Consider the following 121,896-nt stretch of genomic DNA (forward strand, 5'->3'; position numbering starts at 1 on the left):
ATGAAGTCTCCATTCCCCGGGCCTCAGCCCCTGCCTCGACAGGATGTCTGCTCCCTGATTCTGAACCCCCGGAATATACATTGCTCTGATAGACAGTATTTTTCCTTGGAACCAAAGAATAACCTGATGCGCCAGTCTGCACAGAGGGCGCGATCTGAGTCCCCCTTGTCGGTTCAGATAAGCTACCACTGATGTATTGTCCGATCGTACTAGGACATGGTAACCCTTGATGTCTGGAAGGAAGCTCCTCAGAGCCCTGAACACAGCCAACATCTCTAGACAATTTATGTGCCAAGAATGATGCCACAGACCCCTGGCAAAGCGGCCGTCCGTGACCGTGCCCCAGCCAGTGAGGGAGGCGTCTGTCTAAACGTTTTTCCAGCGACATGACGCTCCTAACACTGGCCCTTGGGACAGGAACCAAGGTTTCTTCCATACTATTAGAGAACGAAAGCATCTGCGCGTTACTCTGATCATACGAAATGGATTCCCCTTGGGGGAAAACCCCTCGGCTTTCAGCCACCACTGAAGGGGCCTCATGTGTAGAAGGCCCAAAGGTATAATGTTGGATGCCACTGCCATGAGGCCCAGCAGTCTTTGAAATTGCTTTACAGTGATGGCCTGGCCTAGCTTTAACTTGGACACCATCGCCAGAATGGACTCGATACGCGCAGGAGACATGCGTGCCTGCATCGTAGTCGAGTTCCACACCACGCCCAGAAAGGTTGTGCACTGGGACGGTTCTAACACACTCTTCTTTGTGTTGAGTCTCAACACCAATTTTTGAATGTGGCCAAGGACGACATCTCGATGCCGAACTGCCATTTCTCGAGACTGGGCCAGAATGAGCCAGTCGTCGATATAATTCAGTATGCGGATGCCCTGAAGTCTTAGTGGAGCAAGTGCTGCATCCATACATTTGGTGAATGTGCGGGGAGAGAGAGCTAGGCCGGACGGAAGAACCCGATATTGGTAAGCTTCGCCCCCGAAAGTGAACCTCAGGAACCTCCTGTGACATGGAAGGATGGATACATGTAAATAGGCGTCTTTTAGATCTATCGTGACAAACCAGTCCTCGGATCTGATTTGACTCACGATGACAGGAATAGTAAGCATTTTGAACCTGAACTTCTTCAGAGACCGGTTCATAACCCTGACATCTAGAATTGGCCTCAACCCCCCATCCTTCTTTGGAACTATAAAGTACCGGCTGTAAAATCCGGACTCCCTTTCTGAATGAGGAACACGTTCTATGGCCTCCTTTAGCAGCAGAGATTGCACTTCTTGTTCCATCACCTGAGCCTGCTCTGGAACCACTGTAGTCTGCATCACCCCAGAAAATTGGGGGGGGGGGGGGGGGGGGGGGGTGAGGGGGGCGGTGCCCGAACTGCAGTCTGTACCCTGACTTCATTATATGCAGGACCCATGCAGATATGTTGGGAAGATGATACCATGCCTCTACAAAATCTACTAAGGGAACCAGCCTCTCGAGACAGGCCTTTGGTGTTTTTAGAGCACCCTTCTCGACCCCCTGAAGCGGAAGACCGGCAGGCTGTAGTCGATACGGTTTTCGTGACCATAACTGATGCTTGTTTTTTATTCTTTGAGAAAAACGACACGGAGTGCGTTCGCTGGAAGATGATACGGCCCGAAGTGTCACCGACGGCGGGCAACTCACATCGTTTCCTTGAGGGCTCCGCTGCGAGAACAACCTCGGTTGCTCTGCAACGGAGGGGGCAGCCCTCAGAGGTCCCACCACCCTGGCTACGACCTCTTTCCTGAAGCCCTCCTAGCCTGAAGGACGTCCCTCAGATCGCCCTTCTGGCTGGAGGGCTTCTGCTGGGAGCGTTTCCTCTGTTGCCAAGCTCCCGGAGGAGCTTGCTCCGCGCGGTGTGAGGAGCTGGCTGATGGCTGGTGCTGATCTCCTTGCCCCACCCTACTCGATTTGGACTCGAGATTGCTTCTTCGCCTCCTGAAACCTGTCGACGACCGATGTAACGGCGTTGCCGAACAGGCCAGAGGGCGAGAGCGGCGCATCCAGCAAAACGGATTTGTCCTTCTCTTTTAACCCAGACATATTCAGCCACAGATGCCTCTCCGTGGCCACCATAGCTGCCATAGAGCGGCCAATGGCGCGGGCCGTCTCTTTAGTGGCCCGGAGAGACAAATCTGTCGCCTTACACAACTCCGCGATATCCTCTGGAGTTGGCCCCTCCCCCTCGTCCAAATCTTTCAGGAGGTCGGCCTGGTATGCCTGCAAAATAGCCATAGAGTGCAGACATGAACCAGCCCGACCTGCCGCCCTGCCTATTAAAGCAGATGTATCTCTGCAGGGCTTACTAGGCAGCGCCTGGGTTTTAAGGGAAGATGCCGCCTCAGGAGAGAGGTAACACCTCTCCAGCTAGAGACCTAATCCAGCTAACGCCTCTTCTACTTTAGGCATCCTCCCATATCCCATATCCCATGCCCCCGAAACATTGCTATAATCCACCACAGATGGATTGGAGACACGGGACGAATGCGGTTTATCCCACGATCTCGAGATCTCTTTGTGGAGATCGTGGAAAAACGGCAAACCCCGGCGCTGAGGCTGTGACCTGTGCCGCAGGAAACGCTCATCTAATTTGCTTTTGACTTGCGTTCCCTGCTCATCTTGTGGCCAGCTGATGTTAAGTCTGGCCACGGCACGAGTCACAACCTCCACCAGCTCCTCATATGCTTAGCCGTGAACTGGCGCGCCTAACTCACGGTCATCCCCCTCAATGCTGAGCACATCTACCTCCTCGGAAGCAGAAAGCTCAAGCATCGGGACCTGGTCGTGGGCAGAAGAAGCCGCGACGCAGGCTTCTGCACCACTCACAGGGGCTTCGGGATCCTCAGATGAAGAATGAAAAAGTGCCGTAGCAGTCTCATTCTCATCTGCAAGATCCCGCTGCGAACCCCACGATCTGAATCGCCGCGCCGCCTCAACAGACGCGGGACCAGAACCGCGGGGAACGCGAGCCTGACCATGCTCATCAAAGCACGCCAGCCGGGAGCGCAGCACTCTCATGGGTAGTGCTTCACAGTCTGCACAGGCAGCTCCCTCGAGAGCTGCCTGGGCGTGCTGCGCTCCCAAACAGTTCACACACAAAACATGCGTGTCCCCATCCGTAATGAAACGAGGACAGGGGTGCACACACTTCTTGAACTGTTCGCTGGCCATAATATATATGTATATAGAATCAGAAAAACAACACCAAATAAGACAGACAGTCGTAACATAGAGCGCTTGCTGAAGAGCGAAAGCTAGTGTGTGTGTGTGTCGGCGTCTCTTTTATACATCCGGTAATGCCGTCACATCTTATGTCACGACGCAACACCAATCAGGATTGGATTAGTTTCATTCATACTTCAAATGCGCACGCTAATGGAGCGTCCCCAAAGAGTCGTTTTCAACGACGCAGTGCGAGTTCCCTCGAAAGGGAACTTGTGTGGAGTGATTGTGCGCAGCCGCAGTTTATTGCATCACTTAATCGCGCAACTTTTTGATTAGCCTAGCTGTCAGAATCTGAATAAAAATGAAAAGAAACAGACCTATTCAATCTTCCCTGGATGTTTTTTTTAACGAAGAAATTAAATAATAGCAATCAGGAGAATACAGACTGTAGTGCTGTCAGCAAAAATGTGAGGTGTATATCGTTCGGTAATGTCGTTCTACATGCACAGAGGGGATAAAGAATGCCATACTTTAGGTCTTTGACTCTTTGTGAAACGCCGCCACTGAGAACAGGGCAGCTGTCTTGGTGGAGACCAGTGTTAGCTTATAGATATAGATATATATATATATACACGTTCGCTAACGATATACACTGTCCTCACAATATTGTACAGATTATTACTGATAATACTAAAGATAGCACCGTCCTTTTTCTTGTTAGGAAACCTGTGGACTCAATGTCCCGGCAGGCCGGAGTTTTTGCAACCTCCACAAACACAATACTTTACCATGACGAGGATAAATTAAACAAAAACTACAGAAAACACTGACTCACGACCGCTCTTACTGAAAACCAACCTACTCTGCGCTACTGAGGCTCCCTGTCGTGACGCAAAATGGCGCGATGTTGAAAGAAAAAACAGTCAAAGAAACTCTCACTTTATCTACTAAATTGGTGGCCTTATGTTGTTTTAAAACATTTTAAATCCTGCATTAACTTTTCATATGGTATTTTCATACAAGGTTATATATTAATTTAGATTTTTTTTACCTGCAATATGCTCTTTAAGCGCTCAAATGGTTTGGGTTTGAATTTGAGTAATAATGGATGGGTGTCTTTCCAGTAAGAGGAACGAGAGATACTGATGTCCCAGTTCAAAGATTTATTGAGGTTATTCCACATGTTGATATTTGAGGTCTACAACTAAACAAGGAACAATTAAGTAGGTTCATAAACAGTATTTCAAACAGTACAAAGTAAATCACAGTTTACATTTGTGGGGCCTAACAAGTAGAAAACTGGTTGAATATGTTACAAATAGCAATTAGTACCAGAAGAATTGCATAGCATTAGTATAGGAGCTATTTCCCTGTAAGTCTAGGCTTGTCTCAGCTTGTCTTGCACAGGCATTTAGTGTAATTTGCAATATAACAAGCCTTTATCAGTTATCAAGGATAGTTTGGGCATTCGGACACTTATATGTTCACAATCTGTGTGATATCAATGCAAAAATGTTCAGTATGTTCTCAGTGCAACAACTCTAAAAACAGTGAGACTGAAAACAAGATGTTTGCGTTATGGATAATGACTTTTTGTTGGCATGGATTCAAAAATTCCAACTTTTGCTTAATCTGAATATCAAAATATTTCCCAGAAAGCAACATGGTGTCGGCCCAGATCCGACCCGCATCTGGTACATGTGGATTCAATGCGTACGGGATCTGGCCCGACACTATGTTGCTCTTCAAGTCATGGATCTGAATGTGAAACTTTGCTTACTTAGATAACTCGTGGCAATGCTTGTTCTTATGTCTTATTAGATTACTTAATTTGGCGAAACTTTTCCCACACGCAGAGCACTTGTACGGTCTCTCTCCGGTATGAACTCTCTCGTGATCTTTCAGGTTTCCTGAGTTATAGTAACTCTTGTCACAGTGTGAGCACTTGTACGGTCTCTCTCCAGTGTGAACTCTCTCGTGTACTCTTAAGCTGCCCGGTGTAATGAAGGTTTTCCCGCAGTCAAAGCACATATAAGCTCTCTCACCAGTATGAATACGCAGGTGAAGTTGTAAATTTTGCAGATGTGTAAAAGTCTTTCCACATGAAGAACAAAAGTGAGGCTTGACGGCTGCATGGATGTTAAGGTGCCTTCTTAAGCTTGATGATTGAACAAATGTCTTCTGGCACTGATCACAGCTGAAGGACTTCACTTCCGAGTGAGTGCGCATATGATTGGCCAAGATCGTTTTACTCCTGAAACTCTTTCCACACTGAGTGCATGAGAACGGTCTTTCTCCAGTGTGAATTCTCATGTGATCATTTAGGCTTCTTTTGTCAGTGAAACTGTTTCCACACTGAGTGCATGAGAACGTTTTTTCTCCAGTGTGAATTACCATGTGTCTTTTGAGTTTTGATTTATGTACGAAACTCTCTCCACACTGAGTGCATTTGAAGGGTTTTTCTCCCAAGTGATTTTTCATGTGCACTTTAAGGTTTCCTTCGCGTGTGAAACTATTTCCACACTCAGAGCAGGAGAAAGATCTGTTTTTTACAGCTTGTTTCTGTGTGAAATTATTTTCCGTCTGTGAAACATCTTCACTTGTGAACATATGAGGTTTTTGAAACCGATGCTGTTTGTCTTCATTCAGTTCCGTCAGGTCTAAAATCAACATAATAAATTGCCATAATTAAATTAAAGAAAGATAAATGAGGAACATAAAAAATTAAGTTCATTCTTAATTTAGCACAAATCTGGTCTCATATTGAGTCTACTATCTAGTTTTGGATGTATTGTTATAAGTCAGTTTTCATTATAGGGATGCATCGATATGATATGAACATTTTGGCCGATAACCGATAGCTCTTTCAATTTGAAAGCCGAAAACCGATATATTGACTGATAAATATAAATCTTTAAATTTTTATATAATTTTTAAGAGCCTGATTACAAAAACAAAAGTATCATCATTAAAATCCATGTCCCAAACACACAATTATAATGTTCTCATTATATTTTTATGTAGCCTATATAACAGACTTGTGCTGCACATGTTACATATTTTAAAAAAAAATCATTTTTTGAAGTGATTCCAATCATATTTCAAGCAATTATAAACCATCATGTTGAACTGCACATCTGAAGTGTCTCAGCTAATAATACTTTATTTATCAGCTTAAATATATTGGCCAAATTTTCCTATCGGGACGATAACGAGAACATAAACATCGTCTGATACCCCTGACATTCCTAGTTCCTCATCAGTTATTAAAGAGAACGAAGGAAAACACACAGACCTGTTTGTTCCTCTGTTTCTTCATCTCTCGTTCTGCAGGGTTCCTCCTCAAACTCCATCTTTACAATAGTAGTCGTTTCTTCTTCTTCTCCTGTCTCCTGTGTTTCGCCTGCTTGCTGCTTCTTCTCCTGTGGGAAGATGGGAATATTCCCAGCATTTAAACTCTCATGAACGGCTGTGGGAGCGGCTTCACTGGCTGAACGAGTGAATTGTGGTCGTTGTTACTCATTTAGCAGATGATCATCACTCTTACAATCACTCTCAATTATTCAGGTGCAAATGTTTGCTCAAATAGTCATTCAGAAACTATTGCATAATTAATTTATAATAACTCCTCTATCTGATATTTGTGTTGCCTTTATATGATGGTCTACCATAGATTTATGGGGGTAGAATTGTTCCATTATTCCAAATAAATAGATTATGATCAACAAATAAATGTAAAGAGTTTCACAAAAAAATTAAACTCACAAATAAATAAAATTAGCTTTGCGGATAAAAATCTATATTTACAAATGTGTTTTATGCCACAAATACAACTTGGCCTGGCATATATTTGTGAACCGTTTTTTGTGCATTTGTAAACCCTCACACGCATTTGTGAATCGGTTCCAGTGCATTTGTAAATCCCCTCACGCATTTGTGGATTTTGAAACACTTCTAGCGTCGACGTGCAGACAAATCCACAAATAAGTGGACTCCACCCACCCTTTTCCTAAGCCAATCAGATCACGGCCACATTGTGCTGACCAATCGTAGCACGTTCTCGCTACAACCAATCACGTTAGGCTTTACACTCGGGGCGAGAACTGGATCTGATTAATTTTGCAGATATTTGCACCCCTGAAAGCAGCTGTAATGGGAGCTTCATTCAAATTAGCTGTTTGTGTGGTTAAAACACCCCGTTTCCAAAAGATTGTTGGAGTTTAAGGCTTCTTTATATTTATTATTCTTTATTATTAACTCAGGACTACACACAAATGATCATCACAGATCCCGAGCATCATAACACCCTCTCTACCGGAGTCAAGCGGCACGTCAAAAGCAAAGCCGATTATCTTCCCTGCCGTAGCAGTTTTAAATCATGTAAAACTAACATGTTTGCAATGTTAACACATTTTTCCCATGACGTCTGTTTTCTTACCTGAAGATATATGACATATAATCTTCTTTATTGACTATGCTGGCTACATGAAAATTCATAATACGTGATAGTGTCTACACTGGACGCGGCGCAGCGCGATACGATGATTCACTGATAGTAAACGGATGCCCGTTCTTCTTCTTCTGTAGCGGCTACTACACGCAACTACACGGAGGACACATCATTTGCACATTTGCTCCTTAGTCCACTGTAGAAAGCCTCGCACGGGGTAGACACGATGTAATAAAACGGACGACTTTGTCTTTTAAAGGACAATCGGTGTGACAAATAGCTAGCTATAGGACATAAATATTATGTAGAATACAAAATATCAGCCCAAATGACCATCATTGAAGATGTAACAGCGTGTCTACTTGGGTTTTGAGTGGATAATGCTGATAAAACACATATTTGCATTTATATTGTATGCCGTAAGTAACTTTTACAATACAATTATTAAGTCTGATTCATATGAAATATTATTTGTGTGATCAAGCGTTTTAACGGATAAATTCAAATCGCTGCTGTCTGCTGGGCATTTCACTTTTAAATGCGTGTTATAGCCTATATTTAATCATTAGATCCACTGACCTGCTATTTAAAACTTGACTGAAGAAGTGGGAAAAGCTGTTGTGACAGTAATTTCCCCAATATTACACAAACTCGCGTATGTATCACGCGGTTGGATCCAGTTATTCATTAGTCAGCAACGCATTGATGGTTTTCTGTTTTAGGCCTATCATGAATAACGGGATGCTTCCATAACGCGTTGTTCCCATAACGTAAGCGCGGTTTCTCTGGCATTTTCAAAGGCTCATAAAAATGTGTCTTGGCTTGATACGTAGTCTCATGGTCTAACTCTACCGAAATCCAAATTTTAAATATTTTACTGAAGCAATATTATGGGTCTTTCTTAGCCTACACTTCCTATTTGAGCCAATGCAGATGAACGAGCAAAGTTATTTTTAGGGCAAGAACACCCCAAGTGTAAAGCCTGACGGGATTGGTTGTAGTGAGAACGTGCTACGATTGGTCAGCTCAATGTGGCCGTTATCTGATTGGCTTAGGTAAAGGGTGGGTGGAGTCCACTTATTTGTGGATTTATCTGCACGTCGACGCTAGAAGTGTTTCAAAATCCACAAATGCTTGAGGGGATTTACAAATGCACAGGAACCGATTCACAAATAAATGCCAGGCAGAGTTGTGTTTGTGGTATAAACAACATTTGTAAATATATTTTTTATTTGCAAATCTCATTCCATTTATTTGTGAGTTTTATAATTCTTTGTGAAAGTCTTTACATTTATTTGTGGATCTTAATCTATTTATTTGTGAATTTGATATATTTTTTTGAATCTCTTTACATTTATTTGTGGAACATAATCTATTTATTTGGAATAATGGAACAATTCTACCCCCATATTGATTCATTAAATCAAATGTTGTGAGATTTATGTTCGAACACTTTCTTGCAACAGAATGTCACAAGGTGACGAACTAGAGACGGAACTAAACAGTCCGCGGAGTGATGTTTCCACCCGGAGTGGTTTCAACCGAACACCAAGCCAGCCTCGGATGCGTCGCTACCATAGTAACAGCAGCCGCTGATGGCAAAGTGACAGCAGGTGCGGCGCATTAAGCGACTGTGTGATGATTGGGACACGCCGCCTTTAGGAACAGATAAAAGCAAAGCTTTGAGAGACTGTGGGGGGGGGGGGCGTCGTGGGATTGCTGTGGCGTCCTAATTCTTCTTCTTGCTGAGGTGGGCTGAGAGATTTCTGTGGGACAAATCGGCGGTTGAGATTGATCCGTGGAAAGGGATCCGCTACGAAGAACTGGGTGGCGGAGAACAGAGAGGCAGAGGACGAAGTCATCTATAAAATATTATATTACATATGAGGAGAAGTGACATAGAAAAAGGAGTCCAGAAGCCTGAAGGAGAAGACAGCTGTTGTGACTAGGGATTGTAGTCGCTAAATTCTTCCGTCTTTCTGCCACCGCTGTCTACAGCGAGGAGGTGGGCCGTGGCCTTAAATTGCACTGAGTGGATGAGTGTGACGTGTGTTAATGCTGTGTTCCACCGGGTGTGGTTGAAGTGAAGTTACTGCATACTTACTGTACAGAATTCTGTCACGTGCCCATCGGTCTCGCCTTGTGTTACAGTTCGGTGCTTTCTTAGGGAGAGGTTAAGTGACAATGGATTTTAAGCTTGAGTTAGGAGCTGGTCGACTGTTTGGATTTTTCTATCTGCCAACTGGTCAACGTTCTCGCCATCCCTCTAAGTCTTCTGAACCTGACGTATTGGGAAGAACCAACTGTACTTGGGAGTACTCACTTGCTGTCCAGTCGACGTCTCCCTTCACAGCTGTAAGCTTTCTGCACCTGCTATAATGGGAAGAACCAACTGTACCTGGAGTACCCACCTGTTGTCCAGTCGACGCCTCCCTTACCGCCGTAAGTCTTCTGCACCTGACATATTGGGAAGGACCAACTGTACTTGGAGTACTCACTTGCTGTCCAGTCGACGCCCCTTCACAGCCGTAAGCCTTCTGCACCTGACGTATTGGGAGAGACCAACTGTACTGTGAGTACTCACTTGCTGTCCAGTCGACGCCCCTTCACAGCCGTAAGCCTTCTGCACCTGGCGTATTGGGAAGGACCAACTGTACTTGGAGTAGTCACTTGCTGTCCAGTCGACGCCCTCTTCACAGCCGTAAGCCTTCTGCACCTGATGTATTTGGAAGAACCAACTGAACTTGGAGTACTCACTTGCTGTCCAGTCGACGTCTCCCTTCACAGCTGTAAGCTTTCTGCACCTGCTATAATGGGAAGAACCAACTGAACTTGGAGTACTCACTTGCTGTCCAGTCGACGTCTCCCTTCACAGCTGTAAGCTTTCTGCACCTGCTATAATGGGAAGAACCAACTGTACCTGGAGTACCCACCTGTTGTCCAGTCGACGCCTCCCTTACCGCCGTAAGTCTTCTGCAACTGACATATTGGGAAGGACCAACTGTACTTGGAGTACTCACTTGCTGTCCAGTCGACGCCCCTTCACAGCCGTAAGCCTTCTGCACCTGACGTATTGGGAGAGACCAACTGTACTTGGAGTACTCACTTGCTGTCCAGTCGACGCCCCTTCACAGCCGTAAGCCTTCTGCACCTGACGTATTGGGAAGGACCAACTGTACTTGGAGTACTCACTTGCTGTCCAGTCGACGCCCCTTCACAGCCGTAAGCCTTCTGCACCTGACGTATTGGGAAGGACCAACTGTACTTGGAGTACTCACTTGCTGTCCAGTCGACGCCCCTTCAGAGCCGTAAGCCTTCTGCACCTGACGTATTGGGAAGGACCAACTGTACTTGGAGTACTCACTTGCTGTCCAGTCGACGCCCCTTCACAGCCGTAAGCCTTCTGCACCTGACGTATTGGGAAGGACCAACTGTACTTGGAGTACTCACTTGCTGTCCAGTCGACGCCCCTTCACAGCCGTAAGCCTTCTGCACCTGACGTATTGGGAAGGACCAACCGTACTTGGAGTACTCACTTGCTGTCCAGTCGACGCCCTCTTCACAGCCGTAAGCCTTCTGCACCTGATGTATTTGGAAGAACCAACTGAACTTGGAGTACTCACTTGCTGTCCAGTCGACGCCCTCTTCGCACCCGTAATTCCTTCTGCACCTGATATATGGGGTAGAGAGTCAGCCGTACTTAGAGTATGTCCAGTCGGCGCCTCCTGCTGTCCAGTCGGCGCCTCCCCCACAGCCGCAAGCCTTCTGCTCCTGAGAGACTGAGAAGAGTCAACCGTACTGAGAGTACTCACCTGTTGTCCAGTTAATGCCCTTCCGCATTCAAGGTATGCGCCGCTGTTGAGGAGTGGCATTCCTCTGCAGCTAGTTGGATTCTGAGAAAGTTTTAAATCAATAAAGCCGCTTAACTTCTTATTCCCTTTGTCTGCTTGGTTTCTGGTCTGCTCCTCAGTGGTACTGATGTTCTAAGGGAAGGGTGTAGACCGAGTTGACCCTCCCGACCTGTGACAAGAACATCATCCAGACGGTAAATAATGACAAATATCAAATGAGTGTTGAGTTTGCCTACTATATTATATTACCTGCAGCATACTTATTTCTTCATGGTATTTTAGTCTAAATCAGCGGTTATCGTGATCCAAGGTGATGACTTAAAATAACACAAAACAAACATGAAAATAAGCTAAAAACCACTAAAATAAAGATAACATACATATTTCTAGTTAGGTTAAGCGCTAACGTGTTTTATCAAGTAGAAATTGAGTAAAGTCTAAATCTTCTCAGAAGTGGTGTTATCAGGAATATGCTCTATATTTACAGCACTGTTAAACTGTAAGCTTCAGTTCAGAGAGAAGCTGATAGACTATTGACGAGGGTTGATTGCTGTAATCAGACATCGATTAAACGTGTGAATGTGTGCAAAGTAAAGACAAAAGAATAGTTTGCAATTTCAAAGATACAGTTTTTGTATCTTTACCATTTAACTTAAAAAAAACTCCAGTTAGGTGTCATATCGTAGCATCATTTACTTGCTGACATTTTTTATTTTCAATCTAATTCTTTGTGTCACTAGGCTATAGGGTTCTTTGCGTTTCACTGCACTGAAAATGTTCTGATGTCTGTCTTTCTTTTTTCTGTCGTGATTGGCTGGCTAAACACACACGATATTTACAGTAGGAGAATGACTTTGTTCGATCAACTATTACCTTCTATAATGGGTTTCAAAGTTGTTAGTCAGTGAGGATAACCATTCAATAGCACCTGTAATATCAACACATAGCACTGCTACAACAATTAGCTTCTCATCGACCAGGATTCTAAAGAGCTGCTAACAACGGTACGGATCCACCTTTGTATGGAACGTATACAAACCACTAAAATCAGTTGATAAATGTAATTTTTTATTTAAATTTGATAAACGTATACGTGGTGTACAAAAAGTTCCATCGCTATTTATTTAAAATCTCGATAGTTAGACAGATTTATAAAACATTTTTTTTAAATAAGGAATTGTCAAAGCTCCAGCTGTCATGTAGGCTATCTGGCTTTTTATTCTTGGATAAGAATTGTGAAGATATAATTAATTAGACTAGAGACATCAGAGCCAGCGGCAAACGTCAGAAGCACTAGCCGAGGTAAGGGTGTTCCAGGCGGGGTACATGAGAGCGCTGAGCGCGCGCTGATCCCTGGATCTCAACTCCGAGGCCGTCAGATCAAAATTTTAAATAGGCGCTATCTTTATAAATAAATCACATATTTGAGCTTTAAACAACTACAGTGTCGACTGAAATACTATTAAAACTACATTTAGTGACACAATAACAGTAGTATTTTTAAATTTCGCGGCTTTTCTCCTCTGGACGTTACTATTACTAATTATATCATGACCAAATACAACCAGAAACAAATGTTCAGTCTTGCTTGTGAAAGATAATTCCTCGAGACCTGTTTTCAGTTGTGTGGCGATTTGTCCAGCCCCAAGCAGCTCACGAAACAGGCATTTTTCTCAATTCTCGCTATGAGAAGTATGAGAAAGTTGCCCTCCGCAATATGGCGGCGCCGTTGACGTACGCTCCAGCAGCCAATATGGCGTCTATGTATTTATTATGTCTATGACTTTACCAATGGCTCTTTTACTTATAAGGCGGGAACGTTTCTCCCATTCATCAGTAATAGGAGTGAACTGTCTTAGAGACTGTCTTTCTAGTCATCTCAGGTCAGGTTGGTCTGGCATACTATGACTAAACAAGCTGGTATTTTAAGTGAATGTTCATAATTCATAATTTGTTTGCCTGTTGCTTTTAAAGGCATCATGTAGTCTCTCTGTAGTCATGTTGCAGCATTGAATTACAGTTACACTTAAACCATGCTGTTATACAGTTATATGACGTTTTTGCATCAATCAACCAGTGTTAGCAGCTCTTTGAATCCTGGTCAATGAGAGAAGCTAGTTGTTGTATCAGTGCTATGTGTTATTAAGCTAAGGTGCTAATGGATGGTCATCCTTACTGACTACTAGCAACATTGAAGCTGCATTATAGAAGGTAATAGATGATCAAACAAAGTCCTTCTCCTACTGTAAATAACCTGAACACTGTGTGTGTGTGTGTGTGTGTGTGTGTGTGTGTGTGTGTGTGTGTGTGTGTGTGTGTGTGTGTGTGTGTGTGTGTGTGTGTGTGTGTGTGTGTGTGCGCAAGGAAAAGGAAGAACCCTATAGCCTAGTGACACGAAGAATTAGATTGAAAATAAAAAAAATGTCCACAAGAAATTATGATGAAACGATCTGACACGCCTAACTAGAGTTTTTTTTAAGTTAAATGGCTGTATCTTTGAAATTGCAAACTATTCTTTTGTCTTTACTTTGCACACATTCACACGTTTAATCGATGTCTGATTACAGCAATCAACCCTCGTCAATATTATCAGCTTCTCTATGAACTGAAGCTTACAGTTTAACAATAAAGAGCTTATTCCTGATAATAACACCACTTCTGAGAAGATTTAGACCAGTAGATCTCAACCTTTTTGACTTTACTCACAATTTCTACTTGATAAAACACATTAGAGCTTAGCGTAACTAGAAATGTTATCTTGTTTTGTGTTATTTTAAATAATTTTAAGCACTCTCCTTGGACGAGAACCGCTGATTTAGACTAAAATACCACGAAGAAATAAGTATGCTGCCAGTAATATAATATAGTAGGCAAACTCAACACTCATTTGATATTTGTCATTATTTACCGTCTGGATGATGTTCTGTTGCAAGAAAGTGTTCGAACATAAATCTCACAACATTTAATTTAATGAATCAATGGTAGACCATCATGTATAGGCAACACAAAAATCAGATAGAGCAGTTAGAAATTAATTATGGCGTGTGGCCATGCAGATATATAAGTATAAATGTGTTTTTATGGGTATATGGGGTATATATAAATGTATGTAATGCACATTGATGTATAATTATGTATATAGATTTCTTTAAATATAGGTGTATATACGTATGATATCTATACGTATGTATATATTATTAGTATGCATTATCAAAGTAATTTATTCATTCATTTTTGTTTATTTTAGTTTTCCTCATATGTATTCATATATTTATGCAGTCTGTCACAGTTTATTAGAGTACAATATGTATGTTTTGTGCTTATAACATTTACGAATGAGGACGGGGGGAGGTTTTGTTTCTGACACTTATTGTAGAACATATTGTGATTGTTATTAATGTTTCCCTGTTTACGAAAAGCTAAATAAAAGTAAATTAGGAGATACACTTTGGTTAAAAAAAAACCCCATTAATTATGCAATAGTTTCTGAATGACTATTTGAGCAAACATTTGCACCTGAATAATTGAGAGTGATTGTAACCCTTACAGGGAAATAGCTCCTATGCTAATGCTATGCAATTCTTGTGGTACTAATTGCTATTTGTAACATTTTCAACCAGTTTTCTACTTGTTAGGCCCCACAAATGTAAATTGTGGTTTACTTTGACCTGTTTGAATTGTTTATGAACCTACTTAATTGTTCCTTGTTTAGTTGTAGACCTCAAATATCAACATGTGGAATAACCTCAATAAATCTTTGAACTGGGACATCAGTATCTCTCGTTCCTCTAACTGGAAAGACACCCATCCATTATTACTCGAACTCAAACCCAAACCATTTGAACCCTAGCGCTTAGCAATAAGAAATACAAAAAAGAACAAAATGTGTGATTATTTAGGCCTAATGAATACATTTACTTTATTTTACATTAAATCAAGGGGGTGGCCATTGTATTTAACAACAAATCTCATTCTGTATGATTTATAAGCATGTTTCCTCAGTTTAGGTCCTCAGTGACACGAGTCCGCATGAGTCTGTGTGCATTGAAGTTAAAGTCCCAGCTTGAAAAAACACGTCGCAATTCAGTGTCAATTTATCTACAAATTTGTTTGATTGTTAAACTACAAAAATACAAATGACATATTTCACAGATTTTTTACATTTTTACTTTTTCATTTATTTCTGTATGTGTTCATGTCTACACACACACACACACACACACACACACACACACAGTAACACAAACTTTGACGTACATTTCCTGCAACTTATTTGTGAATTAGATTAAGAAGATCCGGCGGTTTGATTAAAAGTAATTGAGAGATCACGTAACTTGAACTGATTTGAAATCAACATTGAGGTGTTTCAGCTTTGGTTTCTTTTTTGACAGGCTGATGTTGTTCATATTCATTTAAATGAATTAATTTTAAATCCTAATTATGCTGTAACCATCCCCTAACACTATGTGTGAACTTAGATGCATAATAATCATCCAACATCAGAATCAGAAAGAGCTTTCAACATGTGGCTGAACGTGTTTTAAAACTGGGAAACTCTAATCAAAAATCAATTATCTGATGTGCATGTGTATGTATAATTCATATATCATAATGAAAGACACACTCAGTGACTGTCTGCATACAGAGGTGCTTTATTGTTGAATTGACAGTGGAAATCAATACGCGGTCTTCATGCACAGACTGTACATCAGAGCTGCTCTACTAACGCTCATATTAGTGTTATTATTATTGTTCTGCACACATAAAACTGATATGATGACTTCGGCTGCTGCTACAGTCGTGTTTGATATTAGGCAACGCTCACACAAAGAAAGACACAATAAAACAATAAAAACAAATTGGATTTAGGGAACGGTGGACCCTGCTCATCTAAACATCATGTGCAATATAAAACAACTTCACTGAAGTCATAACACAAAAACATAAAGGGGACCCGAAGCGGCTGCAGAGCAAACACACGTTTCATGACTATATCTGTTCTGGAATTAGCATTGGGTCTCAAACGGGGTCAAAACACACACACACACACACACACACACACACACACACACACACACACACACACACACACACACACACACACACACACACTCTGTGTGTTTGTGTATTCAGCACAAACACACACACAATCTGTGCTGAACACACACACACAAACACACATGATATGTGCTGAACACACACACAAACACACATGATATGTGCTGAACACACACACACGATTTGTACTGAACACACACATGATCTGTGCTGAACACACACTAGAGCTGCACTATTCTGTATAAATTGAGAATTACGTGTAATTTAGTAGAGGTTTTGAAAAACTGTTAAATGGTGCAGTCTATTATTGAATTAATTTGAATTATTAAAAAACCCTGGTTGAGTGAATGATTCACTCATTAAGACTTCACTTGTTTCATTACCAGATTAATCAGCTTTTCAACAAATCTCTTGAGTGAATTATTCAATGACAAATAAAAATGAAGTCACTTGTCGCCACCTACTGGTGTAACAATGCAATTAATAAAAAAATTATTTGAAGCGTCAAGTTACTTCCAAAAGTTTCAGTTTCAAGTTTAATTTATTGATAAACCACATTTAAAACACAAAAGTGCTGTACAAAATTGCCGAGGTCAAACACCAAATTAAACATTCATAACACATTAAAAGCACAAGGGTGCGAATGGGTTTTAAAAGAGTTTTAAACTCTGACACTGTTAGAAAGTGTCAATCTATTTTATATTGTTTATATCTGAACTATAACCTTTTATCCAAGCTCTTAAGTGATGATATGAATGTTTGTAACAGAAATAACGATTCAGTGTGTTTGAAAAGACTGAAGCTGTTTCTTATCTAATGAATGTTCACTGTGATTGTACTTGTCAAAGGTTTAATAGACACAAGTGAATCGTTGTCATAAGACTGCAATAAGATTTCATGGATCGCGATCTTTTACAGATTAATTGTGCACCTCAAACACACACACACACACACACACACACACACACACACACACACACACACACACACACACACACACACACACACACACACCAATGTTGACAAACCACTGCAATGGAAGCAAATGAAGCATCTGTATTTTGTGCTTGGCCTATATGAGACAGACAGCAGCTTTATAATCAAATATCTACATACCTTCATTTGTTTTTCTTTAAGAATGATCCGACAGACATGAAAAAATGTAGTTCTGCCGAAGAACTAAACCGTTTACAGCTGCAGTCAAAACATCCGCTTTCATAGACACCGAAAAAACAGAGGAGAACAACAAGCAGAAAAGACCAAATAAATGCACATCTAGTAAAGCACACTCTCTCTTCCCGTGATTAATAAGACACCATGTGTAGACGGTCAGCACGTGTTCTTCTGCGGTCGCTCAGAAGATGTAATCGCTGGTCATCTTGAGCGAAGGCATGGCCTCGTTGACGTTCTGGTCGAGCCGATGATACTCGACTCCTCGAGAGCAGAAACCGTCCCGCCAGCGTCGACTCTGAGCCAGAAGCATCAGCTACACACACACACACACACACACACACACACACGGGAAAAGAGTTAGGAATGAGGACAGATCGTTCAATGCTCAGTCTATTCATTAACTTCATTTTATACACCGCTTGATCTGACGTATACACACACTTCATTTTGTACACCGCTTGATCTGACGTATACACACACTTCATTTTGTACACCGCTTGATCTGACGTATACACACACTTCATTTTGTACACCGCTTGATCTGACGTATACACACACTTCATTTTATACACCGCTTGATCTGACGTATACACACACTTCATTTTATACACCGCTTGATCTGACGTATACACACACTTCATTTTGTACACCGCTTGATCTGACGTATACACACACTTCATTTTATACACCGCTTGATCTGACGTATACACACACTGCCGTTCAAAAGTTTGGGTTCGTCACGATTTTTTATGCTTTTAAAAGAAGTCTCTTATGCTCAGGCTGCATTTATTTGATTACAAAAAAATAAATAAATAGCTGAAATATTATTGCAATTTAAAATAACCGTTTTCTATGTGAATATATAGTAAAGTGTAATTTATCCCTGTGATCAAAGCTGAATTTTCAGCGTCATTACTCCAGTCTTCAGTGTCACATGATCCTTCAGAAATCACTATAATATGATGATTACGGCAATTGAAACTATTAAGAAATATCGAGAATCGATGCGTTTTGAAAAAACTATTCATGACAACTGTAGTATGAACCAATATGTTGTTAGAAAATAATAATTATGCAATGTTTCTTTTCTATTACTTCCTGTTTTAAACTGTACTTTGGCCGAAAACTTTTTTTTCTTGATAAAAAAATAAAAAAATCACAATCGAATAAAAACATTAAGAGACCGGACTTTATTATACAGGTGAATTTCCACCTCAAACGCAAATAATAAAATCAATGAACCATAAAATCATGCTACAGTTACTGTGGAGCCCTGCTAGTTTTAGGACTCACTTACATTATTTTAGCGCACATTCTTATGAGCATAATGCAAAAAAATGATGATATAATGATTAAACATTATGCTACTATTGTAAAGCTTGTTTTGTTTACCCCAAAATTACTATTTATCTAAACTTCTATTGATGTATCATTTAAGCCCGATTAACATGTTTCTCGAAGACCGTCCTCTCACTGATATTTGCCCTTCGACACACATTATCCTGCAGAAACAACATGCTAAACTGGTCATGTGTTTCTAGGTCTGTCACGATCAGGATTTTTGTGCTGTCGATTAGGGTAATTGTCGAACAAATAATTTTAATAAACATTTCAAATTTCTGTTTTGCTCATATCACTTACAGTGTAAAGGTCCTTGCACACTGAGTCAGAAATTCTCGTCCGAAATGTTCGCACGTTAAAAAATAAATACGACCTCATGTTGTGTCAAACACGTTTACACACTGCCTCCGAAACTTTCGTCCGTCATAAAAAAATTCGGATGGGGTTCGATTTTCTGCTTTTTTCGCATCCATAACAAGCATTTTGAGAGCTTTTTTTTTTTTACAATTCAGAGCCACCGAATGACGAATATGAAAAAAAAAAAACATACGAAAATTAAGAAACATTAATTTATTATATTTTAGATGGAAACATTATTAAAAAGGCCCATATGATTTATTTACATATTTTAAAAGGTAAAATATTTTTCTTTTTGTTTAAATTTAATCTTGTTCCATGTTAAATTCACAAGAGCCCTGAAAACCTGAAAAATAAAATATAACATAATTACGCAGTCTGATTAAACCTACAAGCCCTCATTTCATTTCCTCTATGTGACCAAGAATGTTTGGCATGAAGTGAATGTTAAATAACAGGAAAATCAAAGTGTTTTTGTCCATTGCGCAAGCTAATCCTTAAAGGAGCTGTATGTCATTTTTGACTGTGCTAACGCATCATTTTTTTTTTTTTTTGCAGATATTTAAGAAAATTAGGCTAAATTAACAGCTTCTCTGAAAAACAATTATTCAACCAGTTATTCTATATAAATAAAATAAAACTGAAATGTGATTCTTTGTTGGATTGTTTTGATTTGTGTGACTCCGCCCACTGACAATTCATCCAATAGCATTTCAACACCCGGGTTGCCAGTTGGCGGGAAACTCCACGTATTGCAGCCGAGGAAGCAGCGAACGAACTGGGTCAGAGATCACAGACTCTACCATACCTAAAAATCCTCGAAACCCATCTAAAAAACTCTATGACCAGAGGAATGTTAAAACGCAGATATATCAGCTGATGAAATTACAGTGTGACTGTACGTTCACACCGCCGCCGACTTGAGCGGCAAAGAACCTCTGGCTGCCCTGTCAAGGACGCTTGTCATAAAGTACGGGGAAGCTTGTTGACGCTTTGGTTGCTCTGACTTAGCAGGGAGAATAGAAGTGTTACAACATTAAATGTCACATGAGATTGGTGTTTTTGCATTCCACTTCACTGCTTTTCTATTTAACTATGTAAACACGCGCTAGATTGTGTGCTCGAGGTTTGTGTCTTTTGCTGCGTCTCACGCATGTCACAGCGTTTTAAAAAACGCTTCATTCAAGTTAAAATAAGTTCGACTTTAAGAACAAAAATGTAAACTATCCCAGCTATTTTATCCCATGCCTCGTTCTTTTGTAACTGGTCCCTATAAGCAAACAACGTCATATCATAAATGATAGGAAACCCAGCAACAGCGATGATTAGCTCCTCTTCCATTTTCTCCGAACTAATGTTTTGGTAAGAACGTAAGTTTACATCGTACATTTCTCCGGAATCAGCCAGCGCGGAGGACGTCTATATTCCGATTGGTTGCTGCCGTTTTGCCGCTGCTTGCCGCTGAACCGCGTCATAGCTCATTACCATAAAGTTGAGCTACTTTCAACTTTCTGATTGACGCTCAAAATGCCCAAAACGCGACGCCGATGGATTTGTGCTTCCATTGAAAATGCATGACTTCCGGTAGCTTTTGAAGCTCAAGTCGGCGGCGGTGTGAACGTACACTTAAGCTTGTTACGCTCGTTCCGTGGTGCGTGATCTCAATCTGGCAACCCGCGTGAACGTCGAGTCGAGGAGGAAGGGTGAGAGAAACAACTCTCTCCAATATTTTGACTTTTTCAAACCGTCAATATTACACACGGCACCTTTAAATATAAACTTTAAATAAAATAAAAATATATACAGGTCCTTCTCAAAAAATTAGCATATTGTGATAAAGTTCATTATTTTCCATAATGTAATGATAAAAATTAAACTTTCATATATTTTAAATTCATTGCACACCAACTGAAATATTTCAGGTCTTTTATTGTTTTAATACTGATGATTTTGGCATACAGCTCATGAAAACCCAAAATTCCTATCTCAAAAAATTAGCATATCATGAAAAGGGTCTCTAAACGAGCTATTAACCTAATCATCTGAACCAACTAATTAACCTAAACACCTGCAAAAGATTCCTGAGGCTTTTAAAAACTCCCAGCCTGTTTCATTACGCAAAACCGCAATCATGGGTAAGACTGCCGACCTGACTGCTGTCCAGAAGGCCATCATTGACACCCTCAAGCAAGAGGGTAAGACACAGAAAGAAATTTCTGAACAAATAGGCTGTTCCCAGAGTGCTGTATCAAGGCACCTCAGTGGGAAGTCTGTGGGAAGGAAAAAGTGTGGCAAAAAACGCTGCACAACGAGAAGAGGTGACCGGACCCTGAGGAAGATTGTGGAGAAGGACCGATTCCAGACCTTGGGGGACCTGCGGAAGCAGTGGACTGAGTCTGGAGTAGAAACATCCAGAGCCACCGTGCACAGGCGTGTGCAGGAAATGGGCTACAGGTGCCGCATTCCCCAGGTCAAGCCACTTTTGAACCAGAAACAGTGGCAGAAGCGCCTGACCTGGGCTACAGAGAAGCAGCACTGGACAGTTGCTCAGTTTTGCATGTCATTCGGAAATCAAGGTGCCAGAGTCTGGAGGAAGACTGGGGAGAAGGAAATGCCAAAATGCCTGAAGTCCAGTGTCAAGTACCCACAGTCAGTGATGGTCTGGGGTGCCATGTCAGCTGCTGGTGTTGGTCCACTGTGTTTTATCAAGGGCAGGGTCAATGCAGCTAGCTATCAGGAGATTTTGGAGCACTTCATGCTTCCATCTGCTGAAAAGCTTTATGGAGATGAAGATTTCATTTTTCAGCACGACCTGGCACCTGCTCACAGTGCCAAAACCACTGGTAAATGGTTTACTGACCATGGTATTACTGTGCTCAAATGGCCTGCCAACTCTCCTGACCTGAACCCCATAGAGAATCTGTGGGATATTGTGAAGAGAAAGTTGAGAGACGCAAGACCCAACACTCTGGATGAGCTTAAGGCCGCTATCGAAGCATCCTGGGCCTCCATAACACCTCAGCAGTGCCACAGGCTGATTGCCTCCATGCCACGCCGCATTGAAGCAGTCATTTCTGCAAAAGGATTCCCGATCAAGTATTAAGTGCATAACTGAACATAATTATTTGAAGGTTGACTTTTTTTGTATTAAAAACACTTATTTTATTGGTCGGATGAAATATGCTAATTTTTTGAGATAGGAATTTTGGGTTTTCATGAGCTGTATGCCAAAATCATCAGTATTAAAACAATAAAAGACCTGAAATATTTCAGTTGGTGTGCAATGAATCTAGAATATATGAAAATTTAATTTTTATCATTACATTATGGAAAATAATGAACTTTATCGCAATATGCTAATTTTTGGAGAAGGACCTGTATATGGCGTGATTTTGGCGCAAACCAAACCAGAGCAGTACTCCAGAACAAAAGCGTTTTTTATTTTTCACACCCCTATCAGCTGATCTGAGTGCGGTTCAATTCCTGTAACTCTAAACGAATATAGTACCATATTTGAATATAGTACCATATTTGATATGCAAAACTTACTTTCTTTAATGCGTCTGACACATTGATCCAGAAAACTAAAAAAATTGCAAATATCTGCCAATATATCACTCTATATATATATATATATATATATATATATATATATATATATATATATATCGGTCAACCACTATGAATATTGCAATTAGATCAAACAACTCATCGATTAATCGTGAAATCATTCTGAAGAGAAGCGCATTTTCTTTTTGCGATGTCACATGCTATCAATCAAGTTGCGACAGTACATATACCTTTCTCTTGTTGTGGTAGGTGATGTACACGATGGCCACTAGAAAGGCGATGACAACCAGATGAAAGAAGAAGTGGGAATCTTCATCCTTGGTTGTATAGATGACTGTGTCCTTGATGTTCACATCTATTTTTTCAGAGGGGAGATTTTCGTAAAGGTCTTTCCCCAAATCCTGGCTGTCATCATCGGTTTCTCTAAAGCCCAGGTCTGGTTCTGGAGACGTACTGTCAGCCATGTAATCTAAGGTGCTCACTGGTTTATCTCCTGCCGGGGTGGAGACTGGCTTGTTTGCCGGTGTAACGGTGGGCTCTGGTGTGGTTTTCTGCTGGGCTGGTGTGGTTTTCTGCTTGGCTGGTGTGGTTTTCTGCTTGGCTGGTGTGGGTTTCTGCTGATCTGTTGTGGGTTTCTGCGGGTCTGTTGTGGGTTTCTGCGGGTCTGTTGTGGGTTTCTGCGGGCCTGTTGTGGGTTTCTGCGGGTCTGTTGTGGGTTTCTGCGGGTCTGTTGTGGGTTTCTGCTGATCTGTTGTGGTTTTGTGTTGGTCTGGTGTGGATTTCTGCTGATCTGGTGTGGTTTTGTGTTGGTCTGATATAGATTTGGTGGTGGGAACCTCTTCTGCTTTGGTGCTCCCGTTGGAGTCGATACCAGGAGCTGCCTTCGGATCCGAAACCGGGCCCAAAACCGGGCCACCGATGCTCTGGTCGCTCAGGTTCTTATAAGGCGTTCCTGGGATGTTTTGTATACTGCCATCAGTGGCCGGTGCAATATCAGCTGTGGAGGCAAACAAGCAACATTAAGAGCGTTTACATCTGTCTAGGGTTGGGAATCAAAAAGCGATTCCAATTCTGTAATCGAGTACTTCAGGAATCAGATACTTATTATAAAATTAAAATTTTAATTATTTTGTGAGCATTTCAATTAGGGGAACGACGATCCGATACTCAGTATCGGTATTGCTCCGATACTACCAATATTTGCCGGATCGGGTATCGCCAGACGAGACCATCCAAATCCGATCCGATATTGTAGCCTACGTATGTTATTGTTATACAACACAAAAGGCACAGAAACATTATAAAGCACTATAATGTTTTCGTGTACTGTATTCCAAGATTTCTGAAGCCATTAGATATAGTTTAATGTGAGGTACAGATTTAAATCGTTAAATTAATCTTCACCTAACTGTACGTTCACACCGCTGCCGGCGAGAGCGGCAAAATTCGCTCTCGCTGCCCTGCCAGCGACGCCGTGGAAAGATTCGTGGACGCTCTGATGCTTTGACGTAGATCGAACGCGTGGTCTTTTTTACAACTGTATTTAAAGGGGCCACAAAGCAAACAAGCATGTCGATCGTTATTTTTGCAGAAATTTGATCGATGGAAAAAACTTAACAATTATAGTGACATGTTTGCTGATGAAATAAACAAATTAAAAGCCATTTTTGTGGTGTGGCTTTTGTGTTCATGGTTAAGTGCTATTATAATTTGCATTCCCGCTGAAAAAAAGCGTTCTTGCGCGAAAATATTGCCTATAAATACTAGTGTTGCGCGCCATATCAAATTCAAATGATCAACCTCCTCAATTTTGCTTGGGAACTAATGTGGTCAGAACCAAAGTTTACAGGACTGCGTTCTCTGGACTCCTCTCAAACGGAGCACCTCTATATTCCGATTGGTTGCCGCCGGTTGCCGCCGAACCGCGTCATTGCTTATTACCATAAAGTTGACCTGACTTCAACTCTCCTCGCCGCTCTCACCGTCCAAGACGCGCCGCGCCGCTCTCGCCGGAGCTCACCGCCGGCTCTCATTGACAATGAATGACTTCCGGCCACTTTGACGCCCTCGCCGGCGGCGGCGTGAACGCACAGTAAGTGCTTCCCTCCGCTGCGGCTGTCAGTCATTCTCAGCACTCAAACAGCGCATCGCGCTCGGGTAAAACAGTCAACACGATGAAACTCTCTCCAAGATGAGTCAATGTTCCTATTATTATACTGTAGATATGTAGATAAAGGTCTATGGTTTGCATAAAAGGACTTTAACGTGCTGGAGTTTCACATGTTACTTTCAACCGGGTGTCTGTTAGATCACAACACAACTCCTCAGTGATCACAACACTGGAGTAGAGAGTGATATAATTGCTCTACACACGCACATTAACTGAAATTTAAAACTGTTAAAAGGCTCAAACTAATGAATAAATAAAGAAATATATGTATATCTTACTTTTGTGCTTTTAACTTTTCAATGCGACGCGCTGCGCGCCGTGACTCCATGTTGCTTTGAGCGCATCATTCTGCGCACGGGATGCGCATAAGGTTTCCTGCCGCTCTGAATTGGAGCCTTTCATATTACAATACTTTTGCGCAATGGCAGTTTATTGATAGCCTTAGTTGTTGTGTCCAATCTATGTATCATATGTTGCTGCTTCATTAAAAAGTTGCGCTTAAAATTTTAAAATAATTGTATTTTAATTATATAGTATATATTTTGTCTGTATTGTTTTACAAAGTAAGGAAAATAATGTTTAAGTCAAGCTTTGATGCCTTTAACAAAAGAATAATCCCAGTCTCTTCCCCAAAGTGAGGCATACAGATACAGTTTATTAGGTAATTTGGCACTGTTTTTTTAATTATTTTTTTAGTATTGGATCGGATCGGTATCGGCCAATACTGAGTCCCAGGTATCGGAATCGGTATCGGAGGCAAAAAAAGCGGATCGTGCCACCCCTAATTTCAATATGACTTTAAACCATTCAAGCGTGAGACGACTCTGTGCTGTTTTCTGTGTTCATGTGTTCTCTTTCATAGGTTCACTCAACGCTGCGTAGCTTAGACGCAGTGGGAACGCCCTCCGGGTGTGCCGATTGTCTGAAGCCCTTATAGGATCACGCCAATTCATTGGCTGATGGCGCGGGCGCCGCCATGACGCTCCTGCGTCATCATATTATACTAGCGCGCGCGACATCTGCTCGTCAGATTTCTCTGCCTTCACGAAGTGGCCATCTTAGCCCTTCGATTTCGGTTTTTCTGAGCACATATATTCGGATTATCACCAGCTTCTTCATCTGCACTTCAGCGACTGCGATTAGTGGAACTCTGTTCTCCTTGCGGTGAAGTGCCATGGAGTTTCGTCGTTGCCCGCCGCCATGCGTCCGCTTTATTGCGACCGACGACCCACACAGTAAGTGTATCAAGTGTTTGGGTTTTTCGCATGCGCGCGAGGCTGTTTTAGGCTCGTCTAAATGTAAATTCTGTGACAACCTCCTTCTCAAAACCCTCCGCTCTCGGCGCGCGGTTTTTGAGAAGGAGTCATTCGTTCCCCCCCGTCGCACTCCCGAGGCTGCCGAGGCCTCGTTGGATTCCGCGACCTGGGGCTCGGATGTAGAGCTCGAGGATATACAGTACGAGCAGATGGGCCAGGCCCTTTCTCTCCCTCCCTCTCCCGAGCACGCACGTGGTGTTAGGCCAGTCGAGTTTTCTCATGATTATTTATGCCCCAGCCCGAGAGCACGCGAGTCGGTTTCTTTCGGGCTGGAAGATATTATTTACACTACAGCGTCCGACTCCGAGGATTTCGGGCCTGTTTTAGCTTCTGACGCTCTCCCGCCTAGCAGCCAGGAGGCGCGGCCTACTGCGGCCTACACGGAGCTTATCGACGTGCTTTCGCGCGCTACTGAAAAGCTTTCCATCGACTGGCCCGATGAGCCCCTCGAGTCACAATCATCTAAACTCGACGAAAGATTTTTAAGTGGCCCTAATTCTAGGCCTGAGCGGAGAAAGCTGCCCTTTTTCACCAATCTGCATCACGAGATCACCAGATCCTGGAAGCAGCCTTTCTCCGCGCGCCTAACGAACGCGGGAGCCGCTGACTTCACAAACCTCGTTGGTTTTGTGGAGCAGGGCTATTCCTCTATTCCAGCGGTCGAGGACACGCTAGCCACACACCTTTCCCCGTCGTCTGCTCCGTCGTGGAAATCTCGGCCCCTCCTTCCCTCTAAACCGTGTAGGACTACTTCCGCCCTTATCGGAAAGTCCTACATGGCAGCTGGTCAGGCAGGCATGACCCTACACACTATGGCCATCCTCCAAGCGTACCAGGCGGATGTTTTAAAAGAAATGGATGAGGGAACGGGGATCACACCGGAAGCTGTCAAGGAGCTTCGCAAGGCCACGGATCTGGCCTTAAGGGCCACCAAGCACACTGCGCGCGCTATAGGGCGTTCTATGGCGGGGGCGATCGCTGCAGAGCGCCACCTATTGCTCAATTTCACGGAAATCCGTGATAAAGAGAAGGTTTTCCTCTTAGATGCCCCAGTGTCTCAATCTGGTCTGTTTGGGGAGGCGGTCAACACTGTGGTTGAAAAATTTCGGGCCACAAAATCCCAGTCAGCTGCTCTCAGGCAATTTATGCCCAGGAGAGGTAGGGAATCCTCCAACTCCTCCCAATCCCAGCCCAGAGTACGTCCTTCTCATAGGCCGGATTTTGCCACAAGGAGAAGTGACTCGGCTCATCCCCTGCCCGCTACGGTCTGGGGAGCCCGCGGTCGCCCGTTCCCCCGCCAGCGGCCCCATAAGCGTCTGGAGCTGAAGCGGTCTAACAAACCCTTCACCCCAGCCTCCTCGAATCGTTCCTGACCCGCAGGTCAGAAAAAGGAGAGCCTCCCTCGATCTACGAGGTTGGGACAGACCGCGCAAGCGTTTCTGCCCACTTCTCACTTGCTCTCCTTCTCTAAACCTGTCACCTTCGCCACCCAGCGTGTTTCGAAGTGCAGTTACCCCTCAACTTTGTTCAGGCCGTCTGGCGCAGGAGGAAGGAGACGCATTCAGCTTTCTCCCCTTGCACCCGACCCGTTTGATACCAGCCGCTCGAATCGGAGACCCTCTCGTTTTTTTCTCAGGAGCAGGCAGACCCTTTGGCCTTGGTCAAACAGGCAGTGGTGCCTCCCACTACGTGTCAGGACGTTAAGTGCTTTCCTTCACGCTGGACCGCGCCACACCACGGCAGACAGCAAACCCAGGTATGTCCGCCGCATTGCATCACTCCACCTCCTCTATCTCACTTCTTTCCAGAATGGAGGCGTCTGCCAGGGGTATCGCCCTGGATCCTCCGCACGGTTCGGCTACACACTTCAGTTCTGTCGCCCGCCCCCTTGCTTCAACGGGGTCTGTCCTACTGTAGTCAACAGCGCCTCAGAGGCTTCTGTTCTACAGCGGGAGATTTCGTCCCTTCTCCTCAAGGGAGCTATAGAAGAGGTTCCTCCGAAGGAAGTCGAGCAAGGCTTCTTCAGCCGCTACTTCTTGGTCCCGAAAAATCATCCTCGACCCGAAATTTGGAAGTTATGCGTGTGGCCCATCAGGGGCCATAAGCTTTAAACTTTGGTCTTCCCGCTGACGTCCAGGAGACCATTGCGAATACGAGAGCCCCCTCCACAAGAAAGTTGTATTCTTCTAAGTGGGGGGTTTTTGAATCGTGGTGTTCGGCACACGCTATAGACCCAGTCAACTGCCCAGTCGGTTCAGTGCTGGAATTCCTGCAGGAGAAGTTTGCTTCTGGAGCGGCCGCTAATACTTTGAGAGTGTATGTTGCCGCTATTGCTGCTCATAGAGAATCGGATGAGATCCCCCTGGGCAAGTTGAGGTTAGTCTCAGCTTTTATGCGTGGGGTTAGGCGCCTGAGGCCAGTACGCTCCCCTGGAATCCCCTCCTGGGACCTGTCGGTCGTCCTGGAGGGCTTAACGGAGGCCCCCTTTGAGCCCTTAGAGTCAGCTCCAGAGCGGATTTTGACTCAAGATTACTCTTTTGTTAGCCTTGGCCTCTCTGAAGCGGGTGGGGGATTTGCAAGCTCTTTCTGTTAGCGAGTCATGTATTGATTTCGCTCCTGGCTTGGTCAGAGTGACTTTGAGACCGAAACCAGGTTATGTGCCCAAAGTTTTGTCCACGGCTTTCCGGTCTCAGGTTGTTAGCCTTCGCTCTTTCCATCCTCCTCCTTTTGTCTCTGAGGAGGACAGAAAGCTTAACTTGCTCTGCCCGGTCCGGGCATTGAAGTTATATGTGGATCGCTCTAGTGGTTGGAGAAAATCCAACCAGCACTTGGTATGTTTTGGTGCTGGTCGCCGTGGGCTTGCCGCATCAAAGCAGAGAATTTCCCACTGGGTTACAGAAGCTATTTCACTGGCTTATGAGGTGCGCGGTCTACCTTCACCTCTTAGCATCAGAGCACATTCCACCAGGGGCGTGGCTTCCTCTCAAGCCCTTTTTAGAGGTGCCCTCCTGGAGGACATTTGTGTGGCGGCAGGATGGTCCTCTTCGCACACTTTTGTCAGATTCTACAGTTTGGATCTTGACACGACTCCAGGTTCCCAGGTTTTGTCTGCCTGAACCAGTCGTGTGAGTTATCTGGTCTTGTACTAGTTGCGGCAGCGCTTAGCTTGGTGAGTTTGGTATTTCGTTCCCACTGCGTCTAAGCTACGCAGCGTTGAGTGAACCTATGAAAGAGAACGTCTCTGGTTACTGATGTAACCTATGTTCTCTGAATAGGGAACGAGACGCTGCGTTCGCTGCCAAGCTCCTTGCGCTGCCGACAAGCTTCCTTTTTCGGTAGAGAAATCTGAGGAGCAGATGGCGCGCGCGCTAGTATAGTATGATGACGCAGGAGCGTCATGGCTGCGCCCGCTCCATCAGCCAATGAATTGCCGTGATTCTATAAGGGCTTCAGACAATCGGCACACCTGGAGGGCGTTCCCAGTGCGTCTAAGCTACGCAGCGTCTCGTTCCCTATTCAGAGAACATAGGTTACATCAGTAAACAGAGACGTTTCAGTATATTGGATCCGTGCAGCTTGTCCAACAGCTTGTTTACAACAAGCTCTTAAAGTGAAAGAAGCCTAATCTTCCTCCTGTCTCTATAATAACACTAATCAAACAACAAAAGACAGAGAAAATTCACTGGTTCTTGACTGAATAACTTTTGTAACTATATTTGTAATGTACTATATTTTATTTATTATATAAACTGCAGTGTTAATTTACATGTGATTAGTTTCTGTAACTGAATACCTGAAAATCTTAAAACACTGTTTATTTCAATCGTATCTTTGTTCAGTTGTATCTATGTATTGCGATTGCTAATTTTTTTATTTGTTCTTTTTTAATTACTGAGTGTTTGTTTTTAAAAGGTCATGAAGCCCTAAACTAAATTTTCTTAGATTTGAACAGTGGTAAGTGTGTTGAACATCATTGAACATAATCGAAAATCAATTCCAATTCATCCATCGCAGGGAGATTGACTGACCAAGGTCTGACTATTTACTTGTTTTTAATAATCCTTGAAATCTATATTACTTTGGCAAGTTGTTTTTCTATGGTGTTTTTAAACCACAGGCAAACGTGTTCTTAAGCCTGTTGATTTTGATCATTATATTCAGCTACAATTAAATTTTTTTTGCAATAGGACTAAATGTGAATGATATCTAAGTGTTTTTTTTTTTACCTTATTGGAATCTTAATCGTTAAAATTTAAACAATACCCAACCCAATATCTGTGTCGAGGACAGCGTTTTCTGTCTTCAAGAGAGATAATCTGGCAGTTTGACCAAGTCGGCTTCCTCGTGTGGCTTTTGTTTTTCACTTTTGGCCAGATACTATAGGAGAAAATAACAGCATTCTCATGATACATTAGACATTCCTGTGAGATATACATTTTCCAATTATTGAATTTTTGTTTATGCGATAACAATGTTTATGCGTCAATTCATACTTTGCACGTGACGTCACAAGTGCAGGCTGGCAGGCAAGAACCTCGTTCTCTAGCAACGAAACCCAGTAAACTAATCAAGGATCTTGCCAGGACGTCGCCAGTTTTAATCATAGATATAATAAATACATAGACGCCCTATTGGCTGCTGGAGCGTACGTCAACGGCGCCGCCATATTGCGGAGGGCAACTTTCTCATACTTCTCGTAGCGAGAATTGGGAAAAATGCCTGTTTCGTGAGCTGCTTGGGGCTGGACAAATCGCCACACAATTGAAAACAGGTCTCAAGGAATTATCTTTCACAAGCAAGACTGAACATTTGTTTCTGGTTGAATTTGGTCATGATATAATTAGTAATAGTAACGTCCAGAGGAGAAAAGCCGCGAAATTTAAAAGTACTACTGTTATTGTGTCACGAAATGTAGTTTTAATAGTATTTCAGTCGACAATGTAGTTGTTTAAAGCTCAAATATGTGGTTTATTTATAAAGATAGCGCCTATTTAAAATTTTGATCTGACGGTCTCGGAGTTGAGATCCAGGGATCAGCGCGCGCTCAGCGCTCTCATGTACCCCGCCTAGAACAGCCTTACCTCGGCTAGTGCTTCTGACGTTTGCCGCTGGCTCTGATGTCTTAATTATATCTTCACAATTCTTATCCAAGAATAAAAAGCCAGATAGCCTACATGACAAGCCGGAGATTTGACAGTTCCTTATTTAAAAAAAAAGTTTTATAAATCTGTCTAACTATCGAGATTTTAAATAAATAGAGATGGAACTTTTTATACACCACGTATACGTTTATCAAATTAAAATCAAAAATTACATTTATCAACTGATTTCAGTGGTTTGATAAATGTAATTTTCTTTTTTGTTTTTATCCAGGAAAACCGCAGCTCACCGTTTACTTGCATTTGATTACAGTGGAGTCTTGCCCTGCGCAAAATGGCGGACGCGTTGACGTATCGCAGCAACGTTCCAAAGCGGCCAATAGGGCGTCTATGTATTTATTATGTCTATAAAAGTTGGTGTTTTGAGGTGTAAACGACATGCCAGATAGTTGTGCGATTGGATGCACTATTATTCAGCATAATCGGGTTAAGAACGTGCATGTAAACAGCGCTCATTCCCCGAAAGTGAAAGAGAAACGGACTGAGGTTTCAGCATCTGTCGCTGCATTAACGCCGCATTCTCTCAGAGACGACCATGGATATAACGGTATAGCGACTGTCTTAATTTACTGACTTAATATTTCTCTTGTGGACCTACATTAATGACAGTAAAAAATTAGAAGAATATTTATTTTTAAACAAGTTTTTGAAGCTGCTTTTTATTTTCACAGATGGCAGAGTTGTGCTGTTCGTGAACTAAGACTGCTATTTTGTTTCCATAGCACGTTAACAAAACGTTTAATGACACTAATAACACTAAAAACAATACAATTACTAAATATTAATAATATCACTAAAATGATATAGAGCTCGGGATCGTTTCGTCATTTTAGTGATATTATTAATATTTAGTAATTGTATTGTTTTTAGTGTTATTAGTGTTTTTAGTGTCATTAAACGTTTTGTTAATGTGCTATGGAAACAAAATAGCCTCACTATAGGCTAGTATTGCCGTTTTTTCAGCGTTTGTTGCCCGCCAGGTATCCATGGTAGTCACGTGACTGTAAAGTATGAATAGCAGACCATGAGTCCAAACGATAAGTGTGTATATATATATATACAAAAACACACAGTATAAAAGAGGAATATCTGAAGATCAACTTGTTTGAGTACAAAAAAATATAATTTTTTTCAAAGTCTACGTTGTTTACAAAGGCTTGACAGTTGCGAAACTGACCACGTCACAAAAGCACGAGACTTCCGGTATCAGTATCAGAAAGAGTCGTGTCTGAGTTTTCTAAATTGAATTAAATACGTATATAACGGTATGTAAACGTGCCATTTATTGGTACCGAGACAACCATTTGATGAGCAAGACATTTAAGGAGCACATGGGAATTCAGTCACAGGTTAACCTTCACACGAAACTTCTATGAGCTATATGATAAATAATTAAATGACATCACTGGCCAGTAACACCCCGCTGAGGTTTGAAGGGAAATCCTTCGACTAACCTTTTGCTTTTAATGAACCGCAGCTCACAGAAAGGGTCTGCAGTGACACTAAAACTGCGATTATTCCCATCATTGAGTCCCTGCACCGAGTCTTCCGTAACGTCGCCATCTTCAGTGATGTCGTCATCATCGCGCATGCGCAGTGTCAGTCGCGGCGTTGTGACGGGGTTGCAAGATCCTTGATTTTCACGCGTAATTTGTTGCAAAAAGTGTGTGTTAAAGATTAAAAAATACGTTCGGTTACATACATCTGACAAGCTTTGGATTTGTAGGCTAACTATTTTTATGAGTGTCTTGTTTTTTGTTCTCATATTTGAAAGTATAGGCTATTGTAAGATCAGTAACAATAGAGTTTTTCTGGTCTTGTGAATGTAAAACGTTGCCAAGTTAATTGAAGGACGCAGGTAATTTCTCCTTCAGGAAAAATATGGGGTTTGTAAAAAGTAAAATGTCAAAAGGTAAAAAAAATTGGGGCAATAAAAATAACTATTCAATATAACTGAATATGTTGCACATATGTTTAAGTACATTCATCACAAACAGTATTGATATATTTACTAACGTGTGGATTTACAGGATAACATTATTTAGTAAATTCTTTAATTTTGTTAGAAATAATATATTTATATGCTAATGCACAGACAAGGTTTAAGCAATTTTGATTTATATGGAGGACTGAATCCAACATTAAAAGTTTCTTATAATGTTATTTTTAAAATGTTTATCAGAAAAGACCATTGACAAAGTTATGGATTTTGTAAGTTTGTATCATTGATGTTTACATCTGAGGATTTGGTTAAACTTCTCATGCCACAGGGGCCTATACCATGAAGCCGGTTTAGGTGGCTAGCCAGCTATATTTCAGTTTAGTTTGCGTCAACCCTGGGTTTTAGGGACCATGAAAGTGGTTTGGCTTTTAGAAGTGTTCATCGCCATAGTAACTTACGCTCCACGGCTAACCTGGTCCGGGGCAGGTGATGCTCCAGGTCAGAGGTTGCAAACCGAACTTGGACCAATCAGCTGTGAGCAAAGTGACACATGTCTGATGAGATAAAGTCACTCCACCTGTTTCTACTCCAAATTAAAGGTCACTACATAGCAAATTATTTTTAAAGACAAAATCATCTGTTTTTTAGTGATGCTTATTTAAAATAATAAATTTGTATGATTTAGATATTATTTATGTAATTATTATACCCTTAATCAATCACACATGTGCAATTTTAGTTCATCAATTATTATTACGCAGTTTAAATGAATAAATATGTAAAGGTAATATGAATACACTTTAGCATCAATAGATGAAGCTATAAAATGACTACATGTGAGTTTAAATGTTCAATTCTCTCTATACCTTTATCAGCTGTATAAAATAACTTCACAACTTTTACTTGCACTGATATACAGTAGCGAGACTTTTTCTTTTAGTTGTCCTCTTTCATAGACAGCTGTTTTCTTCTTGCTGTGTAAATTTGTTTAAATTCTTACTATTTTAATACTATTATTTAATAAGTGAATTGCACTGCTTCTCGAGAAATTAATCTCAGTTTCACTCTTTCTCAGCGTGTGATTGGCTGTTCGATACTGATGTCACACTTAAACTCCTAAACTCAGGATCGAAGCCTGAGTTGACAGAGAAAGTTGATGATCATCATCATGGTACCAACAAAGCCTGGTTGGATTGGTTTGGTTTTGTCAACTCAAAACTAATCCTGTGACCCTGAGTTTGTTCAACTACCATCATGGTACAGGCCACACTGGTCTAATTATTCTCAGCCCTAATTATTGTATAATATTCATTTTCTGGTCACACTTTAGTTTAGGGTCCAATTCTCACTATTAACTATTAACAGCAATCGAGAATGTGAATTACAGTACATATATTTTTTTGCGTTCCTCATCACAATTTTCTGAGAGACACCTTAAAGAAAAGGGAAACTTTTTTTCGGAACAATACAATGCATATTTTTTTCTCATCTTAAATAAATGTTTACATCTTACATTGAAAGAAATCAGACGATGTCTGGCTCATATACAGGTCCTTCTCAAAAAATTAGCATATTGTGATAAAGTTCATTATTTTCCATAATGTAATGATAAAAATTAAACATTCATATATTTTAGATTCATTGCACACCAACTGAAATATTTCAGGTCTTTTATTGTTTTAATACTGATGATTTTGGCATACAGCTCATGAAAACCTAAAATTCCTATCTCAAAAAATTAGCATATCATGAAAAGGGTCTCTAAACGAGCTATTAACCTAATCATCTGAATCAACTAATTAACTCTAAACACCTGCAAAAGATTCCTGAGGCTTTTAAAAACTCCCAGCCTGCTTCATTACTCAAAACCGCAATCATGGGTAAGACTGCCGACCTGACTGCTGTCCAGAAGGCCATCATTGACACCCTCAAGCAAGAGGGTAAGACAGAAAGAAATTTCTGAACAAATAGGCTGTTCCCAGAGTGCTGTATCAAGGCACCTCAGTGGGAAGTCTGTGGGAAGGAAAAAGTGTGGCAAAAAACGCTGCACAACGAGAAGAGGTGACCGGACCCTGAGGAAGATTGTGGAGAAGGACCGATTCCAGACCTTGGGGGACCTGCGGAAGCAGTGGACTGAGTCTGGAGTAGAAACATCCAGAGCCACCGTGCACAGGCGTGTGCAGGAAATGGGCTACAGGTGCCGCATTCCCCAGGTCAAGCCACTTTTGAACCAGAAACAGCGGCAGAAGCGCCTGACCTGGGCTACAGAGAAGCAGCACTGGAGTACCCACAGTCAGTGATGGTCTGGGGTGCCATGTCAGCTGCTGGTGTTGGTCCACTGTGTTTTATCAAGGGCAGGGTCAATGCAGCTAGCTATCAGGAGATTTTGGAGCACTTCATGCTTCCATCTGCTGAAAAGCTTTATGGAGATGAAGATTTCATTTTTCAGCACGACCTGGCACCTGCTCACAGTGCCAAAACCACTGGTAAATGGTTTACTGACCATGGTATTACTGTGCTCAATTGGCCTGCCAACTCTCCTGACCTGAACCACATAGAGAATCTGTGGGATATTGTGAAGAGAAAGTTGAGAGACGCAAGACCCAACACTCTGGATGAGCTTAAGGCCGCTATCGAAGCATCCTGGGCCTCCATATCACCTCAGCAGTGCCACAGGCTGATGATTGCCTCCATGCCACGCCGCAATTTCTTTCTGTGTCTTACCCTCTTGCTTGAGGGTGTCAATGATGGCCTTCTGGACAGCAGTCAGGTCGGCAGTCTTACCCATGATTGCGGTTTTGAGTAATGAAACAGGCTGGGAGTTTTTAAAAGCCTCAGGAATCTTTTGCAGGTGTTTAGAGTTAATTAGTTGGTTCAGATGATTAGGTTAATAGCTCGTTTAGAGACCCTTTTCATGATATGCTAATTTTTTGAGATAGGAATTTTGGGTTTTCATGAGCTGTATGCCAAAATCATCAGTATTAAAACAATAAAAGACCTGAAATATTTCAGTTGGTGTGCAATGAATCTAAAATATATGAAAGTTTAATTTTTATCATTACATTATGGAAAATAATGAGCTTTATCACAATATGCTAATTTTTTGAGAAGGACCTGTACTCCAATGCAATTTAATAGAGGCAATGATTTACCCTAAATGATGCATGAGTGAACTGCAATAATAGGCTATATATCAAACATATATACCAATAGCTTTTATAACATCCCTCATAATGCTAGTAGTATTTAAAAATGTACTTCTACTTTTGTAGTTATATAACTATATATGTACAATATATGTTTTGTTGTATAGTTATTTGTATAAAAAGTTAAAACACACTTGTGTTGCGTTTTTTCTTCATGCCTTAAATATCTTGAATGTAACTCGACACCCTTGCCTCATTTAGTATACGCGGTTCTATGAATATGCAAATGATCCCCGCCTCCACTCACTCACTCACTCACTCAGAGATCCACTCGTTGACGATCACACGTTGATCTGATTGGTTACAAGGTAGTTGGTGACGTCAGAAACACCAGCGATTTCAAACCATGTTTTTGAGATTGTCTTTGGCCCACTGCAGTTTTAAGGAGAAAATACTCAGCAATGCTGTCGACTTATACATTTACACATGGTTTGTCTTAAAGCATATTAAAAACACCACATGGACATATAAACAACATTAAAAGCTGGATTTTCACTTGATTTTAAGTAATAATAAAGCTTACTCAAAAAAAAAGGCCCCACTTTATATTAAGTGGCTTTAACTACTATGGACTTACATTGAAATTAATAATTTGATACAATGGACTTATTGTGTACATACACGTTTTACATTGTACTTATAATTTGAATTTACCTGCATGTAAGTGCAGCTGTAATTAATGTATGTAATGACATTTGCAATTACACTGTTGACCCTTCCCTTAAACCTTAACCCAACCTTAAACCGACCCATACCACACACACCTGACCCTAACCTTACCCGTATCACACACACCTGACCCTAACCTTACCCGTATCACACACACCTGACCCTAACCTTACCCGTATCACACACACCTGACCCTAACCTTACCCGTATCACACACACCTGACCCTAACTTTACCCGTATCGCACACACCTGTCCATAACCTTACCCGTATCACACACACCTGACCCTAACCTTACCCGTATCACACACACCTGACCCTAACCTTACCCGTATCACACACACCTGACCCTAACCTGACCCGTATCACACACACCTGACCCTAACCTTACCTGTATCACACACACCTGACCCTAACCTGACCCGTATCACACACACCTGACCCTAACCTTACCCGTATCACACACACCTGACCCTAACCTTACCCGTATCACACACACCTGACCCTAACCTTACCCGTATCACACACACCTGACCCTAACCTTACCCGTATCACACACACCTGACCCTAACCTGACCCGTATCACACACACCTGACCCTAACCTTACCTGTATCACACACACCTGACCCTAACCTTACCTGTATCACACACACCTGACCCTAACCTTACCCGTATCACACACACCTGACCCTAACCTGACCCGTATCACACACACCTGACCCTAACCTTACCTGTATCACACACACCTGACCCTAACCTGACCCGTATCACACACACCTGACCCTAACCTTACCCGTATCACACACACCTGACCCTAACTTTACCCGTATCGCAAACACCTGTCCATAACATTACCTGTATCACACACACCTGACCCTAACCTTACCTGTATCACACACACCTGATCCTAACCTGACCCGTATGACACACACCTGACCCTAACCTTACCCGTATCACACACACCTGACCCTAACCTTACCCGTATCACACACACCTGACCCTAACCTTACCTGTATCACACACACCTGACCCTAACCTGACCCGTATCACAGACACCTGACCCTGACCTTACCCGTATCACACACACCTGACCCTAACCTTACTTGTATCACACACACCTGACCCTAACCTGACCCGTATCACAGACACCTGACCCTAACCTTACCAGTATCACACACACCTGACCCTAACCTTGCCTGTATCACACCTCAATAGTGGCACAAGTGTTTTACAATGAAAAATGTACTTATTGTGTTCATGTTGTAATGTAAGTACATAATACTTAAAGCCACTTAATATAAAGTGGGACCAAAAAAAAAATCAGTCTTTTGCATATAACTACCAATGTTTTGTTTGTTTTTTAGTAAGAAACCAAACTGCACAATCAGTAGTGTGGTCCAGGTCCAAATGTTTTATTCAACTTAAAGTAACCAAACTGCTAAATCCACAGTATGCTAATCCAACATTTAAAAACGGAAGACTACATCCACATATTCAAATCTTCCACGCTCTTCCCTGGCACATCTAAAGGTTGTTTCCAATCTCCTTTAGTTCAGAGACAGCTGAAAGAGTTTTGCCATAAAAGGTACAGGCAAGTATGCAGTAATAAAACAAAAACGGACAAGATACACATGTGGGTTCACTCGCACAGACGAGACAAACACGAAACGCACCCAAAAGTCTGGTGTCTACTACTAAAGACATGAAGGGCTCCTACAGCGGCCCTCGAGTGTACTCTTATATACGGGTCCCTTCTTTCAAGGTTAGTTGGGGTGAAAACCGTGGATCAGGAATGTTGTCAGCTAGCATTAGTGTTTTCTGATTTTGAACGTCTGTTTTCTAGCCAACAATTAAACATTGGTAAAATATTCTGTCACAATCAACACTGAAATAAATAATGTCAATGATGTATTGAAAATACATGTTTAAAGCCATTTATGCTCTTCTTTCGTTCTGTGTGACCTATAGTAGTGTCTTTCCTTTAGTAAGCCAGTGAGAAGTGAGCCTCGACTAATGCATCATTAGACTGAGTGTGTGTCCTCGGCCAGGGAATCTAAGGTTTGTGAGGGAAGGTATTCAAAAGGGAAAAAAGAAAAAAACTGAAGTCAGGGTTATTGCAATCCTCGGCTTCCTATGCCTCGAACTCCAGACCCAAACCCAATTTGTGTCCGCCAGCATTAATGTTCTTCCCATCCAGAAGAGCAGAAAGGGTCAGCTTAATACCTGAGTCAAGAGATGGGAAAAAGTTAGACAAGGAACATTCACATCCATGAGAACGTAGTGAAAGTAAAGGAACTGAAAGTCAAGGATCAGCTTAGTACAGCAGTATTAAATTCAGGGTTTGTACAGATACTGTAAAATGCAATTTTAGGACTTTCAAGCTCTACTTTATTGGTTTTCAACGACTTCAATTAGAGATCTCACTTATCAAACAATATCTTAATAATCTTTCGAATTCTAAAAAAGAATAAACAATATATAAACCAATAAAACAATTGTACAAATAATGTGCAGCAGATGCAATGACAGCGGTAACTTTAACCATTGAACCGGATACTATGAGCAAGACATCGCTTTACTTATTCAAACTAAAATATGATTGACCTGAAAAATGAAAGCTGTATCATATACTTGGATATTTATATGAGGATTATCACACTCATAGCCATGCGAAACTGCTCTATATCAGATGGGCTGCAGCATTCACTGTATCAATAAACCATCTTTTCACATAAAATGAAACACTAATTTCACATGTATTGCCTTTCAATAATTCATGCGCTTTTCAAGTACCTTTTCATAAATATTCCTGTTTTCAATGGTTTTCCAGGACTTAAATTTCAAAAGGTCAAGTTTAAGTACTTCAAGCAGTTTAAGCACCTTGTATGAACCCTTACTAATGCTGCATTGGTACATGAACGCCACAAGCCAAATCCTTTTAAATAGTTTAAACCAGGGGTGTCCGATGCCCAGCTGAGTTCAGAGCTCATGCACATTAACCCAACCGCTATCAGCCTGCAGCATAAGACTGGTTTCCCACTGAAGCGAAGGATGGAAGAGTCCTGGGAAAACTAGGTTTCTGCTGGAGAGGTGTTAGTGAGGCCTGTGTGGGTCCTAACATACATAGACCGTATAAAACAATGGACGTGTCGTCACCCGTGTGTTTCTGAAGAGCATTTTTGAAGCCCAAAGTGGGCGGAGCCGGCCATCGTTATCTTGGAGCATCACTCCCGGATAATGGGTAAAGAGACGGGACGTGAGTGGAGCTGAGGTTTTAGGTTTACAGGCCTATTTCCTACACATATTTTGAGGACATGTCGACAATTAAAGGGGTCCTATAATGCTCTTTTCACAAGATGTAAAATAAGTGTGAAGTTTTATCTCAAAATACCCCACAGCTATTTTTTATAGCATGTTAAAATTGTCACTTTTTGAGGGTGAGCAAAAACGCACCCTTTTTGTCTGTCCCTTTAAATGCAAATGAGCTGCTGTTCCCGGCACAGAGGGCGGAGCTTCAAGAGCGTGTGTGTGTGTGTGTGTGTGTGTGTGTGTGTGTGTGTGTGTGTGTGTGTGTGTGTGTGTGTGTGTGTGTGTGTTAGCAGCTCCGATTACCTCACACACACTGAACATTTCAAAAACTTTTAGCCTTTTATGTTCAAACCGGAGTCAGACAATGATGGAAAGACTCAAGAAAAAGTGACAACACATAGAAGCCACAGGACATCTCTTGAATGGTTAGTTGATGAATTTATGTATCTGATGTGGAGTTTACTATCTTCTCATCATTGATTAGCATATTCTGTCATGATAATCTATAAATCGCATTCCCAGGGGCGCGGTTTATGTAAATGTCAGGGTTTGTGATGTCACTAACCCATGAAGACGCTTGTTGAAGTCCTTAAAAAGTGATTTCTGTAAAAGAAAATATCTCCCTTTGCTTTGAACTTTGAGCGTTGTAACTTTGCAGATGTTGTTTGTGCTCAAACAGCAACATTATACACTAGCTAAAGTTAAAAAAGTGAAATCATAATCAAGGACCCCATTAAAACAAATACTTCCAATATAGTCTGTGTTAGTAAATGTTAAGCTATTTATGAAATGCAGGCGTAACATTATATGACAATGTGTTATACAGTCTATGGTTTCAGCCTACAGCTAATCGCAGTCTGTCGGATTCTGGAGTGTGGTAAAGTTTTAAATAAAATTATAAATAATAAATCAATTATTTTAAATAAATAAAAAATAAAATTATATTAGAATTTCAATCACCGGAAAAAAATGGAGCCCAGAATTCATGGATGGTCTGTTAGTACAATTAACCACACAGCAAGTCATAATATTTGATAATTGTATGAAATAATCCCGAAATAACCCGACGTGGCGCTAACAGACAGCAGACAAACGGCTAGTAGTGACATCAGCGGCAATCCACCTGTCACTCAAGTGACCACGCCCTTAATTATGCAGAACTTTAAGGCTTAATATAATTTAAACGAATGAGTTATAAAATAATGCACCCCCTCACAGTCGTCATGAAGGGCAAAATTAGCGATATAGACCAAAACCACTTTATGCACCAGACTGTAAACTATTTGTTTTATTTCTCCATGTCTTTTCTCCATGTTTGACGTGTTCTTGTTTAATGCTGTTTTGTAAAGCATGTCGGTCAGCTTCGGCTATATAAATTGTGCTATATAAATAAACTTTGATAAAAATCTTTATTCAGGGGCAGCTCTACAGTAAAGTGATGGGGACACTATACCGTAACAAGCACCGTCCTTCAGATGACACGTTAAAGCGAGGTCCTGACTCTATGAGGTCATTGAAAATCCCAGGATGTCCTTTTGAAAAGGAGTAGGGGTGTAACCCTGCGAGCATGGCCAAATTTCCCAATTTGTCTCATCATCATGAATCAATTAACCAATATTACCTTATCAGCTCTTTGAATCAATTAAATATGTTCAGCTAAATTATTAACATGTGCTTAATAACTGTACACACTTTACAATGGTAAAACTGGAAATTAAATAAAATGCAATAAATTCAGAATATTGAGGTTATTAATGGATTAAAAAAAAAAAAAAATATATATATATATATATATATATATATATATATATTACTTAGCAGCTCCTTTGAACTATTAAGCAATGTTTCAAATGTTTCTAGCAATCCTCCAGACATTGATCAGCTGGGTTAGTTTAGGATTGGAGGTCCTCTAGGATCAGGATTGGACACGCCTGGTTTAAACGGTTGAAAATGCATTTTGAACAGGTTTATTAAACTTGTTGCACATAATTTACATTTATATATACTTACCAGGCTTCAGGGTTTGAGTATATCCCAGGCCGACGAGGCTAGAATTATTCACTTTGGCCTGTAAGACAGACAAAAAGTGTGTGAGTGGAAAAACAGTCATTATGTGCTTGGTAAGAAACAGCAAAGTGAAATATCTCTGATGTAATTAAGTAATTCCCCCTGTTTCTACTCCTTTCTTCTAACTCAGTCTTTACTCTTTCTTCTAGCTCAGTAAATGCGTTTATTATTCCTAATAATAAGTTATTATTAAACTCAGTTATTCCTAAACTCAGGATCCAGGTTGACAGAGAAAGTTGATGATCAGCATCATGGTACCAATAAAACCTGACTGAATTGGTTTCACATCACAGATACACATCACATTTTTATATCACGATAAATAATGACACCCCTAGAAGATACGCAATTATCATTTCTGTGGGGTGTAACAGAGAAGTGATATAACGAGTGATGTAACAAATTACTGTAATAATATTACTTTTGAAAGTAGTAACTGGTAATAAATTAAATTGAGTAACGCGCCTAACTAATTAAACTAAATGTGTAATAACTGCTGCTGACGTGGGGTTGAGTAAATTATCAGGAAATATTAATTCTGAAGTGAACAACCTCTTTAACGCATCATTATGCCTATAGGTGACAGCAAACGACTGCACTGATCATTAAAAAGAAAACCTAGTTCGAAGAAAACTAAAAGTGGCAATGCTAACGTCACTTAGTTACTAAACACACACCGAGAAGGAAGCGTCGGCGTCGATCTGATACTTGGCCGCGATGCCGAAGCGGGTGTTGCTGTTTCCGGCGGTCCAGGCCAGGTTCACCGCCGTCTCCAGGTTATCGTTCACTTTCTGGTAAATGGAGCCGCCGAATTCTGTTCCATCATTCCTGTGGTTAGAAAACACGTCATTCAGACTTTTCAATTCAAAACTATGCTTTTTAAAACAGTAAATGCCACTAAATTGACAGGTTAAATAGACTGCTCTAGAAAAAAAACAGCACAACACAACACAACCTTGTGTTGTTTGACAAAGTGCCCTTTAAAGTCCATTCCCTGTGGTGGAAATCCAGCTTTTAATGTTGTTTATAAATCAATGCGTTTTTAATATGCTTTAAGACAAACCATGTGTAAATAAATAAGTCAACACCATTGCTGATTATTTTCTCCTTAAAAATATGTTCTAAACCAATCAGATAAACGTGTGATTGTCAACGAGTGGATCTCTGAGCTGAGTCAGTGAGTGGAGGCGGGGCTCATTTGCATATTCGTAGAACCGCGTATACTAAATGAGGCAAGAGTGTCGAGTTAGTCGACATATTTTAAGGCATGAAAACATTTTTTAAGGAAAAAAACATTGAAATATGTCATTTTATGATCAAATGAGTTTAAAAGATAAAAAAGATTGACTACAGGAGGACTTTAAAAGACATCATGTATGTTACCTAGGGTGTCTTTCACTGCAAAGTCCTAAACAACTACACAGAATTAACTCACTCTTTTATTTGAGCCTCAATATTATAAAGAAGTAGACAGTGACATTAGTGCGTTCCTTCCTGCAGCAAAGCCATTGACAAATCCAATCGCCAGGGAATAAACGTATATATAAATAACCCACCTTTCTAACCTTGAGCCTGGAAAAACAACACGAATGGAGAACCCTCTACATCTCAATAATGCAGAAACAGCGTTCAGTACTACATCTCACTAATGCAGAAACAGCGTTCAGTACTACATCTCACTAATGCGGAAACAGCGTTCAGTACTACATCTCACTAATGCAGACACAGCGTTCAGTACTACATCTCAATAATGCAGAAACAGCGTTCAGTACTACATCTCACTAATGCGGATACAGCGTTCAGTACTACATCTCAATAATGCAGAAACAGCGTTCAGTACTACATCTCACTAATGCAGATACAGCGTTCAGTACTACATCTCAATAATGCGGATACAGCGTTCAGTACTACATCTCACTAATGCAGACACAGCGTTCAGTACTACATCTCAATAATGCAGAAACAGCGTTCAGTACTACATCTCACTAATGCAGATACAGTGTTCAGTACTACATCTCACTAATGCAGACACAGCGTTCAGTACTACATCTCACTAATGCAGATACAGTGTTCAGTACTACATCTCACTAATGCAGACACAGCGTTCAGTACTACATCTCACTAATGCGGAAACAGCGTTCAGTACTACATCTCACTAATGTGGATACAGTGTTCAGTACTACATCTCAATAATGCAGAAACAGCGTTCAGTACTACATCTCACTAATGCAGACACAGCGTTCAGTACTACATCTCACTAATGCAGATACAGCGTTCAGTACTACATCTCACTAATGCAGATACAGCGTTCAGTACTACATCTCAATAATGCGGATACAGCGTTCAGTACTACATCTCACTAATGCAGATACAGCGTTCAGTACTACATCTCACTAATGCAGATACAGCGTTCAGTACTACATCTCAATAATGCGGATACAGCGTTCAGTACTACATCTCAATAATGCGGATACAGCGTTCAGTACTACATCTCAATAATGCAGATACAGCGTTCAGTACTACATCTCACTAATGCAGATACAGCGTTCACTACTACATCTCACTAATGCAGACACAGCGTTCAGTACTACATCTCACTAATGCAGACACAGCGTTCAGTACTACATCTCACTAATGCAGATACAGCGTTCAGTACTACATCTCACTAATGCGGAAACAGCGTTCAGTACTACATCTCACTAATGTGGATACAGCGTTCAGTACTACATCTCACTAATGCAGATACAGCGTTCAGTACTACATCTCACTAGTGCAGACACAGCGTTCAGTACTACATCTCACTAGTGCAGATACAGCGTTCAGTACTACATCTCACTAATGCAGACACAGCGTTCTGTACTACATCACACTAATGCAGATACAGCATTCAGTACTACATCTCACTAGTGCAGATACAGCGTTCAGTATTACATCTCACTAATGCAGATACAGCGTTCAGTACTACATCTCACTAATGCAGACACAGCGTTCAGTACTACATCTCACTAATGCGGAAACAGCGTTCAGTACTACATCTCACTAATGCGGATACAGCGTTCAGTACTACATCTCACTAATGCAGACACAGCGTTCAGTACTACATCTCACTAATGTAGATACAGCGTTCAGTACTACATCTCACTAATGCAGACACAGCGTTCAGTACTACATCTCACTAATGCAGACACAGCGTTCAGTACTACATCTCACTAATGCAGATACAGCGTTCAGTACTACATCTCACTAATGCAGACACAGCGTTCAGTACTACATCTCACTAATGCAGATACAGCGTTCAGTACTACATCTCACTAGTGCAGATGCAGCGTTCAGTACTACATCTCACTAATGTGGATACAGCGTTCAGTACTACATCTCACTAATGCAGATACAGCGTTCAGTACTACATCTCAATAATGCAGACACAGCGTTCAGTACTACATCTCACTAATGCAGAAACAGCGTTCAGTACTACATCTCACTAATGCGGATACAGCGTTCAGTACTACATCTCACTAATGCAGACACAGCGTTCTGTACTACATCTCACTAATGCAGACACAGCGTTCAGTACTACATCTCACTAATGCAGACACAGCGTTCAGTACTACATCTCACTAATGCAGATACAGCGTTCAGTACTACATCTCACTAGTGCAGATACAGCGTTCAGTACTACATCTCACTAATGTGGATACAGCGTTCAGTACTACATCTCACTAATGCAGATACAGCGTTCAGTACTACATCTCAATGCAGACACAGCGTTCAGTACTACATCTCACTAATGCAGAAACAGCGTTCAGTACTACATCTCACTAGTGCAGATACAGCGTTCAGTACTACATCTCACTAATGCAGACACAGCGTTCAGTACTTCATCACACTAATGCAGATACAGCGTTCAGTACTACATCTCACTAATGCGGATACAGCGTTCAGTACTACATCTCACTAATGCGGAAACAGCGTTCAGTACTACATCTCACTAATGCAGACACAGCGTTCAGTACTACATCTCACTAATGCAGATAGAGCGTTCAGTACTACATCTCACTAATGCGGAGACAGCGTTCAGTACTACATCTCACTAATGCGGATACAGCGTTCAGTACTACATCTCACTAATGCGGATACAGCGTTCAGTACTACATCTCACTAATGCGGAAACAGCGTTCAGTACTACATCTCACTAATGCGGAAACAGCGTTCAGTACTACATCTCACTAATGCGGATACAGCGTTCAGTACTACATCTCACTAATGCAGACACAGCGTTCAGTACTACATCTCACTAATGCGGATACAGCGTTCAGTACTACATCTCACTAATGCAGACACAGCGTTCAGTACTACATCTCACTAATGCAGACACAGCGTTCAGTACTACATCTCACTAATGCAGATAGAGCGTTCAGTACTACATCTCACTAATGCGGAGACAGCGTTCAGTACTACATCTCACTAATGCGGATACAGCGGTCAGTACTACATCTCACTAATGCGGATACAGCGTTCAGTACTACATCTCACTAATGCGGAAACAGCGTTCAGTACTACATCTCACTAATGCGGAAACAGCGTTCAGTACTACATCTCACTAATGCGGATACAGCGTTCAGTACTACATCTCACTATGCAGACACAGCGTTCAGTACTACATCTCACTAATGCGGATACAGCGTTCAGTACTACATCTCACTAATGCGGAAACAGCATACAGTACTACATCTCACTAATGCGGATACAGCGTTCAGTACTACATCTCACTAATGCAGATACAGCGTTCAGTACTACATCTCACTAATGCGGAAACAGCATACAGTACTACATCTCACTAATGCGGATACAGCGTTCAGTACTACATCTCACTAATGCAGATACAGCGTTCAGTACTACATCTCACTAATGCAGATACAGCGTTCAGTACTACATCTCACTAATGCGGAAACAGCATACAGTACTACATCTCACTAATGCGGATACAGCGTTCAGTACTACATCTCACTAATGCAGATACAGCGTTCAGTACTACATCTCACTAATGCGGATACAGCGTTCAGTACTACATCTCACTAGTGCAGACACAGCGTTCAGTACTACATCTCACTAATGCAGATACAGCGTTCAGTACTACATCTCACTAATGCAGATACAGCGTTCAGTACTACATCTCACTAATGCAGACACAGCGTTCAGTACTACATCTCACTAATGCAGACACAGCGTTCAGTACTACATCTCACTAATGCAGATACAGCGTTCAGTACTACATCTCACTAATGCAGACACAGCGTTCAGTACTACATCTCACTAATGCAGATACAGCGTTCAGTACTACATCTCACTAATGCGGATACAGCGTTCAGTACTACATCTCACTAATGCAGACACAGCGTTCAGTACTACATCTCACTAATGCAGATACAGCGTTCAGTACTACATCTCACTAATGCAGACACAGCGTTCAGTACTACATCTCACTAATGCAGACACAGCGTTCTGTACTACATCTCACTAATGCAGATACAGCGTTCAGTACTACATCTCACTAATGCAGATACAGCGTTCAGTACTACATCTCACTAATGGAGATACAGCGTTCAGTACTACATCTCACTAATGCAGACACAGCGTTCAGTACTACATCTCACTAATGCGGAAACAGCGTTCAGTACTACATCTCACTAATGCGGATACAGCGTTCAGTACTACATCTCACTAATGCAGATACAGCGTTCAGTACTACATCTCACTAATGCAGATACAGCGTTCAGTACTACATCTCACTAATGCAGATACAGCGTTCAGTACTACATCTCACTAATGCAGATACAGCGTTCAGTACTACATCTCACTAATGCAGATACAGCGTTCAGTACTACATCTCACTAATGCAGACACAGCGTTCAGTACTACATCTCACTAATGCGGAAACAGCGTTCAGTACTACATCTCACTAATGCGGAAACAGTGTTCAGTACTACATCTCACTAATGCAGATACAGCGTTCAGTACTACATCTCACTAATGCGGAAACAGCGTTCAGTACTACATCTCACTAATGCGGAAACAGTGTTCAGTACTACATCTCACTAATGCAGATACAGCGTTCAGTACTACATCTCACTAATGCGGAAACAGCGTTCAGTACTACATCACACTAATGCAGATACAGCGTTCAGCACTACATCTCACTAATGCAGATACAGCGTTCAGTACTACATCTCACTAATGGAGATACAGCGTTCAGCACTACATCTCACTAATGCAGACACAGCGTTCAGTACTACATCTCACTAATGCGGAAACAGCGTTCAGTACTACATCTCACTAATGCGGAAACAGTGTTCAGTACTACATCTCAATAATGCGGAAACAGCGTTCAGTACTACATCTCACTAATGCGGAAACAGCGTTCAGTACTACATCTCACTAATGCGGAAACAGCGTTCAGTACTACATTTCACTAATGCGGAAACAGCGTTCAGTACTACATCTCACTAATGCGGATACAGCGTTCAGTACTACATCTCACTAATGCGGAAACAGCGTTCAGTACTACATCTCACTAATGCGGAAACAGCGTTCAGTACTACATCTCACTAATGGAGATACAGCGTTCAGCACTACATCTCACTAATGCAGACACAGCGTTCAGTACTACATCTCACTAATGCGGAAACAGCGTTCAGTACTACATCTCACTAATGCGGAAACAGTGTTCAGTACTACATCTCACTAATGCAGATACAGCGTTCAGTACTACATCTCAATAATGCGGAAACAGCGTTCAGTACTACATCTCACTAATGCGGAAACAGCGTTCAGTACTACATCTCACTAATGCGGAAACAGCGTTCAGTACTACATCTCACTAATGCGGAAACAGCGTTCAGTACTACATCTCACTAATGCGGAAACAGCGTTCAGTACTACATTTCACTAATGCGGAAACAGCGTTCAGTACTACATCTCACTAATGCGGATACAGCGTTCAGTACTACATCTCACTAATGCGGAAACAGCGTTCAGTACTACATTTCACTAATAAGGAAACAGCATTCAGTACTACATCTCACTAATGCAGATACAGCGTTCAGTACTACATCTCACTAATGCAGATACAGCGTTCAGTACGTACACATTTGTGTGCAGCTGAAACTCGTCAGTCTTGTATCCGACAGCGAAGTTGCTCTGAGAGACCCGGTTCCTGCCGGCCTCGAAGGTCATCTGGTACCCGGCCAGCCAGCCCTCGAAGCCCACCACCACGCCTCCATGCACTGCAGTGCCATTGATATCGTACTCCACGTCACAGCCCAGGTTCAGGTGATCGTGCTGGAAGCTGCTCTTGATCTTCCCGCTCTTCTTGCTATGGGAAGTTACGAAAGAAGCCAGTGAAACATCAGAAATTCAGAAATTTATTGGTAATTCTGTGCTCAATTTGTGAGGAAAAACAACAACAACACTGAGTATGAGGACGTCATCAACTAATATGTGACCCTGGATCACAAAACGAGTCACAAGTCGCACGGGTATATTTGTGGCAATAGCCAACAATACATTGTAGGGGTCAAAATTATTGATTTTTCTTTAATGACAAAAATCATTAGGATATTAAGTAAAGCTCATGTTCCATGAAGATATTTTGTAAATTTCATACCCTAAATATATATTTTTGCGAGTGGATGTAGCAAAAGCGTGAACATAAATGGACAACTTTAAAGGAGATTTTCTCAATGTTTAGATTTTTTTGCACCCTCAGATTCCAGATTTTCAAATATTTGTAACTCGGCCAAATATTGTCCTATCCTAACAAACCATACATCAATGGAAAGCTTACTTATTTAAAAAAAATACTTTTGTGACTGGTTTTGAGGTCCAGGGTCACATATAGAGTTAATGTACTACTTGATTTTCATGTGTTAACACTATTGAAGTAATCCTGATTCAGGGGTTGGACAAGAGCTGCACAATTAACAAAATTGCTATATGGCTTAGTGACATTATCGATGGGCAAAGGCTGCGATTTAATTAAATGTATGCGCTGCATGTTTCAGAGTGAAGCGCGGCACTGTGTTCATTTACACGTGAACAGCTCGTTTTTCAACGTCTCAGAGCGGCTCGATTCACAGTAAATGCTGCTTCTCACAAACGCCATCTGCATCTGCTCTGAGTCTGAGTCGTTTTAATGTGCTTATGTGAACGAAACATGCGCCGAACATCTTCACAAACTTGAGAAGTGCTTATCAAAAGAGAAGCTTTAACGGTTTTCTGTCAAAATAAAAGTTTAATGGTTTAATTGACAGCCATAAATATTGGTATTGTAATTTTACAGCTGTAATGTAAAAAACATTTTTAACCCATAATTTATTGAATGTTACCAATTAAAAACATGATCAAAACAGTAATCTATTTTAATAACAAAAGTTCAAATATAAGAGCAAATGACAAATATCGGTATCGGCCAACAGTTGTTTATTAAAACTAGTATCAGCCCCAAAAAAATCCTATCCATGCATCCCTAATAAGGCTAATGTTTTATGTATTTGAGGAACGGGGAAGACTTTGTCTAACATTTGTCGTCGAGTCAGTAATAGCGTAGTGTCTTAAATAGCATGTGCAAAGCAATTAATCTTTTATAACATTTGTTATAACATTTGGTCAAATATCAGAAAGAACTGAGTAACTATACTTTAACATTACTATACTTTATAACTTTTTAACCTTTATACTTTATTTATTTGTGTAAAATAAATGAAATGTAAAAAAGGATCGGCGCAATAAGCATAAGCTTCAGCCGACACCTTTTCGGTCAAGCCACTTTTTTTTTCCTTTTAAAAACAGTTTACACTGTAATTTAATTTTCATTTCTATGTTTACTTGTAAATTGTATTTCTTTTTTTTCCCCTTCTTCTGAAGTTGACTGAAATAAACTAAACTAACTAACTTGTAAGTTGATGAAATGTGATGCCATGCACTTGCAGATGCAGCTGTTCAAATTATGGGACAAAACATGCAATTTCTGACATTTACTGGTTGAAATCCTTGTATCTACATTGAGCTTAATTTTGGTCAAATGTTAATAATATGACATGCAACTGTCTGACTATATGTACTTTGACAACAGTGTTTTTTGTGTGTGTTTCTTTTCATTTCCTGAAAGGTAGCGCTTTTGGACATGCAAGTTTTCCACCCGACAGTGATGATATATCACATCTGTCCTGGAAGTGCCCAATGTTGCAACATCTGCATTGATTATACTGGAGAACAGATGTGGTGAACGAGACACATACCCAGTGTTTGGAGAAAAGGAGGAATCAAATGTCAACTTCAGCCCTTTGGCCAACTGAGGAAAATAAAGCAGCATTCATGTTAGAAGACAAGATTGTAACTCATACAGGGCTGGGCGATATGGCAAAAAAAATCATATCTCTGTATTTGTTGGTTGAATGGCGATATACGATATATATCTCTGTACTTTCTACGTTTTTCTATTTGGATAAAGAAAATCTGTATTTTAAAAAAAATAAAAATATTTCACATCCTGCTCAATGATATCCTACAAACAATGTTGATAATGAAGGATATGGAAACACATATAGTGAATGTAATGTAGGCTATGCAATATATCATGTGCAAAAAGGTGGTTAAAATCACATTATATTCTAATATTGTAAAATTACAATCTAAAAAATAAAATAATGCTTTTTAAATAAAAACAAAAGCACTAACTAATTATATTAGCCTGCATTTGATTACACCATTATAATGGTCACTTTCATAAAAATATACTTGTAGGTTTAAAATTCCACTTATGGCACATTTATTGTCTCCCAACAACAAATATTTTAGCAATATGTATATTTTAGTCAGAATTATTGCGCTACTGTTCTATTGTGCTCGTCTGTTTACGCTCGTTCTCGGAAGCTTGAATTTTAGCGGAGATTCACTTGCAGAAGCTCGTCCTCTCCTGACAGTGAAATAGACATATTTGTTTGACTTTCTAACATTTACAGATGGAGAATATACCTGTGAAATGTAAATTAAGCACTGAGGAGAGCACCACGTCTCAAACGCATTAAACAGTGCCAGTATTTATCTGTCAGTCAGCAACAGTATCTGACAGAGCATCTGACAGGGCAAGCTGCTTTAAACTTGTTAACTACATCTATTTTGAAGCCCTTAAAGGGTAAGTTCAACGTTTTACAAGTAAGCCCTGTTTTAAGATTTCTGTTTCTGATTAAATCAAACGGTTAAGATTAAAATTTGGACACATGCAGCTGTCCCGAGAATTTTAGGTTTTTGTGTTAGCACCCCCCCACCTATACAATGGTTTCATAGGTGCACTGGAACAATCATTCATATAAACGCATTAAGCTTTAGTTTACAAAGACGTGAAACTCACGGAGTGGTCTGGGGTGTTCACTGATATGCTCTCGCGAAAATTGCTGCAAAAGATGCTTTCCAACAGGTTTTATCGTAGTTTTTGGAAGAATGTCCGGTTGTGAGGCGTTTGGAAAGATAGGTCCACAGTTTTACAACGAATGGTAAAACACCTGTTGGAAAGCATCTTTAGCAGTGGGGGGGGGGGGGTGCTAACACAAAAACCTAAAATTCTCGGGACGGCAGCATGTGTCCAAATTTTAATCGTAACCGTTCGATTTAATCAGAAACGGGCTTTACTTGTAAAACGCCGAACTTACCCTTTAATAGAAGTACTGGTCGACCGATATATCGGATGATATTTGGCATTTTTAAAATATCGGCATCGGCCGATCAGTTTTTCTGACTTTTATTTTGCCGGGCGGCGCCGAGAAGAGAACGGCAGCGCCTGATCACACAGCGCTCACACACATTCTCCGTCTTCATTAGTTTACGATCTCTGTCAGTCAGATCTAATACTTTGTTAGACAGAACTGGTAAACAAAGAAAGTAAATGGTATGCGAAAAAGTAAAGTATTTGCTTTTATATTATTTGTAACAGAAACAATCAGGCTAAAATACTTTCTCATTTACCGTCAACATTCAGCAAATGCGCATCTACATCATTTAAACAAATCTATGAATACCTAATAAACATTTAATGTCACAAACCTTGCAGATTTAATGGAATCCAGCTGTGATATCTTGTGAAGTGTGCGTTTGTAGCCTCAGAAACGTTTTCCTGCGAGTGACGGTCGGTCCGTGTGGAGCGAGTGAACGCGAACAGAAGATCAGCGTCATAGGAGACGAGATCGAAACACTTTTAAATCCTTCATTTTAAAATATGCTGTGCTATATCCAGTGGCCCACTGTGTCATATTCATGTCGTTTTCACTGTGTGCTGTATGTAAAATTAGCGTTACCTTGTCTTTATTTGAAAAAATATGATTACCATTGCGCACGAAATGACCAGATTACTGACGGCCCTGTTACAGTGTTTACTTCCTTTTTATTCACATATTCATATATTTTTAAACAATTACTTTATTTGTGAAAAATAGTGTTATAGGATTGCAGATTCAAGAAGTTGCCATCTAAAGTATAAGCATGTTTATTTTAAAGATTTGTTTTGTAAGGGTGGGTTTATAATTTAAATAAATATTGATTAAAATGCATATAAAGTATATATATATATATATATATATATATTGGCTTTATTTCGGCCACACTGCTCTCTAAGATATCGGCAATCAAAAATATCAATATCGGTCGACCACTAAATATAAGCAGTTTATGTCATGTTTAGGACAAATTACTTTCACTGCAGGAGCTCACACTGCATCCTCCGCTATTTGTCAGATGTGCTTATATCAAACTACTGTATCGATATAAACGGTATTTCCTCATTCCATATCGTTTCAAAAAAATATATTGATATATCATACAAACTCGATATACCGCCCAGCCCTAAACTCATATCACATCATGTGCACTGGATCAGTTTTTCATGTCTCTCACCTGGTCTTCCAGAGTGATCTCTGTGCCGAGAGTGTTGTCGGTGTTCCACTTCTCGGTGAACGTCAGGCCGTGTTCGGCCCACTTGTACTTGGTCTCCAGCGTTCCTGCTACCTTACTGGTCTCTGTGTTAGCCGAGCCGGAGCTTTTAAATTCCTACAGAAGCAGGAGAACATATGATGAACACTGAATGGTCAATCAGTCAGGAGAAGTATGAAAAATGGCGGGTGCTGATGTTTCGTGTGCATATGGCCAATCAGCGAATAACGTCACGGATAGTTCCTATAGCGCTGGTTTAGACTCTAATGTAGGAGGGTTAGGGTTAGATTCGTTATTAGATAAATTAGTTCCTCCAAAAGGAGTTCCTAGAACTGAAATCGTTCCACGTCACAATCCGGGATCTTCCGCCAATAGTAAATTGGAATTAGGAAAAGGTTCCTCTGGTGCGAAAGCCCCAAATAATCTTTGTTAAAAACCACAGATAACTAGGAAACTAGGAGAGACATTGTGAAACATTGAGCGAGCAAGTTATGGAATGCTTTTTGGTCCACAAATCACCAACATTTACCATGGATTTAATGTAGAAACGCTAACTGTAACCATGGTATTGTGGCAGAAATAGTCTAATGTTTTTACATTATTCATTTCTGGGTTCACACAACCTTTTGAGAGTGAATTTCAAGCACTTTAAGGACTTCTCACAATTTCAAAACACTTCACAGCTCTAAATAGTATCCAATTTAAAATGTTATTTTTAATGTGATAACCAGTAACATTAATGTGATAACATTATTTGTTCATCCTTAAAAGATAGTCCCCATTAGTAATACTCAAAGTTTCAAGATCTAGGAAAACTGACTCTTATTGGTAAACAAATACTTTTATTTGTAAAAGACATGAAATTACCAGTATTACCAGTAGATGCCGGCAGAGGAGCACTTATTGACTTATTAGCCATTTCCACTCAGTAATATATGTTTTGCACAAATTTTGCTTTTAAATTTTTATTTAGACATATTGAAATAACTACTTTACTTATAAAAAGACTTTTTGTCTGTGACTTTGTCAAAAGTATTCTGTAAAATGGGTCAAATCGCTTCTAGTTATGTCTTTTGTATGCGTTTTACTCAAGATGGCTTTATTTTTCTTCTTCTCAATAACAGTCAAATATTTAAATTGAATAAAACGGCAACAATGAAATGAACTAGCTAAGTTAGCGGATTATATTCAAAATCCATAGATATCGCTGTATAATACTGCCGTAAACACTTTCTCCGACAAGATCTCTTTTTTGTTTGTTCATGTGCGTTTGACATAAAGCCTCGCTTTTATATAATCACTTAAGCTGCCAGTCAGTTCAGTATGATACTATAGAAGAACAATGGTACATTTAATAAGAGAAGGATATTTAATGAGGTTTTTGCATGTTACTGTTGTTAATAGAAGTTAATTTCATCTGCATCTTAACTCCAGCTCAGTGCTTTACAGTCAAATGTGCATTTCTAAGAAATAAATGGTAACACTTTACAATAAGGTTCATTAGTTAACAGAAGTTAACCACATAAGTTAGCATGAACTATTAATGAACTGCACTTATACAGCATTTAATGTTAATTTCAACATTTACTAATACTTTATTAAATCTTGTTAACATTAGTTAATGCACAGTGAACAAACAATGAACAGCTGTATTTTAACATTAACAAAGATTAATAAATACAGTAATAAATGTATTGCTCATGGTTAGTTCATGTTAGTTAATACATTAACTAATGTTAACGAATAAACCTTATTGTAAAACTGCACTTATTGATGCAAAACAACAGTAATTTTATAATTAAATACACCTACTGCTCTCAAATGTTATTCTGGAGCCCAGATATTACATATGCACTATATTTTTTCTTAACCTGTTAGTGATGTCTTCATTATTTAATTTATGTTTAAAACAAACTGTCATGAAAACAGATCGTTTTAATGTTTATACTTAAACAACGAACTGGGGTAGATATGATTATATCATTAAATGTATAAACTGCTATATGCGCAATTTAAATGTCTGTATCCATGTTTGTTTTATTTGAGTGTTGACTATTATATCCAAATTAAGCACTTAAATATAAACTGTTGTAATAATGTGCAAACTGCCAGGATTCCCTGTATAGTTTACAGCTTCAGTTGAGATACTCTCTCCCTAAAATGGACACGTACTAAATCAAAATACGAGTTAAATCAAGAGCTTGTCAATCGAAACCAAATTGACTCGTGAAATCAGTGTCAACAACCAGGCCTAAACTTTTCTGTGTCTAAAGAGAAAATGCTTTGTCACAAACTCACAACAAATGGCACGACAGTTTTAACACGCATATATCACCTTTTGCATGCACTTAACATGCACTTGAACCTGTTGATGACAGGTTTAAGTGTATCAGACATTAACATTCCTAGCTCATACTAAGAAGAGTAAACAGTCAAATGGTCAATTGCTCTATACATGTCTTAGTGTCTACATTAACCTCAGCAGATTCTTGACTTCCCATGGCCAAAAGAAGAAAGCATTAAACATTTTGGCATTTTAAAACTACATATCAGCAGCATTTCAACTGAGTTTGTCCCACTGCCTGAATCTGTAAGTGAAATAATAGACATTTGAACAGAAATCACGTCAATATTTTATCAAGCTCGGTAGTGTTGTTGATTTAGTCTATGATCCACTGTCTACTTACCAATCCATTCTCTGACCTCGTTTTCAAATCCAACTTGATAAGACCAAAACCTGCAAATGACAAAGACAACCATCACTAACACAAAACAGCATGAAGAGCGATCAGTGTGTGATCTGACTGCAGGTCATGGCACAAAATGATCAGTGCCCATAAATCCCAGTGTTAAAGCTACAATATGTAATTTTTTCGCCGCTAGGGGTCATAACCTCTTACAATAACAGAGGCGTAGATTTAAGACGCATAAGCGGAATTGGGGCTGGGCGATAAAACGATAATTATCGCGATATAATTTTTCTCGATAAAACGATATCAAGAGTTCGATAATGTTTATGCGCCATAAGCGGAACGAAACTCATTTGAACCGCGCGCCACACGGACCATTTATCCGCTTAAAGTCCAAACACTGGTCAGCGTAGCGTGAGCTCACTAGATCAGACACGTTTACTCTGATCGTAAACGATAAATGTAACAGTATTAGCTTGAGTTAGGATGCAGATTTAATGTCAACTCGCTGTCAAGTATGCATTTTGAGACAAAACATGTAATATTAATATTGCAGCGTGCACTAGTGTTGGGCGATATGCTCCATTTTCATATCGTCCTATCGTCAGCCTGTGAGATCGGCGATACACGATATTATCGTGAGGGGGCGGGGCTTACTTATTTGATTATTAACTTGATTATTTACTCATTAATTTGCTTGTTTTATTACTTCATTTTATACGAGAATATTTTTCTATTTTGCTAGCAAAGGTGGAGTGTTTATTACTAGGCTAGATCAGGTTATTTCCCGGTATAGTGAGGTAAAAAAAAGATCCTAATCATTTTTGTATCTGACTCGAGTATTTCAACATGTCAGCGGGAGATTTAAGGACACACATTATCCGCTCAAGCCCTTAGATGCAGCATTTTGACTGTACTTATGCACGAGATGAAAACACGTTTTAATAATTTCTAAGGTCAAGAAAGAGTCGTAGTTTGCGATATATGTCCTTCCACCAGTGCTCTCTCTGTATGGATGCACTTCAATAAGCCCGAAGAACGCGGGTTCATGTGTTTTAAATGCCGGGAGAAATCAGAGTAAGGGGCAAAAGTCGATCGGTTTATACTTAAACTTATGACTTGACTCCGATAAAGGAAAACAGGTTAATGCGTTTACATGACCACATGCATTGTCAGTTTATTCAGCATAATCGGGTTAAGACCGTGCATGTAAACGCGCTCATTAACAAAGTGGAAGTAGAAACGGACTGAGCTTTCGGCTGTCGCTGCATAAACGCCGCGTTATCTCAGAGACGACGATGGATATAACGGTATAGCGCTTGTCTTAATTTACTGGCTTAATATTTCTATGGTGGACCTACATGATGACTGAACAAATTACAAGAATATTTCTTGTTAAACAAGTGTTTGAAGCTGCTATTGATTTTCACAGATGGCACAGTTGTGCTGTTCGTGAACTAAAGACTGGCCTATATAATTTTAGTGATATTATTATTATTATTATTATTTAGTAATTGTATTGTTTTTAGTGTTATTAGTGTCATTCAACTTTTTGTTAATGTGCTATGGAAACAAAATACTGACGACAAACAACGATGCCGTTTTCATCTTGGATCTGTATAAGGTATGCGAGCGTCTGTTAAAACAAGCACTCTTGACAATTTGTGAATGGATCACCTTGCAATTCAATGTTGATGTGGGATGTAGGCCTAGTTTTTCGTTCTGTTTTAAAAACATTTTCTTAGAGGAGTCCTCATACGCGCGTGTCGGTGTTGTCGCAAGTGTTAGGCTATGCGGTGATGTCCTTATGAATTTAGGCAAGGCAAATTAATTGTAGTTCCTAATATTAATCTAATAACAATACTAGCTTTATAATAATAATAATAATAATAATTTAATACGTTCATGGTAAAACGAGCCAATATCGTATTGATATCATCAAAGGCATCTGCCATCGCCGTAATCTCAGACTATCGTCGATACACGATACTATCGTCTATCGGCACAACCCTAGCCTGCACTGCAAACTGTGCTGAGGATACGTGCCATCAAAGTCACTTTACACTAAACAATATCCCCTATTAGCACATGCAGAAACTAAGAAATATATTTTTCTATTCAGATATTTATTTTAAGGAAAAATGAGATATGTTTGAATGTTCTACCTCAGATTTGTGAAAAGTTCCCCTGTTCGGCAAGTGTTTGTCATGATATGTTCTGACAATAAAGAGTAGTTTAAAACCACAATTAACGCTCTGGTTTCTAAAACTTTCACTTAGGAGCAAAAATCTGCCTTTGAGCTTGAAGGAAATAAAGATTTGACATTTATCGTGATAATTATCGATATCAACCAATTTAAAAAAATTATCCTGATCATTTTTTTGGCCAGCCCTAAGCGGAATTATGGAACTTGTCGTGCCGATGGATCTAATAATGTTTATGGATGAGTAAATACATTGATGTTTTTAACATGACTGGTGTGAAGCGGGCGCGATTGCTAATGAGAGACAGATATCAGCGCCACACGCATGAGTCCCGCGGGTATAAAGGAATAAGGACATTTCATTCTACCGAACGCATGTGCTGGATTAATACTCACAGGTCAGTTTATTAGAGGAATGTAACTTGTGAGGTAACGCAGCGCTGTTTCTCTTGGTCTACACTATCACACTAAACTGCATTTGAGTGTGTGTTGAAAGTTATGTTATTCTATGTGTTATCATATTCTAGCATTTTAACATGTTGAGCTATATAACATTGATTAGTTTTATGTACATTTGCTCACCTGTCTAATAAAGCACATGCAAGAGCGGCGTCTCTGTAGAGTGGAAGTTAGTCGCGGACGCTAGCTCTCGGCATCTCGAAAACGCCACGCTGATATTGATCCTCGTTTTAGTTCTCCTTTTGTCCTAAAGTCTGCTTGCCATGATCCATTTGTTTCAACGAAACAACAACAGCGTGAGCGCACCGCTAGAGTAACGCAGTTGTCCACGTCTGTCGCCATGGTTACTATAGCAGTACGAGCGGAAACAAGGGACAACGCGGATATTACGTCATTGACAGGTGACAAGCGAACAGAGACGAGCCATTATTTAAATGTGGAATTTCTCTGAAATTAAAAATCCTTGGGAACTTTTGGGATATTGTAACTACACAACTGCAGGAAATATATCACACTGTGAAAGTTATTTTTGGATATTTAATTACAAAAATCTTACATATTGCAGCTTTAAGCTGTCGATGTAGTAAAGCTCTGCTCTAAAAGCACATTACTGAACTGAAAATCCTCGTTTCACTCCTGAGAGGATCTCAATATCTCAGGGAATTACACACGCAGTATAATTAACTGCTAGAGACTTTTGACAAAAGCAAGCCAAGTTTTCAGAGGAAGTTTCCACCAACTGTTTGAAACGGCTGATCAATAAAATCATGAACACAAATAATTTAATAATGTAATTTCATTATATTATAACAGATGTTCTATGTCTGTTTTTTGGAGGACTCAGAACAGTGTGTTCAGCCGTTCTAGACTTCTAATGGAGTGAAAACGTCAGGTTCCTGAAATCCCCTCCATTGGGGAAATTGATGTTTACTTGTGAAGCTTTCAAGACAAATGTATTGTGAGCTATGAGCTTGTTAACGGAAGTTGTCTGCTTTTTTAAGTCATTATCCTGCATTATTTCAACTTTATTTGTTAAAATAACCGTGTTTAACATCAGATTTTAAGGTGAAAACTACATTACAGATGTCTCTGCAGAACGCACACACACTCCCATAAAGCACTTTGTATTATGTAATGGTGTGTGCATGTATATTAGGGCTGGGTAAAAAATATCGATTTCTCGATTTTAATCGATTCTCATTTTTACGAACCGATATCGATTCTTAAATCCCAAGAATCGATTAGTCATCCTGTTTTCAGTTGATGAATGATTGGAACATTGTAGCGCGCATCCAATCCAATAAACGCAATAATCTTTGTGCTTTGTTACTATTGATATGAAACAAAGTTTCAGATTTCAAATTACGTCCATTTTCTTACGAAATTCAAAAACATAAATACCGTTTTGGCGCTGTGGCGTGAGATCGCTCTGGCGCAGCTCAAGAGAAGCAGCAGCGCCGAGCACACATGATCTTCTCTTCCGCCTTAATATTACCAGTTACAGCGTGAAATAAACATGAATGAGCAGCTGAAAGTGTGTTAAAAGATAGAGTATAACTTATCGAAATCCTTGTTGTCACATGGAATCGCTCAATCATTGTTTCAACCGAGGAAAGACGTCAGTGAAACAGCTTGTAAACAATGTCATGTAACGTCACATTTACCTCAGAAAAACCATATCCAGTGACCATGAACTCGTTAGTCAGCTAGAAAAATTAACTCTAGAGAGGAGCATTTTGCTAAATATATGCACCATATTACATATGCATTTTATGTTATTTTATAATTATTTTATGTTTTTCAATATTTAATGCATGTTTGAATAAATCTGGCAAGTTTTTTATGACAGCCACCATTTAAATATTTATATTTCATATAACTTTATTATTAGAAAAATAAATAAAAGTGTAATTGTTTGTATACAAATCAGTAAATCTTTACCTTCAATATTAGGCTATAGTAGGCTAATGAAACAATTTTAATGATACAACTGACTCCCATAGTTTACAGCATTGGTTAAGAGATTTGTTTTCCTTGAGAAAATTTGCCATGTATTGTACCTGATATCCAAAACAATCAATATTGAATCGAAATCGAATCGAATTGTGAAATTTGTGTCAATACCCAGCCCTAATGTATATTTATATGTGTATGTATATATGTATATATCGAGAGAGAGAGAGAGAGAGAGAGAGAGAGAGAGAGAGAGAGGTCTCCTGTTTGTTTCCTATATTTTACAAAAGCAATGTTTTGTTTTTTATTGTGTGTAGACACAAATTAAAAACAGACCCTTAACAGTCTCAAATTATATATTACTCTAATCTGTATAACCATAAATGATTGAGTATAATAAGTTGTTTCCGCTGTTTTAATGAGAGAAAATCATTTGGTATAGGGGTGCACTGGAATTTCGGCCGCCGAAAATGTTCGGCCGAAAATAGCATTATCGGTTTCGGGCCGAAATAAAAAAAACAGCCGAAAACGTAAACCGAAAATCAATGTCACCCGCCCCTCCAATCCGTGCGCAAGCGCTTAGGTTTCACTCAAGGTCAAGCTGTCATCACGCGTCTGCCTATCAAAGATAGGGATGTCTCCCGCATATTGATAGCGGCTCCCTGATGCCCGCAGATTAGTTCAAATCTCCCGGAAGAGCGAGCGAGCAAGAGCTCGTGCTCCAAACCGTGTAGCGCGCGCACGCCAGACGGGGAGAGAGAGAGCGAGAGACCTTGTGTGTGTGTGTGTGTGTGCTAGTGTGCTAGTGTGCTAGTGTGTCACATGAAGCGCCTGTAAGACCCCCAGTCCAATTTTCTGTGTGTATAGCATCTACATTAAAATTTGCGTAGCGCTGCACAACTGTGTTTCCTAAGGCTACATAGGCTTACATGTTGTTTACAGTTTGAGTTTGGATTAAGTTCTAGTGCTGTTTTTGCACTGTTGTTTTGCACAGATATTTAAAATGTAAGTAAAGAATTGTTTGCATGCAGCAGGAGAATAGAGGCCCACTGCCATTCTGTGATTTTGTGTGCAGTTATTCAGATAATTGTGGAGCTTTTTTGCACAACTGTTAAAAAACGATTTTATTTGATGGAACATAAAACTTGAATAATATTATTTGGTATTATTATTTATATTTATTGTTAAAAATATTTTAGGTTTTGTACTGTATATGTATATATATATATTAGTATAAGTTTTTAAAAGGCCATTTTCGGCTTCAGTTTTGGTTTTCGGCCAAGTGCATCCTAAATTTTCGGTTTCGGCCCAGAATTTTCATTTCGGTGCATCACTAGTTTGGTATTGTGCAGATTTGTGTCGTGACTCGTGGAAGTCTCATACAGTCCAGTGATGAAATATGCGTGTCCTGGAAAGGGAAGCCTCAGATGCCACTTCTTGAAAAAGTGTAGTTTTATCAACTTTGTGCATCCGCCATCGTCACCGCATGTTAATGAACTCTCACGAGCAAAGAAAACTAATCTCTGCACGTTTTATTGTTCATGATTCTATTCATCTGGTACTTTTTTAACAAAAGAGATGCTTTTCAGTTTTGTAGCTGATAGTGATCAAATACCTTTTGTTTTTCTATCAGCCCTAAAAAATTATAGCCTTTCCAAGAGTGCATTCTGTACAGCTCACTGAGGGCGGGGCCTATGTTAATAGGGCGGAGTCTGTCAGCAATAGTGGGTGGGGCCTAATCATATGTGATGTCACAAACACTACAATCTGCAAACAGCTTGTTCTGAGACACTGCTTATGAGTGTGTGGATTTTTACCATAATAGGGTGGTTGTGTACACACACTGCCGACACACATTTATGTTCAAACATTATTAACACACACAAACAAAAAATATCTTTGGTCCCCACCAATGTTCAAGACATGGTTACAGCCTTAAGGTGCGTTCACACAACCAGCGACAGGATCCCATTCATTTCAATGAAGAGCGGGCCATCTCTGGCGACAGTGACCTTTGGCGACTGGATGGGGCGTGTCCAGTGATATGTTCAACTTTACGCAAATGAAGAGCGACTTTGGGAGCGACAACCAATAGGAGTGAAGACAGTGGGGTCACGTGATCCGTCGCTCTTCAGTGCCGAGTCCGACCGAGGCAAGATGAATGAAAAGCTGATTTTAGCACTCAGACACCGTCCTATAATTTATGATATGTCTCCGTGTACATACGGTGGTACTCGCCGTGCTGACTCTGAAGCCCTGTTCACACCGCCAGCGACACGCAGCGACATGATCCCATTCATTTCAATGGAGCGCTGGCGACACCCGGCGACACGAGCGACAGTGACCGTTGGCGACAGAATGTGGGCGTGTCAAGCGACAAGAGACAAGCGACAAAAGTTGAGAATTTTCAACTTTATGCAAATGAGAAGCGATTTTCACGAGCGACAACCAATAGGAAAGAAGCCTTTCAGTGGAGCTCACGTCACCGTCTCGAGTGCAGGCAAGACAGAAGAGTTTGAGGGTGATTTCACAGTTTTGTATGATTTGACTGTAACCACATACATGGATATAATAAAATGATGCATGGAAAAGAAACTATCGACATCTCAGTGAGTTTAATTCATACATTTATAGTTCGAGTGGTGTCATTTTATGATGCAAGTTTAGCACTGCTGCAGTTCATTTTACAGTTTCCCCTGCATTATGTTGACTATTAGGGACAAGAAAATTGATTATTTGCCAAATTCGAATGGCGTTTTAGTAATTTATGACAGTATGAGTGAGTTTAATTTGTTGATTGATCGATCGTTAATCTAGTAAATTAATTTAATCCACTGAACACTGTTGTGGTAATATAAAAACACTCTCCCAACAGCATATACTGTTTCTTTTTAGCCTAATTCCTAGTCAAATTAAAATTATATAGTTGTATATATCACTTGTGATGGTATTTTGTATAGATATGGCCAGACGTGCAGTCTACCAATAACATTAGAGCGACAGCACTACGAACGCGCACAAGCGACTTCACAGTATAGAGCCAAGCGACATACAGCGACAAAGTCGCTGGCGGTGTGAACGGGGCATGAGACTGAAAGCTTTCGTGAACCCATAGACCGGCATTTGCCTGTTTGCTGCATTTAAATAGCCGCGATGGCAAATGTAAACTCACGCTCGATCAGCCCAAGGTCCGGCATCCAACCAGCACGCAAGGTCTCTACATGTTTCTGTCTTTTCTCGTCGCAAAGTACTTTTGATTAAATGCAATACATTATTTTCATATGTATTCTCTCGTTATTTCATCTGACTCCATAAATGAAAAGGTTTTTAATGATATCCGTGCATCATTAAATGTGATCGAATGTTTGACTATTCCGTTAACTCTAATGAAAATAAAGTCAAAGTCAGTAAGAATAATCAAATGTAACAATTTATTATGTCAGGTAAATGTATCATTACAATTTCATAATCAGTTCAAAGATAATCAATACAAAATATCAAATGCTCTGGAATAAAGAGGAGAAATGTTAACCCGACATTAGGAAATACATGAAGCTGAGAGTTTCGGCGATTCTCAGCCTCACGGGCTGATCCGAGTACAGAAAAGGCCCCCGTGCATTTCATTATATTGCCAGAACTCATGTCAAATGAGGCAGAAGTTGATTTACATGGAACCATTTGCTAACAGTGGAAATTTGCATTGAGTTTACACCTTCTGACCATTTGCCTGAAAGACACACCCTTGTGTGTCCAAGATATTTCTAAACTCTTAAGAACTTTATTACCTTTTGGTTTACTTATTTGGGAACGAGACATTTGTACCAGTTTCTTTGTACTGAGACATTTCAAATGATACCAAACATGTATAAAACTGTATGATAATTGTTCACATTAAAACCATATATATTATGGATGAATTTCAGCATGAGGGAAAAGAAGTGGGGAGAATGGGGGGTAAAGGTAAAAGATCTAGATTAGAATGATTCTGGAGTGAGACTTGCGTCTCGAATGGTGCACAAGAGTGAGTTCAAATGGTAATTTACTTTTTTTTCTCACAGTTCTTAAAGTTTTTCCAGTCTTACACAACGAGCACTCACTGTTTCTCGTTCATCTTTAATATAATGCATTTTATGTACTGAGTCCATTTATATTTATGCCTGGTTCAGATTACACGATTTTAGCCCGATTTTGGCACGATCCGTTGGACGTAGGGTGTCGTGGGGATTCGTAAACGACAACGGGTGTCGGGACGCAAGATTCGATCGCATCATCTCGTATAGTGTGTCATAGTGGGCGACAACCTACGTCGCGTCTGCGATGCTTCACGACATCACGACAAAAAGACTAGCATGTTTAATTTTTTTAACGGTCGTCCACGACGGGTTCCGTCACATGTATGAGGTTGACCAATAGGAGCACAGAAGTTTTTCCGTACACAACTTTCAAAAATGGCGAAACGAAAGAGAGACGATGGTGCTACTAGGTGGAGTTATGACATGGAGGAAAGGTTCGTAAGAAAACAATATTTTACCTCAAGTTCTCTTTGGAGGATTGACAGCCCATACTGAGCAATCCAGGAACGTGTCCATTGTCGGGTTTTCTTTCTTTTTTTAAAGTTTTTCTGAACACAGGACAGCCAATACAACACTCACCGCTTCATCCATTGTTTGTTTACGTTCGTTTCCGGAAGTCACTCGCTAGTTTCGCCTTCTCGATGACATCACGCGCGTCTTTAAAGACGGCACGCAATGACTGGTCAGGAAGCAACGTGTAGTCTGACATGTTTCTTGTCCACGACACGACAAGATTTTAGGAGTCAAAATCGCGTAATCTGACACAGTTACTATCGTAACAGACAAAAAAAATTGTGTAATCTGAACCAGGCATTAGACTTTTCCTTCCAAAATGTTTGTTTGTAGCGGCCAGAAAACTGATTTGTTGTGTACAGCATTGGAGTAACATCCGTGAATGTCACTCACAAACATTACTTGACAACTAGTAGTGGGAACGTCCACTGGCAAAACCGCTTGTAGTGTGAATGCACCTTTAGCGCTTATATAAAAACAGATGAATTCATACCGTATCCTTTGGTGAAGATGTCCCTGGCAGACTTGCCCAGGTCCACATATGTTGGAGGAATGGCCATTGTCTGCAATGCAGAGAGAGTGTCAGCTAAGCAGGACAGAAGATGGCAGAGGTCACGGCAAGGTCACACAGGGAGCGGCTCATGAACACATTCAAGTGTTGTTCACTGCAGAGAGATCTCCCAATCTACACGTCATGAGTCTGACAGTCACCTCTGTGGCTCTAATGGGCGGAGCTTGACCTCATTAGGGATAGGGTTATTGATTCAAGCTCCGCCCACTATATTCAGAGAGGAGGGGCTGGACGTCAAGTCCCACCCATTAGCTCTGCAGTGAGCAGCTTGACCAATTCAGTCCAGGTGAGATATTTTACACAGCAAAACCGGCCTAATGTTGGTTGACACATGAATACATCGATCATACACACATTACAATAAAGGCCTATTCCCTTACACACACTATACATGATTCATGCGAATATTTCTCTAAGAATACGCCAGAGAAGGAAAGCAGAAAGAGCATATTCTATGCATGAATCAACACGATATCTACAGATAAAAGCATCAGACTCAATGGCGCAGGTTTTTAGGCCACTATCAGAGTAGATTGAGGATAAACGAGCACAGAATCACTGCTGCCAGACTCTTTCACACAGTAGTAAGTTACAGCAATTAACACTTTAATATTTCCTTTGGTTTGTCAAACCGATCTGCTTGCGCAGCGAGACAATGACAAGTCATGCGTGCTCGTATGCATTTAAATAAAATCATTAAAATGCAATAACATAAACTGGATGAACGCATTTAAACAGCACGTGCACACTTGATAGCGTCCTCGATGCTCATGCACAGACACTGCGAGCGCATTATAAGCAGAAGTTGTGGCATTCCGGCCCTGCTCGCGACATTGATGCGCTTCACCATCCCAATCATCATCCCAGAGTCACTAAAACACTAGAGATACAGGCAATCACATTCGCTCTCAATGACACTCACGACTTTATAATCTACCGCAGTATAAAGGTCTCAGATCCGAACATACCTCTGTAAGGTCGTGAGGAGGACAGGACTCAGCCGAGAGGAGGAGAGACGAGCAGAGAAACGAGAGAAACACGAGTCACGACACACTTACGCAAGAGAGCGTACGCAAACTGCGCCGCGCATGCGCAACAATCATGCGCATCATCAGCGGATTCCTTTTTTCTTTCTTTTTTTCTTTTTTTATCATCAGCGGATTCCACATCACACACCCGGATGACAGACGCGTTAGAGATCCATAATAGAGATAGATCGAGTTTCCTGGTCTGCCAGAAACATGTGTTGATTCTTTGCACAGAATATGACAGAGAATGAATCCAGTTTACAGAATCATTAAGCTACGAAATACCAAATAGTATCTTAGTAAATGCACATTAAACTCATTCTGTGCCATTTTTTGTGTGCTATATTGTCAACTCAAAACAAGTAGACCATTTTCACATTTCCTGTTTTCTCAGAAGCTGAAGTCGTCACAGTTGGGAAAACTTGAGAGAATACACTAAATATATATTTTCACTTCCTAAAGTGTCTAATTAAGAGGGGGAAAAAATATTTCCAACATGCACTCATTCATGGCTTATTTATTATAAGTTTCGTCTTTATTGGGACATATGACTTGATTATGTGAGTTTGTCTTTATTTCTTAGTGTGATAGAAAGGGGGACACTAAGAACTGTGTGAGGCATGGCCGGTAAGGGAGTTAGGATTAATAGTTGTCACAGAAATTAGACCAGGTGAAAGAACTCATTTAAGTGAGATAAACGATCAGAAGAGTAGAAGGTGAACGGGAAGCTGCGTTCCTTGACCGTTTAGGAGCGAGCTGATGATTTTTTTTTTTTTTTTTTTTTTATTATTATTATGCTTGCAAACAATACAGAGATGACAAACATGCTATACAATTTTGAATCAGAATTATAAAAATGACAATACAAAATACAATATGTACAATGTCATCTGAACATACAAACTATCAGTGCATAGCTAAGAAATAAAACTATAGAGGAATGAAGAAGGAAAAAAAATAATCATGAAGGTAAGACATCTTATATATCAATTAGTGTACACAAATTAAAGACATTACAATTTGAAATAGTTTTAATAGCTTTCTTATTTACTGAGGATGAAATAGTGTTAAGGTATATTTTAAATTCTTTCAAAAAAAACAATAAAAATTGGTTTGTTATTGGTGAATTTACATTTATGAATGTAGAATTTACCAATAAAATAAATTAATAACAAAGCAGGCTTTTTTTATTGGGGTCAGACTCAAAGTATCCAAAGATAATGTCTTTAAAGGTTACTGTCAGGATACAGGCTCGGAGACAGAGGTAAGTGAATGAACATAAACTTTATTTCGTCACATACAAGGTGCGTGCTCAAAGGTGAATAGAAGGAGGATACTCTGACGTGTAGACTTTCAGGTGAGCAGGTCCTCTTCAGTGTGCTTTACATCAAACTAACTCAGTTCTGTGATACTTGCTTTCTTTCTTTCAGGTTATCCATAGGCGAACGATATTCAGGAAGGATGCATGGGTTCAGGACCGGGCAGGGACCGTAGCGTGGATCCTGAGGACATCAGAACATGGATAGACAGGTTAGTATACTAAAGGTAAGTATACGTTACATTACTTGCTGCTGAATGACACGGAGAGTTTCTTAGTGACTGGGTTTGGGTCTGTTCCTGTTGGAGGCTTGACAATGACTGAGGTATCCGTGAGAGTTTTATAGAGCTGGGTGATGAGGTAATTGATTGTAACCAGGTGCAGGTGATAATTTAGGGGAAAGTGATTGCAGGTGCGCCAAAGAGGATTCTGGGGTCTGTAGTGCAGAAATAGATGGTGACCCATGACAGTACCCCCCCCTCTCCGAAGGCGCGTCCTCACGCCGTATAACATCCAAAGGGGTGGGAGGGTGGGCGCCCTGGAGGCTGACGAGGGCGTGGTTGCACAGGACAGGAAGCCTCCAGGGCGGAGCTGGCAGCTCATGGGACCAGGGTGGAAACGTCTGCGGGGGTGGCCACGGCGGAGCAGGCTGTGGGCGTGGCCACGGCGGAGCAGGCTGTGGGCGTGACCAAGGCGGAGCTGTCGGACCTTCGGGCTTCCAGGGCGGAGCTGTGGGACCCTCGGGCGTCCAGGGAGGAGCTGTCGGACCCTCGGGCGACCAGGGAGGAGCTGTCGGACCCTCGGGCGACCAGGGAGGAGCTGACCCTTCGGGTGGCCATGGCGGTGAGGACCCTTCGGGTGGCCATGGCGGTGAGGACCCTTCGGGTGGGCGCCCCCCCAAAATTTGAATGGGGAAATTGACAGGAAAGGCGGGATCCGGCAGCAAAGAGGGTCTTGGGCTGGGCAGGATCAGCGGGCTCTGGCGCAGGATCAGCGGGCTCTGGCGCAGGATCAGCGGGCTCTTGCTCGAAGACTGGCTCTGGCTCTTGCTCGAAGACTGGCTCTGGCTCTTGCTCGAAGACTGGCTCTGGCTCTTGCTCGAAGACTGGCTCTGGCTCTTGCTCGAAGACTGGCTCTGGCTCTTGCTCGAAGACTGGCTCTGGCTCTTGCTCGAAGACTGGCTCTGGCTCTTGCTCGAAGACTGGCTCTGGCTCTTGCTCGAAGACTGGCTCTGGCTCTTGCTCGAAGACTGGCTCTGGCTCTTGCTCGAAGACTGGCTCTGGCTCTTGCTCGAAGACTGGCTCTGGCTCTTGCTCGAAGACTGGCTCTGGCTCTTGCTCGAAGACTGGCTCTGGCTCTTGCTCGAAGACTGGCTCTGGCTCTTGCTCGAAGACTGGCTCTGGCTCTTGCTCGAAGACTGGCTCTGGCTCTTGCTCGAAGACTGGCTCTGGCTCTTGCTCGAAGACTGGCTCTGGCTCTTGCTCGAAGACTGGCTCTGGCTCTTGCTCGAAGACTGGCTCTGGCTCTTGCTCGAAGACTGGCTCTGGCTCTTGCTCGAAGACTGGCTCTGGCTCTTGCTCGAAGACTGGCTCTGGCTCTTGCTCGAAGACTGGCTCTGGCTCTTGCTCGAAGACTGGCTCTGGCTCTTGCTCGAAGACTGGCTCTGGCTCTTGCTCGAAGACTGGCTCTGGCTCTTGCTCGAAGACTGGCTCTGGCTCTTGCTCGAAGACTGGCTCTGGCTCTTGCTCGAAGACTGGCTCTGGCTCTTGCTCGAAGACTGGCTCTGGCTCTTGCTCGAAGACTGGCTCTGGCTCTTGCTCGAAGACTGGCTCTGGCTCTTGCTCGAAGACTGGCTCTGGCTCTTGCTCGAAGACTGGCTCTGGCTCTTGCTCGAAGACTGGCTCTGGCTCTTGCTCGAAGACTGGCTCTGGCTCTTGCTCGAAGACTGGCTCTGGCTCTTGCTCGAAGACTGGCTCTGGCTCTTGCTCGAAGACTGGCTCTGGCTCTTGCTCGAAGACTGGCTCTGGCTCTTGCTCGAAGACTGGCTCTGGCTCTTGCTCGAAGACTGGCTCTGGCTCTTGCTCGAAGACTGGCTCTGGCTCTTGCTCGAAGACTGGCTCTGGCTCTTGCTCGAAGACTGGCTCTTCCTGGGACTCAGAACTGGACGGGACCAGCACATCATGGGACTCGGAACTGGACGGGGCCAGCACATCATGGGACTCGGAACTGGACGGGGCCAGCACATCATGGGACTCGGAACTGGACGGGGCCAGCACATCATGGGACTCGGAACTGGACGGGGCCAGCACATCATGGGACTCGGAACTGGACGCGGCCAGCACATCATGGGACTCGGAACTGGACGGGGCCAGCACATCATGGGACTCGGAACTGGACGGGGCCAGCACATCATGGGACTCGGAACTGGACGCGGCCAGCACATCATGGGACTCGGAACTGGACGGGGCCAGCACATCATGGGACTCGGAACTGGACGGGGCCAGCACATCATGGGACTCGGAACTGGACGGGGCCAGCACATCATGGGACTCGGAACTGGACGCGGCCAGCACATCATGGGACTCGGAACTGGACGGGGCCAGCACATCATGGGACTCGGAACTGGACGGGGCCAGCACATCATGGGACTCGGAACTGGACGCGGCCAGCACATCATGGGACTCGGAACTGGACGGGGCCAGCACATCATGGGACTCGGAACTGGACGGGGCCAGCACATCATGGGACTCGGAACTGGACGCGGCCAGCACATCATGGGACTCGGAACTGGACGGGGCCAGCACATCATGGGACTCGGAACTGGACGGGGCCAGCACATCATGGGACTCGGAACTGGACGGGGCCAGCACATCATGGGACTCGGAACTGGACGGGGCCAGCACATCATGGGACTCGGAACTGGACGGGGCCAGCACATCATGGGACTCGGAACTGGACGGGGCCAGCACATCATGGGACTCGGAACTGGACGCGGCCAGCACATCATGGGACTCGGAACTGGACGGGGCCAGCACATCATGGGACTCGGAACTGGACGGGGCCAGCACATCATGAGGCTCGGAACTGGACGGGGCCAGCACATCATGGGACTCGGAACTGGACGCGGCCAGCACATCATGGGACTCGGAACTGGACGGGGCCAGCACATCATGGGACTCGGAACTGGACGGGGCCAGCACATCATGGGACTCGGAACTGGACGCGGCCAGCACATCATGGGACTCGGAACTGGACGGGGCCAGCACATCATGGGACTCGGAACTGGACGGGGCCAGCACATCATGAGGCTCGGAACTGGACGGGGCCAGCACATCATGGGACTCGGAACTGGACGCGGCCAGCACATCATGGGACTCGGAACTGGACGGGGCCAGCACATCATGGGACTCGGAACTGGACGGGGCCAGCACATCATGGGACTCGGAACTGGACGGGGCCAGCACATCATGGGACTCGGAACTGGACGGGGCCAGCACATCATGGGACTCGGAACTGGACGCGGCCAGCACATCATGGGACTCGGAACTGGACGGGGCCAGCACATCATGGGACTCGGAACTGGACGGGGCCAGCACATCATGAGGCTCGGAACTGGACGGGGCCAGCACATCATGGGACTCGGAACTGGACAGGACCAGCACTTCATTGGACCCGGAACTGGACGGGACCAGCACTTCATGGGACCCGGAACTGGACGGGGTCAGCAGCGAAGGAAACTCTGGGCTGGAGGAGGAGGTAAGACCTGGGACTGAGGACCGGAGAAAGGAAGCTGATTTTAGTGCTGATGGCACGGATTTGAGCGCTGGATCCGCCATTTTTGCCCCCAGGTCCCTACTATTAGAAACCAGCTTCCTGGCTCGGGGCCACACGGGAGTCTCAGGCTGAACAGCGGGGAAGCGAGGAACCCTTGGGGCTGGCTCTGGCGGGTCGGCGACTGAACTCCGGATGATGACGGGCGGCGTGGTGAATAGAGAGTGAGCTGGGTTGATGGTTGCCGAGACGTGACGTGCAGACTTGAGAAGACTGACGTGGATTTCGGGCTGAATGTCTCCCACGGAGAGTGAGGAACCACACACCCACAGCGTACGGTCAATGAATTTGACCAAAGGGAGGTGGAGATCTCCCAACAGCAGCATCTGGGCGAGAGTATCGTCCAGCCCACTCCAGAACTCACATGTGAGAGTTTCCTCATTCCAATTGAGGTCCTGAAAAAGATGGAGAAATCCCTGCGTAGTCTTCTAGAGACCGGCCGTCTTGTGGAACACAGAGTTCGTGATTCATCTTATGTCGGTTGGGTCAAGCCTTCTGTCAGGATACAGGCTCGGAGACAGAGGTAAGTGAATGAACATAAACTTTATTTCATCACATACAAGGTGGTGCTCAAAGGTGAATAGAAGGAGGATACTCTGACGTGTAGACTTTCAGGTGAGCAGGTCCTCTTCAGTGTGCTTTACATCAAACTAACTCAGTTCTGTGATACTTGCTTTCTTTCTTTCAGGTTATCCATAGGCGAACGATATTCAGGAAGGATACATGGGTTCAGGACCGGGCAGGGACCGTAGCGTGGATCCTGAGGACATCAGAACATGGATAGACAGGTTAGTATACTAAAGGTAAGTATACGTTACATTACTTGCTGCTGAATGACACGGAGAGTTTCTTAGTGACTGGGTTTGAGTCTGTTCCTGTTGGAGGCTTGACAATGACTGAGGTATCCGTGAGAGTTTTATAGAGCTGGGTGATGAGGTAATTGATTGTAACCAGGTGCGGGTGATATTTTAGGGGAAAGTGATTGCAGGTGCGCCAAAGAGGATTCTGGGGACTGTAGTGCAGAAATAGATGGTGACCCATGACAGTTACTGTTATATCTTGCAGGATATTATCTTTAATAAATAGTTCAATATTTTTCCATAGTTGTTCAGTATAGAAACATGACCAAAATAAATGATAAACAGTTTCTGTGTGAACTTGGCAAAATGAGCATCTTGTGTCAATATTACTTTTATATTTAATCATAAAATATCTAACAGGGTAGAATTTATTTATTATTTTAAAGGACACTTCTTTTACTTTATTAGTTAGAAAATATTTCTGTTGTAAGGACCAAATCTTTTTCCAATTTAAATTTTTAAATAAATTACTCCAATAAGAGATTGCAGGAGAAACAGGAGTTTCAGTTGGCTCAGGAAAAGTAGCAATTATAGTAGGAGAGTGAAAGCAGTTTTTTAAGACAGTACAGATTCCTGTTGGTATAGCTCCCATAACTATGGCAAACTCTTTGAGGGTAACTGGCATATTGTATTCAGAAAGAAATTCAGTGTAAGACATTAAAAAACCTTGGTTGTTAAATAGCTGACAAACTAAAAGTAAGCCGTTACTAAACCATTTATCAAAAAATAAAGATCTATTTTTGTATAAAATATTTTGATTATTCCAAATAAAGAATGTATGGGGGGTGAAATTGTGTTTATATATTAAAGCCCATGCCAAAAGTACCTGTTGGTGGAAATTTGAAAGTATGATGGGAATTTTAGATATGTTATAATTACACATTAATACAAATCTTATACCCCCAATATTTGAAAAAGCTTGTTGTGGGAAGATATTCCAGAAGGAGTTTTGATTTTTCAAATACCGATGAAGCCAATTTATTTTAAAAGTATAATTTAAAGAGCTAAAATCAATCAAATTTAAACCACCTTTGTTATAATTGTTTAGAATAACCGATTTATTCATATAGTGGTTTTTATTTTTCCAGACAAAATCTGTCAGATCTCTATCAATCAATTTACATGTGGACTTATCAACATAAAGAGATTGGGCCGCATAAGAGAGACGGGAAAGCCCCTCGGCCCTTAGTGAGCAAAATCCTTCCTTTAATAGATAGATCCCTTTGAAGCCAGCAATTAAGTTTTTTCTTTGTTTTTGCAATAATCGGATTAAAATTTGTTGCACACCTATTTTTAACTTTAGTTATTTCTATGCCAAGATATTTTACAGTGCTTTTAACAGCTATGCCACATATTGAAGAAACATTACAAATTTTGATGGGCAACAATTCACATTTATCATTATTCAGACTTAGACCAGACGCTTTAGAGAATAATTGAAGAATATTTAAGGCTACAGGGATTTGAGAGGAGTCTTCTAAAAACAACGCTGTGTCATTGGCTAATTGACTTATGATTAATTTTTTAGTTCCTACAGTGACGCCTTTTAGGTTGCTCCTTGTAATATGCAAATTAAGAAATTGTACCGCAATTAAAAATAAATAAGGAGACACTGGACAACCCTGTCGAACACTACGATTAAGGAAAAATCTGGGAGAGGTGCCGTTTTTTAGTTTAATAGAACTATTTCCATTTACATACAACATTTTAACCATATTACAAAAAAACCCACCAAATCCTATTTTTTTAAGAGCTTGAAATAAAAAAACGTGTTCTAACGTATCAAAAGCTTTGTAATAATCTAAGAAAAAAATGAAGCTGTCATTATTAATTATATCAGAATAATCTAAAATATCTAATATTAATCTTATATTGTTAGATATGTGTCTATTTTGCATAAAGCCAGACTGCGCTTCATCAATAATAGAATGTAATATTGCTTTTAATCTTTTGGCTAATACTAAAACAATTATTTTATAATCATTGTTTAGTAACGTTATAGGACGCCAATTATCTATTAAATTAATATTTTTATTTGGTTTGGGAATTAAAGTGATCAGCCCTTGGCATAAAGTAGGAGGGAGAGACGACTTGTTTATGCTTTCGTTAAAGACATTTAATAAGAAAGGAGCTATATTTTCACTGAATGTGATATAATTCTGACGTTAGTCCATCTGTACCATGTGACTTGTTTGTTTTTAAAGATTTAATTGCTTCATCAATTTTTTTTAAAGTAATGGGAGAATCACAGAAGACTTGATCAGCATTACCTAATTGATTAATGGAAAATAACGAATCAAAAAAATTATGAACATGTTGCTTGCTAAATTTAGATGTGTATAAGTCATTATAGAATTTGGCACAAAAATTAACAATGACTTTTTGGTCTTAACAAAGAAATCCATCAATCATAAGCTTTTCAATCTGTTTTTTTTTCCATTTGTTGTCTTTCCAATCTAAAGAAATAAGAAGAATTTTGCTCACCTTCCTCAATCCATCTTTTCCGTGATCTAACAAATGCCCCCTCAGCTTTTTGTTTATAAACTTCATCCAACGCATTTTGATGATGAGCAAGCTCAACTTTTTCACCATCAGATAGAACCATTTTAGATAGAAGATTTGAAATTTTACAAATTATAATACTCTCATCATTTTTTTTCATTTTAGCCAATTTGCTACCAAAATAACGTATTTATTTGCCAATTTCATATTTCACTAATTCCCAATTACTGCAAAAATTGTTTTCCTTATTTGCTATTTCCCAATAACTAGTGATTATACATTTAATTCTATATTTTACTTCTTTATATTTAAGCAATGAATTGTTCAGTTTCCAAAAGGAGGTACATCTTTGCAAGTTAGCAGTATCTAGAGGAATGAATATGGATATGCATTTGTGATCAGAGAGAGGCGATGGAGTAATATCAGAGGATACATTATTTACATCAGAGATAAGCCACATATCGATATGAGGCTGGTTTGAAAGAGAATTGTTGCTCCATGTAAATTGTTTTTGAAAAGGATGAGTTTCTCTCCAACTGTCGAGTAAAGAAAATCTCTGCATAAACCTCTTTAGGTACAGACTCGAGTTAGCTGATGATTATTGCAGTGCATAACGCAAGCTGCTAAGGCAAGGTATGACTGCTTTTGTGGTTTTGTTTACTGTTTTCTAAGCGTAATGTTCCTTGTTTCAGCATTTTGATGCTTCAGGAGCGGGGCTGATGACTAATACAGGCTATCAGTGGAGACCACGAGCTATTAAAACCAGGTTTTAGCCGAGTCGATATTAATCGTTTTTGTTTTAGATAACGTGTGCATTTTTATTGTAGGACTGGCACCGATTGTTATCGGTTTTATTTAGAGTTTTGTTTTCTACTGTTTTTATTTTATATGGTGTTTTAATGAGTTTTTGAACTCTCTGGAAATGGTGTTTTAAGTGTGCTTGTTTGTGACATTTGTTGGAAGAAGCCTAATGACATAGCATGGTGTTCATGAGAATGAAGGATTGCTGAGTTGTTTGTTTAAAGGTGTTTGTGTTTGTTCTTGTAATGTATTGACTGACTATTGCAATAGTGAGGTTCCTTTAAGACGCTGAAAGTCTGGGGAGGGCGTTCCTGTTTTGGGGTGAATATGTGTTTTTGGCCAGTGTTTTCTGGGATTGGCCAAGCTAGATGTTTTTTCTTGCCTTGAGTTCAGTAAAGGTTCACAAAGTTACGAACGTCGTCTCATGTTATTCAAGTATAGCCTACTACAGTTATTTTTAGGTTTTCCCAGCGGCTGCACTCGAGGGGCAGTGGGCGCACGTGTGGTGTTTACTTTTAGTGGATGCAGTGGTTTGGTGTGAGGGTTTCACATATATGGTAAATGCTGAGGCGAATTAAGTATTTGTTTGGAGTATGATTCATTTCTTTACTCCACTTGTACCTCAGTGTACTGCCTGGGTTGTTTTATTTTGTTCTTTTTGATTATTATAGGTTTCTTTGTGTCCATATGGAAGGGACTTTGTTAAATAAAACTGCTGTGTAAAAGCAAGCGTTTATATCAAAATCCTGACTGCTGGTTCATTTTATACATGATTTACACTTTAAGTGTGCGAGGTTACCGAGTTTAAAGTAGGCCTACATATCAAGCATTAATGTAACATCTCATTTGTGCATTAATGGCTGTTATGTTAAAATAAGTGTATTAATTAAGGGAGGTCAGTTATTTTACCTTTGAACACCATTGATGACATCTCCCCTCGGACGCAGTGCTATAACGGCAGTCTTGCGTGCAATTCTCAAGATATCCACAAAATGGCACCATTAATCGGGGAATCCGATATTACAAAACCGATACCCGATTATGGAAAAATGCTTAAATATCTGGAAAAATATCAATAAAAATGATTATCTGTCGATCAAATCTGGTTCCTGCTACATCAGCGATACAGAGGAACTTAGATTTAGTGATTCAGATTCATAGTAACTGGATAATAACTAGAGATTTTGAAGCCCTAAAAAATGCATCCATCCACCCTAAAGTAATCCATACGACTCCATAGGGTTAATAAAGGCTTTCTGAAGTGAAACCATGCGTCTTTGTAAGAAAAATATCCATATTTATAACTTTATAATCACTGGCTTCCAGTAACGGCCGGACGAGAGTCTAGTTTTAGTCGAAGAGTGACCTCTGACCCAATACTTTATCATAGATAGAGTGAATATCTTCACTATGTTCCACTATCTAATGCTTCGGCAATGGGTCACTTCATTAAGGCTTTGTGGCTCTTGTAGTAGCAGCAACCAAGAAGATGTAAGAAAAATCTTACAAGAAGAGTTGAGATTTATTTGCATCCAGGGTTAAGTCGCAATAAATAAAAAATAAAAACATGACTCCCAGCCCATAAATAAATAAATAAATAACTTCACAAACAAAGAATAGCACCTATAAATGTTTTATTAAGATGTAAGAAAAAATATGTAAAGTTGAGAGCTTCACAATAACAAAATAAATACCTGGGTGTATCAGGGTGACCCACGGCCCACAATAACACAAAAATAGTCAATATAAAAAAAGACAAAATAACGTATATCCAAAGAAAAAACTACACTATCAGTGCCATCCATTCCAATTAAAACAGATGGAGGATCCTACTCAGAACACACAACATATACAAGAATAAATGCATAATATAAAAGGACAAAAACATACATACGTAACAATGTGAAGAGAAGTGTGCACTATATTTCACATGAGCTTGATGATCAGTTCTTTCTTAACACAGCCACATGTCCAATTACAAAAGGTTGTGCACACTTTAGGTTAAGGTTTTATTTGTGTCTTTTTTTCTGAAATGTGGCATTTTGTAGGTTCTAATATTATTTATTTTTTACAGAGGCATAGACATTTTTTATATCCACTGTATGACCAAGTAAAACAAGAAATCATGGCTTACAACCTGTGCTCTTAATCCTTCAGATGAAGTTAATGCACAATATGAAAAGGAATATACTTAGATTTTTTACTCTGTAAAAACTTGTACTTTTTTAAATTTCCAGGGGTGCCAATAATTGTGGTAAGCATTTTGAAATGCTTAAAAGTGTATGATACAGTATTTATTTACGGTCTGAAAGACAAATGAAATGATACCGTAGTTTACTTAATTTTTTACTATTTTACAGTTATCAATTATAATCAGTGACAAAAAGAAAAAGCTAAAATAAAATGAACAAAATAAAAAGATAAATAAATGTCACAAAGAAATAATAAACATTTGCAAACAGAAGTGGGAAAGATGTTTGATAAAGTGTTAGCTGCCATGGGTTTCAAAAAGTAAAATACTAAATTATCTGCTATAAAAGAATCACAAAATCATATAGCATGATATTACATTGTTATAAATGTAAAAACAAAGCAGTATATAGAAATTTGACTTGTCTTGTTAGCTCTAGTTCTAAATACAGACATGAAAAATTGAAGCATATTTTGTTAGGTCAAACTGTTCCTCATTAAAGGCTGGGCCTCGTCTCTGCTGACATGGGACACCGTCAAGAGCCTCTGTAACTCTGGATACATGGTTTCATTCTGCTGAAGAAGAGAAGCTTTTACTTCCTAAATATTACACTTGAATTATGTGTTGCTGCTAAATATGTATTTGTAAAGTATTGCTATTGTTGTATGGCTGCAGCCACAAACCTTAGAGACCCAGTGGGATATGCAATGTAACCAATTTAAGTCTTCCAGTAAAGTGTATGCAAGCTGCTTCTGTGCCGTTACACACATACACACATACACACACACATGCACACATACACAAATACACACACACATGCACACATACACTTACTGTGAGCAGCATTTTGAAATGCATGTGCCTGTGATGTTGGCATTGCTGACATGGCCCAGAAGAAAAATCAAAATGAAAAAGTTTGCAGAGTCCTCTCCTATATCTCTTGTTTGTTTATGAGCCTCTTGGTAAAACAGTCCCAAAATTGTAATAATCATTTTTAGTGTTGCATTAATTAATAATTTTTTGTGTGTAGTAAGCACATTCAGTTCTTTTTAAGAGGGCCACAAAATATATGTAATTACTGAGTTTTGCAATTTGTGTACAACTTTTGTAAAATGCAAAGGGGAAGGGCAGGGCAGGAAACCTCTGTTGAATGTGTGTGACCTTCGAGTCCTCAGATGGCACTGCATTAGAAACCACTATGCTACTGTGTTAAATACAGCCACATGTGCTCAGCAGTACTTTGGAAAACAGTTGTCATTTAAAGGGGCATTCGGCAACTATTTCAACTTAATAAAACTGTTTAGAAATCATTTGGATGGTTTAATAACCTGTTCCGGTGAGAATGGTGACTTTCCCCGCTCCCCCCAGCGTTCCCAGGCGGAAAACCAACCTTGCAACATGAGGATTAACGTCCAGGTAAGTTGAAAATAGGAAGTCTCGTGAGAAGCGAGAACGAGCGAGAAACACAAACTGCTTTACGGCAATTCGACACAAACACATACGCCGCCCTCAATGTGTATGATGTATTACCCACCTCGGTAGACATACTCCACATGATAAAGTTGGCCGGCTCCGATAATAACAAACACACAGGAGCAGCGGTAGAAAGGGGGAGGAGGGGCCGCAAGTGAGTTTTCTTACGACATTGTTGTGAAATATACTCCTCACAGCTGTAGGGGGAGCTCGCTGACAAAACATGCGACAACAAAAGTGAAAATCAGCGAAGAAATAGCTAGAGTTTCCGAATGCCCCTTTAAGAGTCTGCTGCTGCATCAAGAAATGCAGCTTGAATCTATTTTACACAAGAAGAAAGCAAAACACTCCTGGGCAGAATCGTAAGTAAGCTGACTGTCTAGATAGCGTAGTGAATGTTTATATACTGTAGTTTTCAATGAATGGGATGCTAAATATAATTTTGGTTTTAATAACATTTTCCCAATAAATAGGCATGTTGTCCACCATGAGTCCTATTCTTTCTGACAACAAAGTATTTAAACGCAATGAGCTCGTAATCACCCTTGTTCCCTGAAGGGGAACTCGTTCCTCATTCAGGGAAGAGGGTTAAATACGTAACCGAGACGTTCCCTTTCAGTCGCTCACGTTCGACTTGATTGGGATCCCAATTAAAACACCACTAATGCTGCCACCTTCCAGTGCCTAGACAAAAGCCTTCTGATCTCCCCGCATTATTGAGGCGGAGACGGGATAGGGTTTTGGCCAGGGTAGTCACTGCTGTTCCACAAGACATCTGGGAAAGCATTCCCTTTCTTTGGTAAAGGGAATACGCTGCAGAAGCCACATCCTGCCCCTAGGGAGGTAACATGTGGAGGATACACATATGGACTTGGCGGATTAACGGGTAGTACAACATATAAAATGTCACTGGGGTGGCTCCAGCCTATAACAGGAAGGAGATTCAACCGGTTAATGACGGCAGAGTGGGCTCTGCCAAGGGAAGACACGAGCTCACCGCAAGGAGCCGAAGCGTGGAAGAATACACATATGGGACCACCATAGGGATCACAACATATGGGACCCAGCCTAACACAGGTTCCAGCAGTGCATACAAGTGTTAGGCCTGGCATTGGACCGCCACGTCCGTTGCTGGAGGAACTCAACAGGGTTCGGCTAAAGAGGAACTCTACTGTATCCAGTCCATAGGAGGGGAATGGCGCAGCAAGCCGACACTTCGAACCGGGCTTACAGTGAAACTGGCTTTCTGTGAAGGGAGCCCACGGGAAGCAACCGGCTCGACACACAGGCTATTTTTCTAGCGAACATATTTGGTGTCGCCCAGCCCGCAGCTCTAAAAACATCTGTCAGCGAGGCACCCTGTGTCAACGCCCAGGAAGGAGCTACACTCTGTCATTTGAGAGGCTCACTACCCAGGTGGACACGGTGCACCTTGGGTAAACACACCAAGATGATGGCAACTACTTTCCAGTGGGCCAGCCTCTGCTTGGAAACAGCCTGCCCTTCTGCTGGTCTCTGCAATAGACATACTGGTCTGAGGTCCTGAGGCTTTGCGTTCTGTCCAGCTATAACCGCAATGAGCGGAAGGGAGAGAGAAAAGCCTCCTCCGGGGCAGCGTTTGCAGGCTCACCACCTGGTCCCGTTTAAGGGAGAGGTAGGAACCTAGGACACATAGGTCTCAGGATACCGCGAGAGTTGGCCGGCCCGAATTCCAGGCACGATTCGTCGACCAAAAATTCGTGCAGGTCCCCTACTCTCTTGATAGAGGCCAAGCAAGCAGGAGAACTGTTCTTTTAAAAACAGGATTTTTAACTCCTGAGTGGCTTAAAGGGATGTCTCTGCAGTGTGGTAGCACGAGAGATAAGTCCCAAGAGGGTATAGAGGGGGCGCAAGGTCGATTCAGTCTGCTCACTCCCCTCAGGAACCTGACGATCAAGGCATGCTTCCCAATGGATTTGGACTCACTGCATCGTGATGTGCGGTAATAAGGACGCTTAGAGGGTGGAGGGAGATAGCCCTCGCTCCCATCCATCTTGCAGGAAAGAAGGCTCACTGGGGAAATGTATCTCTGAGGAGGCCCTGGGGCCAGATGTGTGCCAGTGCCTCCGTGCCGAGGATTCTCTGCTTGGTCAGGGAGTAAAACAACTGACAATGGGACGAGTCCGGAGAGGCAAACAGATGTAACTGTGTGGCCCCGAAGTGGTCCCTGAACAGCTGGACCGCCTGGGGTTTGAGTCTCACTTCTCCCTGGGCCTCAGGCTGTCATGAGGCTGTCGATGGCACGATTGAGAAGGCTGGAAAATTAAGTGGCATGAAGTGACCTCAGAAGCTTCTGACTCCGAGGAGGAGGTGGTGGTGAGTTGCAACATGCGAAGGAAGCGTAGCGCAACGGTCACAGTGTTTGTACAGATCAGTACAAGCCTGCTGAGCAGTGGTGTCTCAAAGCAAAGTATACTGCCAGCAACTCAAGGCAGTTGATACCAATGCAGGCTGAGGCCTGTCCAGACCCCCATTACTGCATGCATGTTGCACAGGCCAGGTGATTGTCTCATGGAGCGTGCTGCTCTGCCACGCCTACCACGGGACTCGGTCTGCGGCCGGCTCCATGCTGAAGCCTGGGTGGAAACTGCTGCGGTGGCCCAACGGGAGCGGAGGCGGCGGCAGCAGATCCCTCATGTCTGCCAGGTTGAGCCAGAGATGGCGCTCTTGGAAGACTAAGGTGGACATCGCCAGACCGATCGCGTGAGGTGCAACCTTCGTGCTGCGGAGGGCGAGGTTGGTTGCAGTGCAGAGGTCACCCATGAGCTCACGGTCTGGGCTACCCTCGTGCATGTTCATGAGTCCCTGGGCCTGGTGGACCTGAAGCAACGCCAATGGCACGCAGAGAGGAAGCGGCTTGCCCACTGGCTTTGTAAGCCTTGCCTGCAAGGACGGATGAGAAATTACAGGCCTTAGAGGGGAGACGAGGATCCCCCTTACATGAGGTACCAGTCGCCGGACACAGTTGCATCGCGACAGACCACTCCACTGGAGGGATAGCCTCATAACCCTTCGCTGCTCCCCCGTCAAGGGTAGTAAGGGGGGAGGAGCTACTTAGGCGGTTTCTGCCAGAGAAAGAGTTTCTGCCCTCGTAAGCTCCTCATGCACTTCAGGGAAGAATGGTACTGGGGCGCCGGGCTGAGAACCAGCCCAGCCTGCCCAGAGAAACCAATCATTCAACAAAGACGGTTCGGGACACGGTGGAGGGTTCAACTCGATCCCGACCACCTCGGCGGCCCTTTTTAGCATAGCTGCCATCTCTTGATCTGGCTCGGGCAATGCTAATCTCCCAGAGGGAGGCAGTGCAGCCGAGTCCTCATCTCCAGAGCCTCGCTCACCCTCCAATGCTGCGATGGACATCCTGTCCTCTGAAGGGACCCCGAACGAAACGGCTAAACGGTCCACAACAGCGGGCGGATTACCCCTCACTGTAATCCTCAGATCACCCAACCCAATTTAGCCTTTTTTATGGGAAGTTGGCCCAGAAGAAACAATAGAGAAGGGCATGGGAGTGGGGACTCCACCTTCGCGAACGAAGGCGAGTCTCGATCTCAAAACCGAGATGGTCACATTCCCGCATTGAGAACATGAATCATCCACAAGAGCTGCCTCAGCGTGCTGTAAGCCCAAACACGTGATGCAGCAATTGCGACCGTCAGAAGGGGACAGAGTGCATCCACTTCCTTATTTATACCCACGCTGCGGGGCGGAGTGTGAGATGCAAATCTCGCACAGCAATGTACATTGGCTCGTTTTAATAATACTTGAAGATGACAGGTCCCTAAGTGTGATCCCAATCAGTCGAGCGACTGAAAGGGAACTGCAGTTATTGAGATAATTAAGTAGCAGATAATTCAGGAACAGCCTCCTTAGACAACATGGGACAGACTTAAGCATGTGGAGTGTGTCCGAAACTGAACACACATCTGTATACTGTATCAGTGTAGACAGTGTCAGTCATTATAATCTGAACACATATCTGTATACTGTATCAGTATAGACAGCGTCAGTCATTATAATCTGAACACACATCTGTATACTGTATCAGTGTATCAGCATCAGTCATTATAATCTGAACACACATCTGTATACTGTATCAGTGTATCAGCATCAGTCATTATAATCTGAACACACATCTGTATACTGTATCAGTGTATCAGCATCAGTCATTATAATCTGAACACACATCTGTATACTGTATCAGTGTAGACAGCGTCAGTCATTATAATCTGAACACACATCTGTATACTGTATCAGTGTATCAGTCAGTCATAATCTGAACACACATCTGTGTACTGTATCAGTTTAGACAGCGTCAGTCATTATAATCTGGACACACATCTGTATACTGCGTCAGTCATTATAATCTGAACACACATCTGTATACTGTATCAGTGTAGACAGCATCAGTCATTATAATCTGAACACACATCTGTATACTGTATCAGTGTATCAGTCAGTCATTATAATCTGAACACACATCTGTGTACTGTATCAGTGTAGACAGCGTCAGTCATTATAATCTGGACACACATCTGTATACTGCGTCAGTCATTATAATCTGAACACACATCTGTATACTGTATCAGTGTAGACAGCGTCAGTCATTATAATCTGAACACATTTGTATACTGTATCAGTGTATCAGCGTTAGTCATTATAATCTGAACGCACATCTGTATACTGTGTCAGTGTAGACAGCATCAGTCATTATAATCTGAACGCACATCTGTACACTGTATCAGTGTAGACAGCGTCAGTCATTATAATGGGTTCTATTTGCTTTTGATGTAACAAGATGCTCACATCCAGTGTAGGCAAATGGCAGGCGTAAAGTGACTGAATGCCAGTGGGCGGAGCCTATGGTGCAATAATGATGATTCGTCAATGTCTTGCATAGAGGTGGTAATATGCAAGTGTAATATCAAAATGTGAAAAAATATCTGTTTTGGAGCTTGATTAAATAAATGTTTTGTTTAAAATGAGGATGACTTTAAGTTATGAAACTTGAAGGATGTTTTAACAGTACAAAGATCTCTTATGTAAAAAAAAATCAAGTTTGAGAGCCACTGGTCAAGAGAATGCTGTAGAAATTAACTTTCTGTATGTGTTTTCATAATTTTTCAGAATACCTGATTGTCACAACATTACTCTGATATCACTCTGTAGTACATGGTCGGTATCACAACATTTAAATGCATTAATGTATGCAAAAGAAAACTTCACATGTGATTAGGCATCTCTGCCTTAGATGAACGTCCAACTTAGGGTACGAACACAACAACGATATGCTTAAAACAGAGAAGTTTTTCCTTTGAGTTTTGCATGTACAGACGGCATCATTGTCAAAACGATCCCCATTCACACGGATCCACGAAAACAACTAAAAACGCTGTATTCTGCTGCCAGGCCAGTAGATGGCGATGAAACACTATAGATTGAACACATAATATGCATGTGCACGAAATCATCTCAGCTTCTTGTTTTTGTTGTTTACATGGAGACCGTTTTCAAAAACTTGCACTTTGAAACCTGTTTTCTAACGTTTGCATATTCAGGCCCCCAAAACGCCGTTGTCGTGTAAGTTTTATGTTTTTAGTTGAAAACTATGTCGTGTAAACAGCCCCAAAAACATTCTAGAAAAAAAAAAACTCTATCTACAAACAATAGAAACACATGCGGTGTTATTTCGACCCAAATTTGGGTCAAATGGACAAACCCAGCCGTTGGGTAATATTTTTAATTTACTTTTTTTATTTATTATTAATCCGACAGGTGGGATTGTCCATATTTTACCCAAATTTGGGTTGAAATAACCCCTCATTTTTTTGAGTGAAGTTATGTTTTTAAGCTAACCCTATGATCATTTATTACTTAGAGTAAAGTTGTTTTTAAGCTAACCCTATGAGAACATAGATTACTTTGAACAAATGCTACACTGTGCCAAAATAGAAGATCAGCAAAATGATAAATACAAGAAACATGTCTACATTATGTTTGCTTCTACACCAGAGGAAATTGTTCAAACAATGTGATTTACCCCTCACCTGGCTGGATTGCTTTGGCAGCAACTTTGCAATAAATTCTCTGATGTTGGCAAAGGTCGGACGCAGAGTTGGTTCCAGGCTCCAGCACATTTTCATCATTGTGTACCTACAGAAGATCAAGTCACTTATAGAGATTTGCTGAGTATTTATAGTTTTTTTTCTAAATCTTTACAAATGCTTATACACTTACATATCATGAGGGGCAAAATCTGGTTGTGGCATGTGATAACCATCTTTAATCATCTTATAGAATTGTGCATCAATCACAACATTAGGGTAAGGACTCATACCTAAAAAACAGGAAAAGCACCATAATACCAACAAGATACCTTCATGAAATGAACATTTTAATAGGTATGAACAAGTAAATTCACTTACCCAAGGAAAAGATCTCCCACAAAAGGACACCATAGGACCAGACATCACTCTGTACTGTGTAAAGACATTCAAAAATGCTTTCAGGTGACATCCATTTTACTGGCAGCCGAGCCTATAGAACCAGTCAAACAGAATGTAAAAAGTCAATCCATGCTGAATTGATTAATGTTTTATGATTTTCTATTAATTTTATTTATACATTAAAGAATTAGTTCACCTCAAAATGAAAATTTCCTAATAATTTACTCACCCCAATGCCATCCAAGATATCCATGTCTTTCTTTCCTCAGTGGAAGAGAAAATACTTTTTTTGAGGAAAACATTTCCGGATTTTTCTTTGAATAATGAACTTCAATGACAACCAACGTTTTGAAGTCCAAATCAATGCAGTTTCAAAGGTCTCCGAAGTGCTTCAACGGACTGAGCACGATCGCAACTGAGGAAGAGTCTTATCTAGCAAAACGATAGGTCGTTTTCAAAAAATTTTTTATATATATATATACTTTTTAACTACAATTATTGCAGATCAGCTTAATCAGAACAATTGTAGTTAAAAAGTATATATATATAAATATGTATATATTTTATTTCTTTTTTCTTTCTTTTGAAAATGACCTATCGTTTCGCTAGATAAGACCCCCCTCCTCAGCTGTGATCGTGCTCAGTCCGTTGAAGCACTTCAAAGACCTTTGAAACTGCATTGATTTTTACTTCAAAACGTTGGTTGCCATTGAAGTCCATTATTCGAAGAAAAATCCAGAAATGTTTTCCTCAAAAAACTTAATTTCTCTTCCACTGAGGAAAGAAAGACATGGATATCTTGGATGGCATTGGGGTGAGAAATTATTAGGAATTTTTCATTTTGAGGTGAACTAATCCTCTAATTCCTTTCCACATTTGTTTATAATTATTCGGTCAGTGTGCCCATGATGACCCCTGTCCGGCACCGAAAGCACCTTCAATGGATAGAATTGGACGGTGGAACATCAGAAGAAGGTCGCCTGGTCTGATGAATCACGTTTTATTTTAGTTCAGGTGGATGATAGGGAGCGTGTGTGTCGTTAACATGGGAAAGAGATGGCAGCAGGATTCACTATCGGAAGGCGGCCGTGGGATGCTCTGAACAATGTTCTGCTGGGAAACCTAAAGTCCTGGCATTCATGAGAATGTTACTTTGACACGTACCACCTACCTAAAGATTGTTGCAGACCACGTACATGGCAAAGATGTACTCTGATGGCTGTGGCTCTTTCAGCAGGATAACGCACCCTGCCACACTGCAAAAATTGTTCAGGAATGGTTTGAGGAACATGACAAAGAATTCAAAGTTTTGGCCTCCAAATTCCCCAGCAAACCATGAAATCCGATCCATCCACTTTGCAACTTGCAGGACTTAAAGGATCTGCTAATGTCTTGGTCCCAGAGACCACAGAACACCTTCAGAGGTCTTATGGAGTTCATGCTTCGATGCATGAGACCTTCACAATATTAGGCAGGTGGTAGGCCCTCAGTTTGGCCTAAAACACACAAGTGCATCTTAAGAACACCACGAGCAAAAAAAAAAAATACAAGGATACAGTCACCAGAAAGCCTGCTTAACAAGGTAAGATTTGATATTTAAAGACAGAAAGACTGTCACAATTCCGACTGTCTTGAGTAAAAGAGTAAGAGAGTGTAGCTAAAGTGAATGTAAAAGATGACCCAGGAACAAGTGTATATGGAAAGAAGATCATACAATCAAAAGGGAGCAAGTGTGTTAAAAGCCTTAGAAGTAAGGAGCAAAATTGCAAATTTTGAGGAACAGGGGAAATGTTTAACCAAAAAAGGTCCAGAAATGATTAGAAAGAAGACCATAAAGCAAAGCCTTACAAAGATTTACAGCACTGGCCTTGATGGCAGTGCTCCTCATTGAGAGGACAGAATGGAGACGGTTAGGCTGCGTCTCATTTCTCTGTCTTACCCCTTCCCCTTACCCCTCCCCCTCGGTTTTGCGCGTTCATGTGAGGGGAAGTGGTGTCTCAATTCTCATTTTGATTAAGGGCTAGGGCCAAGGCGTAGGGCTACATAGCCCTTGAAAAGAAGTTTGCGGAGGACCACACTTGAAACAGAGGGGTAACAGTTAACAACGTAGGAATTTCTCAAAAGTGCCGGCATCAAGTTTATTTTATGGCTGAACGTCGAACTGTGAAGGAGTCGCACAAATGTAAGTATTTTCAGCAGTTTAATTGATATTATAATTATGACACTCGTGTTTTATGATCCTTTTAATAAAATGTTCAAGTGGTTTTAATTGTAATGTTTTTGTTTTGAATCGGTAGTAAACCGCTAGCTAGCAGCTATGCGCTATTTGTCGAGCTGAGCTATGACAATTCATATTGTAGTTTTTAGGTGAAATCAGTGTGAAGTGAATTTGCTTGACATTACTATTCCTTGACTGATTTTAATATTGGACTTTAATATTGGTAGAGCTAGCTTACTACGAGATTCACCTAGCAAGGTAACGGTAACGTATATTTTCCTTTTCCCTCAGGGACACCTGAGGAGACTCGGCGGCTCATCCGCTTCAGGGCAGAGAATGAAAAAGACTTCATGAAGTCCAAAACAATGGCCAAACAACAATGGGAGTGAGTAATTAATCGGGATGATGACGCAACCAGTTATCGAGTGGTGTCTCATTTCTTAGAGGAACGTTCTCACCCCTACCCCCTTTCACTCGGTATCGAGGGGCAAGGGGAAGACGCAGACGAAGGGGTAGGGGAAGGGGAAGGGGTAAGACAGAGAAATGAGACGCAGCCTTAATGTTACGTATGTGGAAGTACTGTCTGAGTAACATTATTAATATGAGTTTCAAGTGACAGAATACTGTTGAAGATAACACCCAAGCTCTTAACATGTGTAAAACAGGAAACTAAGAGAATTATCAATACTAACAGAAAAACAATTAGACGTTTTCACATTATTCTTTGAGTCTACATGGATAATTTCTGTCATTACTGCTATTAAATATGAGGAAATTGCTTGAGAACCAAATTTTAATTTCAGACAGTCAACTAGAAAGTTAAGGCAGAAGAAGAACAGAAGTAGACTTAGTGTGTAGAGACAGGTAAAGCTTGGTTTTATCAGCATAACATAAGCCATATTTCCTTAAACTTCTACCAAGAGTAAGAAGGTAAATGATAAATAGCAGGGGGCCCAAAACCGATCCCTGTGGGACACCAGTATTAATTTGGGCTGGCTTTGATCGGAACTGCCTTAATTGTATGAATTGGGTGTGACCTGAGAGATAAGATTTAAACCAAGCCATGGTTGTATCAATAATTCCTATAGTGTATCCCATCTAATAGGACGTTGTGCGAGATGCAGCAGTTGAATTAAAAAGATTTAATATAGTAAGAATTCCCGAGTCATCCGCAACAAGTAAATCGTTAGAAAACTTGACAGTCTCAGTACTATGAAATAAATGAAAGCAAGATTGAAAATGTTCATACTGGTTGCAAATGGAAGCTGGAGATTTTGCTTAGACTATAGAAAATTTTATGCAGTTTTTGTGACATAAGTGGGGGCTGGAAAATTGTGGCAGTCACAGCTGCAATCTTAACACGTGAAGGAAATCTTTGTTTGCTTTGTTAAGGGCTGTTAAGGCAGTTTACAGTTAAGGGCTGTAAACCCCAAGCAGGGGTTAATTTCCATAATGACCAACACAATCTACCAAGAGCAGAGCAAATTAGTTAAATTAATTTTGCTGATCAAAGATGAGTTTTAAGGGATACTATTATAGACTACAGGGGGACTAATGGCACAAATACCAATGAATTGACGAGCGCAAACCTTAGAAAATCACCTTGCATGATTCATTTAAATACTCTCCTCACACAAATTTTCTGTCTGAAAGGGAAACTGATGCATAAACTGACAACAAATGCATATGCAATAAGGTCAGCCGCAACAGTAACCCTGTCCACGTCTTTTCAGCACCAATCTTTAATTCCAAAAGAGGATTTGTGCTGGAGCAAGCTGTTAGAAATCTGGCCGAAAAATGTTGAATTGTTTATAATAAAAGAAAAAAAATAACTTACATTTCCCTTTACTACATAATTCGTGTCATTCATGATGTCTCGTGCAAGGCCAAAATCACAGATCTTCACAATGTTGCGGGCAGACACAAGAACGTTCCGTGCAGCCAAATCTCTGTGAATACACTGATCATAAACAGCATTATAAAATTACAGTGTACCAAAAAAAGAAAATTTACATAATCTCTCACATAATTAGTCTGACTGTGCAGTTTGGCATCTATAAAAAATAGTTCAAGAATTTAAATTTTGGACTGTATATTACTTAGTTCCATGACAATTAATCATTTTTGTTCAATTTTTTTCTATATTAAAAGTAAAATTTGACTGTGACTGTCTAATTTCCAAAATGACAACAATTAAAAAATAAAAACATTTTTTTTAAAAAGTAGCATTATAAGTAGTGCATAGAACTTCCTCATATCAATTCCCCATTTTGCCCTGAGGTCTAATTTTATATGCTACTTTTTTGTTATTTTGTAGCTCAGCAGCACCAGTACCTATTTATTTGCATTAAATAACAAGCAGCAGGGATATTTAAAAAAATATATTACACATTAAAACTTACAAATTAGCTAAAATTTTGACACACATACAGTATATGTAAAATATAACAGAAATATTACATTTTTGGAGGCTAGGAATTCCATTCCCCGTGCTACTTGATAGGAGAACTTCAGCAAATCAATACTTTCCAATGACCACACGTTCTCCCCTCCTTCATTGGAAGATTCTGTTGGAAAAGTCCAAAATGATAAGGATGCCCAATTTTTCCTATTACAGAACATTTGGTCTGCTTATTACTTTACCCTGACAAAGGTCTTTTGACATCTGTGTTGATTGTGCGTCATTACAGCTCTCTGAGCCATGACAAGTGATCCTAAAAGAAAAAGGTGTACATGTTTGACAATAGAAGAGACACTACAACCACATTTAGGCTGTTCACATGTTCACAGTCCAAATCCGATTATTTGTGCATACCTGATTGAACTCCGATCAGATTTAGCTAGTGTGAATGGCCAAAAAAATCACATAAAAATGCGACTTTTAAAAATCAGTTTAAAGCTACATTCATATGTGGTTTGAAATCTTATTCAAATCGCATTTGTGGAAATCCGTTTCAGTCTGACCACTCTGATCGGATTTCGCATGGTTTATGTGATTTCTCATGCCACGATAAATGTAAAGGTCACACGTTGTTATAGGAAACATCTTGACAGTCGCTGCAGAAACAAGGTTGTGTTGTTGCAAAGTGCAGAAAATGACAACATAACTGTTACAGGTCTGCCAGGTTCCTGCACTACATTTCCCAACACTCCTCTGTTCCCACCTGCACGTCATTCGTGATCACACACACCTACACCTCACACTCATCATCATCACCATCATCACCACCATCATAAAGACACACTCTTCACCTCTGTTCACTGTCCGGTCTCGTTCATATGAAGAGGACTACTTATTTCCTTGATTCTCAATCGACCATTCTCAGCGTCGCCATCTCCAGCGTATGGGCAAATGAAGCCTCATGAAGCACTGAGGCTTTCCCCTGATTATTCCGGGAAAAGATTAGAAGCATCAAGAGTGTTGAAAACAGCGCCATCTTGTGGCATGTCAAACGTATAGCAGCCATAAACCCAAGTGCGCAGCGCCGTTGTTTTATCTATTGAGCACAAATAAAAGCCTGACAACGCTAAATGTTCAGTTTTCTGATAATGTAATTCACATATTAAAGTGTGGCAATTAATTAAATGTAACAATTATATTAATTAATTCTATTAATTAAAACAAATTCTAAAAGTCTAATTATTTTATGGTTTCTATGCTGTTTATATGACAGAATATATGATCATGTAACATAGGCTATAGGCTTATTTATAAAAAAATAAAATAAAATAAAAAATGTAGTAAATTGACTTAAACTTTCAAAAACCTGTAGAGTAGTGGTCTGGGTTCAAACATTCCAACAAGCAACGTGAAGCATTCATGTGACTAGAAAGTGAGGCTTCGTTTTTCATTGATCAATTGATTCTCTGAAAACAATACGCACTCCAGCACGGAGCTTCATGAGACATTGTGCTGCGAACTCGATACGTGCTTTGAAGCTTCAGTATCATATGTAACATCACCACCATCTCTAGCGTCTCCATCTCCAGCATCTCCACTTCAGCGTCTCCATCTACATTGTCTCCAATGTCTGCACTCCATCGTCTTCATCTCCAGTGTTCTTTGTTCCAGCCATCCGTCTCACTCACAAGCAGTCTCCATACCTGTAAGAAGAACCATTCCACTCATCGCTTGCACACCGCTCTCCAAAGTATCATTGTTCATATCACTTACCTGTGTTCTGTATCCGCTCAGTGTTGTCAACTCCTATTAACTTCATTATCCATCTCTTGAGTCTGCTTCCGTAACAGAAGACCGGACCTATTACCGACAGACAACAATATGGGCATCCTCCTCAGTCCCCTAGACCCAGTCGATCTGCTTCTTGTCATCTCCCAGTACCACCACCCGGTTGAGACTTACACAGAGGCAGACCTCGTTCACCAGGTGTCCTGGAAAGAGGCAACCCTCAAATCCCTCTTTTGGGTGAGTCTGGACAATTTCTATATATATTGCCACCACGTGTTCCTTGAGGGAATACATCGACAACATCCTGTGATCGTCCTACACCATAGGAGAAGCAGATTCGGATTCCCTTTCCGTCATGGCCGTCGCCTTTCCAAAGTCTCATCCAACCGAGACCACCCTTCCAGAGTCTCGTCCCGCCAAGTCTGCCCTTCAAGAGTCTCATCCCGCCAAGACTGCCTTTCAAGAGTCTCGTCTTGCAAGACTGCCCTTCAAGACTCTCGTCCCGCCAAGACTGCCTAGACCGCCCTTCAAGAGTCTCGTCCCATCGAGGCCGCCCTTCCAGAGTCTCGTCCCGTCGAGGCCGCCCTTCCAGAGTCTCGTCCCGTTGAGGGCGCCCTTCCAGAGTCTCATCCCGCTGAGGGCGCCCTTCCAGAGTCTCGTCCCGCCAAGACTGCCCTTCCATAGTCTCGTCCATTTGAGGGCGCCCTTCCAGAGTCTCGTCCCACCAAGACCGCCCTTCCAGAGTCTCGTCCCGTTGAGGGCGCCCTTCCAGAGTCTCGTCCCGCCAAGACCGCCCTTCCAGAGTCTCGCCCCGTTTAGGGCGCCCTTCTAGAGTCTCGTCCCGCCAAGACCGCCCTTCCAGAGTCTCGTCCCATTGAGGCCGCCCTTCCAGAGTCTCGTCCCGTCGAGGCCGCCCTTCCAGAGTCTCGTCCCGTCGAGGCCGCCCTTCCAGAGTCTCGTCCCGTCGAGGCCGCCCTTCAAGAGTCTCGTCCCGTCAAGACCACCATTTCAGAGTCTCGTCCCGCCAAGACCACCCTTTCTGAGTCTCGTCCCGCCAAGACTGCCCTTCAAGAGTCTCGTCCCTCTAAGACCGCCCTTCAAGAGTCTCTTCCCGTTGAGGGCGCCCTTCCAGAGTCTCATCCCGCTGAGGGCGCCCTTCCAGAGTCTCGTCCCGCCAAGACTGCCCTTCCATAGTCTCGTCCATTTGAGGGCGCCCTTCCAGAGTCTCGTCCCACCAAGACCGCCCTTCCAGAGTCTCGTCCCGTTGAGGGCGCCCTTCCAGAGTCTCGTCCCGCCAAGACCGCCCTTCCAGAGTCTCGCCCCGTTTAGGGCGCCCTTCTAGAGTCTCGTCCCGCCAAGACCGCCCTTCCAGAGTCTCGTCCCATTGAGGCCGCCCTTCCAGAGTCTCGTCCCGCCAAGACCGCCCTTCCAGAGTCTCATCCCGTTGAGGCCACCCTACAAGAGTCTCGTCCCGCCAAGACTGCCCTTCAAGAGTCTCGTCCCGTTGAGACCGCCCTTCCAGAGTCTAGTACCGTTGTGGGCGCCCTTCCAGAGTCTCGTCCCGCCAAGACCACCCTTCCTGAGTCTCGGCCCGTTGAGGGCGCCCTTCCATAGTCTCGTCCCGCCAAGACTGCCCTTCCAGAGTCTCGTCCCATCGAGGCCGCCCTTCCAGAGTCTCGTCCCGCCCTTCCAGAGTCTCGTCCCGTCAAGGCCGCCCTTCCAGAGTCTCGTCCCGTCGAGGCCGCCCTTCCAGAGTCTCGTCCCGTCAGGGCCGCCCTTCCAGAGTCTCGTCCCATCGAGGCCGCCCTTCCAGAGTCTCGTCTCGTCGAGGCCGCCCTTCCAGAGTCTCGTCCCGTCGAGGCCGCCCTTCCAGAGTCTCGTCCCAAGATGGCCGCCACCGCGCAAGAGCCCTCGTTCAGAATGGCTGCCACCCCTGAATGTCCAGTCTCCGTCCTCCTCCAGCGTTCAGTAGGAGCTCAAGTTTCTGACCCCATCTGGAGTCCATTCCAGCGACACCTGGAGCTCCCAAAGAAAATGTTTTGGGGGGGCCATATAACCTCAATGCTGGCTCTGTCCTGGTCCCCTGAGCTGCCGTCCGGCTCTGCCCTGGTCACCTGCTAGTCCGACATCGCCCTGGAGTCTGCACCCAGGTCATCATCATCACCATCATCTACGGCGTGAGGTCGCGCCTACCAGGAGGGGGAGTACTGTTACAGGTCTGCCAGGTTCCTGCAGTACACTTCCCATCAATTTCCTCTGTTCCCACCTGCACATCATTCCTGATCACACACCTGCACCTCATCATCACCATCACACCACAATAAAGACACATTCTTCACCTCTGTTCACTGTCCGGTCTCATTCATATGAAGAGGACTACTTACCCTGCTATCGATTTCCTTGATTCTCCAATGACCATTCTCCAGTCTTCACTCCAGCGTCTCCAGTGTTCTTTATCCGCCTCACCCACGATCAGTCTCCATACCTGTAAGAAGAACCATTCCACTCATCGCCTGCACGCCGCTCTCTAAAGTATCATTGTTCATATCACTTACCTGCATTCTGTCTCAGTGTTGTCAATAATCTCCTATTAACTTCATTATCCATCTCTTGAGTCTGCTTCCATAACAATAACAGAGACATGTTTTGAAACTGGTGAAGATCCGTATGCCTACCAACAAAACGTAATTTCCATACCCAGACAACAACATAGTGTCGGCCTAGATCCGGACCACATCTGGTACATGTGTAGTCCATGTGTCCCAGATCTGGGCCGACACTATATTGCTGTCTGGGTAGAGACCAATGGAGATTCCGGAAAATTAAAGATTGGCATGGACACACAAATCAGATCTGATCAGTTGCGATACACAGTGTGGACATCAGTGTGGACACCGTTTTAGATCAGATTCCACCCGGATACACAAATAATCAGATTTGGACTGACAGTGTGAGCGTAGCCTTGTTCACAGCAATATCTACAAGTTTTAAATCGGTATAACTCCCTCATGACAATCAATTTAAAACCAGCTTCTGATGGCAGCTGGTCCAATTAGTCCCAACAAGCTGAAGGACCTTTGACCTGGTAAACCGCCTTGCAACAAAAAGTGCCTGACCACCTTAATGTGCTTTTATGTTTTTCCAGTAGGGTAGGAAGAGGAATGCTTTAAATATACTTGGAAAGTTAATAACATAGAATTGATCACAGTTGCTAAAAAAAGAAGTGGTGGTACAAGGCAAGCCTTCCATTATTATATGACACTGACACTAACAGGATTAAGAAAAAGGGATCATATTTCCCCAGTTTTGGAATCTCTACACATGCCACCGGTGAAATTCAGGGTGGATTTAAAAATGTTGACTTGTTTACAAGGCACTATCTGGTCTCGCACCCAAATATATTAGTGACCTTTTACACCCTTACTGTCCAACTAGACCCCTCAGGTCTTCTGACCAACTGCTATTGACGGTTCCTCGTTGCCATTCGAAATCCGAAATCTAAGGGTGACCGTGCCTTTTCGGTGATGTGTCCGAAACTATGGAATAGTCTTCCTTTCCATGTGAGGTCATCTTCATCGCTGGCCATTTTAAGTCTTCTTTAAAAATGCATCTGTTTTCTTTGGCTTTTGAAAAGATCATGAAATAGATCATGAAATGTATGATGTTGTATTTAAATGTGTTTATCTATTCTTGCTTGATCTGTAAAGCACTTTGGGTCAACTTCTGTTGTTTTTAAATGTGCTATAAAAATAAAGGTTGACTTGACTTGACATGAACATACCTTGCAGAATGGGTATTTTGAACGATCACATTCTTGTAGAGGTTTGAATCCTCTAAGAAACCTTGAAGACCAAGAAAAGTGTTTGCAAATGTTTCTGCTCGTTGACGCAAGAAGTTGAGGAGGTCACCGTGACAGCAGTACTCTGTAATCATCAGCATCGGTCCTATATCAGATCAAAGACAAATTCAGACATCAACCGACACTGATCTTTTTACAACTTATACTCTACTGAAATTTTTTTTTTGTATATACAATATTTCAATATATTTTATAACCAGTATTGTGATTGCACAGATGATGTTTAATGCTGAAAAATGACGAGGATTTTGTATATTTTGTAAAAAAAAAAAAAAAATGCCTGCAAAATTGCAATGCAGAGCATCACAAACCTGCAACATGTATATTCTGTTCTGTTTTGTTTTGGTTACATTTTCACTCTGTTTGCTCTGTTCCTGTATGCCTGAGGCTACATCTACATTAATCTGGATAGATTTGAAAACAAAAAAACGCTCTCCGTCCACACTAGCGTTTTCAAGCGTTTTCCAAAAGTTTCTAAAATAACGTTAAAATAACCTTACAGCGCATGTGTAAACCCTCATGAAAGCTCACTGAGATGATACAGACAGAACAAGACATAATCAAGTTATCACCCAATTCTTCTGACTGGATTATTTTATTTAACTAAATATCTCAGCTCTCACTCACCATTATATGTTTGGTGTAAAACGCTTAAACCGCTCTAATGTTTTACCGGAGGACAGCAAATGTGAGAGAATTTTTCTGTCATCTTTGCAGGACTGATATGAAGTAAAATATCTTAGCAACTGTGTGAAAGTGAACAGCACATAACAGACACAATACCGACATAAACATGAATAACTATTGGTACAATATGCGTCACATGACTAAACTTACGTTATCGTTTTTAAATACCTTCGTTTTCACAGTCCACACTACAACACGAAAACAGCGTTATCAAATTTTTCCACTTTGGAGAGCGTTTTCAAAAAGCTTCGTAGCTAAAAACGCCGTCACAGTATGAACGGAAAGCCAAAAAGGAGAGAAAAAGATGCATTTTCAAATGAAAACGTATTAGTGTGGACAAGGCCTGAGTACCTTTAGTTAGTTTCCCTGTAAGTAATTAGTTTCCATAGTTCCTAATTCCTCGCACCTGCTTTGTTTCTCTTTGATTCCCTTTGTATTTAAGCCCTGTGTTTCATTTTGTTCTTGTTAATGTTACGTCTGGATAAATCTCCTACGTATTGGATGCTGTGTACTTTAGCTAAACTCCTTGAGAGCCTGATTGGTGAGCAGCTAAAGGAATTTTTAAACATAAATGATATCTTATCACCTTTTCAATCATGATATTGCTGGGGCTTTGGATAATAGGAAAATATGTGCTGCGCTGTTTATAGATCTTTCGAAGGCGTTTGATACGGTTGATCACTGCATTCTTGTGAATAGTCTAGTGAGCATTGGCTTGTCTAAGCATTCGGTAGATTGGTTTGCAAATTATTTGTCAGGTAGAACCCAAAGTGTTCGGGTAGCTGGTTCTGTGTCTTCATTCTTGCCTATTTACAAGGGGTTCCTCAAGGCTCAGTATTAGCTCCCATTTTATTTTCAATTTATATAAACAAACTTTGTGAAAATTTATCGAATTCTATGTATCATTTTTATGCTGATGATACTGTTATTTTTGTACTGCATCATCTACTGCACAAGCCTTTGAACTTTTGCAGTCTGCATTCAATATTGTTCAGGAACGTTTAAAACAGCTTAAGCTTGTCTTAAATGTACACAAGTCACAAATAATGGTATTTACAAACTCAAAACAACTTCCAGTTTCGTCTGCAAGTATTTTAACTTTTGAAGGAAATGAAATTGAGTTAGTTAACAGTTATAAATATTTGGGTATAATCATTGATTCTAAATTATGTTTTAGAAATCATGTTAGCAATCTGGTTTCTAAGCTTAAGATAAAGCTTGGCTATCTTTACAGATCAAAATCATGCTTATCCATCCGCGCAAGAAAATATCTGGTGATGGTCACTTTCCTTCCCATATTAGACTACGGTGATCTGATATATATGAATGCTTCTGCCCAATGTTTGAAGAAACTGGATGTTGTGTATCATTGTGCATTACGTTTTTTCACTGGTTGTGGTTATAGGACACATCATTGTATCCTTTATTATACAGCTAAATGGCCCTCTCTTTATGCAAGAAGGTACACTCACTGGCTATGTTTCATTTACAACGTGCTTCTTGGACTAGCTCCTACCTATTTGAGTGTCCTTTTAACAAGAATTCACGGCCATTATGGATTACGTTCAAACGATGTATTACACTTGTTGGTCCCCGGTTTCAAAACAGAATTAGGCAAAAAAGCCTTTATGTTTGCAGCACCTTCTGCCTGGAACCTTCTTCAGAAATCGTTAAAAATTATTACTTTTATTTCTTATAGACAGTTTTTTTTAACTCTGAAGAATATGGAGCAGGTAAACATTTGTCAGTGTAATTGTTCATAAAATTGTTTTAATTATTTTATCAGCACAGGGTCTTTGTGATATATATGTATGTGTATTTTATGTGTTTTTATTTGTTTTTTTATATGTTGAAATTTGTCCTTTATGTTTTTTGCTGCATCTTGGCTAGGTCTCTCTTGTAAAAGAGATTTTTAATCTCAATGAGTTTTCACCTGGTTAAATAAAGGATAATGAATGTATTCCTGTGTTATGAGTGATTTTGTATTATTAATTAAAGAATATTGGAATATATCGCTTTCATCATGCTATTTGACCAGCATATAACGTGACAAAACCTCAAAACGACATTGTTTACAAGTCTAATATTGTGAATAGGCAACAAATAATTAAATTAACCAGTTTAGAAGGCATCATGCACTGATCCAATGCTCTTAACTTATGTATAAAATAATATGTAGGTATTTTAATTTTTAATGTATAATGCTAATGTGTCATGCATTTCTGTAATGTTTTTCAATATATATGTAAAATAAACATGTAATTTTTAACTTGTTTGTTTCATAGAATATTTTCCCAAATCTTTTTGGGGAAAAAAATGCTTAAAATTGCTTTAATTTAAACAAGAATAAGATGTATATTCTTAAACAACTTTAATGATAGACATAAACAGCATGTAAAAAAAAAAGAAGCCCACTTAGTTTGAGCCGTTATAGAATTTTTTTTACTAACAGCCCTGTTCACTTCTATTTGTCTTCAGACAAAAACACCAGCATTTCTTGTTGGATGCTGATTTACGGCCCTATTTTTAACAAACCCAGCAGACAGCGGCCTTTAACGGTTAACTGATTATGGCTGTTAGAAAAGGTTAACTGATTAAGTAAGTGTAAATATCAATCAAAATATTGGTAAATATTATAGTTCACTTAATTAAATAGTTTATGTGACTCAAAAATCAAAGGGAGCACATGTTTCACTATAAGTCACTTGCAATGAATTTGATGAATTCATGTGTCTTTCTAAATATGAAAAAAAGTGCTTTCTATGTTATAGTGGCAATCTTACTGATTTCACCTTATTTCACTGCTTAAATGTGAGAATATGCCTTTGACGTACCTTCCTGAGTACATGCCCCCAGCAGATTGACGATGTTTTCATGAGGCCCAATGTAATTTAAGATCTTCAGCTCAGACATGAGTGCTTCTTTTTCTTCAAAGCGAGCACTGGCTGTTTGGGGTGGAGGGACAGAAATAGAAAGATTGAAATGATTCTATCAAGTTCTAAACAAAAACATCTGGTCTTGGGTGATTAGGATATTGGGTTATTGGATTAACCCTCATTCTCCAGCAAAATATCCATGGCTGATTTTTAGTCCCACTCCCAATTTTAAATGGGCTATATGTAGACTTTTCATATATTAATCACTTTTTATTGCCAATGTTTGAACAGCTTGTAACAAAACTTTAAAAATTAGCCTTTGCACGACGGTTGTCTGTGAAAGCCTGTAGACTCTCTGTTATGTGAAGAACTCGGGCTGTTTTTGCAGGGAAAATCAAAAGGATGTGACATTTACGAATTTCCGAAAGCCTCTCTTCCATTCAATGACACATGAAATGAAAGCTTATTCAATGTTCAAAATAATGCCTGAAAAAGTCATTCTGTACTGTAATGTCAATGTGTCATGGAAAGAAAAGGGATTCAACTTTTTTGAAGGAACTCAACACTGCGTCATGGCGTTGACACTATTTGAACGCCCTCGGCGTGCTCCGGTTTCTGAAGCACGTGTGAAATCACTTCAATCCTATTGGCCGACTGAGGTCAGGTGACGAAGCTTAGCGCGTCATCAAGACTATTAAAGGGCATGTGGTTTGGTGTTTTATCTATATCGTCCCTGTGCATTTGTTGATTCCAGACTTCTGTAATGCATCCGCATATGTCATAAATTATATATAGTCCTGTAAACTCTTATATCTCATAACTCCTGTTTTCTATCTGTGAGCTTCCACTGTTGGTCTGGATGAAAGGATAACATTATAGTGAGATGGAGGAATAACCTCCTCAGATCACATAATTTCTTGGAGAATTAATAGAAAATGCTCATTCTTTCTGAAGCGATCTAACAAATTTATGATATCAATATTTGTTTAAATGTGTAAACCTTCGGACATAAAATCCTTAATGGAGTTGAATTCTTCATTTCTGTGCTCACAAATAAACCAAAGCAGGTGCAACTGAGCAAGTATGTGTGTTCTCTTTTTGTGAAATAATGATAAATACGGTTTGATCCAACATGCTTGATGTGCACTCCTGAGACAAATTAATAAATTACTGTAAATCTTTTATAGTAAAAATAATTGGTCAAATGTCGAGTCAAGTCTTCAAGTAAAGACCAAACGTCATGTTAATTTTACAAATGTAAATTTAACTAGATTTTGATCATCGAGTCATCAATTTTGTGAGACTCCAGACTTTCTGTTTCTCTTTCCCTTGTCTTGAGACTACAACATTTTACAGTGTTGTCATATTAAATCACAATCCATAACCACAATCCAACTTTAGCTACCTAGATTATATATCTTTTCGATTATATATTCACTTCAAATAAATGAATTCAGCAAATTTCATAAAAATACTCCAATTTGTCATAATATGTATTGATCTTACGCTTGAGCATTTTCACTGCCACTCGTGTGACGGTTTCATCCTTGACAAGCCCAAAAGCGGTTGCTTGCACCACCTTCCCAAAAGCTCCTGCTCCTAGAACTTGTCCTGAAGTAAAAGCAATGGTTTGTTTGATGCAGCGGTTATTTCTTATCATTACTAACAACAAAACTATGATAATGTAAAACAATAAGCGCATGGTTGCAGTACCAAGCTTCAGCTTATTTCGAGGAAACTCCAGTTTTTTGTTGTATGGAAGTTGGGTGGGGTCAATGAATGTGTAGTTGTTCCCATCATTCACTTCAATGATTTTCCATTGGATTTCATATTTCTGTGCCTTAAAAAAAATAGTGGTGTTAAAAATGTATTTATTGCATCATTTGTGAGTACAACAGACAAAAAAAATACCTTTCTGTGCTTGTAGAAAAGGATCAACATCCATAGGATTATCACAGTGAAGACTCCAGAGAGAACAACAGTGATTAACACTGAAGTTGACCACACTGATGCATTGCCAGGATCATCTATAGACATTAGAGATGCATCAAACAACAGCTCCATCTAAAACGCAAAAAATTGTGCTCAATTGCAAGGGGATATTGACATTTTTCTTACAAATTGTATAAATGAAGCTATCACAATCTTTTCCGGGAATGTTTGTAGCCACACACTCAAAGGTTACATTAGTATGTGTGTTAGTCACTGGTAACACACTCTCCACCAGCACTGGTCCATACCCTCGGGCGTGACCCAAAGTGGACTGGGTGGCTATTAACTCCACAGCTGATGTATGGTTGCATTTACACCTGTCACTCAATAATATTAAAATCAGAAAATTAGTGCATCCTCACATGTTTCTTGTAAAACACACAATCTTATATTACAAATATATCTGACATCCAAAAAGAGGACATACTTTGTGGATGTGTCCAAATGTCCACTGGTATCTTCACACTTAAACCACTGAATCCTGGGTATAGGATAACCAATCGCCACACAAGTGGCAATTCTATTTCCCCACTTAATTTTAGTATTAGGCTTCTCTGTATGATTGGAAAGACCAAAAAAAAAAGATGAAACTATGGTTTTATTATTTTATGTAATCTATTCTTTTTATTAAGACTTACGGTAAACATGAACTGTAAAAATAATTGAGGCATTGACACTGGCACTTCTGGCAGTGAAGATGTAGTGACCGTATTCTTGTACTCCAACTTTTCTCAGCAGGATTGTGGACAAATAACTGTTACTGTTGAATATAAACACACAGGGTCAGTGTCACCTAACAAAACAGAGCTTGTACTTGTTAAACAGGTTGATGCATCTGGGTCTTGTTTCCTGAAAGCGATATAAGCCTAAGTAGATAACAGAATTGTTTTATGATTAATCTTAGTTTTGCTCCCTTTTCCCAAAGCCATTGTAACTTAAGTAGTCCTTGAAAATGGTCTTAGAGTCGAATCCATAGTTCGAATTACCGGGGGGTATTGGGGGGGTCCGACCCCCCTAGATGAGACTTGGACCTTCCCAAAAGGGATGAAAATAATAATTTGGGGGGTACTGAAAAAAATGTAATAAAATATAATGTTTGCCTATCCAAAATTGTATGTATTTAAATGCAGCATTACCATCACGTACCAACAATTCAGGAAATTATCTATACTATTTTCAAACTCCCACCTTGGGCTGCACCATTTCTTGGTACGTTCAGATTGTGTTCTTTGCTATGGTTCTTTGACATCACTTCACTAGCTGTCAAAACGTACATACCTGGTGTGTCAGCGAAAAAATTAAGAGTTAAGTGGCTGAATCAACTTTAATCTCTGCCTATAGTTTTGACTGCCATGTATATTATCATGCTTTGTGGTTAATGTTATGAGCAGCTCGTCATCTAAACAGGTTTTCAGAACTGTCTTAATTTGGTTGTTCATAGTGTTTCTCTCATCTATAATGAAGTCATAGTTTAGCTAGCTAGCTAGCTAGCTAAAAGTTCACGCAGCTCCTGAAGCTCTCTGTACCATGCAAATATTGTCTGTATCTTGTTGAAACTAAGCCAAGAATGGTTGCATTAATGCAAGCAGTTGTTTATTATCTGACGGACAACGTTGTCGGATGGAAACGTGCTCAAATGTGTGTGTGTTTGAACTGCTGCAGAAGCTTTCGCAGAATTTCGCATATAAATTAGTGTTTCTCGTGTGTAAGCCTATAAAATGGAGAGTGACATCACTAGTTGAAATAGCTGTACCCCCCGAAGCTCACGGTATAATTCGAACACTACTCGAGTCTAGGGTAAAACCTTAGACTACTGAGAGCATCATAAGGACAAAGACTTATGCAGTCACCTGCAGGTTAATTGTAAAATAAGTTCTATTTTCAAAAATAATAAAAGCATAAAATAAATTAATGAATGAGCGAATTAGTAAACTCAAGGAAAAACGTAATAACCAATTTAAACAATATTGGGAAACAAGGACATGTATAGTTATTTTTCATTTTCATCTACACAGAACTCTACTATTCATTTAGCTGATCCGTGAATCGTAAGTTCATCAAATAAAGGAATTAATTCTCTCATTAATTGCTCACCTCCATGTCGTTCCAATCGCGCAAGACTTTCGTTCATCTATAGATCACAAATGAAGATCTTTTTGATGAAATCTCCATTAACAGCTAGGCAACTACCAATTTGACGCTTCAAAAAGTTCATAAAGAGATCGTAAAACTAATCCATATGTATCAAGTGGTTTAATCCAAATTTTCTGAAGAGACACGATTGCGTTATGTTATGAACAGATTGAATTTAGGGTTTTATTCACATGTAAACAGTCATCAGCTCACACGTGAACTGAAGATCAAGCATGTTCGCTTGACGTATGAGAACCAATGAGATTCATTCTCGTGTTACATTTACATTTATCAAAAGGATGTGACATTAACGCATTTCCGAAAGCCTCTCTTCCGTTCAATGACACATGAAATGAAAGCTTATACAATGTTCAAAATAATGCCTAAAAAAGTCATTCTGTACTGTAATGTTAATGTGTCATGGAAAGAAAAGGGATTCAAATTTTTTGAAGGAACTCAACACTGCGTCATGGCATTGACACTATAGCAGACGCTTTTTTCATTAAAGGGGGGGTGAAATGCTCAGTTTCACTCAATCTCATGTTAATCTTGAGTACCTATAGAGTAGTATTGCATCCTTCATATCTCCAAAAAGTCTTTAGTTTTATTATATTTATAAAAGAAAGATAGGCTGTACCGAGTCTTTCCGGAAAAACCCGAGCGGGTGGAGGCGTACCGTGTGGGCGGAGCTAAATAATCACGACACGAGCGCGAAGCTTTTGCGTTGAGAGCGTCTGGAAGCTGTGAGTGACATCCGAAAATAAACCATGGCTAACAATCAGATTCAGCCATACATTTTTGATCCAGAATCAGATCCCGAGGCTGAGATTGAAGACGACCAGCAGCAGCAGCAACGACTACAGCAGGACGTCTCTATGTGGTGTGTAGGCCTACTGGAACGGTATAACTTATAACTTAAACAATATAAGGGCTCGTTCATACAGAACGCGTTTTTGCTCACAAAAACGTGAGATGGGCAGTGAAATGGGTGAAAAACATAAGGTCTCGAGCGTTTTTTTAAAAATAGAAATGATTTGAACTTGAGCGCAGTGTTTTTAGAACACCATGTCATGCGCGAGTTTTACAACATTTGTGTGTTGTAAACAGACAGACTGGTTTATGAGGACATGATTTATTTTTACAATAAACAAACTGACACCTACAGTGGCCAGCTAAACAAATGTATTTAAACACACACCATACATCGCATGCTCCATAGATACATTAACTGTATGTGATCATGTTGTTTACTTTCTGTGCTTACACGCCGATAGTTAACAACTCACAGACATTTGAAGCAGTTTTACTCACCGCCTGCGGTTCCAACGCACGACCGTGAACCTTTATCGTTGGGACTGCTCCATCTTTGAGTATTAGGCGATCTGCAAATCCGGCGTTGAACTGGGCCTTGTTTATAAAACTATTACTGTCGAAATGAAGGGAACAAACAAAAACACTTGCACAACTCCGTTGCTGCTCTGGAAAAACAAAATCCATCCACAGGTCCCTTAACGCTGGGTTCTTTGGAAATTTGTGCAATGTTGTCTTGCCCTGGCAACCAAAAACACACTTTTTTTGTGCCATTTTTTTAATTGCAGCGCAGCCGAGCCCAGCGCTCTGATGGGCATAGGCGTACTCTCGCACGCACTAGGCTACAGATGCGCGCGCGCCCTTCCGGGAGAAGTGCCCTTAAGACCCGTATAAGGAAATTCCGGCGACTCTGACGTCACACAGGCCCGTATTCGAAAAAAACTTTCCGAAACTTGTGACAAACCGGAAGGAGTATTTTTGGAACAGAATTACTCCATCAAACTTACAACTTCATTTTTGAAACTTTGTCCATGTTTAGCATGGGAATCCAACTCTTTAACAGTGTGAAAAACTCACTAAGCATGAAACAGCATTTCACCCCCCCTTTAATTTATGTAATCTGTTGTTTTTTTATTACGACTTACGGTAAACATGAACTGTAAAAATAATTGAGGCATGACACTGGCACTTCTGGCAGTGAAGATGTAGTGACCATTTTCTTGTACTGTACTCCAACTTTTCTCAGCAGGATTGTCGACAAATAACTGTTACTGTCGAATATAAACACACAAGGTCAGTGTGACTTAACAAAACAGAGCAGCACGTTTGAGCTTCTGCAAGAGCCAATGAGGTTCAATCTCGTGTTACGCAGTACGTTTGAGCTTCAGCAAGTGCCAATGAGGTTCATTCTCGTGTTAGCAGCACGTTTGAGCTTCAGCAAGAGCCAATGAGGTTTATTCTTGTGTTACGCTGCACGTTTGAGCTTCTGCAATGAATTTCAATTGAATTTGGTTTTCATTGTTCTGCAGTAGATATTACAAAGTAATGTGAGTCACATGTTTCTATGTGATTGGGACGGGAGATATATGTATGTTTTTACATCTGAAATGCAGGAGCAAGACACTTCGGGAACAGCTGGGTAGGAACCTCTGCCAGTGAAGCTCCTGGTGTTGTCTCACTCACTCTACAGCGTAACTTCTGTGTGGTGACTGGGCCTTCTTGCAAGAATAAATACCTTTTAAAAGACAATTTGATTCAGAGTGTCTCTTACGCAGTGATGATGGTTTTATAGAAATGTTTGCCACAACAGAGCCAATGGGGTTCATTCACGTGTTACGCAGCACGTTTGAGCTTCAGCAAGAACCAATGAGGTTCATTCTTGTGTTATGCAACACGTTTGAGCTTCAGCAAGAACCAATGAGGTTCATTCTCATGTTACGCAGCACGTTTGAGCTTCAGCAAGAACCAATGAGGTTCATTCTTGTGTTACGCATCACGTTTGAGCTTCTGAAAGAACCAATGAGGTTCATTCACGTGTTATGCAGCACGTTTGAGCTTCTGCAAGAGCCAACGAGGTTCATTCACGTGTTATGCAGCACGTTTGAGCTTCTGCAAGAGCCAATGAGGTCCATTCTCGTGTTACGCATCACGTTTGAGCTTCTCAAGAACCAATGTGTCACATGTCTGTCCTGTCTTGGTTATGCACATGAGTGTTTTGTTATGTTAGGCCATGTGCTCTTGTTATTGTCTGGTCCCTCCCCCTTGTTATCTGATTATTGGTTTATTTGTCCCACCTGTTATCCTCGTTACCCTCCTTATTTGCCTTCCTATTTAGTCTTCCTGTGTTTGCTGTTCTGTGCTTGTTCGTTGTATTTGTTTCATATGTTGTTGCGTTAAGTTCCGTGCCTGTCTTGCCCTGCCTTGTTTGTTCTGGATTTAGTTAGTATGATCGTGGTTTTCTTTTGTTGATTTGTTTATTTATGTCTTTATTAAAAGAACTCATTCACTCCGCACCTGAGTCCACGGATTTATTCCCACTACCCACCATGACAGAACGAACGAGCCACATGTGGATTCAGCGGAGCGAACTTTGTCCGGCTGAGAGAGAGAATGGGATTTCTCTTTTTAAATATTTATCTCTGTGTGCCCAGAGGAATGAGGAGAGGAGGGCAGCGGAGTCTTCTTCACTGGTCTCTCCTGGAATGGGATCATCGTCGTTGGATCCGTCCAGCGTTGGTATTCGGTCGATGGTTTTGGCCAGCCTCGAGTCTGCACACATCCGTCAGAAAAAGACGGAGGAGGAGAAGGAGACCTGCGTATGCCCAGTCAGAGATTGTCCACGTCACGTCTGCCCAGTCAGAGACTGTTCGCGTCCCGTCTGCCCAGTCAGAGACTGTTCACGTCCCGTCTGCACAGTCAGAGACTATTCACTTTCCGTCTGCCCAGTCAGAGACTGTTCACGTCCCGTCTGCCTCCCGTCTTCCAGAGCCGGAGCCAGTGTCTGCTGTTCCAGAGCCGGAGGCAGAGCCAGTGCCCATTCCATAGCCGGAGGCAGAGCCAGTGCCCGTTCATGAGCCGGAGGCAGAGCCATTGCCTGTTCCAGAGCCGGAGGCAGAGCCAATGCCTGTTCCAGAGCCGGAGGCAGAGCCAATGCCCGTTCCAGAGCCGGAGGCAGAGCCAGTGCCTGTTCCAGAGCCGGAGGCAGAGCCAGTGCCCGTTCCAGAGCCGGAGGCAGAGCCAGTACCCGTTCCAGAGCCGGAGGCAGAGCCAGTACCCGTTCCAGTACCCGTTCCAGAGCCAGAGGCAGAGCCAGTGCCGTCTGCCTTCATGAACCTGGACTATCTGGAGCGTCTGGCTCGGATCCTGGACATGCCCGTGTCTCCTGTTCCAGAGCCGGAGCCAGTGTCTGTTCCGGGGCCGGAGCCAGTGTCTGTTCCGGGGCCGGGGCCAGTGTCTGTTCCAGGGCCGGAGCCAGTGTCTTTTCCAGGGCCGGAGCCAGTGTCTGTTCCAGAGCCGGAGCCAGTGTCTGTTCCAGGGCCGGAGCCAGTGTCTGTTCCAGAGCCGGAGCCAGTGTCTGCTGTTCCAGAGCCGGAGGCAGAGCCAGTGCCCGTTCATGAGCCGGAGGCAGAGCCATTGCCCGTTCCAGAGCCGGAGGCAGAGCCAATGCCTCTTCCAGAGCCGAAGGCAGAGACAGTGCCTGTTCCAGAGCTGGAGCCAATGTCTGTTCCAGAGCCAGTGCCTGTTACAGCGCCAGAGCCAGTGTTTGTTTCTGTGTTTGTGTCTGTTCTTGTGACTGTTACAGTTCTTGTGGCTGTTCCTGAGCCGGTGTCTGTTCCTGAGCCGGTGTCTGCTGTTCCTGAGCCGGTGTCTGCTGTTCCTGAGCCGGTGTCTGCTGTTCCTGCGCCTGAGTCACCGTCCGAGGGGTCTGCACCTCCCTGGCCACCCGAGGGGTCTTCACCGCCCTGGCCGCCGGAGGGGTCTGCTCCGCCCTGGCCGCCCGAGGGGTCTTCACCGCCCTGGCCGCCCTAGTCGATCTCTCCTGTTCCGCCCTGGTGTTTCCTTCCAGTCCCGCCCCGGTTTTATGGAGCGTCTGGTAGCCGTTCCGTAGGGAGGGGGTAGTGTCACATGTCTGTCCTGTCTTGGTTATGCAGATGAGTGTTTTGTTATGTTGGGCCATGTGCTCTTGTTATTGTCTGGTCCCTCCCCCTTGTTATCTGATTATTGGTTTATTTGTCCCACCTGTTATCCTCGTTACCCTCCTTATTTTCCTTCCTGTTTAGTCTTCCTGTGTTTGCTGTTCTGTGCTCGTTTGTTGTATTTGTTTCATATGTTGTTGCGTTAAGTTCCGTAACTGTCTTACCCTGCCTTGTTTGTTCTGGATTTAGTTAGTATGATCGTAGTTTTCTTTTGTTGATTTGTTTATTTTATGTTTTGTCTTTATTAAAAGAACTCATTCACTCCACACCTGAGTCCACGGATTTATTCCCACTACCCACCGTGACACAATGAGGTCCATTCTTGTGTTACGCAGCACGTTTGAGCTTCAGCAAGAGCCAGTGAGGTTAATTCACGTGTTACACAGCACGTTTGAGCTTCGGCAGAGCCAATGAGGTTCATTCTCGTGTTACGCAGCACTTTTGAGCTTGTTCAGGAGCCAGTGAGGTTCAGTCACGTGTTACGCAGCACGTTTGAGCTTCAGCAAGAGCCAATGAGGTTCATTCACGTGTTACGCAGCACATTTGAGCTTCTCAAGAACCAATGAGGTTCATTCTCGTGTTACACATCACGTTTGAGCTTCAGCAAGAACCAGTGAGGTTCATTCTTGTGTTACGCATCACGTTTCATCTTCAGCAACAACCAATGAGGTTCATTCTTGTGTTATGCATCACGTTTGAGCTTCTGCAAGAACCAATGAGGTTCATTCTTGTGTTACGCATCATGTTTGAGCTTCTGCAAGAACCAATGAGGTTCATTCACGTGTTACGCAGCCCGTTTGAGCTTCTGCAAGAACCAATGAGGTTCATTCACGTGTTACGCAGCAGGTTTGAGCTTCTGCAAGAGCCAATGAGGTTCATTCTCGTGTTACGCAGCACGTTTGAGTTTCTGCAAGAGCCAATGAGGTTAATTTTCGTGTTACGCAGCACGTTTGAGCTTCAGCAAGAGCCAATGAGGTTCATTCTCGTGTTACGCAGCACGTTTGAGCTTCAGCAAGAACCAATGAGGTTCATTCTCGTGTTAAGCAGCACGTTTGAGCTTCAGCAAGAGCCAATGAGGTTCATTCTCGTGTTACGCATCATGTTTGAGCTTCTGCAAGAACCAATGAGGTTCATTCTTGTGTTACGCATCATGTTTGAGCTTCTGCAAGAACCAATGAGGTTCATTCACGTGTTACGCAGCCCGTTTGAGCTTCTGCAAGAACCAATGAGGTTCATTCACGTGTTACGCAGCATGTTTGAGCTTCTGCAAGAACCAATGAGGTTCATTCTCGTGTTACGCAGTACGTTTGAGCTTCTGCAAGAGCTAATGAGTTTCATTCTTGTGTTACGCAGCATGTTTGAGCTTCAGCAAGAGCCAATGAGGTTAATTCTTGTGTACCGCAGCACGTTTGAGCTTCTGTAAGAGGTTTGATCTTGCGTGTCAAGCAGGTTTGGTTGAGTTTCTGTTTTTGTTCGCTGATCAATGTGTAAATGTGAATAAAAGCCTAAATTAAATTTGTTCATCAAGTAAAGCGATCAAGTCTCTTTAGAAAATTTGGACTACACCGCTCAATTTATATGGATTAGGTTTACAATCTATTAATGGACTTTTTAAAGTGTCAAACTGTTAGTTACTGGACTGACAATGGATGGACAGAAGGGTCTAAGATTTCATAAAAGATCTTCATTTGTGTTCCGAAGATGAACGAAAGTCTTACGGGTTTGGAACGACATGAGGGTGAGTAATTAATGAGAGAATTAATTAATTTTTGGGTGAACGAACCCTTTAAAAGGCCCATTATCTAGAACCGATCTGGTCTCAGATCACCTTATAATTCTAAGCACAAAAACAAATAACCTAAAAGTCTGTTCAACCTTTTATGTATCCTGAGAAATGTTTCCTCGTGGGTGTGATTCGATTCGGGAGTTTTCCAGCGTGTCCATTTAACTTCTGGATATGCTTCAATTTGCACACTAAGTTTAACAATATCCCCTTGCATCACCTCAATATCCGTTCTATTCACCTTGTGTTCAGAGGATAGGATGGGAGTTAGTTTAATGAAAGGTTTATCTGAAAGAAAACAGCAAGACACAATTTCACAGACAAATCTTACAAAAAAACTTAAGAGTATCACTCTCTGGTGTAAAGAAACCTACCTACAACTGTAAGAACTGCTGTAACACTGTTTTGTCCAGCTTTATTCTGCCCGGTGCAGGTTAAGTTCCCTGTGTCAGACATGTTGACTTGATGAATAGTCAAAAGGGAAGTGAAGCAAATGTCACACCTTTGGTCTTTCTTTGTTTCATGATTCAGTACCTAAGTTGAACAAATATTGATACATTTTTTACCAAAGGGTGCAGTAAGCATTCAGAACAATCTTACAACAATCAGGAACTGAAATGGATTTAGAGGAACTGAATAGTCTGGATTTGAATTGAAATCAAATCCCACTTTATATAAAGTGTCTTTACTATAAACAAACATTTAAATTCTTCATTTGATACAATACGTACATGTCTTTACAGTGTACTTAAGTTTAAAAAAATGCCAGTAACACTTTATTTTAGTGTCCTTGTTACATATGTTACATACCATAGTTATGCCATTCATTTATGTATAATTACATTCAACTAACCCTCAACCAAATATATTTCTTTAATTACATCTATAATTACACTGTTGGCCTTCCCTTACCTTTAACCCACCCTTAAACCTAACCATACCATGAAACCTGTCTCAGTACAATACAACAACTGTGTCAATACAACATGAAAACAATAAGTACATTGTACCTAACAATTATTATTTTTCTTTTGTGAAAGTGAAAGTGAAAGTGAAAGTGACACGTGATGGCCAAGTATGGTAACCCATACTTGGAATTTGACCTCTGCATTTAACCCATCCAAGTAAGTGCACACACATTAGGAGCAGAGTAGTGAGTAGTGTACACACACACACTGCAAACGTGGATACACACACCCGGAGCAGCGGGCAGCCTTGAGTGGCGCCCGGGGAGCGATTGGGGGTTAGGTGCCTTGCTCAAGGACACCTCAGTCATATTCCTGCCGGTACTGGAATTGAACCAGCAACCTTTGGGTCACCAGTCCAACTCTGCTACCATTAGGCCATGACTGCCCCGGTCATTGTAAATGTATACCTAATATAATTTGTGACCGAAAACATGCATATATACTGTTACTTGTCCCTGTTATGGCTGTAGATTGCATCAACCATTCGTTTCAGTGATTTTCTTTTGGATGTGTGGTACTGTATAAATATAAAGTATAGAAATATTTTGGTAATATTTTGTAATCCTTCTGGATGTTGTGATTATGTTTTGTTCTAGATCTCAGCCTCGAGGGGTCTGGAAATTGAAGAGTTTGTTCTCGAAAAACATTACATGTAACAGATTGAAAGAAATCATAAAAGTGTCAATTATAGATTGCTTCATTATTTTTTTTTTAGTTTGGGTGTGATTTGCATCATAAAAGATCTGAGCAAGATATTTCCCCTGACAGTAGAATAGATGGTGAAATCTCCACCTACAGATTCGGAGTCCCTAAATCTAGATGTCCAATTTATCCTCTGTAATACTTGCTACATGTCTATTAAAGCTGAAGAAGCTGTAAGGTTACACATTTGTTTATACAAGGATAGCACAGTCAACATATGACTGGCATATTATGGCAAACTGAACTGTGCTCTGAACACATTATAACATATTTATTTTGCAAAAGTTTTCTCACTTTTCTCACACAGAAAAAATGCTTTAAATAATAAGCGGATACAATATGTTACAGCTGCTCCATAAGAGATGCAATTTTTATGTTTACTGCATGATTAATCCGAAAATAATAAAAGAGAACTCAAATATGATGGCATGCAAAAAGGGCACCAACAATGACAGAATAAGAACACAACTTTATTTACATTTACATTTTGTAAATAAAGTCGTAAATTGTGTGTTTTTTTGTTTTTGTTTTAGCAAAAAAGCACTCGCATTGCTTCATAAAACTGAGGTTAATACACTGGAGTTGCATGGATTACTTTAATGATGTCTTTACTAGCTTTCTGGGCATGACAGTGGTAGTTGTATTAGGAAGATGAACGAAGGTTTTATGGGTTTGAAAGGACATGAAGGTGAGTAATTAATGACAGAATTTAAACTTTTGCGTGAATTAACCCTCTAATTAAAGTGCTACCTGGAATTTCTCTGCTCTTGATATGCATTTATGCATTAATAAAGAGTGGGAGTAGCTCAGTGGTGCTTTGGGATATTTGATTATTAATAAACATAAGGAAGTTTGGAATATCTTTACTAAAATTTCAAAACAGACAGCAGTCTTGTCTGTGATCACAAGCCAAGAGTCTAAACCAAGACACTGTGTAATGAAATTAAAGAACAATTCCGGCCAAAAATTAACCTAGGCTAAATAATACATGGGTACAGAGTCGACCGTTCTCTGGGATGCGTTTTCATGATAATCAAATGTACCCAGTTTTATCTTTAGTTTTAGTTTAACCACAGATTAGCTTATAATGCTAGCGTAAAGGGCATTGAATAAGTAAATATATAAAAATCGCTAGTTAATACCACTAGCAAGGCTCAAAATAGCCCCACACTAACACGGTAGCATAATGAGGGTCTCTACCTGCAAACCGAAGCATCAGAAGGACTCTGTCAATATTAGCATCCAGCATTATGGGGTTTCGTATCCTTCCCCCGAACACGGAGAAGGAGAGGAGGGGACGAGTCCAAAATTGGATGGACCTACGCCAGCAGGGCCAGACGGTGGGTTGTCTGGCTCAGACTTGTTGGACTCTCTCTAGAGCAGGGGTACTCAATTAGAAACCTAAAAGGTCCACTCACCAAATTTTCCTTGCGTCCAGGGTCCGGAACAGTGATAGTCAAAATCCAAAAACAGAACTCCAACAAAAAAGGTTGTAAATCCCACAAAACGTTCAAACTATGTACAAAAGGTGATGGGGTCTGGCCTTATTAGTGTGAAAAGTGACACCTTTTTTGTGCCACCAGTTCTTTAAACTTGGGCATAAAAGGTGTGAGGGCCAGGCGGAGGCACTGATGTAAGTGTTCATTACTGAGGGTGCTCCTGTATTTGTTTTTCACCATATTCATGGTTGAAAAGGCAGACTCACAACAATGTGTTGAGGGAAACATGGTGAGAATTTGAAGGGCCATCTTCTGCAAGGAAGGGACACCTGCTGCAGGGACCATCTTAGTCCAGAAGGTGGTAGGGTCACAGAGAGACTCCTGCAGTGCCAGGTTTTCCTGAAGCTCAATTAGCTCTGATTGAAGAGAAGCAGCACTAGCCCATGGGCAGATTTTCAGGGCTTCAGTTGAAAATTCTGCAATGTTTTTGACAAGGAATGGATTTTCCATGCATAGTAAGACTTGTTTTCCCAGAGGGAAATCTCCAAAGCGAGTTTGGAAATTTTTTATCAGCTTGTCCAGGAATTCAGCATGATTGTGATGATGATGTGTTCCTGCTGTTTGATTTAAAAGCTTTGGGAAGTGAAGAAGGTCCTGCTGTAAGTCACACTTGAACAGATCCAGTTTCTTCTGAAAGGCACAGACAGCTGATGTGAGGTTACACACTGTGTTATTTTTGCCCTGGAGCTTCATGTTCAGATCATTGAGATGGGAGGTAATGTCAGACAGAAATGCAACAATTTCCATTTTTTCTTCATTCTGCATAAATTCCACAAATTGTTTTGCTTTTGCACTCTTCTGATCCAACAGAAAGGTTTCCAACTCTTTCCGTAATGTCCAAAAGCGCTCCAGTACCTTGCCTTTACTAAGCCACCGGACATTGTTATGAAGGAGCAAATCATCAAATTCTGCATTCACCTCTGTTAGGAATGAGCGCAACAAGCGATGCTGCAGAGCAGATGATGCCCTCAAAAAGTTCACAAGTCTCATTACTGTTGTCATGACCTCTGCATACTTTTCTTCAAGACTGGCACACAAAACCATCTGATGAATTATGCAATGATATGCTATTAGGTCAGGGTGATGAGCTCTCAAGCGTGCCACTAATCCCCTCTCTCTTCCAGTCATACATGGAGCTCCATCAGTAGCAATGGAAATAACATGCTTCAGGTCTATCTCTCTGTCTCTCAACATCTGCATCAGTGCTTCATAAATATCATCCCCTCTTGTGTGTCCATGGAGGGCTGTGAGGCCTAACACATCTTCACAGAATTCTCCCTTCTCTTCATCAAAAAATCTGACAAACACTAGAAGTTGTGCGTTGTCTGTGTTGTCTGTGGATTCATCCAAAGCCAATGAAAAGCATTTAGCCTTTTTTATTGCAGACTTCATTTGGTCAAGCAAATCCTCAGCAAGGACTTCAGTTCGCTTTACAGCAGTGGAGTCAGACAAAGATATTTGGTTTATTTTTTGTATGATGTCATCTTTTTGAGTTCCCTCAAACAGGGCAATTGCTATTTCATTCATGCATTCCTTCACAATCTCCGAGTCAGAGAATGGTTTCTTGTGCTTTCCTAAGACCCATGCCACTCTTAATGAGGCTTCAGTTGCACGTTCTTGTTGGGTGGCTGATCTAACTATTACACTGCATGTTGTATGGTATGATGATTGCAGTTGTTTGATTTTTCTGGCTCTTACCTCAGATTTAAGCGGGTAATTGAGGTCAAAGTGTCCGTGCTTTGAGTCATAATGACGTTTCACGTTACCACTCTTGACAATGGCAACCGTCTCATTGCAAATTAAACACATTGGTTTTGTGCTCCCTGCCGGCAGCACAAATGCATAACTGTCAGTCCACTCTGTCTTAAATTCGCGATTTTCAGAATCGACTTTTCTCTTTTTGTCAGGTTTTGAGCACGCCATGATTTTCGCTAGCAAGGAAACAGGTACCGCAGATGTATTAGCGCCTGCGTTGCGATTTGCGAATGACACACACACACACACACACACACACACACGCACACAGCGCGGCCAACGAGTGAGTGAGTTGTCATGGTGATTACAGTTATAACAGCTCCTGATTGGATCTTTGGAATGGACAGACACAGAAGATAGATAAACCACATCTAGTAGGAAAACAATATAGGCGTGAAATCACGCACCAATGAAAACTCGCTTGGATCATGACTAAATTATATAATGTTGATTTTGGCTTCGGTCCAAATTGTATTGCGTCTGGGACCGGATCCGGACCGCGGTCCGCCTATTGAGTACCCCCGCTCTAGAGGTATGGACTACAATGATGCAGCATTGAAAGATTTTTTTTAATGTCTGTCTTGATGACCCATTACCTGGGTGGGAGATGAAGGGGCTGGAGATTCTGGACTTTTGGGGGTTCACCAGATACCTTCATCATTGGAGCCAGTGGGATACACCAGTCACGCCTGTGTCTCCTAACAGGATGATTTTCACCGCCATGGCCGCCCGAAGGGTCTTCACCGCCCTGGCTGCCCGATGGGTCGTCTGCTTTGGCCTGGCCGCCCTATGGACTCTCTGTTTCGCCATGGCCGTCCGAAGGGTCTTCACCGCCATGGTCGCCCAAGGGGAAGTCTCCGCCCTGGCCGCCCGATGGGTCGTCTGCTTCGCCCTGGCCGCCCGATGGACTCTCTGTTTCGCCCTGGCCGCCCGATGGACAGTCTGCTTCGCCCTGGCCGCTGATGGACTCTCTTTTTCACCCTGGCCGCCGGCTAAGCAGTCACCCTTGGTTCCTGTTCCCCTCCATGGACCTGGCCCCCCATCCCTCCCCCTGATCCTCCACCATTCCACCTCCCTCCTGGACTCTTGTTTTGTTTTCTTAGGAGCGTCTGGTAGCCGCTCCTTAGAGGGGGGGGGGGGGGGGGATGTCACAGTGTCTGGTTTGTGTATCCCTGGGTAACCACTAGAGGTCCTCTTCTCCCACGGTGTCCCACTCTTATTTACTACATTTTCCATCATCCTTGTCTGTCTCATCATTGATCACCGCACACAGCTGTTTCCACTCACCCTGTTAGTATCTGTGTATTTATACCTTGTCTGTTCAGTCATTGTCACGGAGTCCTTGTTGTATGTCACACTGTGTCTGGAGGTCTGTTTTCTCTTGTTTCTTGTTTTGGATTGCCTTGCATGGACTTTGACCTTTTGCCTGCCTGGATTTACGTTTACGGATTGCCCAATAAATGCACTTGGATCTTACCTGTTTGTGTCTGCATATCATGACAAAGATAAAGATAAAACTGGGTACATTCGATCATCATGAAAACACATCCCAGAGAACGGTCGACTCAGTACCCATGTGTTATTAACCCCAGGTTCATTTTTGGCCGGAATTTTCCTTTAAGACCAAGGCCAGGTTTTCAAGAGGTTTCAAGACCAGGATTGTTTGATTGATTCAGTTCCTTACCAATAATCTTTTTTTTTTTATGTTTGTAATGAGATTTAATTATTGGAACACTTCACCTTTTCTGATGAGCTCCAGGTGATGTTGAACGAATGATCTTGGTTTTTGAGGTAACAAGGGATATGCAGTGTTTCACCAACGATCCTCACATACTGATGGTCTGGAAGTGACAGCGGCGGCGGCTGTTGTGCTTCTGCAGAAAATACATGGGTAGTGCAGAATTGCTACAATAACAAACGATTCTTGCAATATCTTTCGTCAATGAAGTTTGACAAAACAGCATGAAAAGACTCACACAACTCACTTTCTAGGACAGTGATTTTGAAGACATCAGACATCATTTGGACTCCATCAATCTTCACAGTACACACATAATCTCCGTCGTAGCTAGGCTGAAGGTTTTGTATCAGTATGCCACGTTTGGGATCCGCAGTATAATTCATCTGGGACGGGACGTCTGATCCGTTCCTCATCTTGAGGGAGAACTCAGTACTTGCTGGGTTCGTCACCAAGCAGTCCAGCCAGTAGTTTGAGCCCTCTTTTTCAACTATCAGTGAGTTTTGGGGGGTAGTAAAGGCTTTGACGGAATCTATTGCAGTAAAAAAACAAAACACATTTCAGCCCATGCCAAAAACTGATTATTATCATATTGTTTTGTTTTTTTCATTCCCACAATTATGCGTATTTATTAATTGCAGATGCTTTAATGCATGTTTTAATTGATTAAATGCACAAGTTAAAATAGCATTTCTGATTAAAGTCGATTTTGGGCAACACTTTATGGTAACACTTTATTTTACAGTGTCATTATTACACATGTTACATGTAGTTACTGTAGTAATAACTATAAATTATGAATAATTGCATGCAACTAACCCTAATACAAACCCCAATTCTAACTCTAACTCTATAGTAATTAGGCTACATGTAGTTAATTAATATTACTCAGTAATTAAATGCATAATTACACTGTAACATAGCCACATTCAAATAGAATGTAACCCACTTTATTTTACAGTGTCATTTTTACATGTGTTACATAGTAATAACTATAAATGATGCATAATTACATGAAACTAACCCTCAACCAAACCAAACCCTAACCCTATAGTAAGTACATGTAGTTACTTAATATTACGTAGTACATAAATGTATAGTTACAGTGTAACAAAGACACCTTAAAATAGTTTAACCCAATTTTGTTCTTAAAGTCACAGTTCCTAGAGCTTAGTGTGTGAAATCTGTTAATAAATGAGGTTATTGTTAATATCTCTTTGGAATGCATGATTCTGATTGGTCAGTAGCACCATATACTGAGTTAAAATCATTTTGACTCTAAACTTCACGACTGTTTGTGTCCGGCAAATTTTTACACAAAGTGTAAAAAACAATTAAACTATATGGTATCACTTTATTTGACAGTGTCCTTGTTACATATGTTACATGTGCTTACCATATAATAACAGTAAATATGCTTAATTACATGCAACAAACCTTAAACCAATCTCTATATTAAGTAGGCTACATATAAACTGTAAAAAATGATTTACATGATTTGTTATCACAACATTTATTCTTTTGTCAAATCAACTTAGATAATTTATGTGGTTCAGATAATATAATATTTTGAGTTTCTGTTGATTAAACCAATAACTTCATTGTTCTCATTTTCTAAAATTTAAATGAACTTACATTTTTAAGGCAACCAGCAGGTTACTTACTTTAAGTTAAACCAACAATAATTTTTTTACAGTGAAAATAATATTACTCAGTATTTAAATGTATTATTACACTGTAACAATGTCACCTTAAAATAAAGTGTAACCTAAATTTTAATGTGATGTAGTTACATTGCACTTACTCAAATAAATACTGAGTGATATTAATTAACTATTTACTTACTATAGAGTTAAGGTTAGGATTTGGTTTAGGGTTAGTTACTTGTAATTATACATAATTTGCTGTTATTACCGTAGTAAGTACATGTCGTAACGTGTAACCTTAAAATAAAGTTTGACTAAACAGTAATTTCATGCTTCTTGTAACACTCTGTCTTTCTGCTTAATCTATCCTGAATTCAATATTTATCTATGTTTAGTCCCTGTACAATAAGTGTATCGTCACTGTAAACTGTTAATATCGAAAATTTAACCCCTTCATTGAGGTGCAAAGTTTACTGTGCGATAATTACTGTACACTGGCTATCCAGAACATATATTAGATAATCACTCTAATTTTTATAGTGAACATACCTTTAACATATATGTGTATCTCTGAGTACACGTGTGTTTGATTCTTGTAACTGCAGCGGTATGTTCCCGTGTGTTCTGCGGTGGGGTTTCGGACCGCAAGCACGTTTCGTAAGACGTGTTTCTGGAGTCTGGAGAGTCTTGTCCTCCATATGATCTCCTCCTGTCCCTCACATATCAGACTCAAGGGTTTGTTTGCCGACCAGGCCATCTCAGACTGAATCAGAGGAGAGGAGTTCAGCTTTATCACTGGAGCGGAGAACTCTGCTCAGACACAGAGAAGAGGTCAAGGTCACGGTCAAGGTCAAGGTCACGTTTGTTTATATACACTTTAAGAGCAACAACAGAGCAGACCAAAGTGTTGCACAACATGCAAAATAACACATCACTCTACAATAGAATGCATTAACAAATGTAAAATTAATCATTTAAATACTAAATACTAAAGAGAGAAAAGCACAATACAAAACATCACCAGACCAACATAAAACATAAAGGTGCTAAGAAGTTACGCATAAGCCAGAAAAAAAGA

At 41.3% G+C, this 121,896-nt stretch overlaps 4 protein-coding genes across 8 annotated transcripts; all 4 read right to left on the bottom strand.

Moving 5' to 3' along the window:
- Positions 1-4,947: 4,947 nt before the first annotated feature.
- Positions 4,948-6,559, bottom strand: LOC143733177 (uncharacterized). The gene is made up of 2 exons (XM_077224752.1): positions 6,495-6,559; positions 4,948-5,859 (listed from the first exon to the last, which is right to left on the bottom strand). The coding sequence occupies exons 1-2, from the start codon at positions 6,550-6,552 to the stop codon at positions 4,976-4,978; spliced, it is 942 nt and encodes a 313-aa protein (XP_077080867.1). The 5' UTR covers positions 6,553-6,559; the 3' UTR covers positions 4,948-4,975.
- Positions 6,560-16,128: 9,569 nt separating this feature from the next.
- Positions 16,129-33,243, bottom strand: cunh5orf15 (chromosome unknown C5orf15 homolog). 2 transcript variants are annotated; one of them, XR_013201295.1, is made up of 4 exons: positions 33,099-33,236; positions 23,230-23,996; positions 17,529-18,044; positions 16,129-17,467 (listed from the first exon to the last, which is right to left on the bottom strand). XR_013201295.1 is itself a non-coding variant. In XM_077224845.1 (3 exons), the coding sequence occupies exons 1-3, from the start codon at positions 33,226-33,228 to the stop codon at positions 17,913-17,915; spliced, it is 1,029 nt and encodes a 342-aa protein (XP_077080960.1). In that variant the 5' UTR covers positions 33,229-33,243; the 3' UTR covers positions 16,129-17,912. The 2 variants fall into 2 exon arrangements, 1 of the variants encoding a protein (XP_077080960.1); XM_077224845.1 differs by having other exon boundaries at positions 16,129-18,044; positions 33,099-33,243.
- Positions 33,244-38,852: 5,609 nt separating this feature from the next.
- On the bottom strand, positions 38,853-68,377 carry vdac1 (voltage-dependent anion channel 1). Its single transcript, XM_077224849.1, has 9 exons — positions 68,247-68,377; positions 67,201-67,270; positions 57,504-57,553; positions 54,781-54,933; positions 52,134-52,186; positions 49,982-50,209; positions 43,515-43,665; positions 42,781-42,838; positions 38,853-39,684 (listed from the first exon to the last, which is right to left on the bottom strand). Exons 2-9 carry the CDS (start codon positions 67,265-67,267, stop codon positions 39,593-39,595), a joined length of 852 nt encoding a protein of 283 aa, XP_077080964.1. The 5' UTR covers positions 67,268-67,270; positions 68,247-68,377; the 3' UTR covers positions 38,853-39,592.
- A 10,860-nt stretch (positions 68,378-79,237) lies between these two features.
- Positions 79,238-121,624, bottom strand: csf1rb (colony stimulating factor 1 receptor, b). 4 transcript variants are annotated; one of them, XM_077224790.1, is made up of 21 exons: positions 121,368-121,624; positions 119,420-119,704; positions 119,175-119,305; positions 112,885-113,044; positions 112,603-112,798; positions 104,227-104,348; positions 104,016-104,142; positions 103,715-103,905; positions 103,508-103,623; positions 103,310-103,436; positions 103,103-103,207; positions 101,555-101,665; positions 97,956-98,118; positions 92,629-92,699; positions 92,446-92,552; positions 91,823-91,945; positions 87,747-87,858; positions 87,559-87,658; positions 87,369-87,474; positions 80,493-80,561; positions 79,238-80,381 (listed from the first exon to the last, which is right to left on the bottom strand). In XM_077224790.1, exons 1-21 carry the CDS (start codon positions 121,573-121,575, stop codon positions 80,286-80,288), a joined length of 2,826 nt encoding a protein of 941 aa, XP_077080905.1. In that variant the 5' UTR covers positions 121,576-121,624; the 3' UTR covers positions 79,238-80,285. The 4 variants fall into 4 exon arrangements, with proteins under 4 accessions (XP_077080905.1, XP_077080904.1, XP_077080908.1 ...); XM_077224789.1 differs by having other exon boundaries at positions 119,175-119,308; XM_077224793.1 differs by lacking the exon at positions 80,493-80,561 and having other exon boundaries at positions 119,175-119,308.
- Positions 121,625-121,896: the final 272 nt, after the last annotated feature.

Source organism: Siphateles boraxobius, unplaced genomic scaffold (genome assembly GCF_051911475.1).
Source record: "Siphateles boraxobius isolate OS27281-9 unplaced genomic scaffold, OSU_SipBor_1 92, whole genome shotgun sequence".
Classification (NCBI taxonomy): Eukaryota; Metazoa; Chordata; class Actinopteri; order Cypriniformes; family Leuciscidae; genus Siphateles; species Siphateles boraxobius.

Coding starts and splice junctions, on each gene's coding strand:
- csf1rb (XM_077224789.1), bottom strand. CDS start 121,575: ATGGCCTGGTCGGCAAACAAACCCTTGAGTCTGATATGTGAGGGACAG. Junction 103,906..104,015: donor CATTTGGACACATCCACAAA/GTATGTCCTCTT, acceptor ATTGAGTGACAG/GTGTAAATGCAACCATACAT. Junction 80,562..87,368: donor TGCCAAAGCAATCCAGCCAG/GTGAGGGGTAAA, acceptor GTAACGGCACAG/AAGCAGCTTGCATACACTTT.
- vdac1 (XM_077224849.1), bottom strand. CDS start 67,267: ATGGCCATTCCTCCAACATATGTGGACCTGGGCAAGTCTGCCAGGGAC. Junction 54,934..57,503: donor CGAGGTCAGAGAATGGATTG/GTAAGTAGACAG, acceptor CTGCTTCTGTAG/GAATTTAAAAGCTCCGGCTC. Junction 42,839..43,514: donor ACGCCGACGCTTCCTTCTCG/GTGTGTGTTTAG, acceptor TCTGTCTTACAG/GCCAAAGTGAATAATTCTAG.
- cunh5orf15 (XM_077224845.1), bottom strand. CDS start 33,228: ATGATGACGACATCACTGAAGATGGCGACGTTACGGAAGACTCGGTGC. Junction 23,997..33,098: donor CGGTTCATTAAAAGCAAAAG/GTTAGTCGAAGG, acceptor TTGCCTCCACAG/CTGATATTGCACCGGCCACT. Junction 18,045..23,229: donor CCTACCACAACAAGAGAAAG/GTATATGTACTG, acceptor GTGTGTGTGTAG/CTGATGCTTCTGGCTCAGAG.
- LOC143733177 (XM_077224752.1), bottom strand. CDS start 6,552: ATGGAGTTTGAGGAGGAACCCTGCAGAACGAGAGATGAAGAAACAGAG. Junction 5,860..6,494: donor AGAAACAGAGGAACAAACAG/GTCTGTGTGTTT, acceptor TGTTGATTTTAG/ACCTGACGGAACTGAATGAA.